General features: G+C 44.1%; 5 protein-coding genes and 1 non-coding gene across 16 annotated transcripts; 4 read left to right on the top strand and 2 right to left on the bottom strand.

Annotated features, from left to right (window-relative positions):
* Nucleotides 1–1,743: 1,743 nt before the first annotated feature.
* LOC124009694 (ribonucleoside-diphosphate reductase large subunit-like) lies at nt 1,744–9,153 on the top strand. The gene is made up of 18 exons (XM_046321773.1): nt 1,744–1,902; nt 2,525–2,613; nt 2,730–2,907; nt 3,139–3,299; nt 3,395–3,434; nt 3,626–3,788; nt 3,954–4,095; nt 4,316–4,399; nt 4,617–4,778; nt 4,961–5,040; nt 5,132–5,333; nt 6,662–6,811; nt 6,933–7,154; nt 7,304–7,380; nt 7,515–7,650; nt 7,792–7,887; nt 8,027–8,215; nt 8,489–9,153. Exons 1-18 carry the CDS (start codon nt 1,884–1,886, stop codon nt 8,675–8,677), a joined length of 2,379 nt encoding a protein of 792 aa, XP_046177729.1. The 5' UTR covers nt 1,744–1,883; the 3' UTR covers nt 8,678–9,153.
* On the top strand, nt 4,446–4,524 carry LOC124016000. Its single transcript, XR_006835279.1, has one exon. It is a non-coding gene; the product is annotated as a small nucleolar RNA SNORD83 (small nucleolar RNA).
* A 1,804-nt stretch (nt 9,154–10,957) lies between the features above and the next one.
* xndc1 (xrcc1 N-terminal domain containing 1) lies at nt 10,958–20,648 on the bottom strand. Its single transcript, XM_046291322.1, has 13 exons — nt 20,469–20,648; nt 20,067–20,208; nt 19,781–19,936; nt 19,460–19,629; nt 17,892–17,977; nt 17,506–17,771; nt 17,320–17,407; nt 17,134–17,190; nt 16,207–16,422; nt 15,901–16,009; nt 13,243–13,302; nt 11,574–11,867; nt 10,958–11,227 (listed from the first exon to the last, which is right to left on the bottom strand). Exons 1-13 carry the CDS (start codon nt 20,511–20,513, stop codon nt 10,958–10,960), a joined length of 1,959 nt encoding a protein of 652 aa, XP_046147278.1. The 5' UTR covers nt 20,514–20,648.
* A 21-nt stretch (nt 20,649–20,669) lies between these two features.
* LOC124009702 (RING finger protein 121) lies at nt 20,670–30,945 on the top strand. Of its 8 annotated transcripts, none has more exons than XM_046321835.1 (14): nt 20,670–20,803; nt 22,272–22,309; nt 22,546–22,687; nt 22,959–23,113; nt 23,638–23,745; nt 23,957–24,077; nt 24,166–24,299; nt 25,025–25,126; nt 28,043–29,136; nt 29,450–29,515; nt 29,658–29,702; nt 29,787–29,852; nt 30,065–30,194; nt 30,421–30,945. In XM_046321835.1, the coding sequence occupies exons 1-9, from the start codon at nt 20,726–20,728 to the stop codon at nt 28,161–28,163; spliced, it is 999 nt and encodes a 332-aa protein (XP_046177791.1). In that variant the 5' UTR covers nt 20,670–20,725; the 3' UTR covers nt 28,164–29,136; nt 29,450–29,515; nt 29,658–29,702; nt 29,787–29,852; nt 30,065–30,194; nt 30,421–30,945. The 8 variants fall into 8 exon arrangements, with proteins under 8 accessions (XP_046177791.1, XP_046177799.1, XP_046177750.1 ...); XM_046321843.1 differs by having other exon boundaries at nt 28,043–28,805; nt 29,007–29,136; nt 29,450–29,702; XM_046321794.1 differs by having other exon boundaries at nt 28,043–29,515.
* A 3,395-nt stretch (nt 30,946–34,340) lies between these two features.
* Nucleotides 34,341–39,191, bottom strand: nlrc3l1 (NLR family, CARD domain containing 3-like 1). Its single transcript, XM_046296974.1, has 6 exons — nt 38,524–39,191; nt 38,286–38,400; nt 37,949–38,023; nt 37,618–37,735; nt 37,244–37,484; nt 34,341–37,026 (listed from the first exon to the last, which is right to left on the bottom strand). The coding sequence occupies exons 2-6, from the start codon at nt 38,396–38,398 to the stop codon at nt 35,411–35,413; spliced, it is 2,163 nt and encodes a 720-aa protein (XP_046152930.1). The 5' UTR covers nt 38,399–38,400; nt 38,524–39,191; the 3' UTR covers nt 34,341–35,410.
* A 23,918-nt stretch (nt 39,192–63,109) lies between these two features.
* On the top strand, nt 63,110–118,381 carry LOC124009732 (connector enhancer of kinase suppressor of ras 2-like). Of its 4 annotated transcripts, none has more exons than XM_046321858.1 (22): nt 63,110–63,572; nt 73,115–73,278; nt 80,012–80,214; nt 82,999–83,104; nt 83,914–83,955; nt 84,106–84,225; nt 88,828–88,887; nt 89,027–89,095; nt 90,553–90,699; nt 97,672–97,805; nt 99,865–100,070; nt 100,606–100,695; nt 101,840–102,015; nt 102,161–102,209; nt 102,339–102,517; nt 102,698–102,771; nt 110,457–110,528; nt 110,734–110,801; nt 110,958–111,061; nt 112,345–112,852; nt 115,668–115,867; nt 116,326–118,381. In XM_046321858.1, exons 1-22 carry the CDS (start codon nt 63,509–63,511, stop codon nt 116,371–116,373), a joined length of 2,883 nt encoding a protein of 960 aa, XP_046177814.1. In that variant the 5' UTR covers nt 63,110–63,508; the 3' UTR covers nt 116,374–118,381. The 4 variants fall into 4 exon arrangements, with proteins under 4 accessions (XP_046177814.1, XP_046177822.1, XP_046177831.1 ...); XM_046321866.1 differs by having other exon boundaries at nt 83,017–83,104; XM_046321875.1 differs by lacking the exon at nt 100,606–100,695.
* Nucleotides 118,382–144,179: the final 25,798 nt, after the last annotated feature.

Raw genomic sequence — 144,179 nt, forward strand, 5'->3', positions numbered from 1 at the left:
GTACATATCCCATCTGTAAATAGCCCACCCAATCTACCTACCTCATCCCCATATTGTGCTTATTTACTTTTCTTATCTTTTGCACACCAGTATCACTACTTACACATCATCATCTGCTCATCTATCACTCCAGTGTTAATCTGCTAAATTGTAATTACTTTGCTACTATGGTTTATTTATTGCCTTACCTCCTCATGCCATTTGCACACACTGTATATAGACTTTATTTTTTCCTATTGTGTTATTGACTGTACGCTTGTTTATTCCATGTGTAACTCTGTGTTGTTGTTTGTGTCGCACTGCTTTGCTTTATATTGGCCAGGTCACAGTTGTAAATGAGAACTTGTTCTCAACTAGCCTACCTGGTTAAAAAAAAGGTGAAATAAAAAATAATTAAAAAGAAAAGTGTCTCAGTTGTTGAATCTTGTTATGTTCATACAAATATTTACACATGTTAAGTTTGCTGAAAATAAACGCAGTTGACATTGAGAGGGAATTTCTTATTTTGCTGAGTTTATATATCGGAGTATCGTAGGTGATAGCTGTGGTGACGTTCTCAGAGCCCAAGGCTTACAACAAGGGTCAGGATAAAGATGAGTCTGTGACAGTAAGAGTAAAGTTTTTGGAAAAAGTAGACCCTTGCCTTTAGTCTGATCCATTTGTGGTTTCAGGGTAGATGAAAACAGAGTTGGGTGCTGTGGAATCGATGAGTGTAACCAGAAGTGGTCTTGTGATAATTGTTTGTGTTTCTGCTGGTCAGAGGGAGCAGGCTCTTTGCATTAAGCGAATGGGGGCAAGAGATGTGAATTGTGGGGGTAGCGGAAAATGTAAAAGCTGACAAACTGAAGGGGAAGATTCCCAGTGCTTGTGATGCTCATCGTTTGGTGCGAAGCAGACAGGGTGGCGTGAGTGGTAAAACAGAAGAGTCGTTGCCTGTTCTTTTGAGTTTTGTTGTGGATTCTTTACCTGAGAAAGTCATGTTGGGATATATAAGTTATCCTGTACGAGCTTTTGTGCAGAATACATTATGATGTTACAGGTGTCAAGCTTATGGGCATGTGGCAGCAGTGTGTAGGAGGGAGGGTCCAAGGTGTGAGAAGTCTGCAGAAGGGCAGGAGACAAAGCAATGTGTAGCATCGGGGAAAGTAGTGGTATGTGTTAATTGTAGGGGTTCCCATGTGTTTGGGAATCAGATATGTCCCGTGCGAGAGAGGCCGGTCGAGGTTTCCAAGTTTAGAGTAGTGCAGAAGTTGTCGTATGCTGAGGAAGATGGGTTAAGGGGGAGGAGCGGTGAGAGTAGTAGAGATGTACCAGTACAGAGGGAGAGGCCAAAAAGTGATATAAGTTTCAGTAAGATTGGATTTTTAGCATTCATAGCAATGTTATCAATTGTACAGCAGGGATGGAACGTAAGTCACAGAAAATTGAGGTTGTGGTGGCAGCTGCAAAGAGGTATTTGGGTGTGTGAGATTTGACATCAGAAGAGTTACAGGGTGTGTTAAGTGGTAATGTCCCATCCTTTCAGGATGATTGCATGAGGTAGGAATACATACATTTAATTAGTGGAGTAGGGTGGTGTTAATTTGATTTTATATAATTTTGAAATTAGTGAGTGTCGTGTTAGATGGTAGGGTATTTATTTTTATTTTTCAAGCAAAGTATAAGGAAGTTGTACTCCAATCTAGTAGATGGCGGTAATGCAACAAATTGGATGCCAACCGCTGTTAAACTTAATAGAAGAAGAAGTAGTTATTCGCGGTTTATCTTCTGCACTTGAAGTCTTCGACGGCTGTTAGCGTGAGACTCTCTCTGTACATTCTAAGCTATATATCAGTATTCTTATTTTTCGCACTTTCTCTGGAAAGAAAACAACCCTTGTCAACATGCATGTGATAAAGCGAGGTAGGTCATTTCTAGAAGGAATAATAGCAAAAGCTAGCTAAGTTTGCAATTTGACTGGCTCTTGTCTTTTTTTCTCACAAGCAAAATTTTGAATGTGTATTATTATATCGTTGGCTACTGTACTGTCATTAACCACGTTGAATGACTTTGCCTAATTAGGTAGATAATGTTATTGAATGCGTTAGCTAGCTAGAGAAGGACCGCTGTCGTGTCGTTTAATAAGAACGATCAAAACAGGTTGACAGTCTTTCAGCAATGTTCCTTTTGTCAAACTTGGCGCCAAATTTGTCAACGTTTTGTAGTTTCGCGAACCAGTTAGGTGCTTCTATCTAGGGCATTTGATTGGAAGTATCCGTGACTATCACATCAATTAATCATATAGCTAGTTAACATTTTCAAGTATTTAAATTATATATTTTTCCCCAATATAGCTTTCTGGGTTACACAACAGGACGTTTGCTAGTATCCGTGACTATCCCATCAATTACATAACTAAATTAACTTAGTTTTTAAGCTTTGTGGCAATTACTGACATTAACTTGTAAATTCCTTTTCCATGGCGCGCACATATATTTTATTGTTGATTTTCTGCTTAACACTTCCGTCATTACATCGTTTTCAGATGGGCGCGAAGAGCGTGTCATGTTTGACAAGATCACTTCCCGTATTCAGAAGCTGTGCTATGGACTCAACTCTGACTTTGTAGATCCAGTGAGTCGATATTTTATGTTCATTGTATTCCCGTTGTTTGTTAATTCTAGTGTTTCTGTTCTGTGTGTTGTGTTCCTCTAACGCACCCTTTACCCTGCCTGTTGTCCCACGTTTAGACCCAGATCACCATGAAGGTAATCCAGGGTCTGTACAGTGGGGTCACTACAGTGGAGCTGGACACCCTGGCTGCAGAGATTGCTGCCACCCTCACAACGAAACACCCCGACTATGCCATCCTGGCTGCCCGCATTGCCGTCTCCAACCTGCACAAGGAGACCAAGAAGGTGTTCAGTGGTAAGTCTCTCTTGCAAGTTATGCATATTTCTCCATTATCAGGCTCACTCAAAATAGCCAAGATTCAGCCTGTCCACTCATTCAGTGGCACGGATGTCCAATTTGCCAGTGAGCTGACAATCGCACTTCTGCTAACTGAAGAAATTGGTACCTAAAAGTAATTTCTAAACCCTGGGTGTGAAACTAAGGTATCTGGAAATCACTTAATGTTTTCTGTCAATGCTGTTTTAGATGTGGTGGAGGATCTCTACAACTATGTCAACCCACTAAACAGATGCCACTCTCCCATGGTTGCCAAGGAGACACTTGACATTGTCCTAGAAAACAAGGATCGCCTCAACTCTGCAATCATCTTCGACCGGGACTTCTCCTACAACTTCTTTGGATTCAAGGTAATTTTTACAGTACACGGTTTATAAACCATAATAATTTAAAAGTCAATTCTGCAATGGTAGGGAAGTAAACCCTTTTTTGTGTTTTTCTACAGACACTTGAGCGGTCGTACCTTCTGAAGATTAATGGGAAAGGTGAGTCGGTTACATCATTTCTGTCCCTGTAAGAATTGACATCTTGTCATGATACGAACCTATGCTGCACTGGATTAGGGCTCCTCACCAGTGGCACCTGGCCAAACAGGCACATTTTCAGAGCTGTTTAAAAAAACATGTGGTTCAGATGAGCCCCATCCCTCATGCTGACCTGTTCTGTTTCTGTGTAGTTGCCGAGCGACCCCAGCACATGCTCATGAGGGTGGCAGTTGGGATTCATCAGACTGACATTGACGCTGTCATCGAGACTTACAACCTGCTGTCAGAGAAGTGGTTCACCCACGCTTCGCCCACACTCTTCAACGCTGGCACCAACCGCCCACAACTGTCCAGGTAAGCACTTCATATTTTGGATCTACTTTTGCCATTCTACTAGAAGCCATTCCTCAGGCTATGATTACTGAATTGCAGAAAATACTGGCATCTTTGACAGTTCTAAGTGCAAACCAGAAAAGCGCTTGATCGGTTTTAAATTAGTTGTCCTTGTTGACTTTTCAGCTGTTTCCTGTTGGCCATGAAGGATGACAGCATTGAGGGCATCTACGACACCCTAAAGCAGTGTGCCCTAATCTCTAAATCAGCAGGGGGCATCGGAGTGGCAGTCAGCTGCATCAGAGCCACGGGCAGCTACATTGCTGGGGTGAGGATCACGTTCATAAGACTGCCCGACTAAGTGTCAGGAGGGGTGTAGAGTGATGGGGCTATGTCTACACCGAGGACCCAGAACAGTGGGTACTTGGCGTGATTGATGGCTCTGACAGATTGTGGGGAAAGTTTGTACATGAGAAAAAATGACTTGTGTTTCATTGATGCTTGGCGAGTCACTCAGTTACTGAGGCTTCTTTGTTTTTGTTTTTAAGACAAATGGTAATTCCAATGGGCTGGTTCCCATGCTCCGAGTGTACAACAACACAGCACGCTATGTGGACCAGGGAGGCAACAAGGTGAGAATGAAATTAGATTTGAATACGGGTTTTGTTATTGACTCTGGCCACAGGATGACCTCATAGATATGCATTAGCGCTCTGCGCAGAGATGACCCACTATCTATCACCCAAGTCTGATGGCTCTGAGAAGATGTATACGGTCTTTCAGACTCTGGCCTGTGTTTACTGTACCGTCATCAGGCATTTAACTCCCGCTCAATGCCCTCCTTCTCAGAGACCTGGTGCGTTTGCCATGTACCTGGAGCCGTGGCACTTTGATGTGTTTGACTTCTTGGATCTGAAGAAGAACACAGGGAAGGAAGAGCAGAGAGCCAGAGATCTGTTCTACGGCATGTGGATCCCTGACCTCTTCATGAAGAGAGTGGAGAGCAACCAGGTATGCAGAAACATTTATCAACTGAAGTATTCAAACCAGATATGGAATTTCATGAAATTCGAGCTCTAGTATATTTTGTACATCGCTCTTCAAGGTTGAATTAAAGAAGGGAATAAGGAGTGGTTCTGTTTAGATGAATATCTTGAAAGATATCAGTACTCAATGGTGTATCATACACACAGGACTGGTCCCTGATGTGCCCCAGTGACTGCCCTGGACTGGATGAGTGCTGGGGGGAGGAGTTTGAGAAGCTCTATACCATGTAAGACCGGTGCTCCTGACCTGGTATAACTGCTCCATACCAGTCTACTCCCTGTGCAATGTCTCACTGGGCCTGTCTGTCTGTCTGTCAGGTATGAGCAGGAGGGTCGGGTCAAGCGGGTGGTGAAGGCCCAGCAGGTGTGGCATGCCATTATTGAGTCCCAGACTGAGACGGGCACCCCCTATATGCTTTACAAGGATGCCTGCAACAGGAAGAGCAATCAGCAGAACCTGGGCACCATTAAGTCCAGTAACCTTTGTACCGAAATTGTAGAGTACACCAGCCATGATGAGGTGAGGGCAATCGATTACCTAAACTATTTGAACTACTGAAGCTGTCTGAAATCGCACCCTATTCCATATTTGGTGCACTACTTTTGACCATGTCCATACTAGAGGTTGGCCGATTATGATTTTTCAACGCCGATACCGATTAATCGGCCTATTTTTATTTTATTTGTGTAATTACAATTACAACAGTACTGAATGAACCCTTATTTTAACTTCATATAATACATCAATCAAATCAATTTAGCCTCAAATAATGAAACATGTTCAATTCGGTTTAAATAATGCAAAATCAGTATTGGAGAAGAAAGTAAAAGTGCAATATGTGCTATGTAAGAAAGCTAACGTTTCAGTTCCTTGCTCAGAACATGAGAACATATGAAAGTTGGTGGTTCCTTTTAACATGAGTCTTCAATATTCCCAGGTAAGGAGTTTTAGGTTGTAGTTATTATAGGACTATTTCTCTCTATACCATTTGTATTTCATATACCTTTGGATGTTCTTATAAGCACTTTAGTATTGCCAGTGGAACAGTATAGCTTCCGTACCTCTCCTCGCTCCTAAGCAGCGTTACCCATGCAGAGCAAGGGGAACAACTAGTCTCAGAGTGAGTGACGTTTGAAACACTATTAGCGCTCACCCCGCGAACTAGCTAGCCATTTCACATTACATCGTTACACCAGCCTAATCTCGGTAGTTGATTAGGGTTGAAGTCATAAACAGCAGCACTGCTGGCAAAACGCACAAAAGTGCTGTTTGAATGCTTATGAGCCTGCTGGTGCCTGCCATCGCTCAGTCAGACTGCTCTATCAGATCATAGACTTAATTATAATATAATAACACAGAAATACGAGCCTTAGTTTCCGGATTTGACCATATTAATTACCTATCATCTCAAACAAGGTGTTTATTCTTTCCGTGAAATATGGAACCGTTTACGTATTTTATCTAACGGCTGGCATCCATCAGTCTAAATATTCCTATTACATTGAAGGTTGTGCAATGTTATGTCATAATTACGTAAAATTCTGTCAAATTAGTTCGCAATGAGCCAGGCTGCCCAAACTGTTGCATATACCCTGACTCTGCGTGCAATGAACGCAAGAGAAGTGACACAATTTCACCTGGTTAATATTGCATGCTAACCTGGATTTATTTTAGCTAAGATATGCAGGTTTAAAAATATATACTTCTGTGTATTGATTTTAAGAAAGGCATGGGTGTTTATGGTTAGGTACATGTTGAAGCAACGACAGTCCTTGGATCACATCAAAGAATGTTTAAATGGCCTAAGTGTGACTCTAATCTATCTGGCTCCTATTTCCCAATCTCAGGTGGCAGTGTGTAACCTGGCATCCATCGCCCTCAACATGTATGTCACCCCAGAGAAAACATTTGACTTCAGCAAGCTGGCCTATGTCACAAAGGTCATCGTCAGGAACCTCAACAAGATCATTGAGATCAACTACTACCCTGTGGTCGAGGTAATGTCTAGCGTTCAACTTAGTGATCCTAATAATATGATCAGCAAGTCTGATGATTCTACAGGTTATATCTTCATGTGGACCAGTAACTGATTGCCCCATGCCTCGCCTCTCTGACCAGGCTGAGAACTCCAACAAGCGCCACAGGCCCATTGGTATCGGTGTGCAGGGTCTTGCTGATGCTTTCATCCTGATGCGTTTCCCCTTTGAGAGTGCCGAGGCCCAGAAGCTCAACACTCAGATCTTTGAGACCATCTACTACGCTGCCCTGGAGTCCAGCTGTGAGCTTGCTGCTGAGCTCGGTGCCTACCAGACCTACCCAGGCTCCCCTGTCAGCAAAGGAGTGAGTACCACCACCCTTACACCTAACTGAGATTTTAGATATCCTGTGTAGGGTTTTAGTTTACGGTAACTAACTTGTCGATAGTTAATTTTGGATTAAGGAGAATGTTCTGGGTGTGGGTCTCAGGCTTAAATGGTTATTTTCCCCAGATCCTTCAGTACAACATGTGGGACAAAACCCCAACTGACCTCTGGGACTGGACAGTTCTCAAGGAAAAGATTGCCAAGTAGGTTCTCAACATTGTCCTCCATTTTCCAACCCAACTACAACTAGTCTCAACACATACATGACCAACCAAGTGGATTTAAATGTTGTCGCCTTTTTCATCTCATCAGTCACCCTTCTGCCCCGTCTCTCCAGGCACGGTGTGAGGAACAGTCTGCTGCTGGCCCCCATGCCCACGGCCTCTACAGCCCAGATCCTGGGCAACAATGAGTCTATCGAGCCCTACACCAGCAACATCTACACCCGCAGAGTCCTCTCTGGAGAGTTCCAGGTCAGTACCACTCTCTGTGGGTTCCATAGACAGACTTCTGCACACACAGCATACTCAAACACTAGAAGGCTCTGAGTTTGGGAGTGTAAAAAGCTAGAGTTGTGTGTATGTGAGGACTAATGTTCTTTGTGCTCCTTGCAGATTGTGAATCCCCATCTGTTGAAGGACCTAACAGAGAGAGGGCTGTGGAATGAGGAGATGAAGAACCAGCTGATTGGTCAGAACGGATCCATCCAGGTGAGAACCCAGACTAATCAGAGTGCAATTATACCCTTTGACTGTATTTTGTGAAGGTCATGTCTAACTTTTTTTAAATTCGATTTTAAAAGCGCTATCCTCTTTTAGTAGTTGTCGTTCTATTGTTACTTGTCTTTAGGGCATTGCTGAGATCCCAGATGACCTGAAGGAGCTGTATAAGACTGTGTGGGAGATCTCCCAGAAGACTATTCTGAAGATGGCTGCTGACCGCGGGGCCTTCATAGACCAGAGCCAGTCCCTCAACATCCACATCGCTGAGCCTAACTACGGCAAGCTCACCAGCATGCACTTCTACGGCTGGAAGCAGGTGAGTCAGCTTGCCTATTTAAGTTTCTATAAGATTGCATTTTCTTAGCCCAGGACCATCCTTAACTCTGGTGTTAAAATGGCTGGCTGATGCTGCCCCATTGTAGTCTGACTGAAAGTGTCGAGCATGTGTCATGAGAGGTGGAGAGTGACAGGTCCACGCCGAGGACCCAGAACAATGGGAACTTGGCGTGATTGGCTAGGGAGGCAACGTATGAGGATCAAAGTAGTGCTAAATATTAAATAAACCACTAACCTCTTTTCTGCTCCTCAGGGTCTGAAGACGGGCATGTACTACCTGAGGACCAAGCCTGCAGCCAACCCCATCCAGTTCACCCTGAACAAGGAGAAGCTGAAGGAGTCTCAGTCGGCTAAGAACTTGGAGGCGATCAAGGAGCTCAACAGAGCCGCTATGGTGTGTTCCCTGGAGAACCGCGACGACTGCCTGATGTGTGGCTCTTAGACGGCACCCCACTCCTCCCCGCTCTTTAGTTAATTAACCATAGCAGTGGACCACTGAAGTCCTCAGGATCTTTGAACCCCACTGTCATTGCCTTTAGGTCAGGTAACATTATACAGTAATCTGCCCTGATGTCAGATCAGACTCTTAATAGAACAGGCTCTTATGTTTGTTGTGGGAATGCTAATGTAGCCTAACTATAGTGCTGTACAAGGTGTGCGCTGTCTGCTAATACCAGATTAACTGTAAACTTTTCTATTTATCTTTCAGTTACACTGTCTGTGTGGATTTGTTTTGTATAGGATTGCGTTTCCAAACTTTGTCTACTCCATTGTTAATATGTATATCTAAGGATCTCATAACTTGCTGAATGAACTTAAACAAAATTTGTGTATATTCTAAGTATTTTGTATTTGACCTGTGGGAAAAAAAAAATAGCTTTGTATGCTGAACAAAAATATAAACGCAACATGCAACAATTTGAAGTTTACTGAGTTAATGTTCATATAAGGAAATCAGTCAATTGAAATACATTTCTTGGGCCCTAATTTATGGATTTAACACAACTGGGAATATAGATATGCATCTGTTCATCACAGATACTGTACCTTCAACAAAAGGCGTGGATCAGAAAACCAGTCAGTATCTGGTGTGACCACCATTTGCCTCATGCTGCGTGACATCTTCGTATAGAGTTGATCAGGCTGTTGATTGTGTTCTGTGGAATGTTGTCCCACTCTTCAATGGCTGCATGAAGTTGCTGGATATTGGCAAGAACTGGAACACTCGTACTTGTTCATCCAGAGCATTCCAAACATGCTCAATGGGTGATCTGTCTGAGTATGAAGGCCATAGAAGAGCCAGGACATTTTCAGCTTCCAGGAATTTTTGTACAGATCCTTGCGATATGGGGGATCAAGGGCATGACGAAGTGCCTCAGGATCTTGTCACGGTATCGCAGTGCCTTAGACCGCAGCGCCACTCATGAGGCCCAATGTAATTAAGTTTGTGTTCATGCAATGTCCTGTGGTACTTTTGTCAAGGTGTACAGTAGTTTAGCAATAACAGTACATGGCATAAGGTGATGCTATTTTGTACTTGATGGGAATTGTATCAGGAAGATGGGGCTTCTTTCACTCTTGATATTTTTAAATAGGTGATGTATATCCACAAGTTAATACATACCATTTGAAAAGTAACATATACAAAATGGAGTGTCTTGGATTTACTTCTATAATAATACAAAATGCTCTGTCCAGGTTGTTTTGCCTTAAGTAACCATCTGTCTTATGTAACCGTACCAAACGTAACACACCATACTAAACGGAGTACTTCGGATTTACATACAGAATTATACGAAATGCTCTGAGACCAGGTTGACCAACATAGAGCCTGTCAGAGCAGTATAGCCATTTTTGCTCAAATTATTTGCTTTATATAATGAATACACAAGGACATTGTATATATTTTTGTTATTTTAATATTGGTTTGAAAATATGTATTCAAAGTGAAATTGTAATTCTCTATCCTTTCTAATTGTTAGGTTGGAATGTCTATAATGACAATGAATAAGAGTTAGTACTGGTCTCAAACAGGTGGTCCAATGGGAGCAGACATCGGTATCACTAGGTGTTCATAGATCATGTTTAATTTGGCTACATCACTTAACAATATTGTATACAGGGTAGTGGAGTATCTGATTACATGTACTCTGATTACAAAAAACGAATCGGTGTACCAGCAGCAATATTGTAATCAGATACTTTAAAAAAAACTAGATTACTAAATTCAGAAAGGATCTTTGTGAATAAATACATTGACACCTTTCTGTTTTCTCAATGACATTCAATTCAGCATTGAAAAAAGGTGCAAGTTTAAGTTTGTTCCACCTCAGTGAGTCTGACCACAAGTCAGAGACCACTATGAAGACACACCTGATGCATTTGATGGATACTTTTAGTCTTCTTCTAATGCCTCTTAAGGGGAAAGTAATCATATTCCAAAAATTACATTGCTTAAAAGTTTGGACAGGTAACTAGTAATTGTAACGGATTACATTTAGAAAGTAACCTACCCAACCTTGCGTGTATATACATGCCGTTGAATGATTTGTAGCTCATTTTACAGAAAAATAGTTTTATGCTATCTACTGCAAGTGTATATTGCTGCTTTGATGTAAAGATCTCATGTAGTCAACCTATTAAGGGACTATGGAGTTGACTGAAACAATGCTAACTGGCTGACACTTCTAATCTGAAGATGATGCACTCGGATGTGCAGTTCTCATTGGTCCTCCGTTGATGGACCCCTCCCCCTCCTGCAAGCCGAAGACAGTGTCCTGTGAGCTTCTGCTGCCATCGGTCGGTCGGGAACCACCTTCTCCACCAGGATCTTCACCCTAGCCCTGGCAGTATTCTCCACCACCACGCTAGCTGTGGCAGCCTTCTTAGTCACATTCTCCAACGCCCTCCCCGGGCCCTTAATCCACCTCTCGGTCATGTTGATTTTCCCCACCACTCTTTTCTCCTTCAGTTCCATCACCTTGACCTTCCTCTTTCAGATCTCCCAGGCCCATGTCTACTTTCCCTTCATTCCCACGTCCTCCCATATCATTCACTTTTTTGTCACCTCCTACAAGTCCTTTCCACCAGATTGTATTATCCACACTGCGATCTACCTTTTTCTCTTTACCTTCCATCCTTACTTCTGCCTCCACTGGATTGTCCTTTCCCTCCACCATCTCATTGGTGCTTACCTTTTTATATCCGAATCTCCCCCTTCCCCTCACTGTCTCCTCTCTATTTTCTGCTCTGACTCCTTCACTACCCCCCTCCACCCTTCTCTCTCCCTTCCCTACATCAACTCTCCCCTCCATCTTCACAACATCCATGTCTCCTACCTGCTTCGTCCCCTCTGCTCCATCTGGCCCCACCTCCCGTTCTGCTCCATCTGGCTCCACCTCCTGTTCTGCTCCATCTTGCCCCACCTCCCGTTCTGCTCCATCCTGCCCCACCACCTCCTGTTCTGCTCCATCTGGCTCCACCTCCTGTTCTGCTCCATCTTGCCCCACCTCCCGTTCTGCTCCATCCTGCCCCACCACCTCCTGTTCTGCTCCATCTGGCCCCACCACCTCCTGTTCTGCTCCATCTGGCCCCACCACCTCCTGTTCTGCTCCATCTGGCCCCACCTTAACCTGGGGCCAGATATAAAAAGGTAAGCGCCAACGAGATGGTGGGGAAGAAGGTGGAATAGAAGGTCCTGCTTCCCCTCCAGCCAGACAGGTTCCCACACCAATTAGAGGACAGAAGGTGGAATATGAAATATGAGATGAAACTGACCTTTTGAGATAGAGGTTGTTCTATTGTTGGTAGAGGAAGTTGGCTGTATAACACACATACACACAGTATAACCTACCGTATGAGGTAGAAAAAGGCCTTAGGGGAGGGAATGATGTTGAAGGGGACAGGCATGGTGAGACCTCTGAAGTAATTCCGAGAGCTTAGATCGGGCAAATTTCCACTCAAGGTCAGCGACATCCTGAGAGGGACAGGTAAGCAGCAGTCAGGGCCCATCCTAGAATCTCTCCTAAACTTTACCTTTGTGTCACAAATGTCTAGAATTTGAGCTTTGAAACACTTTTATCTGCTACATTGGGAAGCAGATAGGGTGTGCCACAAATCAGAGAGAGAGAGAAAGAGTGGCCACAATTCACAAACAGGACATTTGGAGAGGGATACACTATCTCACTGAACATGTTCATTATACTGCAAATCATTGACAGCAGCCCCCCAAATAACACCACTGAGAATCTACTAGCTCTGTAGCTGCTTGTGGCTCTACCTGTTTCTGGTCATAGATGACTGGGCTTTACCCGTTTCTGGTTTTAGATGACTGGGCTCTACCCGTTTCTGGTCATAGATGACTGGGCTCTACCCGTTTCTGGTTATAGATGACTGGGCTCTACCCGTTTCTGGTTATAGATGACTGGGCTCTACCCGTTTCTGGTTATAGATGACTGGGCTCTACCCGTTTCTGGTTTTAGATGACTGGGCTCTACCCGTTTCTGGTCATAGATGACTGGGCTCTACCCGTTTCTGGTTATAGATGACTGGGCTCTACCCGTTTCTGGTTATAGATGACTGGGCTCTACCCGTTTCTGGTTATAGATGACTGGGCTCTACCCGTTTCTGGTCATAGATGACTGGGCTCTACCCGTTTCTGGTCATAGATGACTGGGCTCTACCCGTTTCTGGTTATAGATGACTGGGCTCTACCCGTTTCTGGTCATAGATGACTGGGCTCTACCCGTTTCTGGTCATAGATGACTGGGCTCTACCCGTTTCTGGTCATAGATGACTGGGCTCTACCCATTTCTGGTTATAGATGACTGTGGCTCTACCCATTTCTGGTTATAGATGACTGTGGCTCTACCTGTTTCTGGTTGTAGTTTACGGCGAGCCTCAGATGGATCAGGTTTGGGATGCCCTCCTCGAACACTTGCTGGTCAAGGGCGTCCTGGTTTCAGTCTCCACAGCTGTTCAGGATGGTGGTGACTTCTGGTTAAGGACAATCCCCAGCAGCTCCACCGCAAACTCCTGGCACAGCTCCTCCAGACACAGGTACTGAGGCTGTGGAAGAGATAACACAAGCAACCACTCAGACAAACAACCTAATAACACTTCACATAACAGCACAGAATAGATCAAATCAAATTATATTGGTCACATGCAGATGTTATTGCGGGTGTAGCAAAATGCTTGTGTTCCTAGCTTCCTAGCTCCAACAGTAGTATCTATCTGGGGCGGCAGCGTAGCCTAGTGGTTGGACTAGTAACCGGAAGGTTGCGAGTTCAAACCCCCGAGCTGACAAGGTACAAATCTGTCGTTCTGCCCCTGAACAGGCAGTTAACCCACTGTTCCCAGGCCGTCATTGAAAATAAGAATATGTTCTTAACTGACTTGCCTGGTTAAATAAAGGTAAAAAAAAAAAAAAATACACACATATCTAAAAGTAAAATTGTCACGGCTGTCGTAAGAACAGGACCAAGGCGCAGTGGATGTTGAATTCACATATTTAATTAAAAAGAAACTTTAAAAAAAATATATAACAACCAAACGTGACTACGTGGTGTACAAACACAAAGCAATATCCCACAAATGCAGGTGGGAAAAAAGCCTACCTAAATATAATCCCCAATTAGAGGCACCGATTACCAACTGCCTCTAATTGGGAACCACACAAACCACCAACCTAGAAATCTATAAACTAGATAACCCCCCCAGTTACGCGCTGACCCGAGGGCTCTCTATGGTCATGGCGTGACAAAAATGGAATTAAGAAATATAAATATTACGACGAGCAATATACAGTAGAATAGACTACAGTATATACAGTGCCTTCAGAAAGTATTCAGACCCCTGGACTTTTTCCACATTTTGTTTGGTTACGGCCTTGTTCTAAAATTGATTCAATTGTATTTTTTCCTCAATCTTCACACCATAACCCATAATGACAAAGCAAAAACGTTTTTTTTTAAATTTGCTCAAAGATTAAGCCAAAATCACATTTACATTAGTATTCAGACGCTTTACTCAGTACTTTGTTAAAGCAGCTTTGGCAGCGATTACAGCCTTGAGTCTTCTTGGTTATGACTCTACAAGCTTGGCTCACCTGTATTTGGGGAATTTCTTCCATTCTTCTCTGTGGATCCTCTCAAGCTCTGTCAGGGTGTATGGGGAGCATTGCTGTGCAGCTATTTTCAGGTCTTTCCAGAGATGTTAGATCGAGTGCAAGTACGGGCTCTGGCTGGGCCACTCAAGGACATTCAGAGACTTGTCCCAAAGCCACTCCTGCATTGTCTTGGCTGTGTGCTTAGGGTTTTTGTCCTGTTGGAAGGTGAACCGTCGCCCCAGTCTGAGCTCTTGAGCACTCTGGAGCAGGTTTTCATTAAGGATCTCTCTGTACTTTGCTCCATCCATCTTTGCCTCGATCCTGACTAGACTCCCAGTCCCTGCCACTGAAAAACTTCCCTACAGCATGATGCTGCCACCACCATGCTTCACCTTAGGGATGGTGGTAGGTTTCCAGGCCAAAAAGTTCCATCTTGGTTTCATCAGACAAGAGAATCTTGTTTCTTATGGTCTGAGAGTCTTTAGGTACCTTTTGGTAAACTCCAAGTGGGCTGTCATGTGCATTTTACTGAGGAGTGGCTTCTGTCTGGCCACTCTACCATAAAGGCCTGATTGGTGGAGTGCTGCAGAGATGGTTGTCCTTCTGGAAGGTTCTCCCATCTCCACAGAGGAACTCTATAGCTATGTCAGAGTGACCATCGGGTTCTTGGTCACCTCCCTGACAAGGCCCTTCTCCCCCGATTGCTCAGTTTGGCCGGGCGGCCAGCTCTCTTCCATTTAAGAATGAAGGAGGCCCCTGTGTTCTTGGGGACGTTGAATGCTGCAGACATTTTTTGGTACCCTTCCCCAGATTTGTGCCTCGACACAATTCTGTCTCGGAGCTCTACGAACAATTTATTCATTATTCAAGTCATTGCTTGGTTTTTGCTCTAACATGCACTGTCAACCATGGAACCATATAGACAGGTGTGTGCCTTTCCAAATCATGTCCAATCAATTTAATTTACTGCAGTTGGACTTCAATCATGTTGTAGAAACATCTCAAGGATGATCAATGGAAACAGGATGCACCTGAGCTCAATTTTGATTCTCAAAGTAAAGGGTCTGAATATTTATGTAAATAAGGTCTTTTTTTTATACATTTGCAAACATTTCTAAAAACCTGTTTTCACTTTGTCATTATGGGGTATTGTGTGTAGATTACTGAGGATTTTAAAAAATCAATTTTAGAATAAGGCTGTAACGTAACAAAATGTGGAAAAAGTCAAGGGGTCTGAATACTTTCCGAAGGCATATGAGATTAGTAAAACAGTATGCAAACATTATGAAAGTGGCCAGTGATTCCATGTCTATGTATATAGGGCAGCAGGGAATAAAATGGTAACAACATGGTAATAGTATGGTAACAAGTTATAGTTACAATTAAAACATTCATTGCCCAGTATGGTTGTATTCCTGTTCCAGGTTAATATCGGTTTAGCCAGAATTTAAATCTTGCATACTTTATTTTTTACGTAGTCTGTCCAAAAGAGATTAGTTCCAGGGTAATGCACCACATACTTTGTGCATAGTGACTATATGGGCATAAGCACAAACAGGATCTAACCTTGAACTCAGGTTCCTTCTTGGAAGCTTACGGATCTCCCTTCCGAGGCCGAAGGCACTGAGCATGGCATTGTATGAGGTGATGGACAGATAGGCCATACTGTCAATGCCACGGTAGGTGTTGAGACAGGGAGAACTTCAGCAGGTCATACTGCCGCCCATTCCAGCACTCTACAGGCACAGGTGATCTTGTGTGAACGTGGGATGACGTGGCCCTTCTAGGTCAGCATGGTGACAATCTCATACAGGTCCTTCTGGCAGGCCAGGGTCAGCGGGATCATGCCGGGGGCAAACTACAAGTCGTCAATGGAGTGGTCGAAGATGGTCAGGGAGAAGGATTGCACGTCCATCTTGTTGCTCTCCTCCTGGTCCAGGCAGTGGAGGAGCCTCTTCACCACACAGGGCTGGTTGGTGTCGACGGCGACCAGTAGAGCCTCATGGACCTGGCAGAAGTCAAACTGTTGCCCAGGTGGATGGACAGGTTGAGGGCCTCCAGCTGATGCCGTCGCCAGGCTTCAGCAGGCCACACATCATTATGTTCCCATCCTGGATGGCACTGATCCACGCCTTTTCTTGTTTACCATCTCCTGCTCTAGCTAAAACAAACAAGGAGACACAGAGTTCATTGCTTTGATATTTCTGAATCCAAACCATTAATTAATACAAAAATGTATAATAAAACTGCAAAACACAAATCACTATTAAATCATTTTTTAGCACTGGGTAGTCTACAGATGAACATTAAGATATTCATGAAGGGAATTTGTGAGTACCATATGACACAGGATAAAATTACATTATAATCTGAGAAATTAACAGGAATAAACATTATGAAGAACACCCTTAGATGAAATTGCAAGATACTATCAAGACCATCAGTATAAATAAGTTTCTATTCTAGTAAATCTGTTCATATTCGTGTAATTATTTTCCTTCACTGGGTAGTCTACAGATGAACATTAAGATATTCATGAAGGGAATTTGTGAGTACCATGCAGTATCAAGGTATGACACAGGATAAAATTGCATTATAATCTGAGAAATTAACAGGAATAAACATTATGAAGAACACCCTTAGATGAAATTGCAAGATACTATCAAGACCATCAGTATAAATAAGTTTCTATTCTAGTAAATCTGTTCATATTCGTGTAATTATTTTCCTTCATTTAATGCATTTTGTTTACGGATTTTTAAATCATTTGTAGTCTCATTGTAAAGCACTTTGAGACTGCAGGTTTTCCGTGCTTACTAGAGGTGGTGCCATTCAGCTGGTTCTGCCTGGGAGGGAGGTAAAGAACAGAGATTCATGCTGAGAGATACTTGTGAGATAGAAGTTGCTCCTATGTGCAGATCCAGGATAAGCTTACCCTCTCAAAATGATCCATGGGGTGGAGTATAGAGGAATACCTGCTTTTGGAGTTTGGTTTTCTCTTCAGCTGTCTTTGAGAAGTATTTTCCTTGGAGCTGCGAACTGTGCTTAAACAAGCCATTGAAGCTGAAAAACATCACAACTTATCATTTGTCAAGTTTAGTGTTGCCAAAACAAAATTACCACACAAAATGCATGGTATTTCTGAGAGCTGAGGTGTTTACCTGTGTGAGGGTGTATATTTCCCATATTTCCAACTGGCTTGCCTTTGTTGTGTGTAGCTGTATGAGCCCCTGGCTTTCCCTGGTTGGGGATATGAGTAGTTGCATCTGGCTTGGCTGTGGGAGGGGAAGAGGTTTCTGTATTCTGAGTGCCAGAGGATGATGTGTGACTGGGAGACAAGGAAGTGGAAGGAAGGGAAAGGGAACGCCTGGCAGCCTGGGACGCTGTGAGGACCATACGAGCTGTCCGGCTCAGAACCATACCCTCCCTGACAGCAGGGGGAGACAAACCAAGGTGTAAGTGATTTTCTGTAAAAGTATTTATTCATTCAATGCTGTCTAATCTGTTTGACAGTGCCTCATACAAAACGTTAAATTCCTCCACTTACCCTTTCGCTCCCCCAAAGAAGGTTCTCTGCACAGCAGGGCTCGACAGCCATTCTCTCACGCCTGATGCTGATTTGTCTGGGGTTGTCTGAATAGAGAGAAGGTCAAAGGGGAGTGAGAATACAAGCACACACTTCTGGCCTCTGATGTTTACCAATAATACATATCTCTTGTATATTCCTAAATTATAAACTGGGTTGTTCGAGCCCTGAATGGCTGACATACTACGGGTATGACAAAACATTTATTTTTACTGCTCTAATTACGTTGGTAACCCGTTTATAATAGCAATAAGGCACCTCGGGGGTTTGTGGTGTATGGCCAATATACCAAGGCTAGGGGCTGTGTCTAGGCACTCAGCGATGCGTCACACATAAGAACAGCCTTTAGTTGTGGTATATTGGCCATATATCACACCCCCTTGTGCCTTACTGCTTAAGAATACACACACTTACATTTTTCATAACAGTCCAAATCGATCACCATAGGGCCGTTCCATATGATTTCAATCACCTAAAATCAGATTTTCACAAATGTTGGAGCTTAAACCCTTACATCTGAAGTGTTTGTGTTGTGCCCGTTATTGGTTGAGACACAGTATACTCTTGAATACAGGGTAAAAGTGAAAAAGATTGAAATCATATGGAACAACCCCATAAGAAGACAAATCTACAACTCTTATCTGTTTTAAATATAATTCAGTCATTTAGCAGATGCTTGTAACCAGAACAAAACATTTTTTGGGGGGGGATAAGACAGAAGTCTTATTTAACATACTATTTGAAGAGGTAGGGTTCAAACCTTTTCGCAAGATGGGTAGGGACTCTGCTGACCTAGCATCAGGGGGAAGCTGGCTCCACCATTGGGGTGCCAGGACAGAGAAGCGCTTTGACTGGGCTGAGCAGGGGCTGACCACCCATAGGGGGTGGGTGGACCAAGAGACCTGGGCCTGGTTTCCCAAAAGCATCTTAATGCTAAGTTTATCGTTAGGACCTCCGTAGGAGCAATGTTAAACAAGTGATGTATAAAAAGACGCTTCAAACGAAAATATAAACAGTAAGCTATAGACTCGTGTTCAATCATTTTATTTATATTCTGCTACTTGTTGGCTACTGTCTGCAAGTCTCAATATATTTCATGTGTAGTCCAACATGTGGGCAACGATGTGACAAATTGGTGATTTAGTGCATTTTTATAGGGTGAGCATTAGAATAAGCCACCTCGATATTTGCAGCCGTAGGTGGTAATATCTTTCTAGTAGCTGTTCTGTCGTCAAGTATTGTGAAATAATTATAATGTTAAGGTAAGATTTGAGTGGAGAAAGCTGATCCGAGAGCAGCACTCCCTTTCTTTTGATCATATCAGTATCAACAAACACTAACAACGCATTTAGCGATCGTTCTCTCTGCATGGTGTTTTGGGAAACGCATGTTATATCTTTGGCCTTTGTAAGAAAGATGCAACAAGAACTACTGCTATCATGAAACCGGGCCCAGAGGTGTTCTCTGCGATTTACAATACCGTTCTCTCTGAAGAGTTCACTGCCAAGCCCTCAAGTCTATACACACACCTGACCCTGGTTCTCTTTGAAAGTCTGTGTGGAGCCCTCCTCGCTCTCCTCCATGGGGCTGCGGATGCGCAGGAAGGACAGGCCAAACTGAGAGCGCTTGTTAAAAGGCTGGGTGCAGGTTACTCTCACCCGGTCCCAGCTGTCCTCTGCACCTTCTGACAGGAAATCACCTGGGGGGTGGGGTCAATTGTTTTGTCTAAAGTAGGGTTACTAAAGAAGCATCTTCGGACACTGATTCTCAATCCCTTCATCTATATTGCATGACGTATCAGTCCTACTATTGTCATAGGGCTGAGATCCATCCAGTATATCTGGTCTCACCTTTCTTGAACATTCTCACTCCTGTCAGCCCAGTGCCCTGTCGCGATTCTGCTGGACTCATCAGTGTTGCTGTTGGCAACAGGGTGATATAGGGCTGGTCCAGGGGCCAAGAGGACCGGCCGACATCAATCTGAATGAACGCAGATCCACAGTTCCCTACAAATTACACAGCAAGTTGGGAAACAGTCATTAAATTATATGGAACATCAAAACAAAAGGATAACAGTGTCCCATTGTGTGTTTACTACAATACATAAACTTCATTGTCAATCTTGATGAGCCTTACCCACATCGATGTATCCAAAGTATGAGGCTCGCTCCAGCTGCAGTTCTGCTCTGAGGACTCCACTTCGGTCTTGGGGGTTGCACAGCCACGACCTGCTGTCTCCACCCACAACGCATAGGTTCTCCACACAGTTCTTGGGGTCCTGCACCATTTCAATACAATTAGCTAGGAGCTACATGTATAGCTATTGATGCAACCCATGTGACATGGCTACATACGCTGTCCAGTAGTTGAACCTTCCTCATCATGCCAAATGCATTTGGTTAATGCTAGCTGCCTAGATAATTTAACTACCTAACGTTATTGAGCTTCTAACTATAGTTAGCTAGCTACTCATTGCTAGCTAGCCCTAGTCTACTTGCAGTAAGCTAAGATAGTTGACAGTTAAATACACGAACTTACCTGTGACGTGAATGAAACGACGTGTTTAATTTTCACTGGGGCCATATTAATGTCAAATTAATTAGCTGAATGTTTATGTGAAATCCAAGAGACCATCAGCTGAACCGTTTGTTACTCGTACTTTTTCCCCGCCACCAGAAAACAACCACTGCTGTGAGTGTTGCCAAACGGAAAAGGAACTTGCGTGCAGTGTTTATGGCCCTCCGGTTTTCCAACCCGGAAATGGCATGCGCTAGGAATTGACAGCACTCCCGAAGATGGCGGGGGTGTTTGAGGTGGAGGTTGATGGTGTAGAACACGATCATGGACTTGGACACCACGATGAACCAAATCAGGTTAGGGTGTTACCGTTGTAGAATCAGGAAAAAAACGAATTGCGTGAATTGTAAAGTGCGCACGTTGCTGCCAATATGGAATAGACTTGCCTCTTCCACCGGCGAGTAAGCGTCATGCGGTGTTAGTTTTATCTAACATCTCAGTTGTCTTCCCATTTTAGCCAGACAGGTAGGCTATCATTGAGTGCATTAGGAAACCAAGTATATATCCAATCATAGTGCAGTCAGCTAAGACAAATGTACAAGGACCATCATCACGCCCTGGGTGGGTATAATTTATGGAACGTTCCAACAGGAATCTGTTCCATAAACTAAGTAAATAACAAGGTTGCCAACAAACAACACATACAAAGTTGTTTCGCGGCAGAATATGATACCGGGTAGGAGTGGGCTATTACATTAAGGCTTTCACTCATCACGTTTATTCGGAAAAATGTCTGTCCTCACTCTGGTAGCCAATGAACAAACATTAAGAATAAGCTACTTGGTGAGTTGATGCTTATTCGTTAGCTAGATGAATTTATCATGCTCCTTTGTATGCGTTGTTTGTTGGCAACCTTATACTTTACGAAGTATTCGGAACATATTCCTGTTGTAACGTAACACATTATACCCACCATCAGGCCCTTGCCTTGTACTGTACGTGGTAGTTAACGCTAGCTAGCTAGGTAGCCACAGATAGTTAAATGGATAATTCTGGTTTACCTGCCCCAAATTCGCTGCTTTTACTTGACAACCCATTTTTGTCATATTACGACAGCAATTGAGTCAATGATGTAGCAACGTTAGGGTTGTCACGAAACCAGTGTCGCGATAGCATATTTTCCATGACGCATAAAGGAATACACAAAGCAGACCAAACTCTTTGGTCCTTTAAAATAACAATTCTGTATGTCAAATATTGTGTGTTATAGTTTGGAAAAGAAACATGTGATTCTGGGTGACACACAAGGCTGCTTGTTTCCAACATTAGGACTGCTTTCCTCAGGAAATGTAGTAGTTTGTTTCATGGCCAAGATACCACTGAGTATTGCATACTAGTATCGTGACAACCCTATTTTAGATGGCATGTCATACAATGTGGCAGACTGAGTCACAGGTCATATCCTGGCAGCTCGATCTCTCTAATCAATGCTTTGTACCAAAGGCCAATTTCTTTCACAATTTAGCACTAATGGACAGAAACTGTGCATGTTCTCTTTGTTGGACAGCAGTGTTCATTTCTTTTAGTGTTCACGTCTGTCCACTATCAACAGCCTCCCAATTCAGATAATCACTGATCAGATCACAGACAGTTTTGTTAACATGGCCATTTTTTTAATGCATGCAATCATTGTATTTAGTAGATTAATTGTGACAGTTTATTTACAAGGTTCTAAATGAATGTATGTTCATGTATGTAGAACATTACTAATGGAGTTAGAAGCCTTTGGAACTGTTGTGATTGTCTGGCTTGTTCTGACTTCAGGTCGACCTATCCCATCTGTCACCGGAGGAGAAGTTGAGGTCAGTCTCAAAACACAATTATTTATTCTGGCTGCAAATTAGATTTGTGTCACACTTTAAATCACAAAAGTCAAGTGAAGTTAAACATGATAAACTAAGGGCTCTAAAGTATATCAACAATGTTTCCTTCCAATGAAAACTGGTAATGTGTTACGAATATGTCGTTTTATAAGAATCTATCCAGATACCCAGGCCTGAGCAGTAGGTTGATTGTTGTGTGTGTGTCTATACTGTAGGTTGGAGCATGCCAGGATGCATGTGAAACACAAGGGCCATGAGGCCATGCACGCTGAGATGGTGCTTATCCTCATTGTCACCCTGGTCATCGCCCAGCTGGTCCTTGTGCAATGGAAACAGAGGCACCCCAAGTCCTACAATGTAAAATAATCTCACTCTCTCTCACACACATACACACTGCACAGTCATGCTCACGCAGACACAAACACATGCTCTCTTATGGGCAGAAAGAGGGAATAGACAGCATGCCTGCAGGCAAATCATACAAATCTCACTTCACATACTGTATAGACAAACTGTCCACATACTAGTTCCTTCCACTGTACACAGTCTGGTTCTCAGTGTTATTCAGTCTCAAATTTACCCAAGTGTGTCTGTACTTTAAAATGTGTGTTCTTTTTTATTTTTGTAGCTGGTGACTCTGTTCCAGATGTGGGTGGTTCCTCTGTACTTCACCACCAAGCTTCACTGGTGGAGGTTTCTGGTCACGTGGTTCATCTTCTCTGTGGTCACTGCATACGTTACCTACCGGGCCACACGCAAGCACCTGGAGTGCACCACGCCCAGGTAAGGCCCCATACACAAGCCCAGGTAGTGTCTACACACATCCATATAACACCTCATATATGAGGCGGCAGAGCCTAGTGGTTTGGAGTGTTGGGCCAGTAATCAAAAGGTAGCTGATTCAAAACCCTGAGCCGACAAGGTGAAAATGGTGTCCATGTGCCGTTAAGCAAGGCACTTAACCCTAATTGGTCCAGGGTTGCCGTCCAATAATGGCTGATACTTTGCTCTGACCCACTCTTCGAGGGTGTGTCAGGGGGAGTGGGATATGCAAAAAAAACACATTTGCACTTGTACACGTGTGAAATGGGAGAAATGTAAGCACCCACCTAATTATTTTATACCGAATGCCTAGGTGATGCATGATAGAATAGTCATGGTAAGAGGGCCACCAATCCAAAGCCCCAAATCTAACCTGCCATGCAGCCAGTGCTGCTCTAGGCAAAATACTGATCTATGTTTCTTCACATTACCTCTGCCAGTTAGCTGAAATATGTCTGAATGTTCCCTTGTATTTCTGTGGACAGGCTGGTCTACAAATGGTTCCTCCTCCTCTACAAGATCAGCTATGGCACAGGGATAGTGGGCTACACTGTTGTCATGTTTACACTGTTTGGCATCAACTTGATATTTAGGTATGTTCTGGTTATTTCTAGGCACAATTGTGTATTTATGGACAATACCAGTGGTTTACAAGGATCGTGCTTGTGTAGTTAGTAACTTTCTCTCAAAAACCTTCAAATAAGTTTAGATTTTCAGAGGAGGTGCCAGAGCTTCTTTGAGAAGTAGTAACATGTCGATCATGCTAATAGTATTGATGATGCTTTTGGTTGACTTTGTTTCCAGAATAAAGCCAGAGGACGCAATGGATTTTGGCGTGTCCTTACTGTTCTATGGTCTGTACTATGGCGTCCTGGGTAGGGACTTTGCCGAAATGTGTGCAGACTTCATGGCATCGACAGTGGGGGTGAGTACACAAGTTCTCGTTTTTTTGTTTTGTTGTCAAGGCTGTGTATCTGGCCAGCCACGTTATATTGTGTCCCTGACTTCTCTAGTTCTACAGTGCGTCTGGAATGCCCACCAAGCACCTCTCAGACAGTATCTGCGCTGTGTGTGGCCAGCCCATACTGGTTGATGTCAGCGACGAGGGAATCATCGAGAACACATACAGACTATCCTGCAACCATGTGTATTCTTTTTCATCTAAGAAAAATGCTCTGGATAAATATGAACAAATTTTGACCTAATTTGAATAACACACAGGAGCATGATGTGGTAGAACTGATTTATCTGTTGCATAAAAGCCGTAACTGGCAGTCAGTCAGACGTGGAAAACAGGTGGTTTACGCACACGAACACCAAAGGGAAATGGACCAAACAAACGTGTGCATGAACTTTATCTCTGACATGTGACTGTTGTTCGCATGACTCAATAACACTACCATGAGCCCGTCTCACTTCCTGTTTCTGTAAATAATGTTGCCTTATGTCATCTCCTGTATTGGCTGCCTGTACTAGACTTCCATGAGGTGTAATGTCACATGTTTCATGGCATTTGTGTGAACTATGTTCACATTTGGAGGACATCAGATTTGAATAGCTTACTGGTGATGTTGCTGATATGTTTATTACAGTGTGCCACAGGGAAGTATGAATTAACTTTCCAGTATGCCCTTACGCTATGCCTACAGCATTTGACCCAATTTCACCTAATGTTTCATATTTGGCCTCATTTTGTAGTTATTCTAATGTTTTTAGGGTTGAATACATGATTTCTGTATTTTGAAAGTTATATATCTTAACTTGATTGCTGACAAGCAAAACATTTTGGGACTATGTCAACAATGGGCTACTGAAACAAATACCAAACTATCGTTTTTGGGTGGAATTTTCCCTTAACTCTCTCTGCCTCAGATTCCATGAATTCTGCATACGAGGATGGTGCATCGTGGGAAAGAAGCAGATATGCCCGTACTGCAAAGAGAAGGTGGACCTGAAAAGGATGTTCAGTAACCCGTATCCTTTACTCTTCTGCTCTCATATGACATGTTTGTGTGTTTTTAAAATTTTGTTTTCACTTTTATTTATATAGGTAAGTCAATTAAGAACAAATTCTTCTTTACAATGATGACCTGTCAGGGAGCGAGCACAGCACATATAACACACAGGTTAAGTAATATCCTACAAACAGTCAAAAATACACAATGCACAGCCAATAAAACATTCAGTAATAGGCAGCATTTAAGAGGCAGGGGGAAAATCGGCATGCAATTATCAGTTAAAATCTGTGTGCTTGTCTACTTAATATTCTCATCTCTTGTAGTGTGTCTTGGTGTGTTACTGTTTTGTGTCGTGTGTCTTTAAGATTCAGATGGTCTCACTCATTGTTTCACCCACTCTCTCTCTGTTTGTCAGCATGACTGGAATTCGCACAGTCCAAAGCACAAGATGGCAAATGTTGAGGCCGGGTTATTTTGCTTGGCTGTGATGGGAATAGGTTGTTTCCTGTAAATGCTTCAGAATTGGAGCATTTATACAGTGATGTTGTTCATGGGACTTTTGAGCCACATTGATATGTAAACACAAACTGGAACAGGATATTATAGGGAAGGGACCTCGGGTGAAGTCCTCTGAAAACAAGATTAGCCATTGTCGGATAGTTGTGGCTTTGTCTTCATGGATACCTTTCATAAAGTAGTTCCAGTTCCTATTTTGCTGCTGTAAAAACTCAACAGATGCAGCTGTCTGCCATTTCTGATTTAGGGGAAAGGGTTTCCTTTGCAACCACTCAATACATAAATCCTTTCTTGACCAACACCGCATACATACCGCATTTAATTTCACACAATTTCTACTAAATAACACCATAGAGCAGGGGTTCTAAAACTTTTTCAGCCTGGGACCCAAATGAGAAATTCTGTGTTTTCCTGTGTCCCAAGCTCATGAAAACATGCCCCTTTTTGGGGGCCCAAAGCGAGATTTGTGCCCCCTAGGGGTATCCGTGGTGATCAGGGCCCCTGGGCACATGCCTGGTTGGTATTCGGCCATGATTAGTACAAGTTTATTTAGTCTAGCCAGCTAACTTACCAATCTAAAAATTGTGAGTTACTGACATGGCAAGAGAGAAACTGCTGATGCACAACCAAATTTTGAAATTGCACCTTGTGTATTCAACTGTTCTAACTCTTAACAGTAAGTTGAGACCCTGACTGAGTCCCCCCCCAATTTATTTTAATTTTTATATATCAATAATTTTTTACTTTGACATGTCGCGGCCCACCATTTAACATGTCTGAGACTATACTTTTAGAAAGGCTGCCCTAGAGCAGAGTTGTTCATTGATGTTAAGAAATGGCTCTTTGTCATCCAGTGCATTCGGGAAGGATTCAGACCCTTTGACTTTTTCATTACCCTTTACTTAGTACTTTCTTGAAGCACCTTTTGGCAGCGATTACAGCCTCGAGTCTCCTTGGGTATGACACTATACGCTTGGCACACCTGTAATAGAGAAGTTTATCCTATTCTTCTCTGAAGATCCTCTCAAGCTCTGTCATGTTGGATGGGGAGCGTCGCTGCACAACTATTATCAGGTCTCTCCAGTGCTGTTCGATCGGTTTCAAGTCCAGGCTCTGGTTGGGCCATTCAAGGACATTCAGGGACATGTCCCGAAGCCACTCCTGCATTGTCTTGGCTGTGTGCTTAGGGTCTTTGTCCTGTTGGAAGGTGAAACTTCTCCTCAGTCTAAGAACCTGCTCCAGAGTGCTCAGGACTTCATCAAGGATCTCTGTACTTTGCTCTGTTCATCTTTCCCTTCATCCTTACTAGTCTCCCAGTCACTGCCACTGAAAAACATCCCCCCAGCATGATGCTGCCTCTACCATGCTTCACCGTAGGGATGGTGCCAGGTTTCCTCCAGATGTGACACTTGGCGTTCAGGCCAAAGAGTTCAATCTAGGTTTCATCAGACCAGAGAATCTTGTTTCTCATGTTCTGAGTCCTTTAGGTACCTTTTGGCAAACTCTAAGTGGGCTGTCGTTCCTTTTACTCAGGAGTGGCTTCTATCTGGCCACTCAACCATAAATGCCTGATTGCTGGAGTGCTGCAGAGATGGTTGTCCTTCTGAAAGGTTCTCCCATCTCCACAGAGGAACTCTAGAGCTATGTCAGAGTCTCCAGCAGGTTGTTAGTCACCTCCCTGACCAAGGCCCTTCTCCCCCGATTGCTCAGTTTGGCTGGGCGGCCAGCTTTAGGAAGAGTCTTAGTGGTTTCAAACTTCTTCCATTTAAGAATGATGGAGACCACTGTGTTCTTGGGGTCCTTTGATGCTGTAGACATGTTTTTGTACCCTTCTCCAGATCTGTGCCTCGACACAATCCTGTCTCGAAGCTGTACAGACAGTTCCTTTTGGGTTTTTCTCTGACATGCACTGTCAACTGTGGGACCCTATATAGACAGGTGTGTGCCTTTCCAAATCATGTACAATCAATTGAATTTACCACAGGTCGACTCCAATTAAGTTGTAGAAACATGTTTCAATTTCGAGTCTCATAGCTAAGGGTCTGAATACTTACGCATTTAAAAATGTGTTTTCACCGTGTCATTATGGGGTATTGTGTGTAGATTGATGAGGAGAAATGTATTTAATCCGTTTTAGAATAAGGCTGTAATTGAACAAAATGTGGAAAAAGGGAAGAGGTCTGAATACTTTCTGAATGCACTGTATGTATTGGGAAGATGTTATCCATTCCCCAATATCCAGCCTGATTCTAGTAGCGTCCTGAAGGATCTATAATAATCATATTGTCACAGGCTGGATGTGTTTTATTACAACTCTAAATGAATTGCTTAGTTAAGGTTTGGTTGGGTCAGATTGGTTGGAATCAGGGGTGGGGTAGTCACTTAATTATCTGCCTCCTTGACCCATCATCTGAAGCTGGGAGAGGCCACATGTCATGTACGGACAACTCCTGGACTGGCTCCGCTACCTTGTCGCTTGGCAACCAGTAATCATTGGACTTGTGCAAGGCATCAACTACATCCTGGGGCTGGAGTGACCTGGGAGAGTGGGGAAGGACACACAAGCCATATGGAGATGGTAGATGATGCACTGGCCTGACTAGCAGGCCTCACCATGGACTTATAAGAACATCTATTATAAACTGTGTCTGTACATGTACTATTTGTATATATGTATAGGCACATAGTATTTGTATTTAAGATGTTTTAGAATTTGACTAGTAACCTGGGTTTGGATATCCTTTTATTGTATTTTTGTTTTAGTCAATCAAAACGCTTTTAAACAAATGCAGTGTACATTTCATTGCTTAGTAAAATGGTCCTCAGTTTTTTGGAGATGCTTTTCAAAAGTAATTTGTCTTAACTTTTGGTTCTACGATAATGAGTGGCTGACACGGCCCAGATACGTGAGTGGAGCGTTGTAGAATGCCAGTCTTCGTTTTGTGTGTTAAATATGTACCTTTTGTTAGTGGAGGTCCTGGTTGAATGTGGCTGCTGGGGTGAGGGTTTCTAGTCTCTCAGGGCTCAAGACAGTGTGTCCTATCCTACTACAGACTTCATCTCTTTAAGAGGGGAACTACAATATGTCCCCCTCACGCCTCCCTCAGACAGCTGCTCGTGTCTGTGTTCAGCCCAGATGACTCTCAAGGAATAGGTACCGTAAAAGACTATGCAAAAAGGTGAATATAATTTGATCATTTTGGTTGTCTAACTTTTTTGTCATGTTTTTGTTCTTTTGATTGTCTGTTATTAAACGTGACACAGTCAAGATCAGGTGTAGACATGACTTAATTCAGACCAGATCCACTAGTATAGACCCTTCATGACCTGGGGGATTTTGTGTATCATTTCCAGAATATTATACTTCCTGTTCCGTTAAGATGCAGTATAGTTCTCGTCATATGAGGAAACATACCAGACTGATGCCAGTCATGCCACCCTGGACTAGGAGTGAGTGTGGCCATTGAAATATGACGTTCTTCTTTTAGACTGCTCTTGTGAAGAATACAGGTAAGCAGTGAAAGTATGTGTATTTCACCACAATATTTCACATTTCTTATATGATTCATATCCATGTGTTAAATGAGTCGCACTAAAGTCATATGGTAGAGGGTATATTACACTTGAGAATTGTGACCTGCATATATCAATAACTTTTGAGGTCAAAATGTCTAACTAATTTAATCTTGATTTGTGTCTGACATAAATATGCTAAATAACTTGATAGGGAATTTCCTTGTGTGTTCTTGGTCAGCGTGGGTGAGTTAAGAGGAAGTAACTGTGCATATATAGTAAGTAAATGAGATGGTGTTGTTACAACTAGCTTTGTTGACCAACTCGCACAGTAGTCGGACAGAAGCAAGTATGCAGTTGACGATTCTTCTCCTAGGTAAGAGATCCTCTAACATTCTCACACACACGTTCACTGATGTATGGGAATGTGGATGTTTCTGCTGCATATGTATTTACATTTCTGTGTGTATGTGCCTGTGTTACACAATGGCTGAGGGTGTGCTCCATCTCTTCTACAGCCTTCATGGGGTTTTTTGGGGTCCTGCGCTCAGAGGCCACTGCAGGTGTGTGTGTGTCTGTCTATCTTCCTGCATACAACATTTTTTTAATGTTTCAAAGTGTCTCTAACTTCAGTTGATATTGTCCAGATCCCACAGAGGTGCCGTCTCCCAGAATCCTCCAGCCCCATAGGTCCAAAATAAGAGCTGTTCCAGGTAAACAATTCTGCCATCTCAGTTTATTTGTATTTTTTTATTTTTCATGAGTGGCTTATCAATCATGGATACTCTTGAGTGTTTAAACTCAAAGATGACCTGGTCTTTACCTCCAGTGTTCCTGGTTGCTGGGTGTGCGGTCAGATAATTCTATTCTGGTGTTGGTTAGGTACCACCGTTTTTAACAAACAGGATGTGTTTGTCATACACAGGAGAGCAGTTGATTATTGAATGTAAAGCAGACCCAGGCCTTCCTGATGACTTTACCCATGTCTACTGGCTGGTCAACAGAACCTTCCCAGAGGTAGCCTTCACTGATGGCAGAGTATCAGAAACAGAGGAGTAAGTACTGGGGGTTGTCTTCACATACTTTATTGGAAGCTTTTGAAATCCACACTAAACCATGTCCCTTAATTTCTTCTCTTTTAATGATGCTGTTAATACTGTACTGCTGTTTGTATATTTGAACCACACATGTAGAGTAGGCAAACTCCACAGTGTGAGTTCTGTTGAGATGTTATACTGTGGCTGGAGAGTTGGCTAAGAATTGTAAATGTGGTGGTTTCAGATCAGCATCAGAGGACGGCAGGGTGATCCAGAGGAGTCTGGTGTTAAAGAACGTGACTGCAGAGGATTTTAAGTCCACTTTCACCTGTGTAATAAGTAGCCTAGCTGGGCTTGACAGAAGGACTGTCACACTGATGCCCAATCACAAGGCTAGTTTTCCCTCACTACCTCACGTCCTCTCCCTTCGTCCTTCACTCACTCCCAACTCAAAACACCAGGGGAAACCGAGAAAGGAATTTAAGAAGAAACCTAGAAAAAAGGATCAGGGGAAAAAAACAAAACCACGCTAGCAGGAAATGAGGTTAGATGGATTGTCTTAGTCCAGTACTGAACCCTTGTGTGGGTTAATGATACAGTTTAATTATTTTTTTTCAACCTGAGACTCATTGTTCTTGGCACATTTTCTATGAACAACATGTAAAATAACACTTTCATTGAGTGCACACTGCACCCCCCTACACATTTATATTACATATGTGGTGTTCGATTCACTGGACCCGAGAGTAATAAAAGTGCCTGTCTCCCTGCCTGTCTCCCACTCTTTACCCTTTGTAGTGTGTGAAACGACACAATGTCTTGTGGGAACCTCCACAATGTTATTTGAATATATTATTTTTTTAAATGCTGTATTTTCCCACACTACCCCAGCCAGGTGCAAGTTGGGGGAGGAACACAACAAATAATTAGCTTTATATGTGTGGCTCCTTACCACAATCAAACAGAAAATTGTGAAAGAAATTGTGAAGTTGAATAGTCTTGCCCAAGGAATGAGCCACCCAGCATGGCTGCTAGTGTGATAAGGATGCAACCAGGGCCAACACGAATGGCGGTTACTCATGTGCAGTGGCGACTCGTCATTCAGGGTAGGTTAGGCAGAGCCCCACCTGTTTTGAGCCACACATTTTAAGAAAAAAAAAGTTGTCAGTTTGCACACAATGTACAAAATATATAGAATTGAGTTAATAAAGCCGCTAACAAACAAGGTCTCTTTTTTAAAACGTTTTTTTTTTAGTAGGGCAGCTCCAAAATGCAGGAGTTTCAGGCTAGCTCAGTACTTTCTGTGTTGGTGGGGCAAGCCAGCAGAAAATATGGAGAGCGTTGTGCCGTGATTGGTCAGTGTTCTGTCACTCATGGGGACACTACACTACGTCACTGCCAAGTCTAAGGGTAGAGCTAGAAAATTCAAGCCGCTTGGGTGCTGCCATAGAGTTACGTTAGAAGTGAAGGCTCAAGGTCATTGGCCACAGATAAAATGACGTCAAATCACGTTATATCTTTGATTGGACTGATCATGTCAACATCGTACTTTCAAAATCTTAGCTAGCAGTCATCATAAATCAAGTTGACAATCTACTGGCAAATCCTTTCTAATCTGTCATATGAAGAGAAATAATGAAGAGAAATTATACATAAAACCTATCCGTGCTCATTGGCCATTGGACATAAACATTACAACAAGTTGGAAATTGCAAATTAGACAATGAGTGGTTTGGAAGGAATCAGTGGCTAACTGGAAGCATTGCAATGCAATCAATTGCCTGCTATTCAGTGGAGTGGCGGTGTGGGTCTCTTTTCCTTGTTTAAAATGATAAACATTCGACATTGGCCAGACTGTCAATTAAGCATTATTTGTACCACGCTCAAAACAACTTAACTCAGAACTGCAAAATCTGACTTTAGTGAGTTCAAGACAACTGGAAACTTGCGAAAAACAAGATACGACCAGGAAAATACGTTTTGAACTTTCATCCAACTCAGAATTGTAAATCCGGAACTCAGGCCTTTCTAGAGCACCGACCTAAAGATCATTGACGTCATCATGATTTTTCAGAGTTACCAGTTGTCTTGAAAGCACCATAAATCCAGAGAATGACAGACTTTGATGACCGAATTCGCCCACGAAGGACCGCCGCACCATCTTCCTGTTCAAGGGAGCACAGCACAACAAGGTGAATCCAAAAATGTATTGTATGCTGCTGCATAAATGATGTAATATGTATGGGAGATCTGTATACTGTAGCTAAGAAAGTAATACTAAGTGTATGTTGTGTATTAAGCTGTTAGTAGCCCATGTGCCTCACCCTAATCATTTGGTCTATTTTCACCTCTTAATTTCGCGTACTGTTCTGACTTGGTGGTTTACATGTAGCCTATAACCTGTTTTTGAGAAATGTAATCATTGAATATTGTTGAGGTTTCATTGTCTGCTTATATGCCCCCTTTATTTATCCTACGGTTCTGACTTGGTGTACAGGGAGAAAGAACACTAAGAACAGCCCATGTTCTGAATTCTGTCGCTGTACATTTCAAAAGTGCTAAACAAATAGTTCTATTGACTACGTCCGTCCTAGCTCAGTCATTAATACCAATCGAAATTACAGATGGCCTCTTATCCGCTTGTCGTCCTCTTATGCCATAGTTTGTACATCTCAATTGTCATGAGAAACCACATTTGTTTAAGCAAGTCAGCCATATCAGCTATGTTTTTTTTAAAGGCAGTAAATGAGGCTGAATTAACTGTTTCACTGCCAGACAAGTCTCCGCTGATAGCCAGGTGTAATAGTGGTAAGGTGTTGGGACAGCTTTATGTAGGCCCTAACAGTTTGTGGGCACCGTTTGTCACCGTTATAGTGCAATTAATGTATTATTTAGTGTTGTGGCTTTGCTGGCATGCATCCCACTTTTTTCTTGCCCCACCAAGATTTACATGCTAAAATCGCCACTGCTCATGTGCAGGACAAAGTCTTCTTTTGAACTGTTCATCCCAGACACCATCCAGAAAATCATTCTGGACTGCACTGATTTGGAGGGAAGGTGTGTTTTTGGAGTGAGATTGACCAAATGAGGAATCCCTATGGGATGCAGAAACTGTCAGGGAACTTTTACCTACAATATTTCTGGAGGAAGAAAGTCAACAATCTGGTCAATCTGTTGATGAGCAGCTTAGGGGCCGGCCTCTTCCAGTTTGGAAATCTTAGAATCAAGATTTGGGCTGCCTGTGATGCACATTTTAAATGTAGGGGGGAGGGGTGGACAATTTAGACAAGCTATTAGAGGCCCACAATAGAATACATTTCTTAGCAAAGTATGTAATAGTCATAAGCAAATTTTCTCTGTCAGGATCAAGAACAAAGTCCTGCTGGGCATTAAGAAGATAGATACACGGGGTCATATCAAACTGTACCTCTAGTATTTTCTGTGCAGCAGTATGTACAGATTGCCAGAATCTGGCAATCTCCCTACAGCTCCAAAATACATGCATATAGGTTCCACTTTCAGAGGTACATCTTTTACAGTTAGGAGACATATCTGTTTTCATTCTATGGAGTCTCAAAGGAGTATAATAAAATTTGTAATTAGATTCTTTCATTTTTACACTGGTAGAGGAGCAGTATACCCTGTCGCAAACCTCAGCCCATAACTCATCACTGATAGTCAGACCAAGGTCATTTTCCCAGATTATTTTCAAAGGAGTAAAGGATTTCTCAGAAAGGAGTCTATAGATGTAAGATATTTTAATAAAAATTTGTAATTAGATCCATTTTTACACTGGTAGAGGAGCAGTATACCCTGTCGCAAACCTCAGCCCATAACTCATCACTGATAGTCAGACCAAGGTCATTTTCCCAGATTATTTTCAAAGGAGTGCACCAGGCTATCCATACATTTTAAAACAAGAAAATGGTGCTGTCTGCTTTGCTTAATATAAGGAATTACCTTTAATGGATTGTGCTGTGACAAGAAGGGTTTCAACTTCATTCAACTGAGTTCTAAACCTCCTCTTGGAGGTAAATGAGGAAATTACATGTCTAATTTGAAGATATTTTAAAAAATGGGATCTTGGCACATCGAATTCACTGCAGAGCTCTTGACAGGATTTCAGTGTAGTGGTTTTTTGATTAAATAGGTCTGAAAAGGTCCTGATTCCTAGAGTATGCCAAAGATTAAAGTTGGCATCCCTCAGGGCTTTTGGCAAGTCTGGGTTGCCTACTATAGGCGAGTGAGAACATATTTGGGAGGAAATGCCCCAAATGTTTTTTAAATGAACTCAGTTGGGATCTCAACTTGCTGTGAGTTAGAATAGTAGAATACACAAGGTGCCAGGGTTGGGGTCAATTCCATTTCAATTCAGGAAATACAATGAAATTCCAACTCCAATTATCTTCTAATGCTTTTCAATGAGGAAAATGTGGATTTGGGTTTACTTTCTGAATTTAAATGTAATTGACCCAACCCTGCAAGGTGCAATTTTGAAATTTGGTTGTGCATCTGAAATGTCACTTAATTAGATTGGTAAGTAAGTCTAGCCAGCTATCTAAAGATGTAGTAATCATGGTCAAATTACCATCCAGGGGCCCCCATTGATTTTGTTAGTAATTCTCACTCAGGTATCATATTCAAAAACTGCTAACATTTCTCTGGACAGCATGGCAAAATGTGTAGAATTGCCGAAAACTTGCTTTAAAACTGCAACATTTGCTGTAAGCCCCATGGAAAAATGTGTATAATTACAGGAAATTAAATGGTTTCTCTTCCTTGTCGAGGGGTCCACTAAAATGTTTGGCCCGCAAAAGGCTTGGGGCTGGCTCTGACTGCATGTGTGGGTACAGAGACCTGTGCGCCACTGCGGCCTGTCGTGAGTTAGGAATTTGTGACCCCCCCCACCCCCATCAGTTGCACATACCTGGTGTAAAACATCATCACAATGTTATATTAAGTATACAGTCAATACATGTGACTGCCTATGAATGTAATTTGTCACACATCCCTTTCACTCTTCTGTGTCTCAGTAGTATAGTAGTGTAATGCTACTGCCACCTCGTGGCTACTTCTCATGACATATTTCCACAATACTACCACAGTTGAGTAGTTACAAAGCAACCCTGAAGTAATCCATATCTTTCTTCCCCAATTCCCTTATAAAAGTTTGTCTAACTATACAACCCATATTTCAAACCTAATATATACATCTTTATAAATACTGTAGTCAGTCATTGGTTCTTCACAGAGTTTGAGTGGCTGCGTCTGGGAGCTTCAGCACCAACACCAAGCTCGTCCAGGCAGCACTGCAGGTTGGCGTTCCTGTCAGGGTAGTGGTTCTCTTTAATCTTCTTCCTGATAATGGCGGCCGTCTCCTCAGAGGCCGATGAGCATTTGTTCTTATCGGGTAGGAAGCGTTGTAGCAGCTCCTGATTGGCTGTCTGGGCCATGCCCAACAGGAAGCGCAGGAAGACATCCAGGTTTCCATCTGGGCTCTGTAAGCTTCTCTCTATAGCACTGCGGTGCATGTCCAGCAGCCCGGGGTCCTTGAACATGCGTGAGAACTTGCTATTCCGTGGCTGCTGCAGGACGTTCTGCCCCGTACACCTCCAGGTGAGGAACACGTAGAGGGCAGCCAGGTATTCTTGGATGGTGGGGTGGATGAAAGTCTGGATCCTCTCCTGGTACATGACAAACTGCTCGATCAGGAACTCAATGCACAGGCCACTATTGGTGACAGCCTCAGCGACATCCACGCCGCAGTCCTTCCAGGTGGCCTTGCCAATGACCATCTGGTTTTTCTCTAGCATTGTAAAGGCTAGTTTGCCCAGATTAATCAGGAAGTCCCTCTCCTCTTCCGGGGTGCGGGAGGCTGATCCCCTGGCACCACGCACATGCAGGTGCACCAGCAGCAGGCGAGTGTACATCAGGGTCAGCCCCTTGGGCAGCTCTGCATCCGGCCCCTTCTCCCTAAACGTGTGCTGGAAAACCTCCCGCACCACACAGCAGAACATGGGCAGATGGCACATGATGTTGAGGGTCTTGCAGGAGGTCAGGTGGGCAATCACCTTATCGGCCTGTGCTGGGTCCTGAAACCTCCTCCTGAAGTACTCTTCCTTCTGTTCGTTGGTGAAGCCACGGACCTCCAACACCTGGTGCACAGACTCTGGGGGCAGCCGACTGGAGGTGAGGGGGCGAGAGATGATCCAGAGGAGAGACGAGGGGAGCAGGTTGCCCCTAATCAGGTTGGTTACCACCACGTGCATGGCGGCTGGTTCAGTGCTGTCACACCAAGTCTCAGTGCGATGGAAGTCCAGGGAATGTGCATACTCGTCCAGCCCGTCACAGATGAACATGACCTTGCCTTCGTCGCACTCGAAGGTGGGCAACGCCTTGGTCTCGGGGTAGAGTGTGTGGACGATCTCCAGGAGGCTAATCTTCAGTTTCAGCATGAGGTTGAGCTCTTTGAAGGGCAGTGGGAACAGGAAGTAGACATGATTGTGCTTGCGCTCCTCTGCCCAGTCCATGATGAACTTCTGCACGGCCATAGACTTCCCTACCCCGGCGATGCCGTTGGTCACTATATGACTCACATGCTTCTCATAAATCACATCGGGGTCAAAGATCTGGCTACAGGTGATCCGCTTCTCTTCCTTGCGATTGGTGGACAGCTTGTCGATCTTTCTGACCTCGTGCTCGATGTTGGGCCCAGCATTGCCTCGGTCTGTTATATAGAGCTCATTAAAGATACTGTCAAAGGCCTTATGCTCTCCCTGCTGGGCAACACCCTCACACACCCAGCTGTACTTTCTCAACAGAGTGCCTCTCAGCTCATAACGCACCTCATCTGCACAGAGAGAACACAGGCATTAAAAAAGGCACAGTCTAGTATATTTCCTGTTCAATGGCCATTTAAATTCAACATTTTAGTGTATAACCCATTGGTTCTTGAAGTACTGTATAATGTATAAATAGCTCAACTATTACCCTATCATAACTCAAAGTTTACATTTGTTACTTATCGTTATTGCATGAATCAAATGAAATAAAGCCAACGTGCATACTTTTCTTGCAGAGGTCCGTGAGGTAGGCATCCAGGCGTTTGAGGCCCATGTCCTTCAGCAGGGCCTTGGTGAGCTGCAGGGCCACCTCTAGGTCATAGAACTCCAGTAGTCTATCCACCAGGTCCACCATGTCCATGCCCTGGGGAGGAGAGCTGAATGACTCTGGGTAGCGCTTCCACAGCGTGATCTTAAATGTCCTCAAATCATCCTTCCCCAGTTTCTCCAGTGTCTTCCTGATGGCCTGGGGTCCACAGAATACAATTAAAACAAGAGAAAAGCCATTCTCATCCACTACACTTAACTTTAGGGACATGCTAACATTTGTTGCTGAACATACAGTACATCACCTAGACTAGAGTGAAATGTGAGCCCACCTTGAAGGTGAAGTCTACAGTCAGGGCAGGGTGCCTCTTCTCGTCTGGGTTTTTGATCAGCTCTGGTCTTGGAGGTTCCACTGCAGGACCCTCTTCTTTAGGTGCAGCGTCTTGAGACCTGGAGAGGCGGTGGTAGATTAAATATTGCGACACATACTGGTGCATGAGCCTATCCACCGATTTGACCATTTGTAAACAAATGGACATACATGCACCAACGTTATACTCAGGAATAAATACTCAGATAAACGTATGCATAATTACACCCTAATAACACACTTCAACCGATTGCATCCTGTCTGTGCCTGATCAAACATGGATGACTTCTTACTTCCTGGTTCTGGTCTCACAGTCACTGTCCATGGAGTAGCCACTGGAGTAAGACTCTGTTCTTTCCAGCTGGACTCTAAATAGAACATCACATGGAAAATGAATTAATCATCAGCAGTAGTGAACTAGTGCTGCTTCAAGGAACCGTTCACATAATATAACTAATATGTTCACGTACTGTAGTCCTTTAACGGTCTGTGTTCCTATTTCGTGTTAATACTTTGTAAAGAAAAATGTAACGCAAGTGTATGTATTTTGTGTGTGACCAAATGCTTTTCATTTTACTGTATGTTAATGTAAGTGTATGCGTGTCTATAAATCAACATGTTTTAGTGTACCTAGTAGCAGACAGCTCAGTTTCTTCATCCAGTTCATCAGATGGCCAGAATTGTGTATCACTATTTACCGAATTGTAGCTGTGGACCGGGGGATTGAGCCCTTTCCACATCATGCCTGCCAAACACACCAAATAAACACACACACACAAACTATGAATGATTGAGGATGGGGAAAGGGACAAGCTTAATTCTGGGCACATGACATGTGCTGTGTGTTGTGGTATGGTCAGTGTCTCACCAGTGAGTAGTGTCCATGGGTCTCAGGCCATCTCCCAGGTCCAGGGAGGGTCTCCTCTCAGGCACATAGAAAGCCTCCTCTCCCTCATCAGACATAGAGATTGTACTTCTTCCGCGGCCAGACACACCCTCTCCTAAGGGAAAACTGACATCTGATATAGTTTCCCCTCCTTCATGCTCCATCGTGTCAGAGCCTCGCCCAGCCATCCTGGAGGACCTCCGGTGTACAGGTTCCGGGTCACAGTTCAAAGTCTGACGTCAATGGCTACTTGAATATTGCCAGACAGTAGACCCGTGTTGCAAGAAAATAAAAAAACACCCATACCAGTCGATCACATTTTTACCATTATCATAAGTAATACTATAACAATTACAGACTCGTTGCAACTTGCGAATAGGTCTCTCTTACCAAGAAAAAAAAGCTGAAAATATCGAAGCTTTCTGTTCCCGAGGAGAGCTTGTTTTGAAACCTCTGGCCTCCTAAATTCACCTGTTTGCCTCATTTATGGCGATTCACTTTACTAAAGCATAATGTGTACGCGTTCAAAATAAACGTAACATAACCCTAGAGCTAATAAACGGCAAATGTTCCCAGTTAAAATGCGAAATATAGACCACAGACAGGGCCGCAGTAACTTTTGACTCCGACAAACAGGAACAGTAAAGTATTATCACAGATATAACAATGAGACAGATATTTCACCCGGATGTTTAAATGTGAAGCATCCGGTTGGCATTTCCCCTCACTGCCAAATATGGTAGAGAGGAAGCCCAATGGCCGGCAGTGGGAGAAGATGGAACGAGATACATTTGGCCGATATTCTAATGATTTACTCATCGATTAAACGTTTAATCTCAATTTTTCTGTTCCCAGAACTACAATCTGTTATAGACAGAGTAGACTAAGTTTTGTGAACTTTACCCTTTGCCAAAGTTTCACAAAATTGCGTTGTTTAGAAGAAGTGCAAAGGCGAATTGAGTTATTGCACACGCGCACTTCACAGAATAGGCGTTCCCCAACGGAAATATGCAAATATTGTCTAGAACGGGCCAATAGAATCTTGCTAGTTTTGTCCACTATGGCTAATTTGTTCCCATTTGAAATGACAGGCTGTGGTATATCTTGGTTTAGTCATAAAAATCTTTGGTACTATTCTGCCAGTAGCATAACGCTGACGTCACTTTAAAAGAAAATGTTTTATGATGAAACCTTCAAAATAAAAGCCCACATTGTAATATCATCAGCTGATTAAAAATGTATTGAATGTTATATCAATGGCCACTTGTATTGTGTCTACAAGAAAACATAAGTCATTTATGAAAACAAATAAAAAATATGGTTTTAAATTATTATTATTTAAAGACCAATAATGAAAAAATACAATGTTGACACTGGTATGTTAAGTACATTGAACTGTAGAGAGACAACTTTACTACCTGTCTCAGCTAAAGGGGTGGGAAATAATTAGTAGTGTCTACTAACCAAATATGATTCGTTTTGAGGGGGCTCCACCCCCTACATAGCCCCCGATACAATACATATTGGATTGTAGAGAGAACTTTTCTACCTGTCTCAGCTAAAGTTAGGTGGGAAATACTTAGTATGATTCGTTTTTGGAGGGGGACTGTGTCATACATATCCAGTAGCAATTCTCCGCCCCCTCCCTTTAGCTGAGACTTTGCTCCCGAGTGGCGCAGCGGTCTAAGGCACTGCATCTCAGTGCTGGAGGCGTCACTACAGACCCTTGTTCGATTCCAGGCTGTATCACAACCGGCCGTGATTGGGAGTTCCATAGGGCATCGCACAATTGGCCCAGCATTGTCCGGGTTAGGGTTTGGCCGGGGTAGGCCGTCATTGTAAATAAGAATTGGTTCTTATCTGACTTGCCTGATAAAAATGTAAAAAGCTGAGACAGGTAGAAAAGTTCTCTCTACAACCCAATATGTATTTAATATATAGTGTCTTGCATTGGGTGCTATGGAAGGGGTGGAGTAAAAAGCCAGCAGCAGGTCGTGTGACACAGCCTCCCTCAAACACAAACTATATTTGGTTAGTAGAGACCCTAATGAATATTTTCCACTTTAGCTGAGACAGCTGTATTTTTCTCTCTACAACCAAATGTGTATCCCATGTACATTGCAGTGAATGGAGTGGGTTGAGTAAGGAGCACTCTGTATTAAACCCATCACTCAACACAAGAGTCCAATTTAAGTTTTTGCAGAAGTAAATGCAATATAGCAAGCAAAACACTGAAATGGTAGATTTGCAGTGGAAGAATGTGCAAAGTAGAGATAGAAATAATGGGGTGCAAAGGAGCAAAATAAATAAATAAATATAGTAGGGGGAAAGTTGTTTGGGCTAAATTATAGATGGGCTATATACAGGTGCAGTAATCTGTGAGCTGCTCTGACAGCCGGTGCTTAAAGCTAGTGAGGGAGATAAGTATTTCCAGTTTCAGAGATTTTTGTAGTTCGTTCTAGTCATTGGCAGCAGAGAACTGGAAGGAGAGGCGACCAAAGGAAGAATTGGTTTTGGGGGTAACCAGAGAGATATACCTGTTGGAGCGCGTGCTACATGTGGGTGCTGCTATGGTGACCAGCAAGCTGAGATAAGGGGGGACTTTACCTAGCAGGGTCTTGTAGATGACCTGGAGCCAGTGGGTTGGGCGATGAGTATGAAGCAAGGGCCAGCCAACGAGAGCGTACAGGTCGCAGTGGTGGGTAGTATATGGGGCTTTGGTGACGAAACGGATGGCACTGTGATAGACTGCATCCAATTTATTGGAGGCTATTTTGTAAATGACATCGCCGAAATCAAGGATCGGTAGGATGGTCAGTTTTACAAGGGTATGTTTGGTAGCATGAGTGAAGGATGCTTTGTTGCGAAATAGGAAGCCAATTCTAGATTTAACTTTGTATTGGAGATGTTTGATGTGAGTCTGGAAGGATAATTTACAGTCTAACCAGACACCTAGGTATTTGTAGTTGTCCACATATTCAAAGTCAGAACCGTCCAGAGTAGTGATGATGGATGAGCGGGCAGGTGCAGGCAGCGATCGGTTGAAGAGCATGCATTTAGTTTTACTTGTATTTAAGAGCAATTGGAGGCCACGGAAGGAGAGTTGTATGGCATTGAAGCTCGTCTGGAGGGTTGTTAACAGTGTCCAAAATGTTGTCTGAAAATGTTGTAGTTAGGGATGAAGATTTCAGAATTTTTGGTGGTCTTCCTAAGCCAGGATTCAGACACGACTAGAACATCCGGGTTGGCAGAGTGTGCTAAAGCAGTGAATAAAACAAACTTAGGGAGGAGGCTTCTAATGTTAACATGCATGAAACCAAGGCTATTACGGTTACAGAAGTCATCAAAAGAGAGCGCCTGGGGAATAGGAGTGGAGCTAGGCACCGCAGGGCCTGGATTCACCTCTACATCACCAGAGGAACAGAGGAGGAGTAGGATAAGGATACGGCTAAAAGCTATGAGAATTGGTCGTCCAGAACGTCCAGAACAGGGGGCGATAAAATAGCTTCAAGGTATAATGTACAGACAAAGGTATGGTAGGATGTGAATACAGTGGAGGTAAACATAGGTATTGAGTGATGATGAGAGAGATATTGTCTCTAGAAACATCATTGAATCCAGGTGATGTCATCGCATGTGTGGGTGGGAGTATCTGGAGCATCAGCATTTATGGGTTTGATTATAGGCTCAAAATAGCCAGAAACAAATAACTTTTTTTCTGAAACTCGTCAGTCTATTCTTGTTCTGAGAACTGAAGGCTATTCCATGAGAGAAATTGCCAAGAAACTGAAGATCTCATACAACGCTGTGTACTACTCCCTTCACAGAACAGCGCAAACTGGCTCTAACCAGAATAGAAAGAGGAGTGGGAGGCCCCGGTGCACAACTGAGCAAGAGGACAAGTACATCAGTGTCTAGTCTGAGAAACAGACGCCTCACAAGTCCTCAACTGGCAGCATCATTAAATAGTACCAGTCTCAACGTCATCAGTGAAGAGGAGACTCCATCGATATACACAATCTCATTCATACCACTGAACAAAAACATAAACCCAACATGTAAAGTGTTGGTCCCATGTTTCATGAGCTGAAATAAAATATCCAAGAAATGTTTCATACGCACAAAAAGAGTATTTTTCTCAAATGTTGTTCACAAATTTGTTCATTTTTATTTCTCAAATCCATCCACCTGACAGGTTGTTGATTAAATAGTCAGGTGCAAATTTGTTCACATCCCTATTAGTGAGTATTTCTCCTTTGCCAAGAGAATCCATCCACCTGACAGGTCTGACACATCAAGAAGCTGATTAAATAGTCAGGTGCACCTTGTGTTGGGAACAATAAAAGGACACTCTAAAATGTGCAATTTTGTCACACGACACAATGCCACAGATGTCTCAAGTTTTGTGGGAGTGTGGTATTTGCATGCTGAATGCATGCATGTCCACCAAATCCGTTGCCATATAATTGAATGTTAATTTCTCGACCATAAGCCACCTCCAACATCGTTTTAGAGAATTTGGCAGTATGTCCAACCGGCTTCGCAACAACAGACCAAGTGTATGGCGTCGTGTGATCAAGTGGTTTGCTGATGTCAACGTTGTGAACGGAGTGCCCTATGGTGGCGGTGGGGTTATGGTGTGGGCAGGCATAAGCTACGGAGAATGAACATAATTGCATTTTATCGATGGCATTTTGAATGCACAGAGATACTGTGATGAGATCCTGAGGCCCAGGATTGTCGTGCCATTCATCCGCCGCCATCACCTCATGTTTCAGTATGATATTGCACGGCCCCATGTCGAAAGGATCTATACACAAGTCCTGGAATTGTGAAAATGTCCCAGTTCTTCCATGGCCTGCATACTCACCAGACATGTCTCAAATTGAGAATGTTTGGGATGCTCTGGATTGACGTGTACGACAGCGTGTTCCAGTTCCCAACAATATCCAGCAACTTTGCAACAGCCTGATCAAACTCTATGCGAAGGAGATGTGTCGCACTGCATTAGGCAAATGGTGGTCACACCAGATACTGACTGGTTTTCTGATCCACTTCGCAACTTTTTTTAGAGGTATCTGTGACCAACAGATGCATATCTGTATTCCCATTCATGTGAAATCCATAGATTAGGGCCTAATGAATTTATTCAGATCCCTTGACTTTTTCCACATTTTGTTACGTTACAGCCTTATTCTAAAATTGGGGAAGGGTACCAGAAATGTCTGCAGCAATGAAGGCTCCAAAGAACACATTGGCATTCGTAAATGGAAGAAGTTTGGAACTGTTATGCACGTGAGTGAGGACCCAAAAGCGGTTTAACAAATACAGAGTCCTTTAATGTCAAAACACAGGGAAGACATAGATCCTCTTCAGATGTATATAATGGCAAAATAGACAACCCGCAGAGAGGGCGACAAATGAATCATCAAGTCCTTCTGATACTTTCAGAAGAGTCCCCTTCTTAGCAGCAGAGGAGAATAGCTGGGTTAGCGGCGACAGACTGCTGGTCTCTCTGGGTAGGCGTGGGTCGTAGAGGACAGAGGTACCTGATCACACATAGCATCAGAAGAACAGGCAGATTCCGACAGGACGGGACAAGGGTGAAGCAAACGAGACGATAGTTTGGTTCTGGCATGAGAAACTCAAACAAGAATCTGACAAAGACAGAAGCAGGAACAGAGAGAGAAATAGAGACCTAATCAGAGGGAAAAAGGGAACAGGTGGGAAAAGGGTGAACGAGGTAGTTAGAGAAGATGAGGAACAGTTGGGGGAAGGAGAGGAAGAGAAGGTAACCTAATACGACCAGCAGAGAGAGACAGAGTGAAGAGAAAGAACAGGAACAAGACATAATATGACAATACATGACAGTACCCCCCCACTCGCCGAGCGCCTCCTGGCGCACTCGAGGAGGAAACCTGGCGGCAACGGAGGAAATCATCGATCAGCGAACGGTCCAGCACATCCCGAGAGGGATCCCAACTCCTTTCCTCAGGACCATACCCCTCCCAATCCACTAGGTACTGATGACCACGGCCCCGAGGACGCATGTCCAAAATCTTACGGACCCTGTAGATAGGTGCGCCCTCGACAAGGATGGGGGGGGGAGACGAGCGGGGGCGCGAAGGACGGCTTAACACAGGAGACATGGAAGACCGGGTGGACGCGACGAAGATATCGCGGGAGAAGAAGTCGCACTGCGACAGGATTAATGATCTGAGAAATACGGAACGGACCAATGAACCGCGGGGTCAACTTGCGAGAAGCTGTCTTAAGGGGAAGGTTTTGAGTGGAGAGCCATACTCTCTGACCGCGACAATATCTAGGACTCTTAGTTCTACGCTTATTAGCGGCTCTCACAGTCTGCGCCCTATAACGGCAAAGTGCAGACCTGACCCTCTTCCAGGTGTGCTCACGTTGGACAAAAGCCTGAGCGGAGGGGACGCTGAACTCGGCGAGCTGAGACGAGAACAGCGGAGGCTGGTACCCGAGGCTACTCTGAAAAGGAGATAGCCCGGTCGCAGACGAAGGAAGCGAGTTGTGGGCGTATTCTGCCCAAGGGAGCTGTTCTGACCAAGACGCAGGGTTACAAAAAGAAAGACTGCGTAAGATGCGACCAATAGTCTGATTGGCCCGTTCTGCTTGACCGTTGGACTGGGGGTGAAAGCCGGAAGAGTGACTGACGGAAGCCCCAATCAAACGGCAAAACTCCTTCCAAAATTGAGACTTGAATTGCGGACCCCTGTCCGAAACGACGTCTGACGGAAGGCCATGAATTCTGAAAACATTCTCGATGATGATTTGTGCCGTTTCTTTAGCAGAAGGGAGCTTAGCGAGGGGAATAAAATGAGCCGCCTTAGAGAACCTATTGACAACCGTAAGAATAACAGTCTTCCCCGCTGATGAAGGCAGTCCGGTGATAAAATCTAAGGCGATGTGAGACCACGGTCGAGAGGGAATGGGAAGCGGTCTGAGACGGCCGGCAGGAGGGGAGTTACCGGACTTAGTCTGCGCGCAGACCGAACAAGAAGCCACGAAACGACGCGTGTCACGATCCCGAGTGGGCCACCAAAAACGCTGGCGGATGGAAGCAAGCGTACCCCGAACGCCGGGGTGGCCGGCCAACTTGGCAGAGTGAGCCCACTGAAGAACGGCCAGACGAGTAGGAACGGGAACGAAAAGAAGGTTCCTAGGACAAGCGCGCGGTGACGGAGTGTGAGTGAGTGCTTGCTTTACCTGTCTCTCAATTCCCCAGACGGTCAACCCGACAACACGCCCCTCAGGGAGAATCCCCTCGGGGTCGGTGGAGACTACTGAAGAACTGAAGAGACGAGATAAAGCATCAGGCTTGGTGTTCTTAGAGCCCGGACGATAAGAAATTACGAACTCGAAACGAGCGGAAAAACAGCGCCCAACGAGCATGACGCGCATTAAGTCATTTGGCAGAACGGATGTACTCAAGGTTCCTATGGTCAGTCCAAACAACAAAAGGAACGGTCGCCCCCTCTAACCACTGTCGCCATTCGCCTAGGGCTAAGCGGATGGCGAGCAGTTCGCGGTTTCCCACATCATAGTTACGTTCCGACGGCGACAGGCGATGAGAAAAATACGTGCAAGGGTGGACCTTGTCGTCAGAGAGGGAGCGCTGAGAAAGAATGGCTCCCACGCCCACCTCTGACGCGTCAACCTCGACAACGAACTGTCTAGAGACGTCAGGTGTAACAAGGATAGGTGCAGATGTAAAACGATTCTTGAGAAGATCAAAAGCTCCCTGGGCGGAAACGGACCACTTAAAGCACGTCTTGACAGAAGTAAGGGCTGTGAGAGGAGCTGCCACCTGACCGAAATTACGGATGAAACGACGATAGAAATTCGCGAAGCCGAGAAAGCGCTGCAGCTCGACACGTGACTTAGGAACGGGCCAATCAATGACAGCTTGGACCTTAGTGGGATCCATCTTAATGCCTTCAGCGGAAATAACAGAACCAAGGAATGTGACGGAGGAGGCATGAATAGTGCACTTCTCAGCCTTCACATAAAGACAATTCTCTAAAAGGCGCTGGAGGACACGTCGAACGTGCTGAACATGAATCTGGAGTGATGGTCAAAAAATAAGGATATCGTCAAGGTAAACGAAAACAAAGATGTTCAACATGTCTCTCAGGACGTCATTTACTAATGCCTGAAAGACAGCTGGAGCGTTAGCGAGGCCGAAAGGAAGAACCCGGTATTCAAAGTGCCCTAACAGAGTGTTAAACGCCGTTTTCCACTCCTCCCCCTCCCTGATGCGCACGAGATGGTAAGCGTTACGAAGGTCCAACTTAGTGAAAAACCTGGCTCCCTGCAGGATCCCGAAGGCTGAAGACATAAGAGGGAGCGGATAACGATTCTTAACTGTTATGTCATTCAGCCCTCGATAATCTACGCAGGGGCGCAGGGACCCGTCCTTTTTCTTAACAAAAAACCCCCCCCTCCGGCGGGAGAGGAGGAGGGGACTACGGTACCGGCGTCGAGAGCTACAGACAAATAATCTTCGAGAGCCTTACGTTCGGGAGCCGACAGACAGTATAGTCTACCCCGGGGGGGAGTGGTTCCCGGAAGGAGATCAATACTACAATCATACGACCGGTGCGGAGGAAGAGAGGTGGCCCTGGACCGACTGAACACCGTGCGCAGATCGTGATATTCCTCCGGCACCCCCGTCAAATCACCAGGCTCCTCCTGTGAAGAAGGGACAGAGGAAACAGGAGGGATAGCAGACATTAAACATTTCACATGACAAGAGACGTTCCAGGAGAGGATAGAATTACTAGACCAATTAATAGAAGGATTATGACAAACTAGCCAGGGATGGCCCAAAACAACAGGTGTAAAAGGTGAATGAAAAAAAAAAAAAAAAAAGTTTCGCTATGATTACCAGAGACAGTGAGGGTTAAAGGTAGCGTTTCACGCTGAATCCTGGGGAGAGAACTACCATCCAAAGCGAACAAGGCCGTGGGCTCCCTTAACTGTCTGAAAGGAATGTCATGTTCCCGAGCCCAGGTCTCGTCCATAAAACAGCCCTCCGCCCCAGAGTCTATCAAGGCACTGCAGGAAGCTGACGAACCGGTCCAGCGTAGATGGACCATCAAGGTACTGCAGGATCTTGAAGGAGAGACCAGAGTAGTAGCGCTCACCAGTAGCCCTCCGCTTACTGATGAGCTCTGGCTTTTACTGGACATGAAGTGACAAAATGACCAGCGGAACCGCAATAGAGACAGAGGCGGTTGGTGATTCTCTGTTCCCTCTCCTTAGTCGAGATGCGGATACCCCCCAGCTGCATAGGCTCAGCACCCGAGCCGGCGGAGGAAGATGGTAGTGATGCGGAGAGGGGGGCAACGGAGAACGCAAGCTCCCTCTCCACGAGCTCGGCGACGAAGGTAAAACCCGTCGCTCAATGCGAATAGCAAGTTCAATCAAGGAATCCACGCTGGAAGGAACCTCCCGGGAGAGAATCTCATCCTTTACCTCTGCGCGGAGACCCTCCAGAAAACGAGTGAGCAAAGCCGGCTCGTTCCAGTCACTGGAGGCGGCAAGAGTGCGAAACTCAATAGAGTAATCTGTTATGGATCGATTACCTTGACATAGGGAAGACAGGACCCTGGAAGCTTCCTCCCCAAAAACAGAATGATCAAAAACCCGTATCATCTCCTCCTTAAAGTCCTGATACTGGTTAGTACACTTAGCCCTCGCCTCCCAGATTGCCGTGCCCCACTCACGAGCCCGTCCAGTAAGGAGAGATATGATGTAGGCGATACGAGCTGTGCTCCTGGAGTAAGTGTTGGGCTGGAGAGAAAACACAATATCACACTGGGTGAGGAACGAGCGGCATTCAGTGCGCTCCCCAGAGTAACACGGCGGGTTATTGATTCTGGGCTCCGGAGATTCGGAAGCCCTGGAAGTGGCCGGTGGATCGAGGCGGAGATGGTGAATCTGTTTTGTGAGGTCGGAGACTTGGGCGGCCAGGGTCTCAACGGCATGTCGAGCAGCAGACAATTCCTGCTCGTGTCTGCCTAGCATCGCTCCCTGGATCTCGACGGCTGAGTGGAGAGGATCCGAAGTCGCTGGGTCCATTCTTGGTCAGATTCTTCTGTTATGCACGTGAGTGAGGACCCAAAAGCGGTTTAACAAATACAGAGTCCTTTAATGTCAAAACACAGGGAAGACATAATTCCTCTTTAGATGTATATAATGGCAAAATAGACAACCCGCAGAGAGGGCGACAAATGAATCATAAAGTCCTTCTGATACTTTCAGAAGAGTCCCCTTCTTAGCAGCAGAGGAGAATAGCTGGGTTAGTGGCGACAGACTGCTGGTCTCTCTGGGTAGGCGTGGGTCGTAGAGGACAGAGGTACCTGATCACACGTAGCATCAGAAGAACAGGCAGATTCCGACAGGACGGGACAAGGGTGAAGCAAACGAGACGATAGTTTGGTTCTGGCATGAGAAACTCAAACGAGAATCTGACAAAGACAGAAGCAGGAACAGAGAGAGAAATAGAGACCTAATCAGAGGGAAAAAGGGAACAGGTGGGAAAAGGGTGAACGAGGTAGTTAGAGAAGATGAGGAACAGCTGGGGGAAGGAGAGGAAGAGAAGGTAACCTAATACGACCAGCAGAGGGAGACAGAGTGAAGAGAAAGAACAGGAACAAGACATAATATGACAATACATGACAGGAACTGCCAAGACTCTTCATAGACTTTTCCAAACTGAGCAGTCGGGGGGGGGGGAATGGTCAGGGAGGTGACCAAGAACCCAATGGTCACTCTGACAGAGCAACAGAGTTCCTCTGTGGAGATGGGAGAACCTTCGAGAAGGACAACCATCTAAGCAGCACTCCACCAATCAGGCCTTTATTGTAGAGTGGCCAGACAGAAGCCACTCCTCAGTAAAAGGCACATAACAGCCCGCTTGGAGTTTGCCAAAAGGCACCTAAAAAACTCTCAGACCATGAGAAACAAGATTATCTGGTCTGATGAAACCAAGATTGAACTCTTTGGTCTGATTGTGAAGCGTCACATCTGGAGGAAACCTGGCACCATACTTACGGTGAAGCATGGTGGTGGCAGCATCATGCTGTGGGGATGTTTTTCAGCAGCAGGGACTGGGAGACTAGTCAGGATTGAGGTGAAGATGAACGGAGCAAAGTACAGAGAGATCCTTGATGAAAACCTGCTCCAGAGCACTCAGGATCTCAGACTGAGGTGAAGGTTCACCTTCCAACAGGACAACGACCCTAAGCACACAGCCAAGACAACACAGGAGTAACTTTGGTGTCTGGATGTCCTTGAGTGGTCCAGCCAGAGCCCAGACTTGAACCCGATCGAACATCTCTGAAGAGACCTGAAAATAGCTGTGTTTTAATGCTCCCCAACCTGACAGAGTTTGAGAGGATCTGCAGAGAAGAATGGGCGAAACTCCCCAAATACAGGTGTGCCAAGCTTGTAAGGTCAAACATAAAGAAGACTCAAAGCTGTAATCTCTGTCAAAGGTGCTTCAAGATCAAGATGGCGCAAAGAGGAAGGCTGACATTTTACATGTCCGTGACTAATTGTGCTATTTAGTCTGTTTTTTTGTTGTTGTTTGAAACCTGTTTTTTTACTTATTTTGTACACAATGTTGCTACCATCTTATGACCGAAAATAACTTCTGGACATCAGAACTGGGATTATTCACCATCAACTGGAAGAAGCTTTTTCCTTTAATGAGTCCGACGAGAAAGATATACTGCTCTCCCTGGAACAGGCCCAGATTCCAGTCATTTGCATGAATAAAAGAAGAAGGAAAAGAGGATGCAGATCAGGCTGTTTTTTGAGAATTCTGCCATCCTACTTGCTAACATGCAATCATTGGAAAATAAAATTGATGATCTACGATTAAGATTATCCTACCAACGGGACATTAAAAACTGTAATATCTTATGTTTCACAAGTCGTGGCTGAGCGACGACACAGATAATATAGAGCTGCAGGGATTTTCAATGCACCGGCAGAACAGAGAAGCTACGTCTGGTAAGACTAGGGGTGTGTTTGTGTGTGTCTTTTTGTCAGTAACAGCTTGTGCGTAATGTCTAATATTAAAGAAGTCTTGAGGTATTGCTCACCTGGGGTAGAGTACCTTATGATAAGCTGTGGACCACACTGTCTACCAAGAGAGTTCTCATCTATATTATTCGTAGCCGTCTATTTACCACCACAGACCGATGGTGGCACTAAGACCGCACTCAACCAAATCTATAAGGCCATAAGCATACAAAAAAATGCTCACTCAGAAGCGGCACTCCTAGTGGCCAGGGACTGTAATGCAGGCCAACAGTTTTACCAAATTTCTACCAGCATGTCACATGTGCAACCAGAGGAAAAAACTCGAGGCCACCTTTACTCCACACACAGATATGCATACAAAGATCTCCCCTGCCCTCCATTTGGCAAATCTGACCATAATTCTATCCTCCTGATTCCTGCTTACAAGCAAAAACTAAAGCAGGAAGTACCAATACGGAAGTGGTCAGATGATGCTGGTGCTACGCTACAGGATTGTTTTGCTAGCATAGTCTGGAATATGTTCCGGGATTCATCCAACGGCATTGAGGAGTATACCACCTCAGTCATCGGCTTCATCAATAAGTGCATCGACGACGACGTCCCCACAGTGATTGTACGTACATATCTCAACCAGAAGCCATGGATTACAGGCAACATCCACATCGAGATAAAGGCTAGGAGCGGGACACTAATCCGGCCGCGTATAAGAAATCCCGTTATGCCCTCAGACGAACCATCAAACAAGCAAAGTATCAATACAGGATTAAAATTGAATCCTACTACACCAGCTCTGACGCTTGTTGGATGTGAAAGGGCTTGAAAACTATTACGGACTACAAAGGGAAACCCAAGCTGCCCAGTGACGTGAGCCTTCCAGATGAGCTAAATGCCTTTAATGCTCGCTTCGAGACAAGCAACACTAAAGCATGCATGAGAGCACCAGCTATGCTGGACGACTGTGTGATAACGCTTTCTGTAGCCGATGTGAGCAAGACCTTTAAACAGGTCAACATTCACAAAGCCGCAGGGCCAGATGGATTGCCAGGACGTGTACTTAAAGCATGCCCAGACCAACTGGCAAGTGTCTTCACTGACATTTTCAACCTCTCCCTGACTGAGTCTGTAATACCTGTTTCAAGCAGACCACCATAGTCCCTGTGCTCAAGGAAGCGAAGGTAACTTGCCTAAATGATTACCGCCCCTTAGCACTCATGTTGGTAGCCATAAAGTGTTTTGAAAGGCTGGTCATGGCTCACATCAACAGCATCCTCTTGGATACCCTAGACCCACTCCAATTCGCATACCACCACCCCAACAAATCCATAGATGACGCAATCTCAATCGCACTCCACACTGCCCTTTCCCACCTGGACAAAAGGAACACTTATGTGAGAATGCTGTTCATTGACTACAGCTCAGCATTCAACACCATAGTGCCCATGAAGCGTATCACTAAGCTAAGGACCCTGGGACTTAGCAACTCTGCAACTGGACCCTGGACTTCCCGACGGGCCACCCCCAGGCGGTAAGGGTAGGCAACAACACGTCTGCCACGGTGATCCTCAACACTGGGGCCCCTCAGGGGTGTGTACTTAGTCCCCTCCTGTACTCCCTGTTCACCCACGACTGCGTGGCCAAACACCACTCCAACACCATCATTAAGTTTGCTGACGACAAACAGTGGTATGCCTGAACACCGTCAATGATGAGACAGCCTATAGAGAGGAGGTCAGAGAACTGGCAGTGTGGTGCCAGAACAACAACCTCTCCCTCAACGTGAACAAGACAAAGGAGCTGATCTTGGACTACAGGAAAAGGTTAGCCGAACAGGCCCCCAATAACATCAAAGGGGCTGTAGTGGAGCGTGTTGAGAGTTTCAAGTTCCTTGGTGTCAACATCACCAGCGATCTATCATGGTCCAAACACACCAAGACAGTGGTGATGAGGGCACGACAAAACCTTTTCCCCCTCAGGAGACTGAAAATATTTTACATGTGTCCCCAGATCCTCAAAAAGTTATACAGCTGCACCATCGAGAGCATCCTGACCGATTGCATCACTGCCTGGTATGGAAACTGCTTGGCATCTGACCCTAAGGCGCTACAGAGGTTAGTGCGCATGGCCCAGTACATCACTGGGGCCAAGCTTCCTGCAATCCAAGACCTATACAATAGGCAGTGTCAGAGGAAAGCCCATAATATTGTCAGAGACTCTAGTCACCCAAGTCATAGACTGTTTTCTCTGCTACCGCACGGCAAGAGGTACCGGAGCGCCAAGTCTAGGATCAAAAGGCTCCTTAACAGCTTCTACCCCCAAGCCATAAGACTGCTGAACAACTAATCAAATGGCAACGCGACTATTACATTGACCCCTCCCCCCCACACCCCCATTTGTTTTGTACACTACTGCTACTCGCTGTTTATTATATATGCATATGTACCTGTATATAGCTTCATTGTTATGTCATTGTGTTACTTTTTTTTAACCTTAGTTTATTTGGGAAATATTCTCTTAACTCTTCTTAAACTGCACTGTTGGTTAAGGGCTTGTAAGTAATCATTTCATGGTAAGGTCTACATTTGTTGTATTTGGCGCATGTCACAAATAAAGTTTGATTTGATTTTTGAACTAAGTACTGAGTAAAGGGTCTAAATAATTATGAAAATGTAATATTTCCGTTTATTAAAAAACAGTTTTTGCTTTGTCATTATGGGGTATTGTGCTTAGATTGATGAGGGAAAAAAACAATTGAATCAATTGTAGAATAAAGCTGTAACCTTAATAAAATGTGGAAAAATACTTTCGGAGTACTTTGTGAAGGCACTGTATGACCTTTGACACCTAGGGTATGAGAATAACCTTTATAAATGGCTTTAAAAAGGGAACCCTGATACATTTTGAACTTTGCTTGACAAGCGGTTCTGAAAGGTCATGAAATTACATTTCAAATTATAGCTAAAATAACCAACTTTGAAAGCACTAACTACAACTATTGTTTAAAAATCACCCATATTGTGCCATTGACATAAGATTGTTAGCAGATAGAGGCACCAAATTGCACACTCACAGCTAGAACATGGATTTGTAGATACAGGGCCATCACAGGATTCACGAATTAACCCCACAGAAGCCATTTTCCAATATGGCATCCAAACAACTCAATGGGATCTTATTGGATCAGTTTCGCATGACCATACATGTATGAAATATAACTGCAGTATGCCCAACAATATCTTGAAAGGTTCGTAGTGATGTAGAATACACAACCAAATGAGCCAGGTGTGCCAGATATATAAATATGTTAAAATGTTTTTTTAAATGTGCCCAAAAAGCTGTCAGAATCACTGATTTCTGATTATGTTTTGATCCTTAATTGCAATATTTAATCTTCAAACATTTAAAATGGATTCATATGTGTAAATATTCATGGGTGTGGGCTGATTAAAATGATATACAATGCTATCCTATTAACTGTTTTCATTCGGAGGACTATAAGAGAACTATAAGTGTCTCAGCTGAAAATATAATAATATAATAACCTACTGTGAAATATGTGGTCACAAATTTGGGAAATACTGTATGTCCAAAAACAGTTGTATACAATTTCAGAGCAGATGAAGAGCCACTTTCAAGACAAATTCAGCCCAATTGTGATCTTTTTTTCACTCCAATCAGCTCCGAAAAAGATCTGATGTTATTCGTCAAAATACCAATTAGTGGAAAAAGATAATAATAATAATATATAAAGATCAGAATTGGGCTGAATTAGCCCAATGTGTTTTGAAAGTGGCTCTTCATCTGCTCTGAAATTGTATACAACTGTTTTTGGACACACAGTATTTCCAAAAATACCAGTAATATTATGAATTACAACTTAGTTCACAAATCATTCAAAGAAACCTAACAGACTTTTGGATGTAGACTCCGACCCATTTCGGCTCACACCCACTCAGAGGACAGGGACAGGTACGAGTCTACGAGGGCAAAGTAATAATAGCTGGAGAGGAGAGCTTCCTTCCCCAAGGATATAAATTATTCACAGAAAATGGGAAAAATAATAGCGACATAAAAGCCCATCCATTCATAACTTGCAAGGACAAAATGGACTGGACAGCTGTAAGGCCATGGTATTTCACATGCCCGCCTTGCAATGCAGATGACATCATTCTTTGGATTAAATTTGTCAGAGATGCTGACAACGATACCCCCACACAGAGCAAATGTGTTCACATACCCATGGGGGTGTGACAGAGGGACAGGAACCATCGCTAAACTTACATAAACCAAACAAAGAACAAGCCAAGATGCTTTGATTTAACAAAGCAAGACTTGTTTAACAGCTTGTCCTGAGAGGCCTATTTAATATCTTATGTCTTGTCTCTTGTTTGCTGTATATCCTCAGACTTTTTTGTATATACATCTTGATTGATATCACTGAGAATTAGTCTTCAAGGCATTTTAGAAACCTAGACTCTTTGTTGTGCCATTATTCTGGACGGAACAAACATTTCTGTTACATGAATAACATGATAGTGTCTAACTTCACCTCAAATTTAACCAGGCCAGAGCATAGACTGAAAAAAAGACTGAGCAAAGCCTGAACAGCCTGTGATATTGTGCCCAGGTCAGGGGTTATGGGAAAAGAGTTGCTCTTTGTTCTGATGACACGTCTCTCTCTATGCTCCATAGTCTCTCTCTCTCTATCTACGCTCTATAGGCTCTCTGACAGAGGTATTGTGCGTTTGGGTCTAGTGTGCAGGCTAAGGCTGTGAGTGAGGCTCAGCTCTCTGAGTAGAAACTTCCTCACAACAGCCTAACTACCAATACTGAGGATTCTGAAGTGGCTGTGTCCCTGCTTTAGACTAGATTATTAATTAAGGAATTCATATGCACAGGTGTATTACATCACATCTTGCCAAGGCCATGAAAGCCACATACAGTTTGCACATTATACCAGACCACCAGTAAAGCAAAACCACTTCAAAGTAATCTGAGTTTGTTGTTTCTTTAGGCCTATTTCATGAGGCAGCATCTCAACCTATGGTAAGCCTACTCATATTGTGGTAGTGGGATGCATTCATGGCAGTATTCTATAGCTTCCACCTGAGTGAGTGGGATGTCTTTGTTATGTCAAAGAGATTCATTGTAGTCTCGACTGAGTCTTGAGTCTGTTTGTGGATATGTTAAATAGGGAGTGTAATCTATGTGATGTGTCAGCCCCCAGCGCTCTCAATTCTCAGCGAACTGGGCGTGCCTTGCAAGACCCAGGCTCTAATGGGTTACAACAGAGGAACTTAGCTCATGAGCATCTACAAGTTATATTCTTCAAGAATTAATGGGTTTACAAAAGTATGTATACAAAAGTATTTGGACACCCTGTTAAATTAGTAGGTTTGGCTATTTCAGCCACACTGTTGCTGACAGGTGTATAAAATTGAGCACACAGCCATGCAATCTCCGTAGACAAACACTGGCAGTAGAATGGCCTTACTGAAGAGCTCAGTGACTTTCAATGTGGCATCGTCATAGGATGCCACTTTTCCAATAAGTCAGTTGGTCAAATTTCTGCCCTGGTAGAGCTGCCCCAGTCAACTGTAAGTGCTGTTATTGTGACGAGGAAACTTCTAAGAGCAACACCGGCTCAGCCAATAAGTGGTAGGCTACACAAGCTCACAGAACGGGACCGCCGAGTGCTGATGCGCATAGCACGTAAAAATCGTCTGTTCTCTGTTGCAACACTCACCGCCAAGTTCCAAACTGCCTCTGGAAGCAACGTCAGCACGAGAACTGTTCGTCGGGAGCATCATGAAATAGGTTACCATGGCCGAGCAGCCGCACACAAGCCTAAAATCACCATGCGCAATACCAAGTATCAGCTGGAGTGGTGTAAAGCTCGTCGTCATTGGACTCTGGAGCAGTGGAAACGCATTCTCTGTAGTGATGAATCATGCTTCACCGTTTGGAAGTCCGCCGGACAAATCTGTGTTTGGCGGATGCCCGGAGAATGCTACCTGCCCGAGTGCATAGTGCCGACTGTAAAGTTTGGTGGAGGAGAAATAATGGTCTGGGGCTGTTTTTCATTAGGTCCAGTGAAGGGAAATCTTAACGCTATAGCACACAATGAGATTCTAGACTATTTCTGTGCTTCCAACTATGTGGTAACAGTTTGGGAAAGGCTCTTTCCTGTTTCAGCATGACAATGCCCCCATGCACAAAGTGAGGTCCATACAGAAATGGTTTGTCAAGACACTGTGGAAGAACTTGACTGTCCTGCACAGATCCCTGTCCTCAACCTCATCGAACACTTTTGGGATGAACTGGAACGCCGACTGCGAGCCAGGCCTAATCGCCCAACATCAGTGCCCGTGTTATGCAGGTGAATGAGGACCCAAAAGCGACTTGGCGAAAACAGAGTTTTTAATCCAGTAAAGTAACTTTACAATCAAAAGGCATAATTCTACTCGTAATGACGAGAATAGACTGGAGACTTGATCAAGAACTGCAGGTTGCCTCGGGAAGGCACTTGAACGTAGCAGACTCAGACACCTGCTCACCACGCAGCATCTGAGGGAAACACGACACGACAGGGCGATACATAGACACAGCACGGTGAACAATAGACAAGGATCCGACAGGGCAGGAACGGAAAACAAGGAGAGAAATAGGGACTCTAATCAGGGAAAAGGATCGGGAACAGGTGTGGGAAGACTAAATGATTGATTAGGGGAATAGGAACAGCTGGGAGCAGGAACGGAACGATAGAGAGAAGAGAGAGAGAGGAAGGGAGAGAGAGAAAAAGGGGAACGAACCTAAAAAGACCAGCAGGGAAAAATGAACAGAGGGAAAAGCAAAATGACAAGACAATCTAAGACAAAACATGACAGTACCCCCCACTCACCGAGCGCCTCCTGGCGCACTCGAGGAGGAATCCTGGCGGCAACGGAGGAAATCATCAATAAGTGAACGGTCCAGCACGTCCCGAGACGGAACCCAACTCCTCTCCTCAGGACCGTAACCCTCCCAATCCACTAAGTATTGGTGACCCCGTCCCCGAGAACGCATGTCCATGATCCTACGTACCTTGTAAATAGGTGCACTCTCGACAAGGACGGGAGGGGGAGGGAAGACGAACGGGGGTGCGAAGAAAGGGCTTGACACAGGAGACATGGAAGACAGGATGGACGCGACGAAGATGTCGCGGAAGAAGCAGTCGCACAGCGACAGGATTGACGACCTGGGAGACACGGAACGGACCAATGAACCGCGGAGTCAACTTACGAGAAGCTGTCGTAAGAGGAAGGTTGCGAGTGGAAAGCCACACTCTCTGGCCGCAACAATACCTTGGACTCTTAATCCTGCGTTTATTGGCGGCTCTCACAGTCTGTGCCCTGTAACGGCAAAGTGCAGACCTCACCCTCCTCCAGGTGCGCTCACAACGTTGGACAAATGCTTGAGCGGAGGGAACGCTGGACTCGGCAAGCTGGGATGAGAACAGAGGAGGCTGGTAACCCAGACTACTCTGAAACGGAGATAACCCGGTAGCAGACGAAGGAAGCGAGTTGTGAGCGTATTCTGCCCAGGGGAGCTGTTCTGCCCAAGACGCAGGGTTTCTGAAAGAAAGGCTGCGTAATATGCGACCAATCGTCTGATTGGCCCTCTCTGCTTGACCGTTAGACTGGGGATGAAACCCGGAAGAGAGACTGACGGACGCACCAATCAAACGACAGAACTCCCTCCAAAACTGTGACGTGAATTGCGGGCCTCTGTCTGAAACGGGCGTCTAACGGGAGGCCATGAATTCTGAACACATTCTCGATGATGATTTGTGCCGTCTCCTTAGCGGAAGGAAGTTTAGCGAGGGGAATGAAATGTGCCGCCTTAGAGAACCTATCGACAACCGTAAGAATCACAGTCTTCCCCGCAGACAAAGGCAGACCGGTAATGAAGTCTAGGGCGATGTGAGACCATGGTCGAGAAGGAATGGGGAGCGGTCTGAGACGACCGGCAGGAGGAGAGTTACCCGACTTAGTCTGCGCGCAGTCCGAACAAGCAGCCACGAAACGGCGCGTGTCACGCTCCTGAGTCGGCCACCAAAAGCGCTGGCGAAATAGACGCAAGAGTGCCTCGAACACCGGGATGACCAGCTAACTTGGCAGAGTGAGCCCACTGAAGAACAGCCAGACGAGTGGAAACAGGAACGAAAAGGAGGTTACTAGGACAAGCGCGCGCGACGCAGTGTGCGTGAGTGCTTGCTTAACCTGTCTTTCAATTCCCCAGACTGTCAACCCGACAACACGCCCATAAGGAAGAATCCCTCGGGATCAGTAGAAGCCACAGAAGAACTAAACAGACGGGATAAGGCATCAGGCTTGGTGTTTTTGCTACCCGGACGGTAAGAAATCACAAACTCAAACGAGCGAAAAACAACGCCCAACGAGCTTGACGGGCATTAAGTCGTTTGGCAGAACGGATGTACTCAAGGTTCTTATGGTCTGTCCAAACGACAAAAGGAACGGTCGCCCTCCAACCACTGTCGCCATTCGCCTAGGGCTAAGCGGATGGCGAGCAGTTCACGGTTACCCACATCATAGTTGCGCCAGATGGCGACAGGCGATGAGAAAAATAAGCGCAAGGATGAACCTTATCGTCAGACTGGAAGCGCTGGGATAGAATGGCTCCCACGCCTACCTCTGAAGCGTCAACCTCGACAATGAATTGTCTAGTGACGTCAGGAGTAACGAGGATAGGAGCGGACGTAAAACGTTCTTTTAGAAGATCAAAAGCTCCCTGGGCGGAACCGGACCACTTAAAACACGTCTTGACAGAAGTAAGAGCTGTGAGAGGGGCAGCAACTTGACCGAAATTACGAATGAAACGCCGATAGAAATTAGCGAAACCTAAAAAAGCGCTGCAACTCGACACGTGACCTTGGAACGGGCCAATCACTGACAGCTTGGACCTTAGCGGAATCCATCTGAATGCCTTCAGCGGAAATAACGGAACCGAGAAAAGTAACGGAGGAGACATGAAAAGAGCACTTCTCAGCCTTTACGTAGAGACAATTCTCTAAAAGGCGCTGTAGAACACGTCGAACGTGCTGAACATGAATCTCGAGTGACGGTGAAAAAATCAGGATATCGTCAAGATAGACAAAAACAAAGATGTTCAGCATGTCTCTCAGAACATCATTAACTAATGCCTGAAAAACAGCTGGCGCATTGGCAGACCAAACGGCAGAACCCGGTACTCAAAATGCCCTAACGGAGTGTTAAACGCCGTTTTCCACTCGTCCCCTCTGATGCGCACGAGATGGTAAGCGTTACGAAGGTCCAACTTAGTAAAGCACCTGGCTCCCTGCAGAATCTCGAAGGCTGATGACATAAGGGGAAGCGGATAACGATTCTTAACCGTTATGTCATTCAGCCTCGATAATCCACGCAGGGGCGCAGAGTACCGTCCTTCTTCTTAACAAAAAGAACCCCGCCCCGGCCGGAGAGGAAGAAGGCACTATGGTACCGGCGTCAAGAGACACAGATAAATAATCCTCGAGAGCCTTACGTTCGGGAGCCGACAGAGAGTATAGTCTACCCCGAGGAGGAGTGGTCCCCGGAAGGAGATCAATACTACAATCATACGACCGGTGAGGAGGAAGGGAGTTGGCTCGGGACCGACTGAAGACCGTGCGCAGATCATGATATTCCTCCGGCACTCCTGTCAAATCGCCAGGTTCCTCCTGAGAAGTGGGGACAGAAGAAATGGGAGGGATGGCAGACATTAAACACTTCACATGACAAGAAACGTTCCAGGATAGGATAGAATTACTAGACCAATTAATAGAAGGATTATGACATACTAGCCAGGGATGACCCAAAACAACAGGTGTAAAAGGTGAACGAAAAATCAAAAAAGAAATAGTCTCACTGTGGTTACCAGATACTGTGAGAGTTAAAGGTAGTGTCTCAAATCTGATACTGGGAAGATGACTACCATCTAAGGCAAACATGGGCGTAGGCTTGTCTAACTGTCTGAAAGGAATGTCATGTTTCCGAGCCCATGCTTCGTCCATGAAACAACCCTCAGCCCCAGAGTCAATCAAGGCACTGCATGTAGCACCCGAACCGGTCCAGCGTAGATGGACCGACATAGTAGTACAGGATCTAGATGAAGAGACCTGAGTAGTAGCGCTCACCAGTAGCCCTCCGCTTACTGATGAGCTCTGGCCTTTACTGGACATGAATTGACAAAATGTCCATCAAATCCGCAATAGAGGCACAGGCGGTTGGTGATCCTCCGTTCCCTCTCCTTGGTCGAGATGCGAATACCTCCCAGCTGCATGGGCTCAGTCTCTGAGCCAGAGGAGGGAGATGGTTGCGATGCGGAGCAGGGAAACACCGTTGACGCGAGCTCTCTTCCACGAGCTTGGTGACGAAGATCTACCCGTCGTTCTATGCGGATGGCGAGAGCAATCAAAGAGTCCACACTGGAAGGAACCTCCCGAGAGAGAATCTCATCTTTGACCACTGCGTGGAGTCCCTCCAGAAAACGAGCGAGCAGCGCCGGCTCGTTCCAGTCACTAGAGGCAGCAAGAGTGCGAAACTCTATAGAGTAATCCGTTATGGATCGATCACCTTGGCATAGGGAAGCCAGGGCCCTAGAAGCCTCCCTACCAAAAACTGAACGGTCAAAAACCCGAATCATCTCCTCTTTAAAGTTCTGGTAATTGTTTGAACAATCAGCCCTTGCCTCCCAGATAGCTGTGCCCCACTCTGGAGCCCGGCCAGTAAGGAGTGAAATGACGTAAGCAACCCGAGCTCTCTCGCTAGAGTATGTGTTGGGTTGGAGAGAGAACACAATATCACACTGGGTGAGAAAGGAGCGGCACTCCGTGGGCTGCCCGGAGTAGCAAGGTGGGTTATTAACCCTAGGTTCCGGAGGCTCGGCAGGCCAGGAAGTAACAGGTGGCACGAGACGAAGACTCTGGAACTGTCCAGAGAGGTCGGAAACCTGAGCGGCCAGGTTCTCCACGGCATGGCGAGCAGCAGACAATTCCTGCTCGTGTCTGCCGAGCATGGCTCCTTGGATCTCGACGGCAGTGTTACGAGCATCTGTAGTCGCTGGGTCCATTCCTTGGTCGGATCCTTCTGTTATGCAGGTGAATGAGGACCCAAAAGCGACTTGGCGAAAACAGAGTTTTTAATCCAGTAAAGTAACTTTACAATCAAAAGGCATAATTCTACTCGTAATGAAGAATAGACTGGAGACTTGATCAAGAACTGCAGGTTGCCTCGGGAAGGCACTTGAACGTAGCAGACTCAGACACCTGCTCACCACGCAGCATCTGAGGGAAACACGACACGACAGGGCGATACATAGACACAGCACGGTGAACAATAGACAAGGATCCGACAGGGCAGGAACGGAAAACAAGGAGAGAAATAGGGACTCTAATCAGGGAAAAGGATCGGGAACAGGTGTGGGAAGACTAAATGATTGATTAGGGGGAATAGGAACAGCTGGGAGCAGGAACGGAACGATAGAGAGAAGAGAGAGAGGAAGGGAGAGAGAAAAAGGGGAACGAACCTAAAAAGACCAGCAGGGGGAAAATGAACAGAGGGAAAAGCAAAATGACAAGACAATCTAAGACAAAACATGACAGCCCGACCTCACTAATGCTCTTGTGGCTGAATGGAAGCAAGTTCCCGCAGCAATGTTCCAACATCTAGTGGAAAGCCTTCCCAGAAGAGTGGAGGGTTTTATAGCCACAAAAGGGGGGAGGAGGGGGGTTAACTCCATATTAATTCCCATGATTTTGGAATAAGATGTTTGGTGAGCAGGTGTCCACATACATTTGGTAATTTATTGTATCATTCATTTTAAGTCTAAAAATCAATGTATCAATTACAGATTTTCCCTTTAAGCAAGGACAATTAGTTCATGTTAATAATCAATTAAAATAAACGCCCATACGTTCATTATTAGCTTATAATAGGGTAACCTATACCCTACCTAAGTCCAAAAATGAATGTAGCAGCAATTGCGGATTGCCCCATTAATAAATAATAGGCTTTTATCAGAAGCTTTCAATAAAAACTCATAAGTGCAAGTATTCCATATTATTATACATCTTGTGCTATTAAATTGATTATCTGTTATTTCAAATAAAAATACATTGTAATAGGCTCGTTCTTCTCTTTCATAATGTTAATTAACCAGATCAATTAATGTTTTACTGAATGCCTAAATCTTGCTTCCCAGAAGATTAGAATAAGAGAAGGAGATATTACAGTATCCTCGCTTCAGTTACGAGCGTCGTTTCCATTAGGCTGCGCTTGCTTGTATGATGGAGGCGTGAGCAACGACAAAGACTCAAGGGAAACATGGGCGAGAGGGAGAGAAAGAGGAGGGAGATACAGTGAACGTTCGTCTGGCGAGGGGGAGGGGGAGAGGGAGGGGGGAGCTTGCAAGCGCTTGTGTGACTCACAGATGGGGTGGTAGCAGCCTAGAAGGAGAATGCGTGGACCGCACGGTGCGATTGGGAAATAAACCCACAGACGCCACTACATGCCTTCTCTTTAGGGTAGTATGAGATGAATTGACGAGAGGGTCGTGGACGGTGACACCAGAATCGTGCAGCCGCCTGGCATTAATGACAAACAAGGGAGCTATTCGAGCGCACAACACAACAAGCACCAACCGCAGAGGAATGTGTATAACTCTATCCGACTCGAATCAAGCCACCCAGAAAATAACGTAGTCTCAGATCCGTTGGACCTCCTTCGTCGTTGTTATAAAACAGGAAAACGGATTACAGAACCAAACATTTGAGAATTTTGGGCTTGTTGGAGCGTTTCTTTTGTCAGGCGAGACCCGAAAAACTTCTACAATGGCTCTGGTCATGGAGCCTGTGAGCAAGTGGAGTTCGAGTCAAGTGGTGGACTGGATGAAAGGTACGGTTTCAAGATGTGCATTAGATGTTGCCAATCAACCTGCACACAAAATGCTGGGAAATATATATTCTCTGGACTCAAGTATAACGGCACCAAATGCGCCTAACACTAATCAATTAACAGTGCGAGGCTAGTGCCATCATTGGCGACTAGGTGAAACAAAAGCACCTGCTGGACCTCAGAAATAATGTATTACATTATAATGGCAACAAATTGATAATCTATTATATTATATTATTTACTATAATGGGCTCTCTATACCACTAATGGAATTCAAATTTCAATTGAAATGTGGGCTGTGGAATTGGCAGTGATATACACTTGGACCTGAGAAAATGTCAAAGCTCTGGTGGATGAGTTGGTTTATTGGTAATTGAAAGAGTTCTGTATGGAGGCAGTCTTTGCCTTTTAAATAGCATTTCAGATCGGTCTGAATATTGGCATTATGGGAGAAATGATCCACTGAAATTAAGGCATTGGGATGAATGACACTGAAGGCATAAAAGTATTTACAGTAAAAACCTGTAGGTATTTGAAGTGAAGCAGTTGATGGTTCCGAATATGCAGAATATAATTAATGGAACAAACCGAAATGTCTATAAGAGAGACACTAATGTATTTAATTTCTGTGGATGTGGAGCTGAGATAGTTGTTTGTCCCATCTAAGTGAAAGTCAAAGATGGACTCTAGAGAATATATTACTAATAGCTATTACATCATCACTCTGGAGTGGATCTAGTGCATATACCAAATACATCAATTATTTATTAACTACATCCAAAAATACTATTTCAGATCTGCAACACAGGTGGTGGTAATAATGCAGTAATAACTATATCGTAGATGAAGAATATAAGATGGATGTGATGCTACTTCGAGTGATTCATATGAGAGGTGTATTGTGTGTGAGGCAATGGATGAAGGTTGGAAGTAGGCCCATGTTGCTTTGGAGAGATGCTTGACCTGATGGTGGTAGTGCCCTATGTACTTTTGAGCCACTGTGGCCTGCGGTAACTGCAGTTGGTAAGCCTATCTTAAAACACTCACTATGCTGCCTGGGCCCAAAACCTGTGGCTGGGCCAGCTCTCTGAGATCCAAGCTCAATTTCTTTCAGTCAACATCACCTTCCCACTGGGCACACACTGGTTGAATCAACGTTGTTTCCCACGTCATTTCAATAAAATTAAGTTGTACCAATGTGGAATAGATGTTGAATTGACTTCTGTGCCCGGTGGGTCTCCATCTCTTCTAATATGTAATCTCTTTCTCTTCTCTCCATCAGCTCTGAATATCATCATAATTGTCCTTTTACTGTCTCTTCTGCCATTTCCTCTTTCTCTTCCATTACATCCCTCTAATCCTCCTGTTTCTCTTGTCTTTCCAGGCAAAAACACACACACACACACACACACACACACACACACACACACACACACACACACACACACACACACACACACACACACACACACACACACACACACACACACACACACACACACACACACACACACACACACACACACACACACACACTGACGCCTTGACTACTACTGAACTCATGAACTGCTTTGTGTCTGATCCCAGCAGTCAGGCACTAGTGTGCCTGTCTCAGTCAGCCAGCTGAGCTGTTGTGTACGTTTGGAGATTGACTGAATCTTTGAGTGAGTGTGTTTTCAGGCAGTGGAGGCGTGAATAAGTAAATGAACAAGTGGTTGGAGCATCACTGCGAGGTTAGAATCCTCCACATGAGTACTCTGCTCAGCAGAGACAAACAACACCTTTCACAGTGATAACGACATATATGAAACCAGACATACACAGGCATGTGATACACACAAAACACATTACAGTAACACACAATTAATGTAAACAATAACATAGAATGGACAGAAAACATACCCTCTCTCAAATGAATATGCCCCCCCCCGAATATGCATGCCTTTTGGCCTACATTATCTAAACACGTCTGAGAACCACTCCACTTAATTCTAAACTGGAGTCAGTAGTTCATACAATTCATATTGGAAGAAGAGGTGAAAAACATCTATTTGAGGTGGCGTTTGTGTGTGTGTGTGTGTGTGTGTGTGTGTGTGTGTGTGTGTGTGTGTGTGTGTGTGTGTGTGTGTGTGTGTGTGTGTGTGTGTGTGTGTGTGTGTGTGTGTGTGTGTGTGTGTGTGTGTGTGTGTGTGTGTGTGTGTGTTTGCCTGGAAAGACAAGAGGAACAGGAGGATTAGAGGGATGTAATGGAAGAGAAAGAGGAAATGGCAGAAGAGACAGTAAAAGGACAATAATGATGATATTCAGAGCTGATGGAGAGAAGATATTGCATATTGGAAGAGAAGGAGAGGAAATGAGGACTGAAAGAACCTGAGCTTGGATCTCAGAGAACGGGCCCTACAGTGGCCCAGCCACATCTGATGAGTGGAGCTGAGACAAGTTATAGGCCCAGAGTCTAGTAATGGGGATGTGAAGTGAGGGATGTAGGACGATGCCACAGTCACAAAGGAAAGGAAATGGAGTTTGTGTGATCTTGTCTCGGAATCATTCATATACTCCCCGTCGCAAGGGCCCACAGCATCTCCACCTCATCATTACCATTCAGAGGTTCCATTATTAGCATAGGGCTCAGTGATGTCACCTGAGGCCAAATAGGAGCACCCAGTGACTTTCCCATAATGCCACTCTCTGCATCCTCCTGGCACTGTCCAAGCTCTCTACTCTCTCAGCACCTATAAAGACCTCTCCACTGAGAAACCCCTCCACTTATTTTAAATGAAGGGTGAACTGTGCATTGTGCACATATAATTTATTTACACATGTATTGCATTTTAAACCAGGGGTTGGAACGTTCTGAACAGAACCACTATGGTTTTTGTTTCGTTCCACTCTTCCGACCAGCAAATAAAGTTCTGAACCGGTTTCAAAAAGTACCTGTTTATATCATTCCTTTCTGTTCCTTTTTTAACCTGTGAAATATATATATATATTACAATTAGCTCATTAAATGACTTCACCAACCAGTGCAGATAGAGCAGGCAAGCTAGTTGATTACATGCGTGATGGACAGACAAGTGTAGCCTATGGTGCAAGATGCCACTGAAAAATTACATTTACATTACATTTAAGTCATTTAGCAGACGCTCTTATCCAGAGCGACTTACAAATTGGTGCATTCACCTTATGACATCCAGTGGAACAGTCACTTTACAATAGTGCATCTAAATCTTAAAGGGGGGGGGAAGAGGGAATACTTATCCTATCCTAGGTATTCCTTAAAGAGGTGGGGTTTCAGGTGTCTCCGGAAGGTGGTGATTGACTCCGCTGTCCTGGCGTCGTGAGGGAGTTTGTTCCACCATTGGGGGGCCAGAGCAGCGAACAGTTTTGACTGGGCTGAGCGGGAGCTGTACTTCCTCAGTGGTAGGGAGGCGAGCAGGCCAGAGGTGGATGAACGCAGTGCCCTTGTTTGGGTGTAGGGCCTGATCAGAGCCTGGAGGTACTGAGGTGCCGTTCCCTCACAGCTCCGTAGGCAAGCACCATGGTCTTGTAGCGGATGCGAACTTCAACTGGAAGCCAGTGGAGAGAACGGAGGAGCGGGGTGACGTGAGAGAACTTGGGAAGGTTGAACACCAGACGGGCTGCGGCGTTCTGGATGAGTTGAAGGGGTTTAATGGCACAGGCAGGGAGCCCAGCCAACAGCGAGTTGCAGTAATCCAGACGGGAGATGACAAGTGCCTGGATTAGGACCTGCGCCGCTTCCTGTGTGAGGCAGGGTCGTACTCTGCGAATGTTGTAGAGCATGAACCTACAGGAACGGGCCACCGCCTTGATGTTAGTTGAGAACGACAGGGTGTTGTCCAGGATCACACCAAGGTTCTTAGCGCTCTGGGAGGAGGACACAATGGAGTTGTCAACCGTGATGGCGAGATCATGGAACGGGCAGTCCATCCACCGGGAGGAAGAGCAGCTCCGTCTTGCCGAGGTTCAGCTTGAGGTGGTGATCCGTCATCCACACTGATATGTCTGCCAGACATGCAGAGATGCGATTCGCCACCTGGTCGTCAGAAGGGGGAAAGGAGAAGATTAGTTGTGTGTCGTCTGCATAGCAATGATAGGAGAGACCATGCGAGGTTATGACAGAGCCAAGTGACTTGGTGTATAGCGAGAATAGGAGAGGGCCTAGAACAGAGCCCTGGGGGACACCAGTGGTGAGAGCGCGTGGTGAGGAGACAGATTCTCGCCACGCCACCTGGTAGGAGCGACCTGTCAGGTAGGACGCAGTCCAAGCGTGAGCCGCGCCGGAGATGCCCAACTCGGAGAGGGTGGAGAGGAGGATCTGATGGTTCACAGTATCGAAGGCAGCCGATAGATCTAGAAGGATGAGAGCAGAGGAGAGAGAGTTAGCTTTAGCAGTGCGGAGCGCCTCCGTGATACAGAGGAGAGCAGTCTCAGTTGAATGACTAGTCTTGAAACCTGACTGATTTGGATCAAGAAGGTCATTCAGAGAGAGATAGCGGGAGAGCTGGCCAAGGACGGCACGTTCAAGAGTTTTGGAGAGAAAAGAAAGAAGGGATACTGGTCTGTAATTGTTGACATCGGAGGGATCGAGTGTAGGTTTTTTCAGAAGGGGTGCAACTCTCGCTCTCTTGAAGACGGAAGGGACGTAGCCAGCGGTCAGTGATGAGTTGATGAGCGAGGTGAGGTAAGGAAGGAGGTCTCCGGAAATGGTCTGGAGAAGAGGGGAGGGGATAGGGTCAAGCGGGCAGGTTGTTGGGCGGCCGGCCGTCACAAGACGCGAGATTTCATCTGGAGAGAGAGGGGAGAAAGAGGTCAGAGCACAGGGTAGGGCAGTGTGAGCAGAACCAGCGGTGTCGTTTGACTTAGCAAACAAGGATCGGATGTCGTCGACCTTCTTTTCAAAATGGTTGACGAAGTCGTCTGCAGAGAGGGGGGGGGAGGAGGATTCGGGAGGGAGGAGAAGGTGGCAAAGAGCTTCCTAGGGTTAGAGGCAGATGCTTGGAATTTAGCGTGGTAGAAAGTGGCTTTAGCAGCAGAGACAGAGGAGGAAAATGTAGAGAGGAGGGAGTGAAAGGATGCCAGGTCCGCAGGGAGGCGAGTTTTCCTCCATTTCCGCTCGGCTGCCCGGAGCCCTGTTCTGTGAGCTCGCAATGAGTCATCGAGCCACGGAGCGGGAGGGGAGGACCGAGCCGGCCTGGAGGATAGGGGACATAGAGAGTCAAAGGATGCAGAGAGGGAGGAGAGGAGGGTTGAGGAGGCAGAATCAGGAGATAGGTTGGAGAAGGTTTGAGCGGAGGGAAGAGATGATAGGATGGAAGAGGAGAGAGTAGCGGGGGAGAGAGAGCGAAGGTTGGGACGGCGCGATACCATCCGAGTAGGGGCAGTGTGGGAGGTGTTGGATGAGAGCGAGAGGGAAAAGGATACAAGGTAGTGGTCGGAGACTTGGAGGGGAGTTGCAATGAGGTTAGTGGAAGAACAGCATCTAGTAAAGATGAGGTCGAGCGTATTGCCTGCCTTGTGAGTAGGGGGGAGGGTGAGAGGGTGAGGTCAAAAGAGGAGAGGAGTGGAAAGAAGGAGGCAGAGAGGAATGAGTCAAAGGTAGACGTGGGGAGGTTAAAGTCGCCCAGAACTGTGAGAGGTGAGCCGTCCTCAGGAAAGGAGCTTATCAAGGCATCAAGCTCATTGATGAACTCTCCGAGGGAACCTGGAGGGCGATAAATGATAAGGATGTTAAGCTTGAAAGGGCTGGTAACTGTGACAGCATGGAATTCAAAGGAGGCGATAGACAGATGGGTAAGGGGAGAAAGAGAGAATGACCACTTGGGAGAGATGAGGATCCCGGTGCCACCACCCCGCTGACCAGAAGCTCTCGGGGTGTGCGAGAACACGTGGGCGGACGAAGAGAGAGCAGTAGGAGTAGCAGTGTTGTCTGTGGTGATCCATGTTTCCGTTAGTGCCAAGAAGTCGAGGGACTGGAGGGAGGCATAGGCTGAGATGAACTCTGCCTTGTTGACCGCAGATTGGCAATTCCAGAGGCTACCTGAGACCTGGAACACCACGTGGGTCGTGCGCGCTGGGACCACCAGATTAGGGTGGCCGCGGCCACGCGGTGTGGAGCGTTTGTATGGTCTGTGCAGAGAGGAGAGAACAGGGATAAACAGACACATAGTGAACAGGCTACAGAAGAGGCTACGCTAATGCAAAGGAGATTGGAATGACAAGTGGACTACACGTCTCGAATGTTCAGAAAGTTAAGCTAAGTAGCAAGAATCTTATTGACTAAAATTATTAAAATGATACAGTACTGCTGAAGTAGGCTAGCTGGCAGTGGGTGCGTTGTTGACACTACACTAATCATGCCTGGAATGTAAAATAATGTTATTAACTGGTTCCCATGGTTTTAAAATAATGTTTCTGTTCAAGAACAGTATGGATAACTTTTGTTCCTTGAAAATGTTTGGTCTTTTCCAGTTTTCGGTTCCGTTCCCTGAACCGGTTCCAGCCCCTGGTTTAGAAAGCTGCAAATACTTGGCTAATGTTCAAGCTAAGGGTTTTATGAAAATATATATATTTTTTATCTTAAATTTGTTATTTTCACACAAACACCTGCCATAAATTTGTGCTAAAGGCAATTACTGAGATGATTGTCAAGCTAGCGAAGCTGTAATGCACTGCCCTAGCAGAATCATGTTGAAAATTTGACCAATTTCCTCACTTGTGTTGGATAACATTGCATGCATTTGATGTTTGAATATTATTATGTGATTAAAAAACATGAGCTGGCGCACACCCAGAAAAAATGTGTTTGTGTGGAGGTGCTGACTAACGGCGAATAAACTTTAAACTATCAAAATAAAGAAAGTCACTCTGGCCCTATGGAAGGCACAGTGATGCCGAGACGTTGGTAAATAACCATTCAATTGCTGGTTTATACATGAAGTGGGCAACTTTCTTTATTTTGATAGTTTATTGAATATTATTATGTGCCATATGTTGGGTAAGTGAGTGTATGTATAGACTATAAAGTATGTGTGTACACATTTACAGCATGTTTCTCTGGTTAAAGTGTGTTTATCGTCTTACACTTTGAGTGTGTGTGTGTTTTGATCTGACTGGCTGGCACCCTGCCCATGTCTCTTGACATTGATAAATGATGTAGATTAGCATAGTGCCCCTCCCCTACAAAGCCAACACAATAATGTATCACAGCACTAAACACAACTTACTCACCGCAGCCTCAATTGCTAGCAGATTAATAGTCTCTTAATCAGATCTCTCATCTCATCTCTCTCTGTGTCTCTCTGTGTGCTCTTCCCAGTCAGGGTGGCTGTCTGTCTCATCCATTGGTCTCATCACAAAGAATAGCTCTGTTTGTTTAGGGAGGCCAGGCCAGTTGATTAAGGGGGAATTTCTCTGCAAAGTGGGGGGAAGTCTCTATGCAAAGTGGGGTAAAGCAAGGCTAGTTTGTTATAGAAGGGTTGCTCTGCCCATTTAGAATGACAAAGCCCATCTCTGAATTGAGGTGTAATACAGGTGTTTAAAGGACAAATACGTATTTGTCCTTTAGAACAGATTACTGTGTTTATGTAGGGAGATAGCTCTGTTATCTGGCGAGGCACAGCATTCATACTTTAGACAATGTCCCTGCTTGTTTTGGTGGGAAGACGTTAGAAGGGTCTTTTCTTTCTCTCTACCTTTCCACTTACATGTTTAGTTACAGTATTGTTGGCTTGTTGTCTTGCAGGAGCCACTACTCCAAACCCCACTGCATGGTTTCTATAGCAACGTGGGGATTTCTTCATTGACAAATGCTTCTTGATTAACTGGGTAAAGAGGCTGATTTGTTAAGCCCTTAAATTGTATGCAAAGCCATGGAACTCTCCTCTTTCTGCTTCTCCACAATTTCTCTGCCAGCTGAACTTGAGCCGAATGCTTCATTAGGTCCAGGCCAGAGAACACACTGAGATTGAATCAAAAGGAGGAGATGAGGGCTCCACAGCCTTCTTTGTGGGAGGCTGACCGAGGGAGGAGAAAGGAGGGAAAGAGTGTGGGATGAGAGTGGATGAAGGAGAGATTGAGAAACACCGAGACTGAGAGAGATGAGGAAAATTGTATATGTGTGTTTAAACATGTATATGTGTGTTTACGTGTGTGTGTGTGTTTATATGTATATCGGTATCTTTCGGTAGCCAATGTGAGGACAATGTCACCATCCATGAAGCGCGGGGGGGGGGGGGGGGTTTCCATGACAACATCAAGCTCTGCCAACTAGGTCTGCCCCTATTTGAGGCAACGGTTCTTGAGATGAGATCCATGATGTGTGTGTGTGTGTGTGTGTGTGTGTGAGACAGCAGTGTGTGTCAGTGCTGGAGCGAATGTGTGTGTCTCCGTGAGTGTTGAGTCCAGATTGAGACAGTGACAGATAGCGTTTGTACAGCTGTGAATGAAAGCTTTCAGAGATAATGACAGAGATGGTGCTATCGCTGTGTTTGCATGCCAGTGGGATAGGAGGATCAGTTCGAACAGCTCCTCTGTTCAAACTGGGGAGGGAAGGACGGAAGGAGGGAAGGATGGAAGGATGGTACTGTGTTTCAAGTGGGTTTAGTGTGGGGCTAAATGTTTACTCATGAATGACCTGTGCCAACTGTTGGTTATGAGTGGGCTGTAAGTGTGCAGTAAATGTGAGAGTGTTTGAATGTGTCATGATCTTAATAAAGATATTCTGCTTTTTGTGTAGTTCTTTGTGTGTAAAGAACTACACAATAATAGTAGGACGGTTGTATGTAATGGAATGCGTAGGGGTTATGCGTACGTAATGGTATGTGGAAAGGGTTGGTTGTTTGTGGGTTGTACATACCACTGTAATTTGTTGGACATGTGTGGAGGTCTGTGTGACGTGGTTGATTAAAGCTTGGTGAGTCTGTGTGTGTATATCTGTTCAGCGATGCCCAGAAAGGCACTGTGTTCATCTCTGAGATCTCTGTTTGTCCATTTTCGTTAAACCAAGCACTGGCACACACTCACAGGCTGCAGTTTCAAAGCCCAGAAATGAGAGACACAAACACACACACAGTCAGAGATAGAGAGAGAGAGTGGGGGGGAAGAGACAAGGTGGAGCGATAGAGTCACTGTAAACCCCTCTGGACTGCAGAGCTGACAAGAGAAAGTTTCTTCACACTGCCCCGACCAGATAACATAACATCTTCACACACGATATTTAGAGTGATGCCTTTGAGGGACTGAGGTCATTGGAGCTTACATTTAAAACACACTGCCTGCATTGGTCTTGGTAATAATCTGGATAGATGGAGTTGATACCAAGATTATTGTTACTTAAATTATATTATGTTGCCTCTCAAAACAATATGCTAAATATGCTATTTCTCAATTATACATGCATCAGTACTTGTATAAAGCAGTAGCAGATAGCAGCAGAGGGGAGTAAGCCAATACAAATCTGTTTACCTGAACATGTCCCTATGTAATGAGACTTTTCACCGTGTCATTTCCTCCTCTCCCTCCAGGGCTGGATGACTGTCTGCTGCAGTACATTAAGACATTTGAGAGAGAGAAGGTGGGAGGAGACCAGTTGCTTCGTATCACCCACCAGGAGCTGGAGGAGCTGGGGGTCACCCGCATCGGACACCAGGAGCTCATCCTGGAGGTTGTGGACCTACTCTGTGCCCTGGTGAGTCCTCCATCCCTTCCACTCAGTCATTTCATTCCCCTACAGAGCAGGGGTCTTCAACCTGTTGTTACCAAACCTTTTTTTTCCCACATCTTGTCTTATCATCAGGTGAATGATAATGGCAAGGCGAAGTAATCAACATTTATTTTTAAAATGAATAGATATGGTAAATCGTTTTTCACTATTTTAACCTCCCCACATTATAATTGGAAGATGAAGTGTAAACTCTCAACTGCCTATTAGCTAGAAAGTTAAAAAAAATAGCAGCTAAAAAATAGCAGCTGTTTAGAGCTAAAATAGTAGCTGTTTAACTGGTTAAACAAAGGCTAGCCATGTTTTTGCAAAAATGATTTACCAAGTCAAGAAAGCTTACCACCAACCAGTAGCATTTGCGCATTTGCCACACTGGTAGCCTATTCACAGGGGCTTTTTCAAAGTCTATGTCAGATACTCCAGTGATTGTAATTTGCTCAATAATTAGGAGTTGAGAATCATTGAGGACTGATGAACCCACCAAAAAGTGTGAATCAAGTCAGGAAGTCAGAGAACCATCCAGAAACCAACTCAAAAAGTCTAGGTCTAGGCTTAATCTGTGTCCGGGAAACCAACCCTTATTTTTTGGCCATAGTGAAGACCCCTTTCTGGAGAGGTCAGACAGGCAGCTGGCGTAGGGCTCAACTGTAAGAGTCTTTACAGTTTAGGAGTGAAGTGCTGGGATATGTTAAAGGATTTCTGTGCTGACAGCATTTCAGACTCTTGTTCCATCTTGTATGTTTTGTTTGTCTGACATCTGTGTCCATTTTAGGACATTCTATCATTCAATATTCCCTTTAGGTTCGATTTTCTTTCTGATTATTGATAATTAGTTGTTGACAAATTCACAGTTGGCTAATATCTGTTTTAGGCTGACAAGTGTTGTGTCAGATCAGGTAATTGCCCTGTTTGTCAGTTCATTTCCCTTGTTCCACCTGTATGCCGGAGGGATAGTTACTCACAGAAAATAAACATGGATAATCTCTGATAATCCCCTGAACTAATTTTCCATTCTCTCTGCCACCCCACACATACTGTACAGACACAATCACACCACCCCAAACACACAACACAATCACACCAGCTTCTAGGGTGGTTTGGGTGGGTGTGACACATGGACGTTAAAGAACGATGACCAACAGAAGATAATGGCTATAGAGAAAGAGGGGGAGATAGAGGATGAGAGAGAAGAGAGAGGATCCGAGTAAAGATTGAGTGGGTGAGATTGATGGGAATAAAGGGAAACGAGTGAGGCGGGATATCTATTTAACTAACTATTTAGCAGCCTTATGGCTTGGGGGCAGAAGCTGTTCAGGTTCCTGTTGGTTCCAGACTTGGTACCATTTGCCAAGCGGTAGTAGAGAGTGAGTGGACCATGATAATTCCTTAGTGATGTGGATACAGAGGAACTTGAAGCTCTCAACCTGCTCCACTACAGCCCCATCAATGTGCATGAGGGCGTGTTCGGTTCTCTGTTTCCTGTAGTCCACCATCAGCTCCTTTGTCTTGCTGATGTTGTGGGAGAGGTTGTTGTCCTGACACCACACTGCCAGGTCTCTGAACTCCCTGTAGGCTGTCTCATAGACTGTTCTCTCTACTACCAAATGGCAAGCGGTACAGATGCACCAAATCTGGAACTAACAGGACCCTGAACAGCTTCTACTCCCAAGCCATACGACTGCTAAATAGTTAGTTAAATAGATAACAAATACAGTTGAAGTCGGAAATTTACATACACCTGAGCCAAATACATTTAAACTCAGTTTTTCACAATTCCTGACTTTTAATCCTAGTTAAAATTCCCTGTCTTAGGTCAGTTAGGATCACCACATTATTTTAAGAATGTGAAATGTCAGAATAATAGTGGAGAAAATGATTTATTTCAGCTTTTATTTCTTTCATCACATTCCCAGTGGGTTAGAAGTTTACATACACTCAATTAGTATTTGGTTGCATTTCCTTTAAATTGTTTAACTTGGGTCAAATGTTTCGGGTAGCCTTCCACAAGCTTCCCACAATAAGTTGGGTGAATTTTGGCCCATTCCTCCTGACAGAGTTGGTATCACTGAGTCAGGTTTTTAGGCCTCCTTGCTTGCACTCGCTCTTTGTTCTGCCCACAGATTTTCTATAGGGCATTGTGAAGGCCACTCCAATACCTTGACTTTGTTGTCCTTAAGCAATTTTGACACAACTTTGGAAGTATGCTTGTGGTCATTGTCCATTTGGAAGACCCATTTGTGACCAAGCTTTAACTTCTTGACTGATGTCTTGAGATGTTGCTTCAATATATCCACATAATTTTACTGCCTCATGATGCCATCTATTTTGTGAAGTGCACCAGTCCCTCCTGCAGGTTATGCTGATATAGGACTCGTTTTACTGTGGATATAGATACTTTGGTACCTGTTTCCTCCAGCATATTCACAAGGTCCTTTGCACTTGTTCTGGGATTGATTTGCACTTTTCGCACCAAAGTACATTCTTCTCTAGAAGACAGAATGCGTCTCCTTACTGAGTGGTATGATGGCTGCGTGGTCCCATGGTGTTTATACTTGCGTACTATTGTTTGTACAGATAAACGTGGTACCTTCAGGGGAAAGGAACCGGGAACAGGCCATTTAAATGAAGAGCTGTTAGAGGGGCAATTGGGAGCAGGCATTTGGAAATTGCTCCCAAGGATGAACCAGACTTGTGGAGGTCTACAATTTATTTTCTGAGGTTGTGGCTGATTTCTTTAGATTTTCCCATGACATCAAGCAAAGAGGCACTGAGTTTAAAGGTAGGCCTTGAAATACCTTCACAGGTACACCTTCAAATCGACTCAAAAGATGTAAATTAGCCTATCAGAAGCTTCTAAAGCCATGCCATCATTTTCTGGAATTTTCCAAGCTGTTTAAAGGCACGGTCAATTTAGTGTATGTACATTTCTGACCTACTGGAATTATGATACAGTGAATTATAAGTGAAATAATCTGTCTGTAAACAATTGTTGGAAAAATTACTTGTAGATGTCCTAACAGACTTGCCAAAACTATAGTTTGTTAACATGAAATGTGTGGAGTGGTTGAAAAACGAGTTTTAATGACTCCAACCTAAGTGTATGTAAACTTCCGACGTCAACTCTAGTTACCCGGGCTATTTGCACTGACCCTTTTTGCACAAACTCTTCTGACTCATCACATACGCTGCTGTTACTGTTTATTATGTTTACTAGTACAAAACATTAGGAACATGACATAGACTGACCAGGTGAATCAGGTGAAATCTATGATCGCTTACTGATGTCACATGTTAAATCCACTTCAATCAGTGTAGATGAAGGGGAGGAGACAGGTTAATGAAGGATTTTTAAGCTTTGAGACATGGATTGTGCATGTGTGCCATTCAGAGGGTGAATGGGCAAGACAAAATATTTAAGTGCCTTTGATCGGGATATGGTACTGTAGTAGGTGCCAGGCGCCCCGGTTTGTGTCAAGAATTGCAACACTGCTGTGTTTTTTACACTCAACAATTTCCTGTGTGTATGAAGAATGGTCCACCACCCAAAGGACATACAGCCAACTTGACACGTGTGAGAAGCATTGGAGTCAACATGGGCCAGCATCCATGTGGAACGCTTTCGACACCTTGTAGAGTCCATGCCCCAATTAATTGAGGCTTTTCTGAGGGAAAAAGAGAGGGATTCAGTTCAATATTAGGAATGTTCCTAATGTTTGGTATGCTCAGTGTATATCCTGTTGCTTAGTCACTTTATCCCTACCTATATGTACATATCTACCTCAATTACCTCATACCCCTTGACATCAACTCAGTACTGGTACCCCATGTATATAGCCAAGTGATTTTTACTCATTATGTAGTTATTCCTCGTGTTATTTTTTTCTATTTTCTATTATTATTATAATACTTGTTTTTGTCTCTGCATTGTTCGGAAGGGCCCGTAAAATAAGTATTTCACTCTTAGTCAGAGAGAGGAGGGAATAGAGAGGGAGAGAGGAGGGGATAGAGAGAGGGAGAGAGGAGGCGATAGAGAGAGGGGAGGGAATGGAGAGAGAGAGAGGAGGGTATAGAGGGATAGAGAGAGAGAGAGAGGCGATAGAGAGAGGGGAGGGAATGGAGAGAGAGAGAGGAGGGTATAGAGAGAGGAGGGGATAGAGAGTAAGCAGTCAGAGGTCACAGTTGTTATCTGAAGCCCACTCATCCTCCCTAGCCGTACTGGTAAGCTCGCCTTCACTCCCTAAGCCTCTTATGTAACTCGGATTTGGTTAAGTCAGTCAGTCAGGCACAGTTAGGCACTGTATTAAATATGATTACTCATCGGCCAGCCCCCCTCCAAGAAAACCTCTCATGACAGACGCCCACAGGCCCCCACGTGCAGCGGGGCATTGTGGGTAGCGGGTAATGAGTATTCTGGTTTCCCCACACATGCGAGGTGACAGCTGGAGGGGGAGTGGGGGACGGGTCTGATGGGTCACTCGTTCTGTTAGATCCTCGCATGTTTGTCACACATTGAGGCAGGCATAAGCAGGCAGGCTAGACTCCCTGTGAGCCCCTGTCAGTACAACTGGCTTTTTATTTACCACACTTTTAATCCCTTACTTTCTCTGCCTGTATGGAAAGAAACATGTTACAGTGAATTGTGTGTTTATGCCACATTCCCTTCCTTTGAATGAGGGTGAACAGTGACAACTTGAAAGTGAGTTTAAGGAGCATTTTTATGATTACTGTTGACTTGATTATCTAAACAACATTGTCATACAGTATATTTACAGCTTTTGGGAAAGTTAGTACTGTCACGACTTCCGCCGGAGTCGGTCCCTCTCCTTGTTCGAGCAGCGTTCGGAGGTCGACGTCAGCGGGCTTCTAGCCATCGCCGATCCACTTTTAATTTTCCATTTGTTTTGAAGGCGTCTAGACATTGGCTTGAGGGGGCTAAACACCCTTTTCTCATCTGGACGGACCACCGCAGTCTGGAGTGCATCCGGGCGGCGAGGAGACTGAACCCTTGCCAGGCAAGGTGGGCCATGTTCTTTACCGTTTTGTTTTCACCCTGTCCTGCAGACCAGGTTCCCAGAACGCTAAGACAGACACACTTTCCCGGATGTATGACACAGAGGAGCGGTCTATGGATCCCACTCCCATGCTCCCGGCCTCTTGCCTGTTGGCACCGGTAGTGTGGGAGCTGGACGCGGACATCGAGTGGGCGTTACGTACAGAGCTCACTCCCCTCCAGTGCCCAGCCGGGCGTCTGTATGTTCCGTTTGCTGTCCGCGACTGTTTGATCTATTGGGCCCACACGTCACCCTCCTCTGGTCATTCGGGCATCAGTCGGACAGTGCGCTGTGGGAAGTACTGGTGGTCCACCTTGGCTAAGGACGTGAGGGTTTATGTTTCCTCCTGCTCGGTGTGCGCCCAGTGCAAGGCCTCTAGGCACCTGCCCAGAGGGAAGTTACAACCCCTATCCGTTCCACAACGGCCGTGGTCGCACCTGTTGGTGGACTTCCTGACCGATCTTCCTCCCTCACTGGGCAACACCATGATCCTGGTCATTGTGGATCGGTTTTCTAAGTCCTGCCGTCTCCTCCCTTTGCCCGGTCTCCCTACAGCCCTAAAGACTGCGGAGGCCCTGTTCACACACGTCTTCCGGCACTACGGCATGCCTGAAGACATAGTATCTGATCGAGGTCCCCAGTTCACGTCAAGGGTCTGGAGGGCGTTCATGGAACGTCTGGGGGTCTCGGTCAGCCTTACCTCAGGTTTTCACCCCAAGAGTAACAGGCAGGTGGAGAGAGTAAACCAGGATGTGGGTAGGTTTCTGCTGTCTTATTGCCAAGACCGGCCGGGGGAGTGGGCGGCTTTCATACCCTGGGCAGAGATGGCCCAAAACTCCCTCTGCCACTCCTCTACCAACTTCTCCCCCTTCCAGTGCGTACTGGGGTACCAGCCGGTTCTGGCACCATGGCATCAGAGCCAGATCGAGGCTCCCGCGGTGGACGACTGGTTTAGACGCTCAGTGGAGACAAGGGACGCCGCTCATGTACACTACCAGAGGGCCGTGAGGCGTCAGAAAGCCAGTACAGACCGTCACCGCAGTGAGGCCCCGGTGTTAGCACCGGTCTGGCTCTCGACCCAAAACCTGCCCCTGCCCTGCCGGAAGATGGGCCCGCGGTTCAGCCGGAGTCGGTCCCTCTCCTTGTTCGAGCGGCGTTCGGCGGTCGACGTCACTGGCCTTCTAGCCATCACCGATCCTATTTTCCATTTGTTTTGTCTTTGTTTTATACACACCTGGTTTTAATTAGTTAGTGTGCACTTTGTTCTACACAGACTATAGTCGAGATTTTCTTTGGCAAAATGCACTTCATGGCAGTGAACTTCCTGTAATTATGTATTATATTGGCTCTGAAGTTTCTGTAGTTTGTTTTGAATTGATATCGACAGGTTAAAACCAGTTGAGACGCACCATCTCTTCTTCATGAGGGTTCTGTAGAGACATACAACAACAAAAATCATCCAAAATCCCAAGTAAAACTACAATAACATCCCGGTAATAAATGACAACGAGAGTCAACCAAATCCTCTCTCTCTCTCTCTCTCTCTCTCTCTCTCTCTCTCTCTCTCTCTCTCTCTCTCTCTCTCTCTCTCTCTCTCTCTCTCTCTCTCTCTCTCTCTCTCTCTCTCTCTCTCTCTCTCGCTCTCTCAGAACTACGGTCTGGAGACAGAGAATCTGAAGACTCTATCCCACAAGCTGAATGCCTCAGCCAAGAACCTGCAGAACTTTATCACAGGCAGGCGTCGCAGTGGTCACTATGACGGCCGCGCCACCCACAAGCTGCCCAACGACTTTCTCACCTCTGTGGTGGACCTCATCGCTGCAGCCAAGAGCCTGCTGGCATGGCTGGATAGGTGAGATTTGCAAAGAGCTACACACACACACACACACACACACACACACACACACACACACACACACACACACACACACACACACACACACACACACACACACACACACACACACACACACACACACACACACACACACACACACACACACACGTAATCGCATGCATCATTTTTCACTTCAAAGTAAAACAAGTAAATCATGCAAATTAATGTTGTTGGTGGCAAGTGATTCTCTTTACTGTGTAATTTATCTCACCTGTGGTAAGTTTCAGGTGCCTACAGGGTAGAAAAGACATTCCACCAGTTTTGAAAAGAGGAAACAGAACATTCTGCTCCATTGCACTTCATTGTAAAGTGCAATAATATATTTGACAGCATCTGCACTGTACATGCTCAGAGACACACTATCATACACAGACTACTCTCAAAGGTTGTTTTTCAAATCACACAGTCCCCTATGTAATGCACTACTTTTGTCAAGGCCAGTGGCGGTTTTAACATGTGAATCTTGGTGGGGCAAAAAAAAGTGGGATGCCTGCCAGCAAAGTCACAACACAACACTAAACAATACCTTAATTGCACACAAACGGTGGCCACAAACGGTTAGGGCCTGCATAATGCTGTCCCAACAGCAGTCCCAACACCTTACCACTGCAACAGTTCATTCATCTTCATTTATTGCCTTTAAAAAAAAAACATAGCTGATATGGCTGACTTGCTTAAACAAATGTGGTTTCTAATGACAGTTGAGATGTACAAACTATGGCATAAGAGGACGGATAAGAGGCAATCCATAATTTCGATGAAGACAATAATGAGTGAGAGACGATGGACTAAAAGGAAAGGAGTATACCTAGTCAGTTATACAACTGAATACATTCAACTGAAGTCTGAATCAGAGAGGTGCGGGGGGCTGCCTTAATCGACATCCACGTCTTCAGTGCCAGGGAAACAGTGGGTTAAGTGCCTTTCTCAGGGGCAAAACGACAGATTTTTACCTTGTCAGCTTGGGGATTCGATCCAGCAACCTTTTGGTTACTGGCACAACGATCTAGGCTACCTGCTGCCACGTAGTCAATATACTTTAACTATTTGTTCAGCATTTTTTAAATGTACAGTGACAGTGTTCTTACATACAAACAGACAATGAAAGCTCTTACAATATTTGATGAATACATTTCTCTTAAACAGGTGATAGGCAAACAAGCAGAGACACCGGCCACGAACGATGTGTTTACAGTTACCGCGCTGGTGAAAATAGACCAAATGATTAGGGTGAGGCACATGGGCTACGAACAGCTTACCACACAACATACATTTAGTATTACTCTCTCAGCTGCAGTATACATATCTCCCTGGCATATTACATCATTTATGCAGCAGCATAGAATACATTTTTGGACTCACCTTGGCTTGTGATTTGCTCACTTAAACATGAAGGTGACGCGGCGGTTTTGTCATCTCGTTTGGCATTCTCTGGATTTATGGTAGGAACTCGGAAATGAAAACACACAGCCACTCCATTGAATAGCAGGCTGTTACTTATTGCTTCGCACTGCTTGCAGTTAGCCACTGATTCCTTCCAAAAGACTCATTGTTGTATTTGCGATTTCCAACTTGATGTGTAATCTTTATTTCCAATTGTCGATGAGCATCGATACGTTTTATCTATAATTTCTCTTCATTATTTCTCTTCATATGACAAGGATTAAAAATAATTTGCCAGTAGATTGTCGACTTGATTCATGATAATAACTGCTAGCTAAGACTGTGAAAGTCCAATCAAAGTTACTGTAGATATAACGTGATTTGATGTCATTCTATCTGTGGCCAATGATCTTGAGCCTTCTTGGATGGGCACTTCTAATATAACTCTATAGCAGAAACCAAGGGGCTAAAATTTCCGAGCTCTAACCTTAGAATTGGGGATGACGTACTGTCCCATGAGTGACAGAAAACTGATTCAATCATGACAGAAAACTGAGCCAATCATGCTGGCTACCCCCACCACCACAGAAAGCACTGAGCTAAGCTGAAACACCTGCATTTTGGAGCTGCCTTACTCAAGAAAACAAAAAAGAGACCATGTTTGTATGCAGCTTTATTAACTCAGTTAAATTTTTGTTTATTTACATTGTTTGCAAACTGATATGTGACATGTAAATGCGAAAATAACAAGCAAAACAGGCAAGCCCCCCAAATTATTTTTTGCCCCACCTGACCTAAATGACGAGTCGCCACTGGTCCAGACCCATAGGGTGTCATATGAACATTTACCCATAATTAATTCAGAGGTCAAGGGTGAACGATGGCTCACTGGGTAGCAGACAGACAGGGTCTGTTTTCGACCACTCAAAAGTCTATGTCCTTACATAATCTCTATGAGCAATCAGCTGACGAACAAAGGATGAGTAAAGCCTTTATGTAAGGGTTGTTTTTGAGAGGTTGGCCATGAGAGCTGTTAAGAGCTGCTGTGTATCCTCCTCAGGTCCTCTGTGAGTTGCTGCCAGACAGTGTGTTTGTGTGTGTGTTTGTGCGTGTGGACCGGCGTGTGGGTGGGTGTATTAAGACTATCATATGCAGTAGACAAACTTGTATGAAAGCTGCATTATTAGTTTGATTCCCTAGACTTGCACTCTAGTTTAAGAACTGAACAACACCAGCTTCATAGATAACTGTAATTGTCATATATAATATGGCACACGATACACACTTCATACTCACCCACATGCATTGTCCACTCAAAGGGATCAGAATGAAGAATGATCTAATGGTTCATTCCAGGTGCTACTTCTTTTTCAGGTCTCCGTTCGCAGCAGTGGCAGACTACTCCATGACAAGAAACAATGTGATTCAGCTGTGTCTAGAGCTCACCACGATTGTACAGCAGGCAAGCCATCAAACACAATCCCATATACAGCTGTACCACTAGCTAGCATTAACCACTGTTGTAACAAACATGTCTCAAAGGCCTTTTTAAATTGAGTTAGTCAACACAGGACCTGTGTTCTCTGCTCTGCTATTGGAAATAACTGTATGTGTCATCATGCCAACTGAGCAAAGACAGCCTCTGGCTACTCAAATGGAGCCTTTCCTTTTGTAAAGAGCATGACAGCCTGCCTGCCTACCATACAGTATGTGTGTATGCTGGGGGGATGTGGATGGGTTTCTCTGTGTTGCTCTAATTCCTACTGCGGGAGCAGAACTGAACTGTTCCAATAGATATAAATAGGGGAAGGCTGTGACTGTATAGAGGCATCCGTCTTCACTAGAGCAGGACAACGTACTGTAGGAGGAGGGCTGCAGGAAGGGAGGGTGAGTTTAGGCCTGGTCCTGCAGGGATTGGCTCGGGTACAGGCTCTACAAGAGGGCCTGGTCCAAGGCTGCAGAGGTGTTTACAAAGAGCAGCAGGTAGAGCAACAGAGGTTTCATCCATGTGTGGCTGTCTATGGAGTCTATCTGATGGCCAGGAGATATCGTCTGTAGAGAGAGAGAAGGAGCGGAGAGAGGGAGGCATGCCCCCGACAAGGCAGAGTGACTCGTAGTGGACTGTTTGTGTGTGTTTGTGTGAGAGGGGGGCATCAGTGCTGAACTTCTCTGTTCTTTTCATATTGTCACCTTGTTATAACTGGAATAAGCACTTCTCTGACATGTTGTCCTGTAGTAACCTCTGCCTCTGCATCTCCCTCTGTTTGGCAGGACTGTTCTGTGTATGAGACAGAAAATAAGATTCTGCATGTGGTGAGTGGGCCCACTTATTTCCATTCCTTTCAATGCATCCAAACATAATTAGAGTCCCCATAACTCAGTTACTGTCTGGCGACTCATCCCTAATCCATCTAAAATCCTTGTTTTCTCTCTTTCCCTACTCTCCATCCTTTCTGTCTACAGTGTAAGACTCTATCTGGAGTGTGTGATCACATCATCTCCCTGTCCTCTGACCCGATGGTGTCCCAGTCAGCCCATTTGGAGGTGGTTCAGCTGGCCAACATCAAGTCCACTGAGGGACTGGTAAGACTCCCCAGATACTCAGACGTACAGACTAGAAGGTCTTGTACCTTTTACTTACCTTCTCTCTTTCTCTAACACAACTACAAAACATGCACTCCTACTGGGTGACAGATCACTCTTCTGGGTAATAGATTTAGGAGAGTAACTACTATGTATTTACTTAGTATATTTGTCCTGTACAGTACAGTATGTGGATATAAACCGTTATCTAAAACCTGGATGTTTGCCCTAACTTGACCTTACAGTTGAAGTCGGAAGTTTACATACACTTGAGTTGGAGTCATTAAAACTAGTTTTTCAACCACTCCACACATTTCTTGTTAACAAATTATAGTTTGGCAAGTTGGTTAGGACATCTACTTTGTGCATGACACAAGTAATTTTTCCAACAATTGTTTACAGATTATTTCACTTATACTTCACCTTATCACAATTGCAGTGGGTCAGAAGTTTACATACACTAAGTTGACTGTGCCTTTAAACAGCTTGAAAAATTCCAGAAGATGATGTCATGGCTTTAGAAGCTTCTGATAGGCTAATTGACATAATTTGAGTCAATTTGAAGTGTACTTGTGGTTGTATTTCAAGGCCTACCTTCATACCCAGTGCCTCTTTGCTTGATGTCATGGGAAAATCTAAAGAAATCAGCCAAGACCTCAGAAAAATAATTGTAGACCAGGTACCACTTTCATCTGTACAAACAATAGTACGCAAGTATAAACACCATGGGACCACGCAGCCGTCATACCGCTCAGGAAGGAGACGCATTCTGTCTCCTAGACATGAACGTACTTTGGTGTGAAAAGTGAAAAATCAATCCCAGAACAACAGCAAAGGACCTTGTGAAGATGCTGGAGGAAACAGGTACAAAAGTATATATATTGTAACGGCCGTTGGTGGTGGAAGAAGGTGAGGATCAATGAGCAGCGTGGTAAGTGTCCATATTTCTAATAAAGTAATAGAACACTGAACAAAATCAACAAAGTGAACGAACGAAACCGAAACAGTTCTGTCTGGTGCAGATACAAACACTCAACAGAAAACAATCACCCACAAAACACAGGTGGGAAAAGGCTACCTAAGTATGATTCTCAATCAGAGACAACAAATGACACCTGCCTCTGATTGAGAACCATACCAGGCCAAACACATAAACGCACCATAGAAAAACGAACATAGACTGCCCACCCAACTCACGCCCTGACCATACTAAAACAAAGACATATCAAAAGAACTAAGGTCAGAACGTGACAGTACCCCCCCAAAAGGTGCGGACTCCGGCCGCAAAACCTGAACCTATAGGGGAGGGTCTGGGTGGGTGTCTGTCCGCGGTGGCGATTCCGGCAGCGCCGGAGTGAAGGGCGGCTCTGGCAGCTCCTGACTGACGGACAGCTCTGGCAGCTCCTGACTGGCGGGCGGCTCTGGCAACTCCTGACTGGCTGGCGGCTCTTGCAGCACCTGACTGGCGGGCGGCTCTGGCAGCTCCTGACTGGCGGGCGGCTCTGGCAGCTCCTAACTGACAGGCGGCTCTGGCAGCTCCTGACTGACGGGCGACTCTGGCAGCTCCTGACTGATGGGCGACTCTGGCAGCTCCTGACAGACGGGCGACTCTGGCAGCTCCTGACAGACGGGAGACTCTGGCAGCTCCTGACAGATGGGCAACTCTGGCAGCTCCTGACAGACGGGAGACTCTGGCAGCTCAGGACAGACGGGCGACTCTGGCAGCTCAGGACTGACGGGCGACTCTGACTGCTCAGGACAGACGGGAGACTCTGGCCGCACAGGACAGACGGGAGACTCGGGCCTCTCAGGACAGACACGAGACTCTGGCAGCTCAGGACAGACGGGCGACTCTGGCAGCTCAGAACGGACGGGAGACTCTGGCCGCTCAGGACAGACGGGAGACTCTGGTAGCTCCGGACAGACGGGAGACTCTGGCAACTCAGGACAGACGGGAGACTCTGGCAGCTCAGGACGGACGGGAGACTCTGGCCGCTCAGGACAGACGGGAGACTCTGGCAGCTCAGGACAGACGGGAGACTCTGGCAGCTCAGGACAGACGGGAGACTCTGGCAGCGCTGGACAGGAGGGAGAACCTGGAGGAAGGAGACGGAGTGACAGCCTGGTGCGTGGGGCTGCCACCGGCCTGATGTTTGGAGGAGGCACAGGATAGACCGGACCGTGGAGGCGCACTGGAGATCTGAGGCACCGAGCCTGCACAACCCTACCTGGCAGGCCAGTGCGGTGAGGTGGATCAGACCTTACTGGGCTGTGCTGGCGAACTCGGGGACACCGTGCGTAGGGCTGGTGCCATGTACCCTGGCCCGAGGAGACGCACTGGAGACCAGATGCGCTGAGCCAGCTTCATGGCACATGGCTCGGCCGATATGAGGCACTGCGATGTAACGCACCGGGCTATGCCTGTGCACCGGGGACACCGTGCGCCTCACGGCATAACACGGTGCCTGCCCGGTCCACCTCTCTCTACAGTAAGCACGGAGAGTTGGCTCAGGTCTCCTACCTGACTTAGCCACAATCCCTGTGTGCCTCCCCCAAGACATTTTTGGGGATGCCTCTCGTCCCAGCCGCGCTGCCATGCTGCCTCCGCATACCACCGCCGCTCAGCTTTCGCTGCCTCCAGCTCTGCCTTGGGCGGCGATATTCCCCAGCCTGTGCCCAGGGTCCTTCTCTGTCCAGAATCTCCTCCCATGTTCATGAGTCCAGAGATTCCTGCTGCTGCCCGATACCACGCTGCTTAGTCCTTTTTTGGTGGGTGATTCTGTAACGGCCATTGGCGAGGGAAGAAGGTGAGGACCAATGCACAGCGTGGTAAGTGTCCATATTTTTAATAAAGTAATAGAACACTGAACAAAAACAACAAAGTGAACGAACGAAACTGAAACAGTTCTGTCTGGTGCAGATACAAACACTCAACAGAAAACAATCACCCACAAAACACAGGTGGGAAAAGGCTATCAAAGTATGATTCTCAAACAGAGACAACGAACGACACCTGCCTCTGATTGAGAACCATACCAGGCCAAACACATAAACGCAACATAGAAAAACGAACATAGACTGCCCACCCAACTCACGTCCTGACCATACTAAAACAAAGACATAACTAAAGAACTAAGGTCAGAACGTGACATATATCCACAGTAAAATGAGTTCTATACTGACATAACCTGAAAGGCCGCCCTGCAAGGAAGAAGCCACTGCTCCTAAACTGCCATAAAAAAAAGCCAGACTATGGTTTCCAACTGCATATGGGGACAAAGATTGTACTTTTTGGAGAAATGTCCTGTGGTCTGATGAAACAAAAATAGAACTGTTTGGCCATAATGACCATCGTTATGTTTGAAGGAAAAAGGGGATGCTTGCAAGCTGAAGAACACCATTCCAACCATGAAGCATGGGGGTGGCAGCATTATGTTGTGGGGGTGCTTTGCTGCAAGAGGGACTGGTGCACTTCACAAAATAGAAGGCATCATGAGGAAGTAAAATTATGTGGATATATTGATGTGTGCAGCAATATCTCAAGACATCAGTCAATATCTCAAGACATCAGTCATGAAGTTAAAGCTTGGTCCCATATGGGTCTTCCAAATGGACAATGACCTCATGAATACTTCCAAAGTTGTGGCAAAATGGCTTAAGGACAACAGTTAAGGTATTGGAGTGGCTATCGCAAAGCCCTGACCTCAATCCCATAGAAAATTTGTGGGCAGAACTGAAAAAGCGTGTGCGAGCAAGGAGGCCTACAAACCTAATTCAGTTATAGCAGCTCTGTCAGGAGGAATGGGTCACCCAACTTATTGTGGGAAGCTTGTGGAAGGCTACCCAAAACATTTAAGGCTACCCCAAAACAATTTAAAGGCAATGCAACCAAATACTCATTGAGTGTATGTAAACTTCTGACATACTGGGAATGTGATGAAAGAATAATAAATAATTCTCTCTACTATTATTCTGACATTTCACTTTCTTAAAATAAAGTGGTGATCCTAACTGATCTAAGACAGGGAATTTTTGTAGGATTAAATGCCAGGAATTTTGAAAAACTGAGTTTAAATGTATTTGGCTAAGGTGTATGTAAACTTCCGAACTTCAACTGTTGATATGACTGTCCTGCTTGGGGCTGTAAACTCCACCCCCCCACACACACAAATGCACAGAGCCCTCAGAGGGCCACAGAGCACACAGAAGGCAACAGAGCTTTTCACATACAGGACTGTCAATAGAACCTGAACAGAGGAGTGGGCAGAGTGGGTCAAAAATAAACCTCTTACTCTCTTCTCACTCAGACTGAGATGCACTGAATGTGTGTGTGTGTGTATGCGAGCGTGTGCGTTTCTGTGTGTCTGTTTGTTATGCACTTACAGCCCCTCTGAGGAAAGGCTTGAGCATTTGAGTATGTTTGTCTGTTTGCCTCTCTGAGTGACAGTGTCCGATTGAATATGTACAATATAGATTCATGGATGTTTTTTGTAACTTTGTACTGTATGCATTTATGTGTTTGTGTTTGTAATGTACTGTATATGGATGTGCAAACTATTATCAGGCTATGGCTCTAAGCTACCTCTCTCTGTCTCTCTATAGGGCATGTACATCAAATCGACATATGATGGCCTGCATGTCATCACTGGAACTACAGAGGGAGTGAGTATCGATCATGCTCAGTCAGAGGGAGATGTGTCTCTCAAGGCGGTGTCACAGTGAATCTCCTAAATGACAGTGAACAGCATCAGGCCCATCAGTGTTTTTATAGCTGTGTGATGTGTCTCTTCCTCTCCATCAGTCTCTGGCTGACCGCTGTAAGAAAATTCATGCAGGCGATGAAGTCATCCAGGTCAATCATCAGACAGTGGTGCGTCTCTCTATTTTCTAACCTTTTTTTTAAACCTCGATTTAACCAGGAAGAAACACATTGAGAAGCAGGTTCTTTTTTCCCAGGGTGACCTGGCCAAGATAGCAGTAGTAGTCAATACAACATTTAAGATGTCCACCCATGAAAGGATTCATTCATTCAAGGTTAATACAAACGGGTGCAATTTTCACTGGGGACGGTTGGGACACCCCACATTCTGAAATTGCATTTTTGTCAACCCCAGTTTTATCATTGGAATGTGACGGTGTGCTTTAGGACCATGCGGAGGCCTCTGATCGGTCGGGGTAGGCTGTTTGGAGTGTTCATCTGACTGCATAAAAAGAAAAGTCCAGTCAATATAGAATTTCATCAGAAAAACAATAGTCCAAACCTCATGTCTCTACTATACTGCATATGGTTCAAACGTTACAGACAATTTACTCTGAGAATTTAGCATGTTTAGAGTGATTGGAATGTCATCACAGTATGATAAAAAAGCGGTCACTGCTCAATAGAATTCTGTGGCGCTGCTCCGTTGCAGAACGGCGCTAACTTCGAAACTCAACTTACAAGCTAACTAGTGGCTGCAAGTTCATGAGTGAAAACATGGGCCTTTTCTAAATGAAATCTGCTGAATACAATACTTAAAATGAGATTAAATATATATTTATTTACAAAGCTAAGAGATTGAATTTCAATATCCACCCTTTGCGAAAGACAATCTGTTCCAGTTTTCATAGTGTATTTCTGAGTCTTTCCCTTTAAATCGGCATAGAAACGGCCCCTCTCAACGTAGAGTGATCATCATTTTAGGCAATGAAAGCCAAGGATCTGGAGGTGAAAATGATATCAAGTTGATTTTGATTGGTTCAACCATTTGGAAACACATCCAAATGGTACCACCACACAATGCCTAATATGGAAGAGATACAACCAAGAGTTGCAGTCTAAACTAGCAACGGTCACAGCAAATTAACATTCTTATTTCATCAACACTGTCAAACACAATTATATTAAGGTTATAATATTGTAAAGTACAATCTAATGATTCATTCTATGTCATTGATAATGACATAGGGCAAAGAAAACTACATTTTGACATTGATTTTGTAACATCCTACAGAAAACATTTATAAAATGCTAACCTTCTCTGGCTGAGAGCGAGCACTGGTGAAGGTCTTTCATTTTGTATATTTTTTATATTATCTCCCTTGTCGATCCCCATTAATCTTACGTTTACATACTGTTATAGGACTACCCTATGATTACTACTATGTTCGTGCGAAATGTTGCCCTATGTGTTTTTCATTATATTTGTGTGTATGTATGTATGTATGTATGTATGTATGTATGTGTGTGTGTGTGTGTGTGTGTGTGTGTGTGTGTGTGTGTGTGTGTGTGTGTGTGTGTGTGTGTGTGTGTGTGTGTGTGTGTGTGTGTGTGGCTTGTGGCGCTAGGTGGGCTGGCAGTTGAAGAACTTGGTGAATTCTCTGCGTGGGGACCCCGGGGGTGTTATGCTGACTCTGAAGAAGCGACCACAGAGCACGCTGACATCCACCCCAGCACTGCTGAAGAACATGAGATGGAAACCCTTAGCCCTGCAAGTATGACAACACATTCACTTTCAACCTCCACACAACTGATGAATGGGTGTGAAATCACAAACTATTCCCTTAATAGTGGTTCTTTATTATTATTATTATTGTAAAAATTAGATCAGCTTTAGTATTGCAGATTGTGGCTTCTATCAATGTAATTGTCTGCATCATTTCCAATCATTTCCAATTTCCCATATATTTTCCCCCTCATCAATCTACACACAATACCCCATAATGATCAAAAACTGTTCATTAGAAATTTTTGCCCCCAAAAATATTATTAAAAAATAATTAAATATTACATTTACATAAGCATTCAGACCCTTTACCCCGTACTTTGTTGAAGCACCTATGGCAGCGTTTACAGCCTGGAGTCTTCTTGGGTATGACGCTACAAGCTTGGCACATCTGTATTTGGGGAGTTTCTCCCATTATTGTCTGCAGATCCTCTCTAGCTCTGTCAGGTTGTATGCGGAGCGTCGCTGCACAGCTATTTTCAGGTCTCTCCAGAGATGTTCGATCGGATTCAAGTCCGTGCTCTGGCTGGGCCACTCAAGGACATTCAGAGACTTGTCTCGAAGCCACTCCTGCGTTGTGTTGGCTGTGTTCTTAGGGTCGTTGTCCCGTTGGAAGGTGACCCTCACCCCAGTCTGAGGTCCTGAGTGCTCTGGAGCAGGTTTTCATCAAAGATCTCTCTGTACTTTGCTCCTTTCATATATCCCTTGATCCTGACTAGTCCCTGCTGCTGGAACCCCCCCCCCCCCCAGAATGATGCTGCCACCACCATGCTTCACTGTAGGGATGGTGCCAGGTTTCCTCTAGACGTGACACTTGGCATTCAGGCCAAAGAGTTCAATCTTGTTTTCATCAGACCAGAGAACCGTGTTTCTCATGGTTTGAGAGTACTTTAGGTGCCTTTTGGCAAACTCCAAGCGGGCTATCATGTGCCGTTTACTGAAGAGTGGCTTCCGTCTGGCCACTCTACCATAAAGGCCTGATTGGTGGAGTGCTGCAGAGATGGTTGTCCTTCTGGAAGGTTCTCCCATCTCCACAGAGGAACTCTGTTGCTCTGTTAGAGTGACCATTGGGTTCTTGGTCACCTCTCTGACCAAGGCCCATCTCCCCCGATTGCTCAGTTTGGCTGGGCGGCCAGCTTTAGGAAGAGTCTTAGTGGTTTCAAACTTCTTCCTTTTAAAAATAATGTAGGCCACTGTGTTCTTGTGGACCTTCAATGCTGCATCAATGTTTTGGTACCCTTCCCCAGATCTGTGCCTCGACACAATCAATGTAATTGTTTCGCCACTATGGCCTATTTATTGCCTTACCTCCCTAATCTTACTACATTTGCACACACTGTATATAGATTTTTCTGTTGTGTTATTGACTGTATGTTTGTTTATTCCATGTGTAACTCTGTGTTGTTTGTGTTGCACTGCTTTGCTTTATCTTGGCCAGGTCACAGTTGTAAATGAGAACTTGTTAAATAAAGGTGAAATATATATATTTTTAAATGATTAAGCCATGGAACACATTGTTTGACCAGTGAGTGGCCAAGTTCTCGTCACACCTACAAATTGTTTATTAATCTAAACCTAGCCCTTTCACACCCCCGCCAGCCTATGAGCTCATAATTCCTGCTGTGAAAATAACTAAAGTATTTCTGACACACCCAGGACCTATAGCGCTACCACCAGTGACAAGATTTACCATTGCGTTAGGTTTGTTAAAATAGAGCCCTGTGTGTTAGTGAGAGGTGATTTATGTACTGTATACCACTATCTTTTCATCGAAAAAATCAAGAGAAAACTGCAAGACTCAATAGAAGACAAAACCAGGAACAAACCAAAAAAGACGGGCTTTTGAAAAATTAACTATTTTTCATAAAATTGTACAGTTATCTTAGCTAGTTGAATTGCTAGCAGAATTGTTTACTTGTTGCTAAGCAGTTGCTAGGGACTCTCCTGTAAGAAGCTAGCTAGCTTACAAAGAATAACAACAAAAAATATCTAGTTAACAGAAGAAAGGAAGACTAAATAAGGACAAAAGAAGGACAGAAGAAAAAGGAAAAGAAAGAGGACAACAAAGTGAAACAGTCAGCACTTCTATTGCAACTTCGTATTTCGTGTCCTAACATAGTCTACACTGCTATCTGCCCAGCAGCTAGCCAGCTAGCAAACGTCCACCGTCTATAGCAGCACTGTAGAAACTATTACACTCAACTGAACGACTTGATTAGTGTAGTGTTAGCTAGCTACATAGTTGTCTTTGCTGTCTACGTATCCAAGATAATTGTGTAGTTTAGAGCGTGTAGTCTTAGAGTGATTATCTTAATTTACCGAGGTTAGCTAGCCAGCTATTTGTCGTCCTTAACGTAGGAGACTCTGCTAGCTAGCCAACAGCTAGCCAACGTCTACTGAATAGAACTTCCGCACTCAACAACCCGGTCGCATTCCGCTTCGCTCCACAGGTAGTATCACATTTTTCATTTCATTTCTTTACAGCACAACGGTTTGATTTGTTTGATCGTAGCTAGCTACATAGCTAGCTACATAGCCGTCTGTGTATCAAAGATAATTGTGTAGTCTAGAGCGATTTTCTAGGTTAGCTAGCCAGCTATTGTCGTTCTTTTAACGCAACGTAACGTAATCAACACTGCTAGCTAGCCAGCTAGCCCCCGAATAGCAGCACTGTATAAACTATTACACTCAACGGAACGACTTGATTAGTGTAGTGTCAACAACGCAGCCACTGCCAGCTAGCCTACAAAGTCAACAACGCAGCCACTGCCAGCTAGCCTACTTCAGCAGTATTGTATCATTTTAATCATTTTAGTCAATAAGATTCTTGCTACGTAAGCTTAACTTTCTGAACATTCGAGACGTGTAGTCCACTTGTCATTCCAATCTCCTTGCATTAGCGTAGCCTCTTCTGTAGCCTGTCAACTATGTGTCTGTCTATCCCTGTTCTCTCCTCTCTGCACATACCATACAAACGCTCCACACCGCGTGGCCGCTGCCACCCTAATCTGGTGGTCCCAGCGCGCACGACCCACGTGGAGTTCCAGGTCTCCGGTAGCCTCTGGAACTGCCGATCTGCGGCCAACAAGGCAGAGTTCATCTCAGCCTATGCCTCCCTCCAGTCCCTCGACTTCTTGGCACTGACAGAAACATGGATCACCACAGATAACACTGCTACTCCTACTGCTCTCTCTTCGTCCGCCCACGTGTTCTCGCACACCCCGAGAGCTTCTGGTCAGCGGGGTGGTGGCATCGGGATCCTTATCTCTCCCAAGTGGTCATTCTCTCTTTCTCCCCTTACCCATCTGTCTATCGCCTCCTTTGAATTTCATGCTGTCACAGTTACCAGCCCTTTCAAGCTTAACATCCTTATCATTTATCGCCCTCCAGGTCCCCTCGGAGAGTTCATCAATGAGCTTGATGCATTGATAAGCTCCTTTCCTGAGGACGGCTCACCTCTCACAGTTCTGGGCGACTTTAACCTCCCCACGTCTACCTTTGACTCATTCCTCTCTGCCTCCTTCTTTCCACTCCTCTCCTCTTTTGACCTCACCCTCTCACCTTCCCCCTACTCACAAGGCAGGCAATACGCTCGACCTCATCTTTACTAGATGCTGTTCTTCCACTAACCTCATTGCAACTCCCCTCCAAGTCTCCGACCACTACCTTGTATCCTTTTCCCTCTCGCTCTCATCCAACACTTCCCACACTGCCCCTACTCGGATGGTATCGCGCCGTCCCAACCTTCGCTCTCTCTCCCCCGCTACTCTCTCCTCTTCCATCCTATCATCTCTTCCCTCTGCTCAAACCTTCTCCAACCTATCTCCTGATTCTGCCTCCTCAACGCTCCTCTCCTCCCTTTCTGCATCCTTTGACTCTCTATGTCCCCTATCTTCCAGGCCGGCTCGGTCCTCCCCTCCCGCTCCATGGCTTGACGACTCATTGCGAGCTCACAGAACAGGGCTCCGGGCAGCCGAGCGGAAATGGAGGAAAACTCGCCTCCCTGCGGACCTGGCATCCTTTCGCTCCCTCCTCTCTACATTTTCCTCCTCTGTCTCTGCTGCTAAAACCACTTTCTACCACTCTAAATTTCAAGCATCTGCCTCTAACCCTAGGAAGCTCTTTGCCACCTTCTCCTCCCTCCTGAATCCTCCTCCCCCTCCCCCTCCTCCTCCCTCTCTGCAGATGACTTCGTCAACCATTTTGAAAAGAAGGTCGACGACATCCGATCCTCGTTTGCTAAGTCAAACGACACTGCTGGTTCTGCTCACACTGCCCTACCCTGTGCTCTGACCTCTTTCTCCCCTCTCTCTCCAGATGAAATCTCGCGTCTTGTGACGGCCGGCCGCCCAACAACCTGCCCGCTCGACCCTATCCCCTCCTCTCTTCTCCAGACCATTTCCGGAGACCTTCTCCCTTACCTCACCTCGCTCATCAACTTATCCCTGACCGCTGGCTACGTCCCTTCCGTCTTCAAGAGAGCGAGAGTTGCACCCCTTCTGAAAAAACCTACACTCGATCCCTCCGATGTTAACAACTACAGACCAGTATCCCTTCTTTCTTTTCTCTCCAAAACTCTTGAACGTGCCGTCCTTGGTCAGCTCTCCCGCTATCTCTCTCAGAATGACCTGCTTGATCCAAATCAGTCAGGTTTCAAGACTAGTCATTCAACTGAGACTGCTCTTCTCTGTATCACGGAGGCGCTCCGCACCGCTAAAGCTAACTCTCTCTCCTCTGCTCTCATCCTTCTAGACCTATCGGCTGCCTTCGATACTGTGAACCATCAGATCCTCCTCTCCACCCTCTCCGAGTTGGGCATCTCTGGCGCGGCCCACGCTTGGATTGCGTCCTACCTGACAGGTCGCTCCTACCAGGTGGCGTGGCGAGAATCTGTCTCCTCACCACGCGCTCTCACCACTGGTGTCCCCCAGGGCTCTGTTCTAGGCCCTCTCCTATTCTCGCTATACACCAAGTCACTTGGCTCTGTCATAACCTCACATGGTCTCTCCTATCATTGCTATGCAGACGACACACAATTAATCTTCTCCTTTCCCCCTTCTGATGACCAGGTGGCGAATCGCATCTCTGCATGTCTGGCAGACATATCAGTGTGGATGACGGATCACCACCTCAAGCTGAACTTCGGCAAGACGGAGCTGCTCTTCCTCCCGGGGAAGGACTGCCCGTTCCATGATCTCGCCATCACGGTTGACAACTCCATTGTGTCCTCCTCCCAGAGCGCTAAGAACCTTGGTGTGATCCTGGACAACACCCTGTCGTTCTCAACTAACATCAAGACGGTGGCACGTTCCTGTAGGTTCATGCTCTACAACATCCGCAGAGTACGACCCTGCCTCACACAGGAAGCGGCGCAGGTCCTAATCCAGGCACTTGTCATCTCCCGTCTGGATTACTGCAACTCGCTGTTGGCTGGGCTCCCTGCCTGTGCCATTAAACCCCTACAACTCATCCAGAACGCCGCAGCCCGTCTAGTGTTCAACCTTCCCAAGTTCTCTCACGTCACCCCGCTCCTCCGCTCTCTCCACTGGCTTCCAGTTGAAGCTCGCATCCGCTACAAGACCATGGTGCTTGCCTACGGAGCTGTGAGGGGAACGGCACCTCAGTACCTCCAGGCTCTGATCAGGCCCTACACCCAAATAAGGGCACTGCGTTCATCCACCTCTGGCCTGCTCGTCTCCCTACCACTGAGGAAGTACAGTTCCCGCTCAGCCCAGTCAAAACTGTTCGCTGCTCTGGCTCCCCAATGGTGGAACAAACTCCCTCACGACGCCAGGACAGCGGAGTCAATCACCACCTTCCGGAGACACCTGAAACCCCACCTCTTTAAGGAATACTTAGGATAGGATAAAGTAATCCTTCTCACCCCCTCCCCCCTTAAAATATTTAGATGCACTATTGTAAAGTGGCTGTTCCACTGGATGTCATAAGGTGAATGCACCAATTTGTAAGTCGCTCTGGATAAGAGCGTCTGCTAAATGACTTAAATGTAAATGTAAAATGTTTTCAGTGGGTTAATGACTGAGAGGGCATGTGAACTTCTGTATGTGCACAGTATGTGCCTGATTGTGCATGGTGAGTATGCAAGCAGGAGAGTGCATTCCATGTTTGTGGGTCTCGTTAAAGCAGTGACGTTTTGTGAATGTGTCTGTCTCTGTGTGTCTGTCTGTCATATTTTTACCCCAAACAATTATTTCATATCGGTGTTGTATCTGAACTAGTGCGTGGAGGGAAGCGTATGTGTGGAGATGATACGGGCATATGTGACTCTATCCCTCTCCCCCTTTGAGTCACACGCTGAGCTAAGTGCTGTTTCCCTCCCTTCCCCTGGGGCCCTGACCAACTGGAGCGCGTCAGAGCTCTGCCGCCTCCTAATCCCCTCTCATCTCCTCCCCCTTCTCCTTTACCTCTTTTCTGCCTCCTCTCTTCTCCTCTCTGTACCCTCCTCCTCCTCGTTTCATCGTACATCCAGATTCAGTTATTGATTTATGCGTTATAATTCATCAAATGCAAAGGATCAAATCAATTTTCCCTTCCCTAACCCTGCCTCTAGCCATTCTCCAATCGAGAAACAAGACTAGCATTTCCTACATATTGAAGCTTTAAAGGTTTGATTGATCGGAATTGATTATGAAACGACACATCACAGCAGTATGTCAGAAAACTCACCCTCTCTTCCCCGGTGCAGGTAGCCTGGTGGGTAGGAGCGTTGGGTCAGTAATCGAAAGGTTATCGAATCGCAGAGCCGACAATGTAAAAATCTGTCATTCTGCCCCTGAGCAAGGCAGTTAACCCACTGTTCCCCAGGCGCCGAAGATGTGGATTTCGATTAAGGCATCCCTCCGCACCTCTCTGATTTAGAGGGGATGGGTTACATAAGGAATACACATTTCAGTTGAATGCATTCAGTTGTGCAACTGATTAGGTTTCTCTCTCCTCACAGCCCATCATCCCTCAGAGCCCCAGCAGCAGTGTGGCCACACCCACCAGTACCCTGAGCACCCCTTCCAGGAGGGACAGCTGTGCCCTGCAGGACCTTTTCATCCCCCCGCCCCCCGAGGAACCATACACCCCCAGGTACACACACAGCTGCCTCACTTTGACATAGTGTGTGCCTTACTTTAGGGATTACACAGTGTAGTCACTGTTTATACTGTACATTTTACCAGAGGGATTAAAGTGTAGTCACTGTTTATACTGTATGTTTTACCAGAGGGATTACACAGTGTAGTCACTGTTTATACTGTACATTTTACCAGAGGGATTAAAGTGTAGTCACTGTTTATACTGTATGTTTTACCAGAGAGATTACACAGTGTAGTCACTGTTTATACTGTATGCTTTACCTGATGGATTACACAGTGTAGTCACTGTTTATACTGTATGTTTTACCAGAGGGATTAAAGTGTAGTCACTGTATATACTGTATGTTTTACCAGAGGGATTACACAGTGTAGTCACTGTTTATACTGTACATTTTACCAGAGGGATTAAAGTGTAGTCACTGTTTATACTGTATGATTTACCAGAGGGATTACACAGTGTAGTCACTGTTTATACTGTATGTTTTACCTGAGGGATTGCACAGTGTAGTCACTGTTTATACTGTATGTTTTACCTGAGGGATTACACAGTGTAGTCACTGTTTATACTGTATGCTTTACCTGATGGATTACACAGTGTAGTCACTGTTTATACTGTATGTTTTACCAGAGGGATTGAAGTGTAGTCACTGTTTATACTGTATGTTTTACCAGAGGGATTAAAGTGTAGTCACTGTTTATACTGTATGTTTTACCAGAGGGATTAAAGTGTAGTCACTGTTTATACTGTATGTTTTACCAGAGGGATTACACAGTGTAGTCACTGTTTATACTGTATGTTTTACCAGAGGGATTAAAGTGTAGTCACTGTTTATACTGTATGTTTTACCAGAGGGATTACACAGTGTAGTCACTGTTTATACTGTATGTTTTACCAGAGGGATTAAAGTGTAGTCACTGTTTATACTGTATGTTTTACCAGAGGGATTAAAGTGTAGTCACTGTTTATACTGTATGTTTTACCAGAGGGATTAAAGTGTAGTCACTGTTTATACTGTATGTTTTACCAGAGGGATTACACAGTGTAGTCACTGTTTATACTGTATGTTTTACCAGAGGGATTGCACAGTGTAGTCACTGTTTATACTGTATGTTTTACCAGAGGGATTCAAGTGTAGTCACTGTTTATACTGTATGCTTTACCTGATGGATTACACAGTGTAGTCACTGTATAATGTACTTTGATTATGTTTTACGAACCACTGCCTGTTCACCCCGCTATCATCCAGAAGGCGAGGTCAGTACAGGTGCATCAAAGCTGGGACCGAGAGACTGAAAAACAGCTTCTATCTCAAGGCCATCAGACTGTTAAACAGCCACCACTAACACTGAGTGGCTGCTGCCAACACACTGTCATTGACACTGACCCAACTCCAGCCATTTTAATAATGGGAATTGATGGGAAATGATGTAAATATATCACTAGCCACTTTAAACAATGCTACCTTATATAATGTTACTTACCCTACATTATTCATCTCATATGCATATGTATATACTGTACTCTACATCATCGACTGCATCCTTATGTAACACATGTATCACTAGCCACTTTAACTATGCCACTTTGTTTACTTTGTCTACACACTCATCTCATATGTATATACTGTACTCGATACCATCTACTGTATGCTGCTCTGTACCATCACTCATTCATATATCCTTATGTACATATTCCTTATCCCCTTACACTGTGTATAAGACAGTAGTTTGGAATTGTTAGTTAGATTACTTGTTGGTTATCACTGCATTGTCGGAACTAGAAGCACAAGCATTTCGCTACACTCGCATTAACATCTGCTAACCATGTGTATGTGACAAATACAATTTGATTTGATTTGATTTGATGTTATTATCTGCAGTGAAAAAGTGTAGTGGTTTACCTGTGTAATTACTTCACTCTGTGAATTTAGTCAATTTATTCCCTTTTGTGGGTGGATTTATCTGCCTTGTAGTATATGACTTTGTTGAAGTTTACCAATGCAGTCGATGCTCCATAGGCGAACAGACTCTCTCCATGATCTGTGCTGCAGAGACGACAAGGGAAATCTATCAGGTGACGACGACCTCCAAACTGACATCCCGGTGGCCAAGGGCTCTGAGTCCCCCAACTCCTTCCTGGACCAGGAGTGTCGCCGACGTTTCCCTCTGGTGGAGGAGGATGCTGTTCTGTACTGCTACGAATACGACCAGAACCACGGGCCTCCACCTGTCCGCAGGGACTGCACCCCCACTTATGGTATGACCCAGTCCAAACTGCATATTTGTATGAGGGATGTCAGTCCCCCATATACTGTATGATATGACCCAGTCCAAGCCTGTTTGTTTGTATGTGGGATGTCTGTCCCCCACATATGTTACGACGCAGTCCAAGGCTGTGTGTTTGTATGAGAGATGCAGGTGGTGCACTTCCTATAGATTTGATCACTCTTCTGTTGCTGTGAAAACGTGTAGTGTATTTCTGTTTTAAAAATGCTTCTAAAGTTTGTAATCTTCACTTTGAACATTTCAGATTTGATTTGCCCTAACAAAAAAAAATGTATCAACACCTACAAAAATGCTCATTAATTGTAATACACATAATAATACACATTTCCTGTTGCTGCAGGATTATTTTCCTGTTGTAGCAAAATGAATGATCCTACATCTGTATACAATGCCTGCTGTGTTTGTGATGTTTGTGTCACTGTATTGTTAATATAGGCTGTTTGTAGCTCTTAGATTTTCCTGGGTAGGTCTGTAATGTTGTGTGTTATCTGTGCTGCGTGCTCCAGGCAGGCTTAGGCCCACCTCAATGCCAGTGGAATATAACTGGGTGGGAGACTATGAAGACCCGGCCAAGCTGAAGAGAGAGAGCAGGAGAGGTGAGTGGGAGGCCAGGATGGAGAGAAATGGAGAGATAAAAAGAGAGGGGAGACAGAAAGAGAGAGCTATAGCAGCAGAGGTGAGTGGGTGGATATCTCTCATAATTGGGTTTTCTGCCTCCCCATCTCAGATGTCTTAGCCAAGGGACTAGGAAGCTGAGCAGCCAGGCAGGGCTCAGTGCATAATAGATATGATGCTGAATTAGCTATCCTCCTCTCTATCTGTCCCTCTTTTCCGGGTCTCTTCTTTCTGTGTATCTTTGTTAGACCCTCCTACTCTCTTTCTCTTTCAATCTCACCCATTTCTCTCAGTGACTCTCTGCCTCTCTCTCTCTTTGCTTTTGGGTCTTGAAGGTATGTCGTTGCCTTGGCAACTGTAACCAGGCTCTTCCCAAGATTTGCTTGGTTTGATTGGTTGCTGCCAGGCCTGGTGGCAACCAGAGTAGGAACAGAGCGAATGGCCTTGGTTCAGTCTGAGAGGCAGCCACTGTGATGTTGTGTTTTTATTCCCAATAGCAATTCAGTTTATTCCCCCTGGGCTTTTCAGCATCATTTAGGGTGCTATATTTATCCGTATATTTGGCAAGAGGCAGTATCTTGACGTATTGCCTAAAGGCAACATTTCTTTCAATTTTTTGGGGAAGATGTTTTGCAAATATCAGAATAATGACAATCCTTTGGAAATGGCTCTGTTGGTTCAGTACAATAATGGGGTTAGAGTGAAGCCTAGGCATTTGTCTAAATGACAAGACTGAGTAAAGCCTCAGAGCCCTAAAGCCGAATGCCTGGACACACCACAGGATTACACAAAACATAAATTACACTCCCCAATGACATGGCTCCCAAAACTAGCCTATAAGAGTCAGATGGAGGATGTTCATCAGGGGTCTCGCTGTAGCCGCAAGGCACTAATGACATGACTAAGTCCACAAGTCACACAACTGTCCCTTTTCATCCAAGCAATCATTACACAATCTCTAGAATTGGCTTTTGGCTTGTTTTTCGCTGTTGTTTAAAGTTTGTAGTAACAAAGTGACAGCACAATGAATATTCAGTAGGTAGAAATGATGTACACATAGTAGGCCGATATAATCAAATGGCTTAGACAAAGTGATCTAATTGTTGACCTCCCCTGCTCTGGCAGAGAACTCCCTGCTGTGCTATGTGAATCAGAGTGAGGACAAGGCCATGCCAGAAGAGTACCTGACAGGGCGCAGCAGGAAGAAGAGTGACAAGGGCAGCCCCGCCCACTACGCCCTCCTCCCAGCCCTCCAGATGGAAGTCTCCACGTCTGGCTCTGACTCCGCCTCCCTCTACCATGTAAGTCCCATTGGTCCCAGGGCCCTGAGACAACACTGACGTGTTTTTTTGTTGTGATTATGATTAGATATATAGAGGTCTGAGCACAGTGGAGACAGATCAATGTGGTTTGATATCTCTCATTTTCCTGTGTGTTATTTTGTAGATGTTTGAACGATCCTCGCTGCGCTCAAGGTCTAGGAAGAAGAGTAAAGGTGAGTTATTCAAAACCTACAGTCCACAATGCATGTACAGTTTCAAATATACACTACATACATACATGTAATCTGATGCAGACCACCCAATACAGTTGTTTCATTGATACTCCTCTCTCCTTCCTACAGCTGGTGACTCTTTGTCCTCCATCAGTAAGAGGCGTATCTCATGTAAAGACCTGGGGCGGGGGGACTGTGAGGGCTGGCTGTGGAAAAAGAAGGATGCTAAAAGCTACTTCTCCCAGAAGTGGAAGAAATACTGGTTCATCCTGAAAGATACCTGCCTATACTGGTACATGAATGAGGAGGTGAGTGTGTGAGTGATACTGACAAACTTGCTAATTTGTTGTACTGTGACTCCCTCTCTGCATCCTCTCTTGATTATCTTGTGAAGATGTTAACCATCCCTCTATATTTTTTGTAACTCAGAAAAGTAATGTTTGTCAGACTCAGAACAGTATATGATATTATGTTTTTTCCTCCCTCAGGATGAAAAGGCAGAGGGCTTTGTTAGTCTCCCAGAATTCAAGATGGATCGTGCATCTGAGTGTCGTAGGAAGTAGTGAGTACATGCATTTGTGTTTGTATACAATAGATTCATATGTGAGTCTTGTAGTCTGTTTGTCTGTGTGAACCTTGGCATATATGTTCAGTATATGCAACCTGTGTTTGTGCCCCAGAATACTTACAGTTAGTGCTGAGCGATTAACCGCCATTTCATTTTTTGTTGTTATTTAACAACTAATTGACCGACGTCGGTTCAATTACTGGTATTCCATTTAGTTTGTTTTTTGTGAGCCCAGCATGACGTTTCTCTAGATAAATCTTTCAAGACAGAAATCAAGTCAAGAACTATGTAGTTCGCAAATATTCAACCTAGTTTAGCTCAGAAACGTGGTAATTAACTATAATCCTATAATCCGTTGCGGCAGTTTTTTCTTTTTTGGACAGAGATGGATCAGAGGGGAAGAGGCGAAGCGAGAGGTTTTACTCTCGCCAAAATCTGTCCAAAATAAACCCAATGCGTTTCTATGGGCTTATTTTGGATTTAAACATGTCGCCTGCCTTCCTGCCCTTGGGACAACGACTCTCATAGTTAGGACGGAGACAATAACATCTCGGCATTATATACAGATCTCTGGATGGATACACTTTTACGCAGGGGCGCAACTTTCACTGGGGACGGGTGGACGGGGGCATGTCCCTCCACATTCTGAAATTGCATTTTTGTTCCCCCCCAGTTTTATGTTTGGAATGTGATACAAAATGAGGCAACGGTGTGCTTTAGGATAGAGCCAGCGCAGGACACACTGGACCGTGGAGGTGCACCCACTCTGGCACGGCCACTGCGGGGAGCTTGCACAGAGCGCACCGGGCTGTGGATGCGTATGGTGCTTGACCGGTCACTCACTCCCCACGGTAAGCACGAGGAGTTGGCTCAGGTCTGAATCCTGACTCTGCCAATCTCCCTGTGTGCCCCCCACAAAAAAAATGTTTTGGGGCTGCCTCTCCTTCTTGCCTCATTGTTCCAACTCCTCCTAATGCCTCCGTTCCGCTTTTGCTGCTTCTATCTCCTCCTTCGGACAGCGATACTCCCCAGCCTGCGTCTAGGGTCCTTTTCCGTCCAGGATCTCCTCCCATGTCCACTCGCCCTTTTGACCACGCTGCTTGGTCCTTCTTTGGTGGGTAGTTCTGTCACGCCTGTCGTCGGAAGGAGTCCACCAAAGCGCAGCGTGAAAAGTGTTCATGATGTTCATTATCAAAAAACACTCAAACAAAGTAACAAAACGAAAGCGAACAGTTCTGTCAGGTAACAGAGACTAAACAGAAAATAACTACCCACAAAACTCAGGTGGGCAAAAGGCTGCCTAAGTATGATTCCCAATCAGAGACAATGATAGAAACACACTCGGCCAAAACAAAGAAATAGACAACATAGAATGCCCACCCCAAATCACACCCTGACCAAATAGAGAAATAAAACGGCTCGCTAAGGTCAGGGCGTGACAGTTGTGTGCGCGTGTGTGTGTGTTGACAGAGCATTACATTTATTGGCTGTGTCATGTGAGCGAGAGGAGAGAGAGCAGCACCCGTGCACATTGGGACAACTTTTTCCCAGTTCTAGGTAGGCTATTTAGATTGTCAGTATGGAGACACCTATTTCTTACCCTTTTTTCCATAAAACATATTATTACACTAGAACTAATGCACATCAAGAAATAATGTAGAAAAAGTACTGGAAAATGACTTTAGGCACACTAGAGCGCATTACATACATTCGCTCAGAGGTGGTTTAAGCTGCATTCTAATGTTGACTGCTTAAATAAAACGGTATCAAGCGAAGTGCTTTATGCATGCTCAGTTCTTGGGTCTCAGGGCTGCCCGAGATTTGAAATGCAAGTTATAGAACTCCCTCACATGGTTGTTTTTATGGAGAAAAGTCCTCAATGAAACTGACATTAGGCTAATGTGGAGAATTATACATTTGCCTATGTTGGCCATCAAGTAGCCTATTAATGTATATGCCATTGTAGGCTACCATTTAATAAAATAAACATGTTGAAATGATGATATCACTGGCGTTATTGCAAATCAATTTGTGTCACTTGTGTAGCCTACCTGGAGCTGGCAAACCAATTTAATAAATAGCCTATGACTTCAGTTTATTGTTGTTGTAGACTTGTGTTATTATGAATGCATTAGATTGATGGTAACAGTAGTCAGATTAGGCCAGGGGTGCACGTTTCACTGGGGACATGTCCCCCCACATTCTGAAATAGCATTTTTGTCCCCCCTGTTTTATAATTAGAATGTGATATAAAACTGAGCAACGGTGTGCTTTACCATGCGGATGCCTCCGAACGGTCGGGTATCCTGTTTGGAGTGTTTACCTGACTGGATAAAAAAATATATATGATTATGTCCCCCTCACTTCTTAAACCACTAGAAGGATATCTTCAACCACCAACTTACCATCCTGAGACAAGGTCGAGTATAGCCCACAAAGATCTCCTCCACGGCACAACCCAAGAGAGTTGATCACGTCAGATCACGTCAGTGACTCAACCCACTCAAGTGATGCACCCCTCATAGGGACGGAAATGGAAGAGCGCCTGTAAGCTAGTGACTCAGCCCCTGTAATAGGGTTGGAGGCAGAGAATCCCAGTGGAGAGAGGGGAACCGGCCAGGCAGAGACAGCAAGGGCAGTTCGTTGCTCCAGAGCCTCTCCCTTCACCTTCACACTCCTGGGCAGAGTACACTCAATCATATGACCTACTGAAGAGATGGTCTTCAGTAAAGACTTAAAGGTTGAGACCGAGTCTGCTTCTCTCACATGGGTAGGCAGACCATTCCATAAAAATGGAGCTCTATAGGAGAAAGCCCTGCCTCCAGCTGTTTGAAATGAGAAATTCTAGGGACAATTAGGAGGCCTGCCTCTTGTGACCATCTTGTGACCGTAGCGTACGTGTAGGTATGTATGGCAGGACCAAATCGGAAAGATAGGTAGGAGCAAGCCCATGTAATGCTTTGTAGGTTAGCAGTAAAACCTTGAAATCAGCCCTTGCCTTAACAGGAAGCCAGTGTAGGGAGGCTAGCACTGGAGTAATGATGAAGAGTGATGAAGAAGAGTGATGAAGTACTGCATCAGATGACCTGGCCTCCACAATCATGCGACCTCAACCCAGTTGAGATGGTTTGGGATGAGTTGGACCTCAGAGTGAAGGAAAAGCACTCAACAAGTGCCCAGCATATGTGGGAACTCCTTCAAGACTGTTGGAAACCTTTTACTACAACTTTTTACTACATGATTTCATATGTGTTATTTCATGGTTTTGATGTCTTCACTATTATTCTACAATGTATAAGATAGTAAATATAAAGAAAAACCTTTGAATGAGTAGGTGTGTCCAGACTTTTGACTGTTTCTGTACATATTCTCATGACTTGTCTTTAATATTAATCTGAAGGTGGTTATTCATCAAATTAACTAATTATCTTTAATTGTTACCTTGTAACAATTAGCTGATTAGGATCTGGGGCAACACGAGAGTGCCTTTAACTAGTTTTTATTTTTTTATTTAATCTTTATTTTCCTACCATCTCCCGAATTAAACTCTAAAAGATCTTTACCTATCACATCTATAAACTGTTAACTTATTAATCATGACCTCGTATCATATCATCATTCTGAACAGTCGTAACCTCATTGCATCTGCAAAAACCTGAGCCTTACTTATGATTCACTACAACACAAATGTATTTATTTATTAGCTACTTAAATAGGACACAGGATAAACATACACACTCTGCACCGGTTATTGACTGGAGACGTAATACACTGAAAACCAGTCTCTACTGGAATGACAACAACATTGTTAAAGCTTGTTAAAGAAGAGAGGAAGAGAGAGAGGGACAGAGACACTTAAAATTTGGTACATTCAGAAACTACTCTCACCTATAGTAACCAAATACTTTGCACACGAACAGCCGCCCACTTTGAGCAAGAAATCATGAATGTATTTACGTGAAATCCCGGGGATCTCTCGGTAAACAGGGCAGCCTTGGAAAGGGCGTTGGTCCTTTTCGCAGCATGCTTGTAAGGCTCCTATTGTCCGAAATGGTTCCAACAAGTCTTCTACTGTTGTCCTTCTTTGTAGTTGTTCGGTATCCGGTGACTTGTCGTGTAGTCCTGAACAGAACTACAGAGTTGACTTTCCTTCCATTCACTCTGGAAGAGGCTTCTTTGAAGATAGGCTAGCCAGCTGTATCAATGGTTTGAGCAGAGTAACAGGATGATCCTACTTAAATTCGCTTTCAAAAATACTTGACTTAGAACAGCTAATCACCCGTACCAATGATTGTGAGGAGGTGAGTTTATCGTCTCCACTTCGTGTTGAGTTTCAAAGTTCAAACCACTTTAAATGCGCAGCTGCAGCTTCATGCTTTTTTGGTCCAATGTGAGTTTTTTTAAACCCATCATTTATACCTTTTGCTGGAAAGGGGTGGTTCCGGCAGGCTAGCATGCTCCCTGACCTCACTCCAGGGCGGTGACTACTCCCTATGCAAAATTCATGGAAAACAATTATCTCTTATAGCTTCTCAAATCACACCCCTCACAAGAAAGCATGAGCTCTTGAGTTGGGAAAATCTTGTGCAATACACCGACGCATGTCTTGTATTCAAGATCCTAAATGGCCTGGCTCCCCCTCCACTCAATATTTTTGTTAAACAGAAAACCCAGACATATGGCAGCAGATCCACAAGGTCTGCCATGAGAGGTGACTGTATAGTTCCCCTAAGGAAAAGCACCTTTAGTAAATCTACATTCTCTGTGAGAGCTTCCCATGTCTGGAATACACTGCCATCAGACACACATAACTGCACCACATATCACACTTTCACAAAATGCTTGAAGACCTGGCTAAAGGTCAATCAGATTTGTGAACATGGTCCCTAGCTGTGTGTTGCCGCTTTCCATGTTGTCTGTTGTCTGTAGCTTGTGAGGTGTGGAAACACTTTGTTGCTTTTATGAATTTTGTTTTGCTGCTTTTTGTTCTATGTTGCTCTGTCTGTATGCTATGTCTTGCTTGTCCTATGTTGCTATGTCTTGCTTGTTCTATGGTGCTATTGTCTATATTGTAATTGTTTTTAATAACCTGCCCAGGGACTGCGGTTGAAAATTAGCCGGCTGGCTAAAACCGGCACTTTTACTGAAACGTTGATTAATGTGCACTGTCCCTGTAAAAATAAAATAAAATAAACTAAACTAAAAGACTAAAACACTTTCATAATTTTTCATGTTACATGCACAACGCATAGTATAGAAACTATAGTATGGAAACTAAAATAATTAATATTTAGAAGAAACCCAAATGTTGCTTCTAATGTCATGACAAGATACAAGGATATTCCTTCTTAACCTGTTGCGACGAGCAATCCCGTATCCGGGATCTTAAGTATAGCCTCAAGCTCATTAGCAACGTTAACTATTCATGAAAATCACAAATGAAGTTAAATAAATATATTGGCTCTCAAGCTTAGCCTTTTGTTAACAACACTGTCATCTCAGATTTTCAAAATATGCTTTTCAACCATAGCAAAACAAGCATTTGTGTAAGAGTATTGATAGCTAGCATAGCATTAAGCCTAGCATTCAGCAGGCAACATTTTCACAAAAACAAGAAAAGCATTCAAATAAAATAACTTACCTTTGAAGAACTGCGGATGTTTTCAATAAGGAGACTCTCAGTTAGATAGCAAATGTTCAGTTTTTCCAAAAATATTATTTGTGTAGGAGAAATCACTCCATTTTGTTCATCACGTTTGGCTAAGAAAAAAACCCGTATCTGGGAGTGTAATTATAGCCTCAAGCTCATTACCATAACGCAAGTTAACTATTCATGAAAATCGCAAATGAAATTAAATAAATATATTGGCTCTCAAGCTTAGCCTTTTGTTAACAACACTGTCATCTCAGATTTTCAAAATATGCTTTTCAACCATAGCAAAACAAGCATTTGTGTAAGAGTATTGATAGCTAGCATAGCATTAAGCCTAGCATTCAGCAGGCAACATTTTCACAAAAACAAGAAAAGCATTCAAATAAAATAATTTACCTTTGAAGAACTGCGGATGTTTTCAATAAGGAGACTCTCAGTTAGATAGCAAATGTTCAGTTTTTCCAAAAATATTATTTGTGTAGGAGAAATCACTCCGTTTTGTTCATCACGTTTGGCTGAGAAAACCCCCTGAAAATTCAGTCATTAAAACGCAAACTTTTTTCCAAATTAACTCCATAATATCGACAGAAACATGGCAAACGTTGTTTAGAATCAATCCTCAAGGTGTTTTTCACATATCTATTCGATGATAAGTCACTCGTGGCAGTTTAGTGTCTCCTCTCTTCAAAATGGAAACATGCACGCGCCTGGAGATTACGCAATAGTTTCGATGGAGGACATCGAGCGGACACCTGGTAAATGTAGTCTCTTATGGTCAATCTTCCAATGATATGCCTACAAATACGTCACAATGCTGCAGACACCTTGGGGAAACGACAGAAAGTGTAGGCCCATTCCTTGAGCATTCACAGCCATATAAGGAGACATTGGAACAAAGCGCCTCCAAAATCTGGGGAATTTCCTGTTTGAAATTTAATCTTGGTTTCGCCTGTAGCATCAGTTCTGTGGCACTCACAGATAATATCTTTGCAGATTTGGAAACGTCAGAGTGTTTTCTTTCCAAAGCTGTCAATTATATGCATAGTCAAGCATCTTTTCGTGACAAAATATCTTGTTTAAAACGGGAACGTTTTTCATCCCAAAATTTTAATAGCGCCCCCTAATGCATAACTGGTTAATTGGCTCGATAACATTATGGAAAAGGGCTTTATTGTGTATAGAAAAATTAGGCTAGTTTTCAGGTCTTTTGGATGGGTTTAGAGTGGTCATTGGGCTTCATTTCTTGCTTGACCTGGCAACCCTGGGTTAGATAAACACAGACCACATGAGAGAGGAATGTTCACAACACAACGACGAGAGGGACAGAGACAGTTCGTGAAAGTATATCTTATCTACGTTGAAGAACTAGTAAAATGATTTTGTCAGACAGTTCTGCAGCATAGGCTACTTAGGCTGGCTAGCTAAATATGATAACTAAAGACAGTACAGTATGGGGAGCACACAGATAAAGTTAGGTTTGGCTGCTAGTGCCTGAGCAGAGATGAGATGACTTGAAGAAATGAAAGATAATAAAGTCATCAAATAAAACAAAGTGATACACATAACTGAAATATTTTATTATTTCATAGTAATTTCCTGTTTTTCTATTGATTTTATTTATTTATTTTACCTTTATTTAACTAGGCAAGTCAGTTAATTAAGAACAAATTCTTATTTTCAATGACGGCCTAGGAACAGTGGTTTAACTGCCTGTTCAGGGGCAGAACGACAGATGTGTACCTTGTCAGCTCGGGGGTTTGAATTTCTACCCAATGTAGACGTGACAGAGACAATGGAATGTTTCAAATGTTTTGGCAATTAAATGCCCACTATTTTTGGCTTTGGAATGTCCATTAAAAAGCTGTATTTCATAATGTATTGAAAAAATAACGAAACCAAAAAACGTGATTATTTTTGTTATAATCAAACCGAAACCGAACCTAACCGACCTCAAAAAGCACTAACCGCTCAGCACTATTTACCGTATGGTATAATCTGTCCTTGACCGCATGTTTCTGTGTTCCAGTGCTTTCAAGGCCTGCCATCCAAAGATCAAGAGTTTCTACTTTGCAGCAGACAATGCAGATGACATGAACAGGTGAGAGTCACTGTCAGACATAATTACTGTAGCTAACACGGAGGGGGAGACAGGCAGAGACAAGGAGGTGAGAAAAACTGAACGGTTTTGACAAATAGGGCTAGGCAGATGACCAGGTGAGCTGATGTGAGATGCAAAAACAGCAGGAGATAACAGAATGGTGTGTGAGATTTGGAATGGGGTCATTAATTTTGTTCCCTCACAGGTGGCTGAGTCGTCTGACCATGGCAGTGGCAGGTTACTCGGAGCAGGAGAGGATCCGACAGGACCAGGGTGAGAATACGTCAATACACATTAATATAGTTGACAATAATAGAGGCTAAGAGCTGCTTCGTTTGCCCTAGGTCTACTTTAGAAAGTCCCCCCACATTGTCTCTTTCTGATGGTGACGTGTCCTCTTCTCTGCTTCATCCTTGTCATCATGACCAGACTACTGGAGTGAAAGTGACCATGAGGATATGGAGATGCCTTCAACCATGCCCAAACAGGACAGCCCTCCTCCCCCCTACGATACCTACCCCAGGCCCCCCTCGGTAAGTCACTCTTTCTGTGAAAAGCTACTCTGTGCATAGTTTTAATCTGGACTCTTCCCTCTTTTCTAATCCTCCTATTATTTACATTATTGTTACAATGCCATTATATACCTCTCTAGCTGAGTCTCTTCCCTTTACAAAAAATATTCCTTGATTACAAATTACGTCATAAAGGAAAACGTCCCTAGCAAGCGGAACAGATATGACAGCTGGTTACACAAAAGAAAAGGATCTGGGATTGAGTGAAAGAGCGGGAAGACTGAGGAACAAAGGGCGAAGCTGTGCTATTGTAAATACAGTATCTTATGCATTCTAAATTACTGCCCATTTGGAAAAGGAAAATGCAATAAATATTTACTCTGAGCTGCCCTTCGGTAGGTTGGTGGTAGATGGAAGGCCGTGTTGCCCAACCGAGTCCTTTGAAGAATGTCCCAGGTGGCAATTGAATACATTGTAGTAACGTCATTGTGTGGTAGACGGGATACTCTGTCTGTTCTTTCCTAACCCGCGTTTGCAGCTGCTGTTGCTAACTCAACGGCTAGGAGGTATCACTTCTGTAGAGAATAAGAGTTCAAAGTTCATACCATTTGCAACCAAAGCTCACGCTGAGGTTTGCTTAGTTCTGTAGTTGACATGTTAGTCCTTTTAACGCAGAGGCTGCAGACCTCACGTACTTGGAACAGGAGGTTACATTTTCGTCAAGGCTTTATATAGTGGAGCGAGAAGGGTGTGTTTGAAACCCATGTCTCTTCACAGGGACGGGCCACTGATTGAGCAGAGCCCTAACCTTATGAAAACCCAAATCTCTCATTTGGAAGCTAAAATGACATTTAATCTTTTCACCAATAATTTTATATTCAAACATTTAAATTGAACAACAATTCCATGTGAATCCGATAACTCTGATGTGTAGACTTTCCAATGTAGAGTTTATGTCATCCTATCATTGATGAGAATGTCTCAGATGACAACCGAATTGACATCATATTCATGAAGTACCACCACATATGTACAATTGGTCGGATTACCAGAATATAGTTAATTTCCTTCTGATGTTCCCAGAATCTCTATGTTAAGCAAGGCGTTTTCAAATGTCACATCAGTAGGGTAGAGAGAGGGAAAAGGGGGGAAGAGGTATTTATGACTGTCATAAACCTACCCCCAGGCCAACGTCATTTACATTTACATTTAAGTCATTTAGCAGACGCTCTTATCCAGAGCGACTTACAAATTGTCATGACACAATGCTATGCCATGACATCTCTCTGTCTGGTTATCTGTAGGTGTCCCAGATGAGTCCATACCTGGAGCCCAAACACGGCCGCCTTTCCTCCTCTGAGACCTTCCAGTCACGCTCTTCTCATGAGGAGTTCCACCCCGAGCCACAGGAGGGCAGCAGCAGTGGAGGCGGCATCTCGCCTGGCCAGAAGTCCTCCAGCCAACGGCGTTCGTGGCAGGACCTGATTGAGACGCCCTTGGGCAGCACGGGGCTCCACTACCTGCAGACACTGCCCCTGCCCCTGGAGGAGGCCCTACTATGTTCCCCTGGAGGAGGAGGTCTGTCTGTGGAGTACCGCCGCCAGTCAACCCTCCCTGCCCAGCGTAGCCTGCTGCACGAGCACTATGGCCCACTGCCCCTGCAACTCAGCCCCAGTGTCCCTGTAGAGGCTGTGGGGAAACAACGTAGCTTCACCCTGCCCCGAGACAGTGGGCTCCATGCCATTCTCTCAGCTTCGGCCAGCGCCTCTGACCACAGGGACCACCACCACTACCAGCTGGCCAGAGACACAGGTGAGACATTACTAAGGCATGACTGAGACACAGGACAAAGACGTGACAGCCATGACACCATGAGATAGAGAGACATGGCACCATGAGACAGAGAAGAAAGAGATGGGACAACGACCTTAACCTCTCTCTGCCTGTTACATTCTAGGATAAAATAGTTTTATATACTTACATGGAAATTAGTACTTATCGGGTTATAACCTGGTATCCAATGGTGAATGATGTTGCTAATTATAGGCATTGTTCAGACACAGTCTGTGTCACAGACATTGCTGATTGTCTGAGATTTAGACCAGCCCCATCCCCCATCCCTACAGATCTCCAGGACACGATTCTAAAGTGAGGGGAAATCTTAGTGTCCTAATTGACACTAATTCATCCTGGCAGCCCGGGCCCCTCCTCGATGTCTTCCACACACACACACACACACACACACACACACACACACACACACACACACACACACACACACACACACACACACACACACACACACACACACACACACACACACACACACACACACACACACACACACACACACACACACACACACATACACACACAGACATGATAGAGACATCGCTGTGCCCCACCTCAGTGTTTGGGGAGGTGGGGCGAGGGAGAATCCTTTCAGCCCAAGTTAACATTGAATTTTGAAGAGGACAAAGAAACATGCCCAAGGGGCCTTTTTTCCTGTCCTAATTTCTCTGCCACTCTATCACTCACTGTCTCTACTACTCCCTCTATAGACTCTAACACAAAAACACACAGCAAATACTGCATGATACACTTCAAGAGACACAGCCCCACAGCTTCACAACTGACCCCCAAAACACACGTATTGCTGACCCCTAAAACACGTATGGCGAATGCACAGCATAGTATGACAACCACCAGACACAAAACCTTTGGTTAAGTTTTAGTCAACATACACTACATTGTCAAAAGTATGTGGACACCTGCCAGTTGAAAATCTCATTCCAGAATCATGGGCACTAATATGGACTTCGTCCTCCCTTTTCTGCTACAACAGCCTCTACTCTTCTGGGAAGGCATTCAACTTGATGTTGGAACATTGCTGTGGGGACTTGCTTCCATTCAGACACAAGAGCTTTAATGAGGTCAGGCACTGATGTTGGGTGATTAGGTCTGGCTCCCAGTCAGCATTCCAGTTCATCCCAAAGGTGTTTGATGGGGTGAGGTCAGGGCTCTGTTCAGGCCAGTCAAGTTTTTCCACACTGATCTCGACAAACTATTTCTGTGTGGACCTCGCTTTGTCGCTTTGTGCCACAAAGTTGGAAGCACAGAATAGTCTAGAATGTCATTGTATGCTGTAGTGGGCCTAGCCTGAATCATGAAAAAACAGCCCCAGACCATTATTCCTCCTCCACCAAACTTTACAGCTGTCACTATGCATTGGGGCATCTCGCGTTATCCTAGCATCCTAGCACCAAACCCAGATATGTCCGTTGGACTGCCAGATTGTGAAGCGTGATTCATCACTCCACAGAACTTGTTTTAACTGCTCCAGAGTCCAATGGCGGCGAGCTTTACACCACTCCAGCTGACACTTGGCATTGCACATGGTGATCTTAGGCTTGTGTGCAGCTGCTCGGTTATGAAAACCCATTTCCTGAAGCTCCCGACGAACAGTTATTTTGCTGACGTTGTGTCATGTTTTGTCTTATTTTGTCTTGTCATTTTGCTTTTCCCTCTGTTCGTTTTCCCCCTGCTGGTCTTTTTAAGTTCGTTCCCCTCTTTCTCTCTTCCTCCCTCTCTCTCTTCTCTCTATCGCTCCGTTCCTGCTCCCAGCTGTTCCTATTCCCCTAATCAATCATTTAGTCTTCCCACACCTGTTCCCTATCTTTCCCCCTGATTAGAGTCCCTATTTCTCCCCTTGTTTTCCGTTTCTGCCCTGTCGGATCCTTGTCTATTGTTCACCGTGCTGTGTCTGTGTATCGCCCTGTCGTGTCGTGTTTCCCTCAGATGCTGCGTGGTGAGCAGGTGTCTGAGTCTGCTACGTTCAAGTGCCTTCCCGAGGCAACCTGCAGTTCTTGATCGAGTCTCCAGTCTGTTCTCGTCATTACGAGTGGAATTATGTCTTATGATTGTAGATTTACTTTACTGGATTAAAGACTCTGTTTTCGCCAAGTCGCTTTTGGGTCCTCATTCACCCGCATGACACGTTGCTTCCAGAGGCAGTTTGGAACTCGATAGTGAGTGTCGCACCCGAGGACAGATGATTTTTACGCGCTACGTGCTTCAGCACTCGGCAGTCCCGTTCTGTGATCTTGTGTGGTCTACCACTTTGTGGTTGAGCCGTTGTTGCTCATAGACGTTTCTACTTCACAATAACAGCACTTACAGTTGACACCTCTGGAAACTTGACAATCTGACTTGTTGGAAAGGTGGCGTCCTATGATGGTGCCATGTTGAAAGTCACTGAGCTCTTCAGTAAGGCCATTCTACTACCAATGTTTGTCTACGGAGATTGCATGGCTGTGTGCTCAATTTTATACACCTGTCATTAACGGGTGTGGCAGAAATAGCCGAATCCACTCATTTGAAGGGGTGCCAGATAAGATAAGAGCTATGTGGCAATAGCACCATAAGAGGGCAGTATATGTAAAGGATAGCATGGGACATTCCACTGTAGCAGCTTACTGTGTGTGTTCTGCCTGCCTATGAGGAAATGCAGTATTGTTCTGAACTTCCAGGAATGAGAGATCTTGATGCACATGCATATTGCTGTTTTTTTTGCTGAGTGTGGTGCCAGCCGGTGAATGCCATGTATTGTGACTCTGCTTTTCCTCAGGCCGTGAGAGAGAGGGCCGTCCCCAGGCGGACTCTCTGGGGGACCTGTACCGGGCCCTGGAGAGGGCCAACCTGTCCTCCATGGGAGACCACCGGCCCTCCGCCCGCCTTGAGTACAAACGCTCCTTTGTCCGCCGCGTCAATGACCCACTGCTCAGCGAAAAGCTGCACCGTCTCCGCATCCTACAAAGTGCGCTCAAGGTATGACCCCCCCCCCTCTCTTTTTTCTCTCCCCATCTCCCTCTCTCTATAACCACTGTGATTATTATTTGACCTTGCTGGTCATCTATGAACGTTTGAAAATCTTTTTGAAGAACGATCTGACCTTAATTGCATGTATCCTTATAATCTCCAGCCTGCACAGCCAGAAGTGGACTGACCACCCCTTAGAGCCTTGTTCCTCTCTAGGTTTCTTCCTAGGTTCCTAGTTTTCCTAACCACCATGCTTCTACATCTGCATTGCTTGCTATTTGGGGTTTTAGGCTGGGCTTCTGTATAAGCACTTTGTGACATCTACTGATGTAAAAAGGGCTTTATAAAATACATTTGATTGATAGATGACAGGACCTATAGAATATAGTGTGTACAGTGTGTGTACTGTTTATGTACTGTATACAGTGTATCACATCTTAAATCATACTCTTCTTTCTCCCTGACAGAATGTCCCTCTTCAGGACTCTGACCCGTCGTTAGGTTTTTTAGGATAGCCTGTGTGGAACGGACCATGGACACAGCCGCACCATCATAGTCACCCAATTCATCCTGCCAAGGGACGTGCCCTTACTGCCCTACCCCAGACATGCCCACATCCCTGGAAGACAGCCACAACAACCAGGATTAACCCCTCTCTACCTCTCTCTTTCACTCAATCTCACTCTCTCTCTGCATGCCCACATCTACCTCTAAGGACCTTCCCTCATGCAAAATAGTTTGTTCAGTGATCAAAATAACCATAACATATTCAATAATTGCATCGTGCAATGCATGTTCACGCTATTTACAGTAATTAAACTCTAGTTCAATAATACTCTTCTTCTCATTGACATTGTTAAAGGAAAGTTATAACATAAATTGCACTGGAGAATATAGTGAGGCCAGGATTGAATCAGATTAGCTTTAACTCACGGTATTCAACAAATGCATACCTTAATATTGCCTTTGTTTAGGCGACGTCGGAGGTGTATCTGCGTCGGAGCTGTTAAGTCGGTGAGCGGCTGCGCTTGTGGTCGTTGTCACGAAAACCACACCCGTCTTTATGTCCCACCCGCGTTAGAAGTTCAGAAGGAGAAAGTGTAGGTTATATAGGAATAATGACACTCAAATTGAAAATCATTAAACAAAATAATAATGATTTATATCAGCCTAATCGAGGTATAGATTATATCACACAATCCAGTGTTCAAACTTGTAACACGGCTGCATGGGATTTCTACTCATGTGACTCAGTGCATCCAATGGCAATGTCCACGAATGCAGTTACACCTCTGACACCGGCTAAATAAAAGCAATATTAAGCTATGAGTTTGTCTGTTAGCGCTGATCTGATTGAAACATGGCCTGAGTTTTACGGTATTTTTTGCACAGTTCAATGATGTTTTGCATGAGGATGTTGCCCTGTGTGTCTTTATTTCCACCTCCCCTCCACCTGTTTCAGAAGCTCTTGGACACATGTTCATCTCACTATGGGTTTCTGTCCACTCTATCTCTCTCACTCTCTCAGAGCATTGTCAGTGAAGGACAGTATTGTTTGACTTATGAAGAGTAAGCTTCTAGAAGGCACAAGACTTCCACAGCCTTTTCTGGTTTGATGATATTGGATATGTCCCCTCATCTGAAAGACTGCATTAGTGGAGCGCCCTTTAACTCACTGCTCACCTGCATGGCCATGTTAGAACCTTCTGCTTCTGTACAGTACTGTCTGTTCTGAAGACTATGCCAGGGTTGTGTACAGTAACACTACAACGAATCTTGATCTTAAACTAACTATAATAAGCAATTGTATTTTTGATGTCTACAATGTTTATGTTATGCATGTGTGAATGGTAAATGAGTATGTATGTCTGTGTGTTCGGAGAGTGTACAGTATGTTAATTATATATATTTATTTCATAAACTGGATATCGCACAACTGGTATGTCAGAACAAAATCTAAGGAGATATAATTTCAACTTCAGTGTTGTGCCTCAGCGATTTCTGAAAGTATTACCACTCCAAAACTGGGTGAACATAAATAGTTGATGGCTGCAGGGCGTAATCTCTCTCTTATAATAAACAGTAACTGGTGCACAGAGACAGAAAGACAGGTGAGGACTGGCAATAATAAACCAGTATTGTAAATTGTGAAGCATTGATCAGAAACACGTGTCTATTTTTGTATGCATGCTACCTATCCAAATGTTTGTAAACGGTTTTGTATTCTGAGGTGTGTGATCTGAGGACTGCTGGTGTGAACCCATCATTCACTTTGTGTTTCTAAGAACTATTTTACATTTGAAGGAAAAGCAACAGGAGAAAGTGTTTGTTTTTGAAGTGTTCTCTGCAGAAAGGTAAATAACTGTATTTATAAACTGTTCATTGTTTGAGCATGCTTTGTATAACTTAAACAGAATATCATGCCATTTGAAATCTATGGAAGTCGCACATGTTTGGAGTATCGTGGCTAATTTACTTTTTTATTCAATAATAAACGATGGCTTGTACATCTCCTGAACTCTCCCTGAATGGTGAATCCTCCATTTCAAGTATTTTCTTAGGTGCTCTACTCCTGATAAGGGGAACACAGATTGTACAAGATAAAACTATTTTCCTCTGAAAGGTTCTCCCTCAATGTTGGATTTTTCTTTATACTGTATCAGCAGTAAGCATTAATAAGTACTTCTTACTTGGTAACCCTCATGTTGATACACTATTGAAAAGAACAGAACATTCCCTATAAATCCATCTCTGAACATGGCTGTCAGCCTATCAGGAGGTTGATGAAGAAGCAGCTCAGATTTACAGAGGAGATAGGCAGCACAAGCCTCAAACCAGATATCATTCTCTGGTCTAGAGGCACCACGCAGGTACAGGTCGTCATCGAGCTTACAGTGCCCTGGGAGGAGAGGATAGAGGAGGCACATGATTGGAAGCTCAAGAAATACCAGTCTCTCATCCTGAGCAGAATGGATGGAGAGCCTCGAATCTACCAGGTGTGAAGACATTAGTCCTAACAGTTGCAAACAGTTGTGTTTTGCAATGAACACAAAAGTTTCTATTGAACAAATGAATGTAGGTCCCTCCCCGCTTCGTTCCGTATGTTTTCGTTGAATAAACGTTTTGCAACAGAATCGGCGTAATGAATACGCCCCCAGTTTTGGTCGGTTGCAGGGGCTTCGCAAGCCAATCACTCTGGAGAGCCCTGGAGCTGCTCAGCATTGAAGGAGTGGCAAGGAAGAAGCAATTGGCTGACGACAGCAAGGAGGCAGAAGTTGCATCCCGTTGGAAAAAAATCCTAGATTTTTATGAGGGTTAGGGCATATAAATTATTCAGTTAATATCTAAGATGACTTGTTTTGAAGTTAGCCGGTCAAGTTCAAGTTCTTAAAAAAAATGCATTGGACGTTTGTACCTTTGTTGGTCAATTTAATTTGGCTGCACTTGGTTTGAGTTTAACATGCTAATCAGCTTCGGACAGAACAAGAAACTTTTGCTCCCTATTTATTTCGATATATGGGGAGAGCGATGTCTGATCACTGTAAACTTACAAGACAATCCCGTTGGAGACGGCCAACACTGTTCAATGAGCTTGTTATTGTTATCAAACTATGCTAATGTGTTTTCTGTTCGTTAAGGTTTAGAAAGCCACCCCTATGATATAAATATCCCGTAGGCAGCCCTTCCCTTTATGCACTACAAGGCCTACTGCATCTACTGAATCACAGATACATGATTACAAGACTTTTCCCACTCATGTTCCCATGAATGTGTTCAATTCGATGCTATGTTTGTTGAGCCAAGATTAATTATGTTGAGCAGCACTGTGTATTGGATCACTTGCCACTTTTTCTTGGTTCAACACGTTTTGTTTTGTCCAACCAAAACTGTCATATTAATATGACAATACAAACATATTTAACTAGATGCTGTAATGTGAAAATGCTCACTACTCTACTTTCAGTGTGTTTTGTTTTGATGGGAGTTGATGCACTAGGCTGGCGCTAACCCAATGTACTGTATTTCCAAAACATTACACATGTGCACAAGCACCAGCACAGCAAACATTCTCTAGTGACCCCCACAGCTTAGCTAGGTTCATAGACCCATTTTTTTGTTTACAAGCAAACGTCATGTTTGAGTGATGCACAAGCATGCTTGCAACAAAAAGCCCTGTAGAATGACATACTTGAGTGAGTGATGACCATGAAAAACACACAAGACTGATGGCTGTAGACACACAAGACTGATGGCTATAGACACACAAGACTGATAGCTATAGACACACAAGACTGATAGCTATAGACACACAAGACTGATAGCTATAGACACACAAGACTGATGGCTATAGACACACAAGACTGATAGCTATAGACACACAAGACTGATAGCTATAGACACACAAGACTGATGGCTATAGACACACAAGACTGATAGCTATAGACACACAAGACTGATAGCTATAGACACACAAGACTGATGGCTATAGCTATGCTCAACAAGTATATTATTCTTCTGGTTTTATCTAGCTCTGTCTGTGATTATTTTACCATGCCTCAATGTTTTGCTAGGTAATCAACCCTTCAATGACTACTGCAATGTTAATGTAGCCGATAACCATCTGATTACGTGTTACTTCCCTTCCCCCGTACCATCCTTATGATTGTGCCATTGATCTTCTCCCAGGCACTACACCACCTCGGGGTCGATTGTATTCTCTGTCTGGACCAGAGACCAAAGCTATGGAGGAGTACGTAGAGGAGTCTCTGGCCACTGGGTCCGTCCGTCCGTCTGCATTTCCTGCCGATGCAGAGTTTTTATTTGTGGAGAAGAAGGACAAGACCCTGCGTCCGTGCGGTGACTACCGGGGACTTAATGACATTACTGTCAAGAATCGTTACCCCCTAGAATCGTTACCCCCTACCTCTCCTCTCTCCAGGGGGCCACCATATTTTCCAAATTGGACCTTCGAAATGCCTACCACCTGGTTTGGATACGTGAGGGGGATGAGTTGAAGAAAGCCTTCAACACAGCCAGTGGACATTATGAGTACCAGGTCATACCATTTGGACTCACCAACACCCCCGCTGTTTTCCAGGCTTTGGTCAATGATGTGCTTCGGGACATTCTTGGGTTTGCACACTTCTACCAACGTTTCATTTGGGACTACACCAACCTGGCGGCCCCCCTCTCGGCACTCACCTCTCCTAAGGTACCGTTCAAATGGTCTCCAGCTGTCGACAAAGCCTTTGTAGACCTGAAGCATCGGTTCACAACAGCACCCATCCTCATCCATCCAGACCCATCACGTCAATTTGTGGTGGAAGTGGATGCTTCGGATGTTGGAGTGGGGACCATCCTGTCCCAGCGACCTGCCCAGGACCAGAAGCTTCATCCCTGTGCCTTCCAGTCCCATTGTCTCAATCCTGTTGAAAGAAACTATGATGTTGGAAACCGAGATCTCCTGGCTGTGAAGAAGGCATTGGAAGAGTGGAAGCACTGGCTGGAAGGAGCAGAACAGCCATTCCTGGTCTGGACTGACCATACAGAACTGGAATATCTCCGTACAGCTAAGCGCCTCAACTCCAGGCAGGCCCGGTGGGCCCTCCTGTTCACCAGATTTAACTTCACCATCTCCTACCGCCCTGGGTCAAAGAATGTGAAGCCTGATGCCCTCTCCCACCTATACAGTTCCTCTGCTACACCCTCGACCTCTGAAACCATTCTCCCTACCTCATGCCTTGCTGCCACTGTGGATTGGGGTAGTGAGAACCTAGTCCGCGAGGCACAAAGCTCTCAGCCTGGACCTGAAGGGGGCTCGGCAAACTGGCCTTTTGTCCCTAATCCAGTCCGGTCCCGGGTCTGGAATGGGATCATTCCTCCAGGATGACCTGTCATCCAGGGTCCCGTCATACACTAGCCTTCCTCCGACAACATTTCTAGTGGCCCACAACGGTTCCTGATGTCTCTGCCTTCATCGCCGCTTGCACAGTTTGTGCGTAGAACAAGACTCCACGGCAAGCGCCTTCTGGCCTCCTTCAGTCACTACCGGTCCCTCATCGTCCCTGGTCTCATATATCTCTGGACTTTGTCACTGGGCTCCCTCCGTCTGATGGCAAAACACTGTCATTATCCAAGGCCGCCCATTTCATCTGACCCCCAAACTACCTTCTGCCAAGGAGATTGTCCAGCTTATGGTGCAGAATGTCTTCCGAATCCATGGACTCCCGGTAGACATGGTCTCCGATCGGGGTTCTCGTTTCAGTTCTGGAAGGCATTCTGCACCCTTATTGGGTTGTCAGCCAGCCTGTCATCCAGATTCCATGCCCAAACTAACGTTCAGTCGGAGATAGCCAACCAAGACCTGGAGACCACCTTAAGGTGCCTGGTCTCAACCAACCCCACTACCTGTAGCCATCAACTGGTCTGGGTGGAGTATGCCCGGAACACCCTTCCCAGTTCTGTCACGGGACTCTCCCCTTTCGAGTGCTCTATGGGGTATCAGCCTTCACTTTGGGTTATTAAACATTGTATGACTCCAACCATCTGCCTCCTGTGTCTGCATCTGGGTCTCGCCTTGTGCCTTGATAGTAACCACATTCTGGGTCATTTGTGTTTAATGGTCTCTTGGAAGAAGTCCTTGCACATCACTGGAACATTCATTTGAAAACGTTAGATAATGGCGTAATGAGACTCTTAAGGGAACTTTCGCTAAAGTTGTGGGAACGTTTGTTGTTAGCTGCGATGTCAGTGCAAAAAGTAAGGCGATTACATTTCAACTTTAGTGTTCAGAGATTCTGAAGTTATTAACACTTCAAGACTGGGTGAACATACACTATATTTACAAAAGTCAGCCCCCAGCACTCTTAATTCTCAGCGAACTAGGTGTGCCTTGCAAGACCCAGAATAGATTAATTTAGCTCATGAGCATCTACAAGTTATATTCGGTGCCGACAGGGATGGCCGCCTCGCTTCACGTTCCTAGGAAACTATGCAGTATTTTGTTTTTTTACGTGTTATTTCTTACATCGGTACCCCAGGTCATCTTAGGTTTCATTACATACAGTCGAGAAGAACTACTGAATATAAGAGCAGCGTCAACTCACCATCAGTATTACCAAGAATATGACTTTCGCGAAGCGGATCCTGTGTTCTGCCTTTCACCCAGGACAACGGAATGGATCCCAGTTCTTCGCGTTCAATGATACTGAATTCCTAGCTGCAGACTCGTAATTAATATCAAAGACTTGTTCCTATTCTGTTGATATCGATAGTCTAAGAGTTTAACCACGTGGTATGGTTAAAAGATTCAGCAATGGTCCACAACCTTTGTCCTCCCCTAATGGAGAAAAACATGGTTTGGTGATAATTTCTCAAAGTTGGGTTTTATTTGGAATGGCAGAAAAGGGCTGTCCCAAGACGCCTGACCCTAACTGGGCTCAGGGGCGGTCCTCTGATTTAGTTAACTCCAATTCCCTTTTTGAGTTGTCCTTCATTAAACATTCCAAAATCATATTACACAATTTTACAAACAGTATCATACTCACTCATTCATATTTTACAACAATTAGATGTAAATCTCATATCTGAGGCTATTATATAAACAGTGTTATGGTAATGTGGCCACACCGTCTCCCATGAGCTTCCCCAAGTTGTGACAAACGGACCAGTTCGTAGCTGGATTCTTCACCAATCTTTTATACTTTCTCTGGAACATGAAATTTGTTTGTACCTCAAGTTCTGTGAGGTGGAAGGAATTGCTTTGTTCTCTATGAAAATGTACTCTCTCCATACTGTGTGTCCATGAGGAGATCCTCAGGAATTTACGACGTCTCTCTGACCACAGCAACCTAGTTGAAGGAGGCAAGGGGGGGGGGTTGGGGGGGGGGGGCAGGGAGAGGGGGATGGGGCTTGCTATACCCAGAAGAGGCCAATGTCATGACACAGCATACAATGACCTTCTAGATGATTCTGTGCTTCCAGCTTTGTGGCAACAGTTTGGGGAAGGCCCTTTCCTGTTTCAGCATGACAATGCTCCTGTGCACAAAGTGAGGTCCATACATGCCTTTCCAGAAGAGTGGAGGCTGTTATAGGGGAATCAACTCCATATTAATGCCCATGATTTTGGAATGAGATGTTTGATGAGCAAGTGTCCACATACTTTTGGTCGTGTAGTGTAGGTAGGCAGCCATTAACTCTCTCTCTCTTATAATAAACACAAACTGGTGCACAGAGGCAGACAGACATACGAGAACTGGCAAAAATAAACCAGTAACTGTAAATTGTGAATCATTGATCAGAAACACATGTCTATTTTTGTATGCATGCTATCTATCCAAATGTTTGTAATTGGTTTTGTATTCCGAGCAGGGCCCGGTTAATTCAGGGGCTTACCGGGGCTGAGGACCCTGGGCCCAGGCCTATGGGGGGCCCAAGAGGCCAACAAAATGTTTACTGTAATAATAATAATTTTTATCCAACCACAGGAGTCCTCTCTCAATTTTGAAAATACACCAGAGACCATAATTTAGGCACAGAGGATCAATAGTTTATAAAAAATAACTGTAGATTAGGTTTTTTCTCAAGTACACACAGGTATCTGCCAAAATTAAGGAAACGCCAGCATAAAATGTATTAAAAAGGTGTTGCGCCACCACGAGCTGCCAGAACAGTTTCAATGCGCCATGGCATAGACCTAAACCATGCCAGGAAAATGCACCCCACACACAACATATTCTTTGTATCCCTCGTTTACTCAAATGTTTCCTTTATTTTGGCAGTTACCGGTATGCCGACAGTTGGAAAGGCTGCATTATAGGCTGCAGCTAGTTGCGGTTGTGGCCAAAGACATATAGTCCATAGAAGGGTCTCCTAACCTCTTATCCTGGCAATTTGACTATGAAACTCATGGGTACACTAGCAATGGATGCCAGTCCTGACTGGAATGGGAACTATCTATGGATTATATTTTTATAGTTGGTTGCGACTGTCAGTTTGCCTTTTGCAGATTTCAAAATATAATCTCAAGAAAAACGTAAAGTATTGGAAAGCAAATGCCGACTGCTGAAAAGTGAAGACTATCTGTCTGTAGAACCAATAGAAATAATCATTTCTCAACAACTCCCAATTTGTAGGGGAGGGGCGCGGGGGAGGGAGCCTATAAAAAAACATAGCCCCAGGGCCTATGATGTCTTAATCCGGCCCTGATTCCTAGGTGTGTGTGTGATCTGAAGAACAGGGAACCCATCGTGCACATTGTGTTCCTAATAAATATTTTACATTTGAAGTAAAAACAACTTAAGAAAGTGTTACATTTCGAAGTGTTCTCTGCAAAAAGGTAAATAGCTGTATGTAAAAAGCTGTTCAATGTTTGAGCATGCTTTGTGTTTTATGTTTGTTCATTGATGAAGGACAAGCCGGAGGGTAAGTTTAATTACCTTTAGTAACCCAATGCTGCCTGGAGCTTCGCAATGTACAACAGCGTGTAACCATCAAAGGTGGGACCAGATCACTATTATTCCTGTCACAAGCAAGTCGTCAGTCACAATAAAGGTCTTAGTCTCAAGTAGAACTTGAGTCCAAGTAGAACGGGTCGAGTCTCGAGTCAAGTCCAAGTTGTGCATTCTACGAGCAAGTCAAGTTTGAGTCAATGTCGAGTCACAATTTTTGTCAAGTCAATTCTCAAGAAGTAAAAAATAAATCTACACATGCAATGACAACTACAAATCCATTTATTGAGGCTATCAGACATCCCTTTTCATTATTTTTTATGAAACACATTTTGACAAGCAGTTTTGACATGCCAAAAGACCAGTAGCTAGGCCTATGCTAGGAATTGTTGCTTGATGCCCATTGTTGGTGAGCTTGAAAAGTAATATTCTTGACCACCAATCTGTTTTTGGAGGTGGATATTTTATTTTTTGGCAATTTGCTCTCCCTACAATGTGACATGTTGCATTGCACTCGATCCTTTAGTTGTACAGCAAATCAGCAATCTGTTTGCTAGCTAAGTGGTTCCTAAACATTTTTACCCGCAACCCCCAAAAAACAGTGGTTCAAAGCTTGAGAACCCCCACGCATGCATGTGTGCACGCACAATTGCTGTGCAAATGCAGTGATGCATTTTCAAAGATACAGAAATAAACTTTGGTTTACACATTTGCATTTGTAGCTGAAAGCCATTATGGTTAAAAGCAAATATTGGCCTCCCGGGTGGCGCAGTGATCTAAGGCACTGCATTGCAGTGCTAGCTGTGCCCCCAGAGACTCTGGGTTTGAGCCCAGGCTCTATCACAGCCGCCGCGACTGGGAGGTCCATGGGGCTACGCACAATTAAAAATATATATATATATTTTTATTTTTACAGGGACAGTGCACATTAATCAACGTTTCAGTAAAAGTGCTGGTTTTAGCCAGCCGGCTAATTTTCAACCGCAGTCCCTGGGCAGGTTATTAAAAACAATTACAATATAGACAATAGCAACATAGAACAAGCAAAACATAGCAACATAGGAGAAGCAAGACATAGCATACAGACAGAGCAACATAGGACAAGCAAGACGTAGCATACAGACAGAGCAACATAGAACAAAAAGCAGCAAGACAAAATTCATAAAAGCAACAAAGTGTTTCCACACCTCACAAGCTACAGACAACATGGAAAGCGGCAACACACAGCTAGGGACCATGTTCACAAATCTGATTGACCTTTAGCCAGGTCTTCAAGCATTTTGTGAAAGTGTGATATGTGGTGCAGTTATGTGTGTCTGATGGCAGTGTATTCCAGACATGGGAAGCTCTCACAGAGAATGCAGATTTACTAATTGGCCTTGCGTTGTCCGGGTTAGGGAGGGTTTGGCCGGTAGGGATATCCTTGTCTCATCGTGTACTAGCGACTCCTGTGGCGGGCCGGGCACAGTGTGTGCTGACCATGTCGCCAGGTGTACGGTGTTTCCTCTGACACATTGGTGCGGCTGAAATTCAGTGTTTTCCTGGGATCTAAGCTCATGAAAACATGTCCCCTTTGTGGGTCCGAAGCGAGATTTGGTTGAGGGTCCCCCCCACCTTGTGGGCAAAACATTTTATTGACCGCGGAGAGGAAAAGGTTTTAAAGTACATTTCCTGCAATTCTACACATTTTGCCATGGGGAGAGAAAATACTGCAGTTTTAAAGCTAATTTCCTGCAATTCTACATATTTTGCCATGTTAATATGATATCTGAGTGAGAGTGACTAACAAAATCAATGTAGGTCCCTTGGATGTCTGGGGCCCTGGGCATGTGTCCTGCTTGCCCTGTCGGTATTCGTCCATGATGACTACAAGTTTAGGTAACTGGTTAGAATAATTTACCAATCTAAAAATTGTTAGCTGCCATGGCTAATTGAGTGACTCAGAGTGGCTGACATAACAAGACAAAACTGCTGATGCACAACAAAATTGCATCTTGTGTATTCCACTATTCTACATGAACTGTGTGGTCCTTTGTAGCTTAGTTGGTGGCTTAAGTTAGTTTTTTTTACATCCCAATATTGCACTTTATATACATATATACATCACAGAAGACTTCCCAGTTGTCTTGAACTCACTGAAGTCAAGTTTTTGCAGTTCTGAGTTAACAGTTGTTTTGAGCGTGGAACAAATCATGCTTCATTGACAACATGGCAAATGTTGAATGTTTATCATTTTAAACTTGGAAAAGAGCCCCTTATTTCCAGATATGGGACCACACAGCAACTCCACTGAATAACAGGCTAGTGATTGCTTCACAATGCTTGCAGTCAGCTACTGTCACTGATTTCTTCCAAACCACTCATTGTTGAAATTGCGATTGTGTAATGTTTATTTCCAATGGCCGATGAGCACCGATACGTTTTAGCTATAGTTTCTCTTCATTATTTCTCCTCATATGACAAGGATTAAAACAGATTTGCCAGTGAATTGTCAACTTGATTCGTGATGATGACTGCCAGCTAAGATTTTGAAAGTATGATATTGACCTAATCAGTCCAATTAAAGCTACTGTACATATAACGTGATTTGACGTAATTTTATCTGTGGCCAATGACTTTGAGCCTTCTTGGATGGGCACTTCTAATGTAACTCTATGGCAGTACCCAAAGGGCTAGAATTTTCTAGCTCTACCCTTAGACTTGGCGGCGACGTAGTGTCCCCATGAGTGACAGAACACTGAGCCAATCACGGCACAACTCTCCGTATTTTCTGCTGGCTTGCCCCACCACCACAGAAAGCACTGAGCTAGGCGGAAACACCTGCATTTTGGAGCTGCCTTACTCAAGAAAACAAAAAGAGATCATGTTTGTATGTGGCTTATTAACTCAATGATACATTTTTTTTAAAACATTTTACATTTGACATTGTTCGCAAACTGATATGTGACACGTATTAATGCCAAAATAACATTTTGTGGGGGGGCAAAAAATGTGGGGCTCAAAAAAGTGGGTCTCTGTGCTGAATGACAGGTCGCAGTCATGGTGAATACTGTTACAGATGTGTTGTTCATGTTTGTCTTATAGAACTGTGCATGTGCTTGTTGAAGGTTCAATCAATTATTTATTTTTCTCCAATACACAGATGAAAATTAAAACTCGTTTTTCAATCACTACACAAATTTCATGTTAACTGTAGTTTTGGCAAGTCGGGTAGGACATCTGCTTTGTGCATGACACAAGTCATTTTTCCAACAATTGTTTACAGACAGATTATTTCAGTTGACTGTGCCTTTAAACAGCTTGGAAAATTCCAGAAAATGATGTCATGGCTTTAGAAGCTTATGATAGGCTCATTGACATAATTTGAGTCAATTTGAGGTGTACCTGAGCGTCTGCTAAATGACTTAAATGTAAATGTAAATGTATTTCAAGGCCTACCTTCAAAGTCAGTGCCTCTTTGCTTGACATGGGCAAATTAAAATAAATCAGAAATCAAGTCTGGTTCATCCTTGGGAGACATTTCCAAACGCCTGAATGTACCAGGTTCATCTGTACAAACAAAAATACGCAAGTATAAACACCATGGGACCTCGCAGCCGTCATACTGCTCAGGAAGGAGACGTGTTCTGTCTCCTAGAGATGAACGTACTTTGGTGTGAAAAGCGCAAATCAATCCCAGAACAACAGCAAAGGACCTTGTGAAGATGACGGAGGAAACGGGTACAAAAGTATCTATATCCAAAGTTAAACGAGTCCTATCTCGACATAACCTGAAAGGCTGCTCAGCAAGGAAGAAGCCACTGCTCCAAAACCGTCATAAAAAATCCAGACTATGGTTTGCAACTGCACATGGGGACAAAGATCATACTTTTTTGGAGGAGCTTGCAAGCCGAAGAACACCATCCCAACCTTGAAGCATGGGGGTGGCAGCATCATGTTGGGGGTGCTTTGCTGGAGGAGGGACTGGTACACTTCACAAAATGGATGGCGTCATGAGGAATTAAAATTATGTGGATATATTGAAGCAACATCTCAAGACATCAGTCAGGAAGTTAAAGCTTGGTCGTAAATGGGTCTACCAAATGGACAATGACCCCAAGCATACTTCCAAAGTTATGGCAAAATGGCTTAAGGACAACAAAGTCAATGCATTGGAGTAGCCATCACAAAGCTCTGACCTCAATCCAATAGAACATTTTTGGGCAGAACTGAAAAAGCATGTGCGAGTAAGGAGGCCTACAAACCTGACTCAGTTACACCAACTCTGTCAGGAGGAATGGGCCAAAAATCACCAAACTTATTGTGGGAAGCTTGTGGAAGGCTACCCGAAATGTTTGACCCAAGTTAAACAATTTGAAGGCAATGTTACTAAATACTAATTGAGTGTATGTTACCTTCTGACCCACTGGGAATGTGATGAAAGAAATAAAAGCTGAAATAAATCATTCTCTACTATTATTCTGATATTTCACATTCTTAAAATAAAGTGGTGATCCTAACTGACCTAAGACAGGGAATTTTTACTTGTATTAAATGTCAGGAATTGTGAAAAACTGAGTTTAAATGTATTTGGCTAAGGTGTATGTAAACATCAGACTCAACTGTCGTGGGTTAAATTGTATTCACAATCAAAGCTGTAGCAAAACACAGGCACATAGACACAGGTTATGCCTGTAAGATATTTTGATATGTGACAAATATTATTGCCAATATAACATGCAAAACAGGCAAGCCTGTTTGTTTTTGGGGGACAAAAAATGTGGGTTAGGGTTAGGGCTCTGCCCCACCTGTGCTGAATGACAGGTCGCCACTGCACTCTCTGAATGAATTTGAATTCAACTACTGAAAACCCTCCCACTTGATGGCCAACAGATTTTCTCTGTAGTTTCCATTCAATAGGGTTTTCAGTACATTTATCTTAAGCTATCCCTTTCAATGCGGTGTACATTGAATTATAATTTTGTGGACAGACTCTCTCCAATACATGGAGAGAACAGATTCAGAATAGATGGATTAATGAAAGAATGCCATCTATGCATCTTCATCTCCGTTTCAGCAGCAACTTGTAGATTTAAAAATAGCCTGATCTTGTAGATTCTTTAGGCACATTTTAGGGTTAGGAAAGCATGTATGAATCGTTAAATAAATGTGTTTGGAGAGCCTTTACGCACAAAATATATTGATGAATCAAAAATACATGGGGTTGATTCATCCTGAAACACATGAAATATTGGATGGTTGAAAAAAGTGTACAATAGGGGTTGAACAATAGTCCTATAAATATACCCTTAATCCTCACTATTCATGGAACTGTATGACAACAGTCCAGTAGGTGTGAACCGTGAGCCAGGCTCCAGGTTTAAACTGCTACTTGGTCTGAGTTCCATAATGATTCAAATAGACTACATGTCCCAAATTACTGCACAACATTAGCCTATTATGATCCACTAATGTGATCCACGTGATAGAGGAAAGAAAGGTAAACAGAATGGAATGATGAAAAATGTACGCTACAAATTGAAGAAAACAGTTATAAATGTATGTGTGTATTACTGACGGTGGCTCCCGATAGTGGCTAATATATGACATGATACACAATGTAATATAAAACGGAGAAAAGCACAAGCATAGGCTATAATTAAAACACACATCAACTCGGCAGGTTCAGCCCTACAGAAGCCTCTAACTTGGGTGTCCAAATTTCATCCATGCAAATTGTGAGGGCACACAATTGAAATGTTGAATAACGGCACAGCTGTTTAGTCTAGCCTATTTCACTGTGGAAAGGGGACGCCACACGTCATGTTTATACGATTTTCACTTTGCTTCCATATGGCTAGTTTCACATTTGTCTACATGGTTCCTAAGGAAAAACAATCTAAAACAATTGCTATGTGTATTCACAATCCCCTTCTCCTAACGGACTACTTATTGTCCTAGCTCTTTTATATTGCTCTTATCCATTTATAAATTACAGTGCATGGAGAATGCTATGATTTCTGTCAGAAAAAAAGAAAGTAGATGCTTTCTCTACTGAGAAACCGGCAGGTTTGCTCGACCTTATTCAAGGTTTCTTGGCGCATAAAGGTGGTGGGATTATGAGGGAATGAAGTCAAGGTCAGAATAGGGTTCATCTGTAGACACCTCCGCCACACCTTCATTTCTTAAATCTCCACCCTGAGCCAACGGGTGAATAGCATGCTATTCTCATGCTTAAATTCAAGGTCAGAATATGCATAGAGATAAAAGTACATAAAAAGGAATCACTTTCCGTTTGCGTGTGCTTACCCTGGGTTGGAATCGGGGCCAATGTGAATAGCGCATCAATGCAAGGGCTCCCAATCATCATTACTAACATCAGCCATTTGTCAAGCAAAGTAAAACTTTCAGAAATGATGGATTTACAGCCAGTCTATATTTTCCATTTTGATCATTACAAACTCTTGTATTCGTTTATACATACCGCAGATAACCCATGATTTAGGTTGATGATTGATATTTCCAAAATAAAGCAAATCGCACACAAAAAACACAGTTGTTTAATCTGGTACTTTTCATTTTTATTATTGAATTGACAGAGAAATCCATGAAATATATATAAGTTACAATTATTGTTCATCACTTAACAAATGTGAACTTATTCTGTCTCATTCTCTATGTACAGTAGGCCTCAGGCCTCAGACTAAAATGTAGTCTGGTGACTGATGCGGCTGTATGCTGTATAAGATATTAAATATAAAACCTAGACTTGACTAAGCCCTTTTTTGACCAATTGTGTATTTAGATACATACATAAATGATTACAGCTAAACAAAAAATCAACAGAGGTGAAGGGCAGCTCTCTGAGACAGGGAAGACAGTGGCAGAAATAGTTCTAATCATACAAGTAATCATACTAATAATGATGACAACATGAAAATATACGCTATTGTGGATTACAGATGCTTTTCATTGTTTTCATACACTTTATTTATAGTGACTTTAGAAGTAAAATAATGTTTACAGCATAATTGTAGGTCTACATGGTGGTTTAAAAAAAGTATATTCACAAATGTGAAGTGTAAATATCCCATTCAATTCTGATATAATAGGGTTCATGTAAAGCTCGACAGGCTCCACCCACATCTTGATGAGACATTTACATACAGTATCTGTTTGATGTACATCTTGCCATAATTGCACGTTGCAGTTTTTCGGTGACATTGCTTTTACTTTAACAATTTATTCATTATTCATCATGAAAACTTTGTCTACAGGACTAGACTGGACTGGACTGTGTTTAACCCATTTTTAACAGGAGGTCAACCTGTTAGACACACGGCATATTTTTAAGACATGCGTTCTTATGGCTTGATTGGCCATTCCGTAAATTGCAGGGTTTATCAATGGTGTAAGCAATGTATAGTATAGTGACATGATGATCCGAACCATAAAAGATGTCCCACTCATGTTAAATCTACTTTGAGCTATTTCAAAAAACCCTCCAATAGAGTAGTTTATTACTGAAAGTAAATGAGGGATGCACGTTTTCAGTGCTTTGACCTGAGATTCTTTGGAGGATTTCAGACAGACCCTGAAAATGTGTGCATATGAGAATATAATCATGAGGAGCTGTGGGATCATAATGAAAGCCATTAGCACAAGTCCTACAATACTATGGTAAGATGTAGTAGAACACGCATTTTTCACCAATTCAAAATTGACACAAAACAATTTAAAATGTATGAACCTCCCACAAAACCTCAATCTCAAAGTAAAGCCGAAGTACATCAGAAAGAGAGAAAAGGGATATAGCCATGCCAATGCAATAAGTTTACACATCTTGGGAATAGACATGATGCTGTGATAATGTAGTGGATGGCAGATGGCAACATACCGGTCATATCCCATGACAGCCAAAATATGAAATTCAACCGCTGCATATGTATGTACCCAATAGATTTGTATTAGACACCATGGCAATGATATCTCATATGTCTCAGACAAAAGTAGAATCAGAGTCGAGGGAAGAAATCCAGTGCTGCCATATAGTCCGTTAGCAGCTAAGTTACATATGAACACGTACATGGGTTGATGCAGAGCTCCCTGACAGCATATCACAGCAATCAGCAGCAAATTGAAAGAGATGATCAAAATATACAACAACATAAATATCGAAAACTGCAGGTACTTGTTATTTTCCATGACAGCATACGCAGTCATGGTAAATACTGTTACAGATGTGTTGTCCATGTTTGCCTTGAATTCTGAAAAGACAAGAAACATTGCCTTTATACAACTCAACCCTTCAGAAAGTATTTATACCACTTGTCTATTACACATTTTGCTACATCCTGAATTCAAAAATGGATGAAGTATTTTTTATTCTCACCCATCCACCCACCCTATTATGACAAAGTGAAAACATTTTTATACGTTGTTTTGCAAATGTATAGAAAATTTAATGCAGAAATATCTCATTTACATAAGCTACCGTTCAAAAGTTTGGGGTCACTTAGAAATGTCCTTGTTTTTTAAAGAAAAGCACATTTTTTGTCCTTTAAAATAACATCAAATTGATCAGAAATACAGTGTAGATATTGTTAATGTTGTAAATGACTATTGTAGCTGGAAACTGCTGGAAATATCTACATAGGCGTACAGAGGCTCATTATCAGCAACCATCACTCCTGTGTTCCACTGGCACATTGTGTTAGCACATTGTGTTAGCTAAGCCAAGTTGATCATTTTAAAAGGTTAGTTGATCATTAGAAAACCCTTTTGCAATTATGTTGGCACAGCTGAAAACTGTTGTTCTGATTAAAGAAGCAATAAAACTGGCCTTCTTGTTGAGTATCTGGAGCATCAGCATTTGTAGGTTCAATTACAGGTTCAAAATGGCCAGAAACAAAGAACTTTCTTCTGAAACTTATCATTCTGTTCTTGTTCTGAGAAATGAAGGCTATGCGCAAACTGTCTCTAACCAGAATAGAAAGAGGAGTGAGAGGCCCCGTGCACAACTGAGCAAGTGAACAAGTACATTAGAGTATCTAGTTTGAGAAACATACACCACACAAGTCTTCAACTGGCTCAATGTCAACAGTGAAGAGGCAACTCCGAGGTGCTGGCTTTCTAGGCAGAGTTGCAAAGAAAAAGCCATATCTCAGGCTGGCCATTAAAAATAAAAGATTAAGATGGGCAAAAGAACACAGACACAGACAGGAACTCTGCCTAGAAGGCCAGCATCCCGGAGTCGCCTCTTCATTGTTGACGTTGAGACTGGTGTTCTGTGGGTAAAACACACATAAATAAGATAAAACATGAAATTGTCTTAATTTATTCTTCATCGAAATAACTTATTATTCTCAACAACCTTTAAATTCCACCTAGTGCAAACACTTAGTAAATATGATCTACATTACTCTCTTATCCATTGTATGAATATGGTAATTTGATTTGTTTAATTAAAAGCATTAAGGTTCTACCATGTTCCGACTAGCAGGGACGTCAGGGAACAATTACCTCTGAGAAGGAAGTGGATGTCATTATTCAAACTGGATAGAGAATTTTTAAAGTCCTGTTGCGGTCAAAAAGGTCATTTCCTGTGTTTTACATATATTTCCACACTATGAGGTCGGAATAATTCTATGAAATTGTGAAAATGATGTTAATACCCTTTTAGTGTACGAACTGTTTGAAAAGACCACCTGAAATTTCTACCTGTTTTGGTGGGATGGAGTTTTGGCCAAATTAGTTATTTTTAATCTTTATTTAACAAGGCAAGTCAGTTAAGAACAAATGTTTATTTTCAATGATGGCCTCTGAACAGTGGGTTAACTGCTTTGTTCAGGGGTAGAACCCATACGTAGAATGTATGCACACATGACTGTAAGTCGCTTTGGATAAAAGCGTCTGCTAAATGGCATATATTATTATTATTATATATAGAACAACAGATTTGTACCTTGTCAGCTCAGGGATTTGATGTTGCAACCTTTCAGTTACTAGTCCAACGCTCTAACCACTAGGATACCTGCCACCCCATGTAGACCAATAAGAAAGAGAATTCCAAACCGCTCTTCCAATAACAGCTCGTTTTCAGTTTCAGTGTTGAAAACAATCACAGTAAGGTACTTAAATGTTACACAGAAATGATTTGATAATGAACTAATGAAATGGCTTTAACTAGCCTTTATAAATACATTATTTCTAAATATCATTGTACCTTCAGACAACTTAGATCTCTAGTTATTGAATTAAACAATAATAACTCAACAGGAAATGACTCAAAACAAGGAAACAAATGTAGACAATAAACACATTTTAAAGAAAATAATTAAAGGAGAAACCATAAATTAAGAGTTATTCAGAAAACTAAAATGCAGTGTGCATGATTTACCTGTTTCTGAGAGTCTGAGAGTTAAATAAAGGTTAAATAAAAATGCAATGAAATGTCCCTCTCAATCCAACATTGCCAGTGTTACACCTCCCCAGGCTGGCAGAAGTGAATGAAAATGTTGCATCAAGTGTCTTTTTGTTAAGACATGTAAAACCATGACGTCAGTTATTTGTGCAACATATTTGACTGATGTTGAGTATTCCAATCCCACAGGACACTAGTGGTAATCTGTGTGTTCCTAGACACACCGTGTCAATAACACTTTCTGAAACAATGTCAAATATAGTAGTGACCTGACAAATATGCTTAACTGCACAAATGAATTGCATTTTAATTGATCAACTTATTTATTTAATGAGAAAAACATCTTGGTACAGGATCACACACAGTGAGCAATACTTTTGTTGGTTAGGGCCCTGACATTAAAGGGATAGTTAGTTTAAAAAAAGTTTTATTTTATGTTTGACTTAACAAGGGTGTTGTCGTTTGATCCTTATAGATTCAAATCAAATCAATTTGATTTGTCACATACACATGGTTATCAGATGTTAATGCGAGTGTAGCGAAATGCTTGTGCTTCTAGTTCCGACAATGTAGTAATAACCAACGAGTAATCTAACTAACAATTCCAAAACTACTACCTTATAAACACAAGTGTAAGGGGATAAAGAATATGTACATAAAGATATATGAATGAGTGATGGTACAGAACGGCATAGGCAAGATGCAGTAGATGGTATCGAGTATAGTATATACATATGAGATGAGTAATGTAGGGTATGTAAACAAAGTGGCATAGTTTAAAGTGGCTAGTGATACATGTATTACATAAAAATGCAGTAGATGATATAGAGTACAGTATATACGTATACATATGAGATGAATAATGTAGGGTATGTAAACATTATATTAGGTAGCATTGTTTAAAGTGGCTAGTGATGTATTTTACATCAATTTCCATCAATTCCCATTATTAAAGTGGCTGGAGTTGATTGGTTTGGTTGCTGGTTATTGCTGGTTATTTAGAAATGTCCAGGATGTTATAATAATAATAATTACAACAATTAATTTATTTGCATAGCACATTTAATACACAGAATGCAGCTCAAAGATTCAAATAATTGGCTAACAAACATAACAGGTCAATTTTGGGGGGAGATTCAATGAAATGTATTCAGTTTGGATTAAAAAAGCAACACCCTAGGTCAGGGCAATTCATCTATATTCTTATGGGAGCCAAGTATTGCAAGTATTCTTCCGAAGAACTATAAAAAACAGCATGCACACACACCATATAAAACACTTAAAGATCCCCGCCAGCCTCTGTAGAACCTCATTTATTACCTCATTTACTTAACAAAAGGCTCAATAGGTAGTCCAGGTGTCCTCTGACATGGCACAAGTGGGGGTGGGTCTTTTCTCTTTTGTCCTCAATTGCTCCTCAATTGTTCCTGCAAGCAAGGGGGAGGCCGATGACATCACAGTACACGATCAGACCAACTCCTTGAATTGCCAAACACTTAATTTTCGCAGTTGTGTCTAAACTACTTTATTTTTATTTTTAAATGTAACCATTGAGTGTGTGTTCTTTACTGTATTTGTACTTGGAATATCGTTTTTTAACTGGAAAAGTAAAAAAAATAGCTGGAGTGGGACTTTAATAAAAATCCCCTGAAAACAAAGCATTTTAGCTATGATATTTACTGCCCTAACACATGGATAGTGATAACATGGACCAACCAGCTACTTTTATTTTTGTGCTTTTGAATCAGTCTGAATGAAGTATACTTTGAATATATTTTCCTCAGTCATTGAAAAAGATTTCATCCTCACTCACTCTATGTACAACAGACTGTGTGTTGTAAATGTCAAAAACACAATGTTGACAGCTCAGTACATCACCGGGATCAAGCTTCCTGCCATCCAGGACCTCTATACCAGGCGGTGTCAGAGGAAGGCCCTGAAAATGGTCAAAGACTCCAGCCACACTAGTCATAGACTGTTCTCTCTGCTACCGCACAGCAAGTGGTACCGGAGCGCCAAGTCTAGGTCTAAGAGGCTTCTAAACAGCTACTACCCCCAAGCCATAAGACTCCTGAACAGCTAATCAAATGGCTACCCAGACTATTCCCCCCCCCCCCAAGAAAAAAGCTGCTACTACTCTCTGTTATTATCTATGCATAGCCACTTTAATAACCCTACCTAGATGTACATAATTATCTCAATTACCTCGACACCAGTGCCCCCGCACAGACTCTGTACCGGTACCCCCTGTATATCGCCCCACTATTGTGATTTAGTGCTGCTTTTTTGCCTTTACCTCCCTTCTCACCTCATTTGCTCACATTGTATATAGACTTGTTTATACTGTATTATTGACTGTATGTTTGTTTTACTCCAGGTGTAACTCTGTGTTGTTGTATCTGTCGAACTGCTTTGCTTTATCTTGGCCAGGTCGCAATTGTAAATGAGAACTTGTTCTCAACTTGCCTACCTGGTTAAATAAAGGTGAAATAAATAAATAAATTTGTTTTTCTTATCCCTTACTTTTTTAGGTATTTTCTCAAAACTGCATTGTTAAGGGCTTGTAAGTAAGCATTTCACTGTAAGGTCTACACCTGCTGTATTCGGCGTATTTGCCAAATACAATTTGATTTGATTTGACCTAAGCTCTCATTTACATTTACATTTAAGTCATTTAGCAGACGCTCTTATCCAGAGCGACTTACAAATCTACAATAAGGCCCTAGCCAGGAAGGTAATGCTATATGCAGAGGTCACAAAGCGATATAGGCCTACAGTAATTTGAACCCCCTAAAACGTGGGTTGCCATTGTTCGCATGGCCACATTGGGTACGTGGCTCCCTTCTCCCTCCATCCAGTTCCATCAGAGTTACATCAGTGTTGTCTGACGGGAGGTAATTACTGCGGTGTCCTCATCTGCTTCACCCTATCCTCCAGACACTGGCCACAGAGTGTTCCATTTGGTCCATTTGGTCGGTTTATCCACTTTGCAGTTCATCAGCGATATCCCAGAAGGTACTGAGAACCCTCCAGTGTCCTTTAGGTCTCATCAGTGTATGGTTTTTAATTGCTTTCCAGGGGATGAAAGTATCAAGTGGATAATGACCTCTGATAAACATGTTTATCCACTTTGCAGTTCATCAGCGATATCCCAGAAGGTTCTCCAACTGAGAACCCTTTTCCTGCAGACAGACAAAATGGCTTGGGATTTTATATGAATTTATTTGCCAACAAACAAGCAAGATTTCCTGCTCTCAAGACAAAGCCCTCTGTCCTCCACCATCAACTTGTTATCACACACAACCTCAAACAGTCACACTCCAAACTCCACTATGGCCAAGACCAAAGAGCTGGGACTCAAAACAAAATCCTGCAGTGCCAGGTAAGCAGCTGTCCCCCTGGGGCTCCACGCAAGATAAGATCAGTACATGTCCAGGCCCGTCTGAAGTTTGCTAGAGAGCATTTGGATGATCCAGAAGAAGATTAGGAGAATGTCATATGGTCTGATGAAACCAAAATATAACTTTGAATGAAAGTTATTGGGAATGAATGGGGCCATGTATCGTGAGATTTTGAGTGAAAACCTCCTTCCATCAGCAAGGGCATTGAAGATGAAACGTGGCTCGGTCTTTCAGCGTGACAATGATCCCAAACACACTGCCCGGGCAACGAAGGAGTGGCTTCGTAAGAAGCATTTCAAGGTCCTGGAGTGTCCTAGCCAGTCTCCAGATCTTAACCCCATAGAAAATCTTTGGAGGGAGTTGAAAGTCTGTGTTGCCCAGCAACAGCCCCAAAACATCACTGCTCTAGAGGAGATCTGCATGGAGGAATGGGCCAAAATACCAGCAACAGTGTGTGAAAACCTTGTGAAGACTTTTTGACCTCTGTCATTGCCAACAAAGGGTATATAACAAACTATTGAGATAAACTTTTGTTATTGACCAAATACTTATTTTCCACCATAATTTGCAAATAAATTCATAAAAAATCCTACAATGTGGTTTTCTGGATTTTTTCTCTCTCAATTTGTCTGTCATAGTTGAAGTGTACCTATGATGAAAATTACAGGCATCTCTCATATTTTTAAGTGGGAGAACTTGCACAATTGGTGGCTGACTAAATACTTTTTTGCCCCACTGTATATGTGTGTTGTGGTGCCAGTGTATGTATGTGTGAGTATGTGGGTAGAGTCCAGTGTGTGTGCATAGAGTCAGTGCAAGAGTTTGTGCAAAAAAAGGTCAATGCAGGTAATCTGGTTGGCCATTTGAAGAGATATTTTGCGGTCTTGTTTAGCAGTCTTCTGACATAGTGGTAGAAGCTGTTCAGGGTAGTGTTAGTTCCAGACGTGGTACACTGGTACCTGCTTGCCATGTGGTAGCAGAGAGAACATTCCTTGGCTTGGGTGGCTGGAGTCCTTGACAATTCTTTGGACACCGCTTGGTATAGAGGTCCTGGTTGGTTGGCGGCCCAGCCCCAGTAATGTACTGGGCTGTAATCACCACCCTCTGTAGCGCCTTACAGTCGGGTACCTTGCAGTTGCTGTACCAATAGTGATGCAGCTAGTCAAGATGCTGTCAGTCGTGTAGCTATAGAACTTTATGAGGATCTGAGGGCCCGTGCCATATCTTTTCAGCCTCCCGAGGAGGAAGAGGGGATGTCGTGCCCTCTTCACAACTGTGTGTGTGGACCATGTTCATTTCTTAGTGATGCGGACACTGAGGATCTTACAGCTCTCAAATTCCTCCACTACAGCCCCATCGATGTGGATGGGGGCGTACTCTCCCATCTATTTCCTGTAGCCCACAAACAGCTAATTTGTATTGCTGACGCTGAGAGAGAGGTTGTTGTCCTGGCACCACACTGGGCCCCCGTGTTGATGAATAGCATGGCGGATATGTTGTTGCCTACCTTCACGGCCTGTGGGATGCCTGTCAGGAAGTCCAGGAACTGTCAGGAAGTCCAACACCTTGCAGAGGGAGGTGTTCAGTCAGGTCCTGAGATTGGTGATGAGCTTGGAGGGGACTATGGTGTTGAATGCTTAGCTGTCGTCGATGATCAGCATTCTTACATAGTTATTCCTTTTGTCCAGGTAGGTAAGGGCAGTGTGGAGAGCAACAGAGATTGTATCATCTGTGAATCTGTTGGGGCAGTATGAGAACTGAAGTGGGTCCAGAGTGTCTGGCATGATAGTGTTGATGTGAGCCATGACAAGTCTTTCAAAGCATTTCATGGCTATAGAGATGAGTGCTACAGGATGATAGTCATTTAGGCAGTTTACCTTGGTGTTCTTGGGCACTGGGAATATGGCGGTCTGCTTGAAAAAGACCTGATCAGGAATAGGTTGGAAATGTCAGTGAAGACACTTGCCAGCTGGTCAGAGCATGCTCTGAGTACACGTTCTGGTATTCCGTCTGGCCCTGCGGCCTTGCGAATGTTAACCTAGGTCTTACTCACATCGGCTATGGAGAGTGAAATCACAAAGCACTCCGGAACAGCTAGTGCTTTCATTTAACTCAGTAGGCTCGTGTCGCTGAGCAGCTCACAGCTGGGCTTCCATTAGTAATCTGCGATAAACAGATTGTAAACACAAGCCATCCGTTGAGCGTCAGAGCCAGGGCAGGAGGATTCCATTTTAATCCTGTATACACGCTTTGCCTGTATGATGGAGGTCGTAGAGGGATTTCTTATGAGTGTCCGGATTAGTGTACTGCTCCTTGAAAGCGGCAGCTCTAGCTTTTAGCTCAGTGATAAAGTCGTACTTGAGTAAAAGTAAAGATACCTTAATAGAAAATGACTCAAGTAAAAGTGAAAGTCACCCAGTAAAATATTACTTGAGTAAAAGTCTAAAAGGATTTGGTTTAAAATTTACTTAAGTATCAAAAGTAAATGGAATTGCTAAAATATACATAAGTATCAAAAGTACAAGTATAAATAATTTAAAATTCCTTATATTAAGCAAACCAGACAGCACGATCTTGTTGTTTTTTAAACTTAGACATAATTTACTAACAATGCATTTGGTGTTAGTGAGTCAGAGGCAGTAGAGATGACCAGGGATGTTCTCTTGATAAGTGTGTGAATTAGACAATTTTTCTGTCCCGCTAGGAATTCAAAATGTAACTATTATTATTGGGTGTCAAGGAAAATGTAAGGAGTAAAAATAACATTATTTTCTTCAGGAAAGTACAGATACACCAAAAACTACTTAAGTAGTACTTCAAAGAACTTTACACCCCTGCCCGTTGCTGACAGGTGGATAAAATCGGCCACACAGCCATGCAATCTCCATAGACAAATATTGGCAGTAGAATGGCCTTAGTGAAGAGTTCAGTGATTTTCAATGTGGCACCGTCATAGGATGTACTATTTATATAATATATACAGTGCCTTGCGAAAGTATTCAGCCCCCTTGAACTTTGTGACCTTTTGCCACATTTCAGGCTTCAAACATAAAGATATAAATCTGTATTTTTTTGTGAAGAATCACAACAAGTGGGACACAATCATGAAGTGGAACGACATTTATTGGATATTTCAAACTTTTTTAACAAATCAAAAACGGACAAATTGGGCGTGCAAAATTATTCAGCCCCTTTACTTTCAGTGCAGCAAACTCTCTCCAGAAGTTCAGTGAGGATCTCTGAATGATCCAATGTTGACCTAAATGACTAATGATAATAAATACAATCCACCTGTGTGTAATCAAGTCTCCGTATAAATGCACCTGCACTGTGATAGTCTCAGAGGTCCGTTAAAAGTGCAGAGAGCATCATGAAGAACAAGGAACACACCAGGCAGGTCCGAGATACTGTTGTGAAAAAGTTTAAAGCCGGATCTGGATACAAAAAGATTTCCCAAGCTTTAAACATCCCAAGGAGCACTGTGCAAGCGATAATATTGAAATGGAAGGAATATCAGACCACTGCAAATCTACCAAGACCTGGCCCTCCCTCTAAACTTTCAGCTCATACAAGGAGAAGACTGATCAGAGATGCAGCCAAGAGGCCCATGATCACTCTGGATGAACTGCAGAGATCTACAGTTGAGGTGGGTGACTCTGTCCATAGGACAACAATCAGTCGTATATTGCACAAATCTGGCCTTTATGGAAGAGTGGCAAGAAGAAAGCCATTTCTTAAAGATATCCATAAAAAGTGTTGTTTAAAGTTTGCCACAAACCACCTGGGAGACACACCACATGTGGAAGAAGGTGCTCTGGTCAGATGAAACCAAAATTGAACTTTTTGGCAACAATGCAAAACGTTATGTTTGGCGTAAAAGCAACACAGCTCATCACCCTGAACACACCACCCCACTGTCAAACATGGTGGTGGCAGCATCATGGTTTGGGCCTGCTTTTCTTCAGCAGGGACAGGGAAGATGGTTAAAATTGATGGGAAGATGGATGGAGCCAAATACAGGACCATTCTGGAAGAAAACCTGATGGAGTCTGCAAAAGACCTAAGACTGGGATGGAGATTTGTCTTCCAACAAGACAATGCAAGCAAAATCTACAATGGAATGGTTCGAAAATAAACATATCCAGGTGTTAGAATGGCCAAGTCAAAGTCCAGACCTGAATCCAATCGAGAATCTGTGGAAAGAACTGAAAACTGTTGTTCACAAATGCTCTCCATCCAACCTCACTGAGCTCGAGCTGTTTTGCAAGGAGGAATGGGAAAAAATTTCAGTCTCTCGATGTGCAAAACTGATAGAGACATACCCCAAGCGACTTACAGCTGTAATCGCAGCAAAAGGTGACGCTACAAAGTATTAACTTAAGGGGGCTGAATAATTTTGCACGCCCAATTTTTCAGTTTTTGATTTGTTAAAAAAGTTTGAAATATCCAATAAATGTTGTTCCACTTCATGATTGTGTCCCACTTGTTGTTGATTCTTCACAAAAAATACAGTTTTATATCTTTATGTTTGAAGCCTGAAATGTGGCAAAAGTTCGCAAAGTTCAAGGGGGCCGAATACTTTCGCAAGGCACTGTAGATACAGTACCAGTCAAAAGTTTGGACACATGTACTCATTCAAGGGTTTTTCTTTATTTGTACTATTTTCTACATTGTAGAATAATAGTGAAGACATCAAAACTATGAAATAACATATATGGAATCTGGTAGTAACCAAAAAAGAGTTAAACAATTCTAAATATATTTTATATTCTTCAAAGTAGCCACCCTTTGCCTTGATGATAACTTTGCACACTCTTGGCATTCTCTCAACCAGATTCACCTGGAATGCTTTTATAACAATCTTGAAGGAGTTCTCACATATGCTGAGCACTTGTTGGCTGTTTTTCTTTCACTCTGCGGTGCAACTCATCCAAACAATCTCAATTGGGTTGAGGTCGGGTGATTGTGGAGGCCAGGTCATCTAATGCAGCACTCCATCACTCTCCTTCTTGGTCAAATAGCCCTTACACAGCCTGGAGGTGTGTTGGGTCATTGTCCTGTTGAAAATT

This window comes from Oncorhynchus gorbuscha, linkage group LG02, assembly GCF_021184085.1.
Source record: "Oncorhynchus gorbuscha isolate QuinsamMale2020 ecotype Even-year linkage group LG02, OgorEven_v1.0, whole genome shotgun sequence".
Lineage (NCBI taxonomy): Eukaryota > Metazoa > Chordata > Actinopteri > Salmoniformes > Salmonidae > Oncorhynchus > Oncorhynchus gorbuscha.

Coding starts and splice junctions, on each gene's coding strand:
- LOC124009694 (XM_046321773.1), top strand. Junction 3,435..3,625: donor TCTGAAGATTAATGGGAAAG/GTGAGTCGGTTA, acceptor GTTTCTGTGTAG/TTGCCGAGCGACCCCAGCAC. Junction 7,651..7,791: donor TCCTCTCTGGAGAGTTCCAG/GTCAGTACCACT, acceptor TGCTCCTTGCAG/ATTGTGAATCCCCATCTGTT.
- xndc1 (XM_046291322.1), bottom strand. CDS start 20,513: ATGGCCCCAGTGAAAATTAAACACGTCGTTTCATTCACGTCACAG. Junction 17,772..17,891: donor TTCTTTGGGGGAGCGAAAGG/GTAAGTGGAGGA, acceptor CCCTGCTGTCAG/GGAGGGTATGGTTCTGAGCC. Junction 17,191..17,319: donor AAACCAAACTCCAAAAGCAG/GTATTCCTCTAT, acceptor CCTCCCTCCCAG/GCAGAACCAGCTGAATGGCA.
- LOC124009702 (XM_046321785.1), top strand. CDS start 20,726: ATGGCGGGGGTGTTTGAGGTGGAGGTTGATGGTGTAGAACACGATCAT. Junction 22,310..22,545: donor TCACCGGAGGAGAAGTTGAG/GTCAGTCTCAAA, acceptor TCTATACTGTAG/GTTGGAGCATGCCAGGATGC. Junction 24,300..25,024: donor AGACTATCCTGCAACCATGT/GTATTCTTTTTC, acceptor TCTCTGCCTCAG/ATTCCATGAATTCTGCATAC.
- nlrc3l1 (XM_046296974.1), bottom strand. CDS start 38,398: ATGATGTGGAAAGGGCTCAATCCCCCGGTCCACAGCTACAATTCGGTA. Junction 37,485..37,617: donor CTGTAGACTTCACCTTCAAG/GTGGGCTCACAT, acceptor TGTGGACCCCAG/GCCATCAGGAAGACACTGGA. Junction 37,027..37,243: donor CACGGACCTCTGCAAGAAAA/GTATGCACGTTG, acceptor CTCTCTGTGCAG/ATGAGGTGCGTTATGAGCTG.
- LOC124009732 (XM_046321858.1), top strand. CDS start 63,509: ATGGCTCTGGTCATGGAGCCTGTGAGCAAGTGGAGTTCGAGTCAAGTG. Junction 73,279..80,011: donor TGGACCTACTCTGTGCCCTG/GTGAGTCCTCCA, acceptor TCGCTCTCTCAG/AACTACGGTCTGGAGACAGA. Junction 80,215..82,998: donor CTGCTGGCATGGCTGGATAG/GTGAGATTTGCA, acceptor GGTTCATTCCAG/GTGCTACTTCTTTTTCAGGT.